The 144,179-nt window shown below is 43.8% G+C and overlaps 2 protein-coding genes and 2 long non-coding RNA genes across 7 annotated transcripts; 1 reads left to right on the top strand and 3 right to left on the bottom strand.

Moving 5' to 3' along the window:
- Positions 1–16,279: 16,279 nt before the first annotated feature.
- LOC128411389 (uncharacterized) lies at positions 16,280–45,840 on the bottom strand. 2 transcript variants are annotated; one of them, XM_053383721.1, is made up of 11 exons: positions 45,744–45,838; positions 44,034–44,162; positions 43,479–43,604; positions 42,975–43,100; positions 39,934–40,071; positions 39,611–39,739; positions 39,113–39,253; positions 38,413–38,547; positions 37,301–37,435; positions 17,779–17,916; positions 16,280–16,494 (listed from the first exon to the last, which is right to left on the bottom strand). In XM_053383721.1, exons 1-11 carry the CDS (start codon positions 45,799–45,801, stop codon positions 16,433–16,435), a joined length of 1,317 nt encoding a protein of 438 aa, XP_053239696.1. In that variant the 5' UTR covers positions 45,802–45,838; the 3' UTR covers positions 16,280–16,432. The 2 variants fall into 2 exon arrangements, with proteins under 2 accessions (XP_053239696.1, XP_053239695.1); XM_053383720.1 differs by lacking the exons at positions 16,280–16,494; positions 17,779–17,916 and adding an exon at positions 33,822–34,138 and having other exon boundaries at positions 45,744–45,840.
- A 24,687-nt stretch (positions 45,841–70,527) lies between these two features.
- On the bottom strand, positions 70,528–81,723 carry LOC128411391 (uncharacterized). Its single transcript, XM_053383722.1, has 5 exons — positions 81,605–81,723; positions 81,041–81,166; positions 79,846–79,971; positions 77,891–78,010; positions 70,528–70,923 (listed from the first exon to the last, which is right to left on the bottom strand). Exons 1-5 carry the CDS (start codon positions 81,654–81,656, stop codon positions 70,742–70,744), a joined length of 606 nt encoding a protein of 201 aa, XP_053239697.1. The 5' UTR covers positions 81,657–81,723; the 3' UTR covers positions 70,528–70,741.
- A 20,455-nt stretch (positions 81,724–102,178) lies between these two features.
- On the bottom strand, positions 102,179–119,056 carry LOC128411398 (uncharacterized). 3 transcript variants are annotated; one of them, XR_008329786.1, is made up of 3 exons: positions 118,979–119,056; positions 103,998–104,122; positions 102,179–102,326 (listed from the first exon to the last, which is right to left on the bottom strand). It is a non-coding gene; the product is annotated as an uncharacterized LOC128411398 (long non-coding RNA). The 3 variants fall into 3 exon arrangements; XR_008329785.1 differs by lacking the exon at positions 118,979–119,056 and adding an exon at positions 112,335–112,451; XR_008329784.1 differs by lacking the exon at positions 118,979–119,056 and adding an exon at positions 107,897–107,977.
- Positions 119,057–128,730: 9,674 nt separating this feature from the next.
- Positions 128,731–131,574, top strand: LOC128411396 (uncharacterized). Its single transcript, XR_008329782.1, has 3 exons — positions 128,731–128,827; positions 129,729–129,856; positions 131,437–131,574. It is a non-coding gene; the product is annotated as an uncharacterized LOC128411396 (long non-coding RNA).
- Positions 131,575–144,179: the final 12,605 nt, after the last annotated feature.

The following is a 144,179-nucleotide window of genomic DNA, read 5'->3' as shown; positions in this document are numbered from 1 at the left end:
GTTCCCTCTCTTTCTAGTGGGTGTTTTGTTCTCCAGATATCTATCAAATCCATATTGTCAGTCATTTCAAAAAAGGTCTTTGGTAGTCTTCCATCTTTTGTTACTACCTGTCTTTGTGCTTTGTCCATATTTGTTGAAACCACTCCATTCATGTCTCCCATCATAATTAGATTATAATCCATGTAGTCCATTAAAGTCTCATGCAACTTCTTGAAGAATTCAGCTTTCCCTTCATTTGGCGCATAAACTCCCACTATCAGATACTTTTCTCCTTGAAATTGAATTTCAATTGCCAAATATCTTCCTTGGTCGTCTTTAAAGATTTGTTTCGGTTGCAGCTTTTCCTTTGCATAAATCACTACTCCTCTCTTTTTTACTGTGTCTGAAGATATAAATTCTTGTCCCAGTCTCTTATTTATTAATAATGTCCTATGTGCTCTTGTCACATGGGTCTCTTGTAAGCAAATCAAGTCCAATTGGTCTTTATTTAAAGCATGAAATATATTTTTCCTTTTTCTGGGAATGTTCAAACCGTTACAATTCCAAGTTAGAAGTTGCAGAGCCATGATGGGGTTATTTGCTCTTTCCTCCTACAGCTCCCAATTTTTGTTCCTCGTTTGTCGGTGGTTCCGTGTCTGTGTCTAGTGAAGGATGCCCTTGCCCTGGAAACGTCTCCTTCTGTAGGTCTTCTTCGTGTTCTCCCAAGAACTTGTCTTTGTCACTCACTGTCTTTATTCTTCTTTTCTTCCCCTTGTATTTAAAAGACAAGCCTTGGGGAAACTCCCACCTGAATTGAATGTAGTTCCTTTTCAGCAGTATCACCAGGTCCTTGTAGTGTCCTCTTGCATCCAAAATGCTTTTGGGAATATCTTTAAAGATCTCAATGTGAAAATCTTCGATTCGAAGGGTTGTTTGGTAATGCAGGTTCAGTATTTTGTCCCGTTCCTCCTTTGATCTCAAAGTTATTAAACAGTCTCTGGGTCTGTTCTTCCTCTGCCTTGCTCCCAGTCTAAATGCACTTTCTATCTTAAATTCTTCTTTGTTCAGCTCCTGCTTCCAAAAGTCAGAAAATTCTTTTGTCAAATAGTCCACCAGGTTGTCTTCTTCCTTTTCCGGCACAAGTCTGATCCTTAAATTCCTCTCCTTGCGTTGCATATCCTGCATAGAAAGTGCCAGTTCATATTCATCTAGTTTCTTAAACACTGGTGGAAACTTTCCCTCAGCAGCAGTTGCAATTTCTTTAGCTTCCTCAGCTATCTTTCTTGTTGTAGATGATTCTTCCAATAATTTCCCAATTGCTTCTGCATTTGAGTTCACTTTGTTCCCAAGGTCAGTTATACTTTTTGTATTTGAATCAATTTTTCCAGAGATTTCTTCGATTTTCTTATTTGTTTCAGCAACTTGTGCTTTAGTTTCAGCAACTTGTACTTTAGTTTCTGCACCTTGCTTTTTTAGTTCCTCCAAAGAGTCATTTATCTTCTCCAGTACCTTGGCAAATGATTCTTCTGTAGACATTGTTTTGACTCTTGCCTTTGGGGCAGCTGTAGTTCCAGAGGCTCCTGATATGGAAGCCCTTCTCTGCATGAAAGAGTCAATTTTGTATTGTCTGCCAGATCTCAAAGTTGTTTCTTGAGAATCCCCTTTCTCTTTACCATCTGCCATAACAAAGTCTTTTAGTCAAGGTCATTCCCACACTCTTAAGCTGTCAAAACAGAAGTTCTCAGATTTTACACTTCACTTGTTGCTGTAACAATTTGTAAGTCCTCTAGAGGGCGCAAAGTCAATTTTTTTACTCCTCCAGATAGTCCCGCACTCTCCTAATAGTAAACAAAAGTTTTCCTAGTCCCTTCCAATTGTTCTTTTTTCTTTCTAAGGGATCCAAGTCAATAATGTCCTGTAAGTAACTTTACAATGCAACAAAATAAGTATTTCAAATTGAGAGTAACCAAAGTCAATTAAAGATACTTTTTAATCTTCTTATAGCAACAGTCCTTAGCCGGTTCCTTTTCTCCGGCAGTCCGATCCCAGGTATAAGAACAGCGATATTTAACTCAGTTCTTTACAATTGGCAGAGAAACACTTTAAAATCTTCTTTCCCCCCCCCCCCTTCTGCCTTCGGGGAGGGAGTTCTTTGCTTTGGTGGTGGGTTTCTTAATTCCCGCAAATTTCCTCTCAAACAGTTACAGCTAGAGTGTCTTTCGCTTTGATCTTGCTACAGAACGGAAAGCAGACTTCCTTTTTAGTGCTTATCCGTCTCGGTGCCCAATTTCTTTACTTTTAATGTCCAATTGTAATTTAGCGGTCGATCCTACTCACGGTTAGTTATTCTTTTAATCCAATTTCGCCGGAAGAAATCAGCGCTCTCCGCTAATGGCGACGCGGCTTCGCTTCGCAGGCTGGGTGAAGACGACTCTCAGCACCGCTCCTCACACCCTCCGCTGATCCGCAGCCTTTAAAAAGGCTATTTCACAGCGTCGGGGGGGCGCAAAGGTGCCCGCCGAGTCTCCGGTTCACAGGCAACACGCCTGTGATTTTTAAGGGTCCCCGCTCCGCCGTGGCTGACAGGACCCGAACCTACGAAGCAGACCTCTCCCGGAGCTCCGGGTGAGATCCGCCATTAAGCGCTGGCGCTAACCGGAAGTCTCAAAAGTTCAGAGATGAGTGCCCACATTTCACTATGGTATTTGGCTTTATCCCATAAGACAGCTGTGCTTCAGCAGTAGCAGCAATGTGGTAGCTTCCTGAAGAGGATGAATTTGCCAACATTTGCATGGAAGGAACGGAAGACGGATGAAATATCCTGAAAGATGTTCACGTGTTTGTTCCCTGCTCCCTTGTCTCCGATGTGATACGGCAAATGCATCAGTCCACCCAGGGGCATAGGAAGGGGGCGGGGGGGCACCCTGGGTGCCATCATGGAGGGGGGTGACAAATTATCAAGGAACAATTACTGCCCTAGTGGGGCTTAGTCATGCTGGCCACATGACCCGGAAGCTGTCTGCTAACAAATGCCCGCTCCATCAGCCTATGGAGCAAGATGAGCGCACAACTCCAGAGTCGTCCGGGACTGGACCTAATGGTCAGGGGTGCCTTTACCTTTTAGGGCAGTTCATAAAAAACTTTTTTTAAAAAATGCCTGTTCCAAAAGTATTATCTTACTACACCAGGGATTATATAGCTATATATGAAATTTCATGCATATCAGTTTCTGTCTTGACCCTCCTCCATGAAAATAGCTCCTTACTTGGCTGTTTTCCTATGTCGTTGTAATGGATTTAGGGATTGCTTGTGCGTAATTTGCCGCCACTCCTGGCTAGGTTACCTGGTTAACCCTTTCTGACTGAACAGCCTCCAGCATCGTGACTGTCTCAGTCGCTGGCAGAATCCGTCAGTGGGCATTTCTTAAACCTTTTCCAGCATAAAAGCTGTTTGACTCCATGTCTCCTCCTACTCTCTCTGTGCGGAAGTCTTCTGCGCAGAGGGGGTGTGGGTAGCAGAGGACCTGTGCTCTCCTCGCTGGTCTCCGGCGAGGAGTCCTGGAGCCCCCTTGTCGATTCTCCCATCTGCCCCCCTTTATCCCTGGTGTTACGCTCATTTCCTTCCCCAGCTGATGAGCTGCCTCTCTCCCTGCTTGGCCCTTCTCCAGCATCGCTTGGGAGCCTTGTCTCCGCCTCAGGCTCCGATGTCAGTTCCCTGACAGTCGTGAAGGCTGAAATTTCAATTCAGTGGAGCAGGGTCAAGATATTAACTGATATACATGAAATTCCAGATATAGCTATATAACCCCTAGTTTAGTAAGGTAAGACCTCTGGAGCAGGCATTAAAAAAAAAAAATTATGAACCTCCCTATTGCCCTACCCTCCGCTGGGCTTCCCGGGTCCTGGAAAGTCGGCCTATGTGAATAAAATGAGACTAGGACGAGTACAGTGGTGCCCCGCAAGACGAATGCCTCGCAAGACGGAAAACTCGCTAGACAAAAGTGTTTTCTGTTTTTTGAGCTGCTTCGCAAGACGAAAACGTCTTGCAAGTTTGTTTCCTTTTTCTTAACACCGTTAATACAGTTGCAACTTGACTTCGAGGAGCAACTCATAGAACGCAGTGTACATAGTAGCTTTTTTTGACGTTTTTAAAGACTTTGGTATTTTTGAAGCTTTTCCAAAACTTCTTTTGCAGTCATTTGGTAAGTTAAGCTTTTAAAACTTTTTTGGGGGGGTTGGATTTTGGGTTGGGGTGTTTGGAATTCAAGGACTTGGTGTTGGGGAGCGGTTTGCAAGAATCTGGAAGCTTGTGTGGTTTTTTTTCCTGCATTTTTATGATTTTCTGTGACCATTGGGCCACTCTGCTGTTTTTTTTAAAAAAAATCTGGATTTGAATTTCTGTGTGCTGGGTGGCTGGGGCAACAGTTGGGGAGGGGTTTGCAAGAATCTGGAAACTTGTGTTTTTTTCCCTGCATTTTTATGATTTTCTGTGACCATTGGGCCACTCTGCTGTTTTTTTAAAAAAAATTCTGGATTTGAATTTCTGTGTGCTGGGTGGCTGGGGCAACAGTTGGGGAGGGGTTTGCAAGAATCTGGAAGCTTGTGTGTTTTTTTCTGGCATGGAGAGGCTGCCAGTTCTGATGTTTCTGCGGCTGAAGACTTTGCAGCGGAGTTCCTGGAGGTTGTGAAGACGGAGGGCTACGTTCCACAGCAGGTCTTCAACTGCGACGAGACCGGGCTGTTTTGGAAGAGGATGCCCAAAAGGACTTTCATCACACAGGAGGAGGCCAAGTTGCCTGGCCACAAGCCCATGAAGAACCGTCTGACCCTGCTCTTCTGTGCCAACGCAAGCGGCGACCTGAAGATCAAGCCCCTGCTGGTGTACCACTCGGAGAACCCACGGGCCTTCAAGAAACACAAGGTCAACAAGGAGCGGCTGAGTGTCATGTGGCGATCCAACAGTAAGACTTGGGTCACACGTGTGCTGTTTGTGGACTGGGTCAATCATGCTTTTGGCCTTGCTGTCAAACAGTACCTGCTGGACAACGACCTGCCGCTGAAGGCTTTGCTTCTGATGGACAATGCTCCTGCTCATCCTAAAGGCCTTGAGGAGGACTTGCTGGAGGAGTTCAGCTTCATCAGCATCATGTTCCTGCCGCCTAACACCACGCCACTGCTCCAGCCGATGGATCAGCAGCTCATCGCCAATTTCAAAAAACTCTACACCAAGGAGCTTTTCAGGCGATGCTTCGAGGTGACTGATTGCACCACCATCACCCTGCGGGAATTCTGGAAGGACCACTTCGACATCGTCACCTGCTTGAAGATGATCACCACAGCCTGGAACGGGATCAGCCAGAGAAATTTGAATTGCGCTTGGCGCAGCCTGTGGCCGGACTGTGTGGCACCAAGTGACTCTGATGCACCAGAGTCAACAGTGGTGCAGGACATTGTTGCCTTGGGGAGGACCATGGGCCTGGAGGTCACAGAGGAGGACATCAGCGAACTGGTGGAGGAGCACGACCACGAGCTGACCACCCAGGAGCTGGTCGAACTGCAGGCAGAGGCTGCGCAGGAGCAGGCCTCGCTGGAAGAGGAGGAAGCAACTGAGGAACGGCTGTCCTCCAAAGAACTGAGGGACATTTGCCTGAAGTGGAAGGATGTGCAGGCTTTTGCACAGCGGCACCACCCTGACAAGCACGTGGCACATGACCTTGTGAACACTTTTGATACGAGGGTCATGTCGCCTTTCAAGGAGGTGCTGAAAAGGCAGATGAAGCAGCAGACCATGAACAGGTTCTTCAGCAAGAAGCAAAGAGTGGAAGAGGAACCTTCTTCGAGGTGTCCCCCAGAGTCTTAGAAAATGTACTGTACACTTTGTTGATTTTTAAATGTTTTTCTTTCATGTTTAGAAACTTAAATTATTGTTCCTTCTGTTTTTGAAATGCTCTTTACAGTATGTGTGACTTTAAAGAGCACTTAATAAACTCTTGTTGTACCAAATTTGGCTTTGTTTGGACTTTTTTTGACCATAGGAACGCATTAATTGATTTTCAATGCATTCCTATGGGAAACCGTGATTCGCAAGACGAAAAATTCGCTAGACGAAAAAACTCACGGAACGAATTAATTTCGTCTTGCGAGGCACCACTGTAGATTAGGACTTGCCTTGCCTTCGCCCTGCCCCCTGCCCATATCCAATTGGCCAGCGGGCTTGGGGGCGGGGGAAAAGCAAGGCAAGGGCAAATCTACTCGGCCTAGTCTCATTTTATTCACATAGGTTGACTTTCCGGGCTGCTGGCAAAGCCTGCCAAGGCCGCTGCCTGTCCTGCGCACCCCCTTCGGGCCCCAATCCCCCACCAAATAGCCTCTGCTGCCCCCCGAAAGCAGAGCACGTGGGAGAGTGCCAGCTAAGCCACCCCGTTTTGCCCGCACATGGCACCGGGAGGAGCAGCTCAATGCCACCCTGGGCGCTCAACAGGCCCCAGCCTCCCCTACATGAAGCTAGGACTCACCCCCCTCACCCACACCCCCCAGTCTCCCCTGCATGAAGCTAGGATGCCCCTCACTCACTCACAACTGATGTTACAGTGTAGCACCCTGCTTGTGGTTAACGCTTAGCTGGAATGAAATATTCAATGCAGCAATAGAGAAATTAAAATAATAATTTATTTGTCAGACAAATAAATGAGAGGCACAGTGGTATATGGTTACCAAGCTCTGGCCTGCCCTCCTGCCATTATGGCCAGCACTTATATTTCCTCAATCCAGCCCCCTTTCTCCTCCCTTGGCTGCCTCTGTCCAATCAGCCTGGTTGAAATTCCTATTGGCTGTTTACTAGAACCAATCATAAAAGATACACCCATTTCCTATTACCTTTCATGGGAGACAGAGAGCTATATTTTCTTCTATTTATAAATGGCAAACAAGTAGCCATACATCTTACATTAGCCTCGACAAGGCACCTTAATTACCAGATCACCTTTGCCCCCTTCATTCTAAAATAGAGCAGATGGCTAAAACAGATGGTGGGGTATTTTTATCTGAACAGATCTTTTGTTTTCATCTTCTCTCACTCCATCAATGAAATAAGAATCTAACATAAGAATCTAACATTTATCACTTTGCTTACTGCATTTAGACAACAAAATATCATACATAACATAAGATAAATAACTTTTTAAAAGGAAAAGACCTTTGCAGAGTAAAAAGTCTCAGTTTAAAAGGAACAAGGAACAGCTTTAAAAAACGGCTCTTTTACTCCCCCTCTTGCCAGCCAGATGCTTTGACCTTTTGGCTCTATATCTGATGAGAGGCCAAATGGTATTATTTTCTGTTAAACAATAAACCTTACTATTTACCAACTCTTAATTTAGCAGCTTTTATTACAGCTTAATTATATTCTGTAATATGTAGGGTCAGTGACCTCAGCCTTTTTATGACCGCAATAAACCAGAGGGGCCCTCTGCCCAAGAGCTTGCCAGCTGCCTGCTGGTTTCCTGCCTCGAAAGAAACATTTGTGAATTTAAGCTCATTTTTAAGATACAACCTTGATCAAAAAATATAAGCCTTGATCAAGAATACAGGCTTTGATCAGATGCCTCAACAGGTATTTATAATATGTACATTGGCGGTCCATACTGTACAACCGACAGAGGGGAAAATGCATTACGAAAACAAGTGCAGTATTTCTCTCTCTCCTGTTTTGTCTTCTCTCCACAAGTGGGTCCTGGATTGTGCCCCATATAGGACTCTTCAAAACAACACACCAGTCCCAGCCAGGTGATGAGGATTGGGGTGAAGGAGTTCAAGGACAAACCACTGGCACCACGCTGGAGAAGTCCATTTATCATCCTGTTGAAAGTTGCAGGGGTTCCTCCATGATTCACCATTTTCACAGAAGAAGGTCTGAAGGCACATGGACATGTGCTAAGGACCCAGACTCTGACTTAAGGTTAAAACTGCACCAAAGGAACCCCTGAGTCTGCAGCCCCAATCCAAATAGGGCAATAGCATTTACACTGCTTTGGGCGAAAATAGGGTGGCTAACGAGGCAATTGTTTCTGCTGCATCATCTAGTGGCCCAGGATTGTCAAGTTGAGAGTTGTGGGAGGAAGCCACACCCTCAACAACTATAGCTTGAAATGGGGGAATGTGGAGGGGCAAGCCCCCAAAATTGTGATAATGTGGACCCCTGCGTGTGACTGTGAAAAGGAACTTATAGTAGCCTATCGCTTTAAGAAATTGATGAGAAAGCATTTCACTTTCCATGGAGCCCCCACCATGGGAAGAGAGGAGCTAAAAGGCTTATCACGAAAACACAATAGCCATACACACAGCTACACACGCAGGTTCACAGCATACACATGACAAACCACAAGAGCTTTTGCTACAAAATGTATCCATGCGAAGGTTATGCATATGCACAGTAAATGTTGAGTGATGTCAGCTAATGAATACGACCTGAATACGAATATGCTTATGCTAGAAGCGCAGGCGCACTAAAATGAAATGTAACTAAATAAATTCTTGCTAACGACAGCTTGTATACTTCCTGGAATGAGGTAATGATGCACATGATTGGAGGAAATCTTAATGCTTTGTGGAATAAACCTGTAGGTAATACACACACACCTGCTCTGGGGTGGGGTTCCAGCCTTTGTGAATCAATCCCGCTGAAACACTTTACTGCAGTAAATAAACTTTCTGGATTCTTTCTTCAACCCGACTCACAAGTAGTTCATGGTACTAGTGAGAGAGCAGATCTGCATTGCAACAATACGGAGGCAACACAAAAGGTTTTTGTTTATTTTTAAGGTGGAGGAACTTTCCAAGAAGCCATAAGTACAACCAGTGGGAATATTTTGCTGCAATGGAGATTAGGGAATATAGTCAAGTTCAGTGATCTCCAGCAGGAAAGGCAAAAGCTCTTGTGCCTTGCCAAAACTGGCCAAGGTCCCAATGGTGCTATTGTTGGTCCTACAGGGGGTGCCTGACCATGTGAAGCCCTGGAAGCATGCTGTGATATATTTTCCAATTATTTCAAGGATTTAAAAGGTTAATGTCTTCCACAACATGGATGCAGTACGTGTAGATGTCCAGTCTGGACAGGACATCACCTGGCCTTCTCAACAAGAAGCCTCTGATGAAGGTTGCCCATAACCTGAAATTGCTCATTGCACCTGAGGAGAAACATTGAATGTGCTAAATTGGTGCCTTGAATTGTGAATGAACTGGAAAGGGGTCTAAATTGGAACTCAGTCTGATGAAGATGGAGATATTGAGCAGCGGGAGGGGAGAAGATAGGATGGATCTACTGGATCTGGGTGCTTTGCAGCAAATTGACCAGGAATTCACACTCCTAAGTGATACTGATGGAATAAATGCCATATATTTGGCTGGTTTGGTAAACAGGAGTGGTTTTGTGTGCATGGAAGGACCATGAGCTGCATGAAATTCTGGTGCTAATGAGTCTTTGATCCTTTTTTCCCCTGTCTCAGTACTCATCTAGCCAAGGTCATGGAGTTCATTTCTGGATATGGTTGAACCTCTCAGACCAGCTCAAGGGGCTTCTTGGATCCAGCTGTGTCACTGGGGACATAAGTGACATCAGGTGCATGGGGACAATCTTTGAGCCATGGTCTTTTCTGGATCAAAACACTGGCCATGATCAATCACACTCTCAGAGTCTCCAAACTGGACTACAGGAGTGCCTTTGAAAACTATTTTGCTAAGACAGCTAATCCAAAATGCAGTTGGAAGCTTCTTGACCACAACAATTGTCACTTGGATTTAGAAAAAGCTCAGAGCTGAGCAGAAAACATCAGGAACATTCTAAAATGTTGGATCTACTGGTTTTTAGATCTACTGGTTTTTGTTTATTTTTAAGGTGGAGGAACTTTCCAAGAAGCCATAAGTACAACCAGTGGGATAGCTAATCCAAAATGCAGTTGGAAGCTTTTTGACCACTACAATTGTCACTTGGATTTAGAGAAAGCTCAAAGCTGAGCAGGAAACATGAGGAACATTCTAAAATGTAATTGGGATGGAATCATATCTTGCAAAACCTATTTTAAAAATGAGTTTCACACCTGTATTTCTGACATGTTTTTAATGAGTGGAATACACTGCTTTATCTGTGTTCAGCAGAAATAAGCTTCTTTGGCTTCCCCAACTGAAGATCCATCTCTTTTTTCAGGTAGTCGAGGTTAAGAAACATGCCCTGCACATCATTGTTTCTCGCAGCACTGTTTACCATTGCTACAGTCGGCTTTGCTGATGGATTTTTTGCATTTTGCATCCTTAGCAATGCAAGTGCCTCCCAGTTGTTTACAAGCCTTTCCATTAGATCCTATAAGAGGGGGAAATGGCAATAAATTTAGACAGATAAATTTGTCGCCAGGCAGACCAATCAACAAAGAGAGTAGGGTGACTAAAAGAGAGAAAATGAACAGAGTGAGGTAGCATAGAGATTTAATGCTGTAAATTGTTTTCCTGATTTTCCACATTTATTTTAAATTGGGCTGTCACCAAATCGGACCCTACTGCCTGGTGCACTATTCTTAATTGACTATTCTCCCAGTATGCCCCACGGAGGACCTTAAGGTTCATAAATAGCAAAACCCTAGAGGTCTCGGGCCGTAAGTAAGTCAGATTAGCCTCAACCAGAGCCAGGGCCTTTTCAACACTGGCTCTGGCCTGATGGAACGCTCTGTCTCATGAGACCAGGGCCCTGCAGGTCCTGATTTCTTTCCCCAGGGCCTGTAAGACAGAGTAGTTCCGCCTGGCCTTTGGCTTGGAATCAGTTTGATTCCCTCCCCCTCTTTCTTTTTTCCTTTCTCCTTCTGTGATGGAATTCGTATTTGGGGTCTTCTCTGGCTTTTTTCAGGCCCATATAGGACCAGTCTGGAGAGTGAGCCTTGGTGAAGACTTGACGTTTTCATCCCCAAAGAAGTTTTTGATATGAGTTTCCACTGAAATGAGGCTGCATTTTAATGTTTTAATATTGTAATGTTGTATTTTAATCTTGTTTTTAAGTTGTATTTCAATCAATTGATTTTATATTGGGTGTTAGCCACCCTGAGCCAGGGGCTGGGGCTGGGCGGGGTATAAATAAAATTATTTATTATTATTATTATTATTATTATTATTATTATTATTATTATTAAAGTATTTTCCTCATTTTCCATATTTATTTGTCACCTAACTGAAGAAATACAATTCACCGTGTGACTTTTCAAAGAAGAATTGATTGAATTTCAATAAATTTGCATGCAAGCAAATTCAGAGTCAGCATGCATGCACTAACTGTATATGATATACTTATGAATATCGTCTTAGTCATGCTGGCCACATGACCCGGAAGCTGTACGCCGGCTTCCTTGGACAATAAAGCGAGATGTGCACCGCAACCCGAGAGTCGGCCATGACTGGACCTAAAGGTCAGGGGTCCCTTTACCTTTACCTTTTTACCTATATTTATAATATATGTCTATGTACAGGGGAAGCCCATCCTATTTCAACACAAAAAGGCAAAAAGGGAAGATGGCATCCCATACTGTGCGCCACCACCAAAGCCTAGCTTACCAGGGTTGCGCAGCTGTGGCTTCCATATGCCACTGAGATCTCAAGGGGCTCCCATGAGATCTCTCTGGAAACCAGAAACTTCCTCACCCATTTCTGCTCGCTTCTCCAGTGGCATAGGAGGCACCTCCCTCAGTCTGCCTCATGGATGGGCCCGGTGGTAATACATGACTTAAAACCCCATATTTTTCCTCTGTCATTTATGTCTGATTTTTTTTAATTTCGATGTATGTTTTACCTGCAGAAAACATGATCATCCCAGAAAACAGAAGGGCAACCATGAAGAGCCAGCGCAATTGCATTGTTGAAGCTTGACTCAGGTCTCAAGTTGAGCAGCAAGAGCAGAATCTTGAGGCAGAATGGTCTGGTGAGAGTTCTGTGTCTTCTGAATGCCCAACAATTTATAGGGATTCGTGATATACTGACACGTAAGCCCTCTGCATGGATGAACTGGCATGATACACGTGATGACAAAATCTATTCACCAAGAAGAACCCCCAAAGTTAATCACCGTATATATTGCACACTATTCTTCAGAAAGCCATAATATTCAAAGAACAGAAAGTAAAATTCATGTCATTAAGCATGATATGCACTCATGTGATTCTATAGCACTTCTTGTTTTGAAAGTTTCTGTCTATATATTATTTCCTGCTTTGGGTATTGTGGTCCATGACTGCAACAGCTCAAGAAGACACACTGTACCAAAGCAAAGAAATACTGAACAGTGCATTAACCTGATGGAATCTTCAGACTTCAGTGGGTTGTAAAATTGGCTGAGTGGAATAATATGACCAAAACTAGGAGGGCTGATGGCCTATACAGGCCCACATGAGAGGCACCAAGTTGCCCCCAAGATTGAGGGGGCTCGGCATGCAACTTATGCATGAGACATCACACTGTCTGGTAGGAGGTCAAGGGCTCTGGAGGAGCCGGTCACTGAAGTTGAGCCATGCTCGGTTCCGTGCTTGGCCTCCTCCACCCCTCAACACTGAGGGGCCCAGACTCCTTCCCACAAATATTGTAGGCTCTCCAAGTGTCCTTATTTCCCAGGGACAGCCCCAGATTTTCAGAAGCTGTCCCAATTTGATACCAGAATGTCATGCTTTTCCTTAAAATGTCTCTCTTGATGTGTCCTGGGCTATTGATGTGTCCTGGGCTCCTAAAATAGGAGAGTTGGGATTTTTGTGATCAGGAGCAAATTTCCTTCCCCCACCCTCCTGGCCATTACCTCCATTTCATGGCATACCTCCATTTCATACCTCCTCCATGAAAATAGCTGTTTACTTGGCTGTTTTCCTACATCGTGAAGGCTGACATTTCAATTCAGTGGAGCAGGGTCAAGATATTAACTGGTATGCATGAAATTTCAGATATAGCTATATAATCCTTGGTTTAGTAAGGTAAGACCTCTGGAGCAGGCATTTTCAAACAAAAGTATTTTTATGAACCTCCCTACTGCCCTGCCCTCCACTGGGCTTCCCAGGTCCTGGAAAGTCAGCCTATGTGAAGAAAATGAGACTAAGCTGAGTAGATTAGGACTTGCCTTGCCTTCGCCCTGCCCCCTGCCCACAGCTGATTGGCCAGCTGGGTTGGGGACAGGGCGAAAGCAAGGCAAGGGCGAATCTACTTGGTCTATTTTATTCACATAGGCCGACTTTCCGGACTGCTGGCAAAGCCTGCCAAGGCCACTGCCTGTCCTGCGCACCCCCTTCGGGCCCCAATCCCCCTCCAGAACCATATAACACAAGTCTTAAAGGATCTACATTGGCTCCCAGTACATTTCCAATTACAATTGAAAGTGTTGGTGCTGACCTTTAAAGCCCTAAATGACTTTGCCCTTTATACCTGAAGCCTCGCCACTCATATCATTCAGCCCAGACACTGAGATCCAGCTCCTAGGGCCTTCTGGTGGTTCCCTCACTGTGATAAGTGAGGTTACAGAGAACCAGGCAGAGGGCCTTCCTGGTAATTGCACCCACCCTGTGGAACATCCTCCCGTCAGATTTCAAGGAAATAAACAACTGACTTTTAGAAGACATCTGAAGGCAGGCCTGTTTAGGGAAGTTTTTAATGTTTGATCTTTTATTTTGCTTTTAATATTCTGTTGGGAGCCGCCCAGAGTGGCTGGGGAAAACCAAGTCAGTTGGGTGGCGTATAATTAATAAAATTATTATTGCTGCTTTTGCTGTTCTCTGTTCTGGTGATACTTCTTCACTCCTTTCTTGCAGCCCTGCTCTTAAAGGAGCCACATTCTTACACATAGTATCCCTTTATAAAACCAGCCATCTTAGCTGAAAAATTGTCCTGTCTCTAGTGCTGGTGTCTATCTCATGCCTAAGCATATTATATCAGTAACCAGAATGTTTTTGAATGAATTGGTGGCAGGAGAAAATTTAAGAATTACTATAAGAGCTCTCTATACTTTCAGGATTCAATCCTACATCTGTTTTCTACAGAGGACCAACTGAGCAGGGGACCAACTGAGAAATCAAGAAAAGGGAGGTTATAGCAGCTGAAAGTTGGATCCACCAATGTCTCCTTCCCACCCAAAGATATGGCTGAAGTAGAAGTAGATGAACTCTTCATATGTGCTTCATTGGGGACTAATGATGCCTAGACAGAAGAGAAGAAACCTGGGGGGGGACCCATTGGCAATCAAAGGACTGTGTGTTCTGAACAGCACCGTAATAATACAAATCACAGTAATGAGACTAAATGCAGTTGCAAGTGATCCTCAATGACCCTGATTATCTGGATCCACTTCAATGGTTTTACTACTTAATCAGCCTTTGTTGTGCTGCATCGGGAGAGAGACGTGGAGAATGCAAAACTGCTACTCTTACTCAGTGTCTCAGCAACTTTTGATACCATTGACCATGGTATCCTCCTGGATCAAATGTGTGGGAAGCGTATCAGAGGCACTGTGGTACAGTAGTTCTGTTCCTACCTAGTTGTGCAGAAAGTAACATTGGAGAAATGTTCTTCAACTCCTTGGCACCTGTGCTATTGGGTTCCATCGTGCACTATTCTGACCCCAATGTTGTTCAATATCTATATGAAGACATTCAGAGTGGTCAGTAGGAATTTTGGAGCATGGTACCATAAGTATACAGTCATACCTTGGTTCTCAAACTCCTTGCTACTCATACGTTTTGGCTCCCGAACGCCGAAAACCTGGAAGTAAGTTTTCCGGTTTTGGAACATCTGACACGGCTTCCGCTTGAGAGCATGAAGCTCCTCCAGCCAATCGCAAGCTGCATCTTGGTTTTCGAATGGACTTCCAGAACAGATTACATTTGAGAAGCAAGGTATGACTGTACTGATACGCAGCTCTACTTCTCCATAACATAAGAGCTGAATCAAAATATTTTGTGCAAGCTCTGGATCAGTGTCTTAGCACAGCAGTGGACTAGATGAAGGCCAATAAACTGATTTTGGGCACACTGTTCAGGCAGCCCATTCCTTCTCAAACAGGAATGAAGAATCACCTTAGGTGAAAGTTCTGGTGGAAGGAAAGAACCACCTTCATGGAAGTAAAAGCATGGGAAAGTCTGAAATGCTGTCAAGCCATGGCTGTATTCCTGACAGGCTGGGCTCCCATCTTTTGCAGCAGCTTGGAAGAAGGTGCTGATACTTTGTCTTCACTACAGAACAACAATAACCTCAAGGCTTGATTCTTGCAATGTGCTCTGTATGGAACTATATTTGGGCCCAGTCTGGAGACTCCAGCTAGTGAAATATTGTGTTGCTAGGCTGTTGATGGAGACAGACTATTGCCAGCACAGAACTCCAGTGCTCAAAGGTCTGCACTAGCTGCATTAGGTGCCAGCTTGAATAAAATATGGGAGGGGGGAGGTAAGCCCCTGCCCTGCATAATCAATCACATGATGCAGCACAACACACCATTTGAATGGCAATGCCCATTAACTTTGGGGGGAGCAGGGCCCTCAAATGTTTTATTGGGGAGGGCGAAGGGACCTTGGCCCTTAAGAGTTGGCTCCTATGTTGGCTGCCCATACCCTATCGGAGAGCAAGTGTGGTGTAGTTGTTAAGAGCAGTAGACTCATAATCTGGTGAACTGGGTTCGCGTCTCGGCTCCTCTACATGCAGCTGTTGGGTGACCTTGGGGTAGTCACAATTCTTTGAAGTCTCTCAGCCCCACTCACCTCACAGAGTGTTTGTTGTGGGAAGGAAGAGAAAGGAGAATGTTAGCCACTTTGAGACTCCTTCGGGTAGTGATAAAGCGGGATATCAAATCCAAACTCTTCTACTCTTCTTCTTCTTCTTCTTCTTCTTCTTCTTCTTCTTCTTTTTCTTTTTCTTCGTCTTCTTCTATCAAGGCAGTTTCAAGGTTATTGTATTAACTTACAGGGCCCTTAACAATTTCGGTCCAAGATACCTCAGGGACCACCTAATCATAGAAGTCTTGGGGGGAATCATCGTCAGTGGTCCCTTCCAGATTCAGAAGCCCAATTTTTTGGAGCTTCATTCCGAATGAGGTCAGACAGGCTCACTCCCAACTAAATATCAGGTGCTTACTGAAGAGCATTTTAACTGAAGTTTGATTTTATAGTTTCGACCGGGGCTGGATTTTATTTTTTAATGTATTATATCTTTGTAAAAGACTATTGTAGTTAAGTGGCATATGAAGTGTATAAATAAATGAAAAGTAAATTAAAAAGAAAGCCTTTGTGGACAGAATCATGATTCTGCAATTTATCTCCACATCAAATTTGGTTTTATTAGGTTCAGAATGTCAAAGTATCGCGAGTGGTTTGATTGCTGGAAGACGTTTCAGCAGCTCAAAGCATTCTTCCGAATCACCAGCCCACATGTTAAGTACATCTGGTTAGCGTGGAGACGAACTTTTAAAAGATGGGTGGATGCAGTTTAGCCAGTGCAGGCACAACACGATACAGTCTGTGGTAACCTGATAAATGGAGGACATGATCAGTACTAATCAAGACATATGAATGCATGCTGGAAGAAATCAGCTGAATTTCATAACAATCAGCAAGGCAATATCTTAAAACAGAAACTTCAAGAACCTATGCATATTTGAAGGTCATCGTTGTACTTCTCAGACAGAAAGGGAAAGGCTTTACCAACGGTCTAAGGGTGGGGGAGCAATGCTCCCACTGCAAAATCATAAAGGTAAAGGTACTCCTGACCGTTAGCTCCAGTTGCAGACGACTCTGGGGTTGCACACTCATCTCGCACTATAGGCCAAGGGAGCCGGCGTACAGCTTCCGGGTCACGTGACTTCCGGGTCATCTGACCAGCATGACTAAGCCACTTGTGGCAAACTAGAGCAGCAGACGGAAAAACGGTTTCCCTTCCCGCCGGAGCGGTACCTATTTATCTACTTGCACTTTGATGTGCTTTCGAACTGCTAGGTTGGCAGGAGCTGGGACCGAACAATGGGAGCTCACCCCGTTGCAGGGATTCGAACTGCCAACCTTCTGATCGGTAAGTCCTAGGCTCTGTGGTTTAACCCACAGCGCCACCCATGTCATTCATAGGCATGTTTAAATTTTATTACAAAATGTTGTTTTATACATACAATGTATTATACATCATAAAAAACACACCCTTTAAATCATCACTGCTATAGGAATGGCAAGTATGAGGGAATGTTACTTGACTTTGTAGAACAGTAGCCTAAGTCACGCTTTTGCCATTACATTCATAATGCCAAGCAGGGACCATGACAAAAACTGTGTATTCAAAGGCTCCGTCATTCTCTCTTTCTGTGTCACATGAACTTCAACTTCCCACCCTCAGTATCCCAAAGGGAGAATTTGAATGGACTCTCCACGCCCTCACTACAGCAAAAAGACTGGTATTGATTAACTGGAAAAATAAAAGTGCTGCTTCCTTTAATGGTTGGAGTGAAGATATACACAAACCCGCTACACATAAACAAGTTGTGTACACACGTAGATTTGCCATGGACAAATCTAACGATATCTGGAGTTCATTTTTATAAATACCATATTAGATTAAGGTCTAGTTAACCACAATAACAAGTCCCCCCCCCCCATTTCGCAAGATACACAAAATCTTTTTGTTGTTGTTTTGTTTTTCCCACCTACATGGGTACTATTTTCCGTTTCTTCTTCTTTTTTGTGTCTTGCCTTTGTGGCTATCTTTGGTAGCCTTTGTCCAGATATTACAATTTTTCTGCCATGTGATAAATAAATAGAAACATTACCTGTCGTAATTTTACAGCAGAAAACAAAGCCAGGAATCAGGCACAATGCTTCTGAATACGCATCTTCATCATAGGAACATCTTAACTTGCATACACACTCAGGTTGCTTAGCTACAGGTTCAGGCAATCTTTGGGGCACTTTATCAAAAGAGAAGACAAGGGATCATCAACATCTCAGAGCATTTCCCCATAGTATTAAAAATTCCACATGCACAAAAAGAATTTAATATCTCCGCGCCATAATCCCACTTCAAAAAAGTCATATAAGGTTTCCACTAACAAAAATAACCAGAGAGCACCTTTTCTTTTGTTTCTTTGATGAACTCAGACCATGAGTTTCTGTATTCCTGCAAATTCAAGGGCTTTTCAAAGACACTCCTCCCACCTCTCACTGTTTTTCACAAGAGCAGAATCTATCCACCCCTTGGGATCCTGATCCAGAAAGTCTCTTTTATTTGGCTTTTTACAACAGAAGATGTAGGCAGCATTATCACAGGCTCTTGTGGAAGACATATTTCCAGCACTGGAGCATCTTGATTTGCATTGACCTCAACATGTAATCTCTGCAAATCCAAGAGGCGTTAAAAGCCATTCTTACAAGAATTCATTTGGCTTCACAGCAATGCCTGTCTACTCTACAATTCCTTAGAAAGCAAGATTTGTTGGAATTTCCACACACTGTGTGGATTACAAAGAACTCCCTGAGTATATAACAAACTGAAGCTCAAGCCATATAAGACTGAAGCACTGTTAGTGGGTGGTTCCATAGACTAGATGGATGGGAGGTTGCCTGCTTTCAATGGGATTACACTCCATCTGAAGGAGCAGCTACATAGCTTAAGGGTACTTTGCTGTTGCTTGAGGCTCAGGCGGCCTCAGTGGCCCAAAGTGCTTTCCATCAGCTTCATATAGTGGCCCAGCTGCACCCCTATTTAGACAGTGACAGCCCAACTTCTGTCATTTATACTCTGGTAACCGAAGCTACGAACATGAGTTTGACCAAGCTACAGGAGGCAGTGCAAGACAGGAGTGCCTGGCATGCTCTGGTCCATGGGGTCACGAAGAGTTGGACACGACTAAATGACTAAACAACAAAAACAACCTCTATGTTTGGGACATGGGTGGCGCTGTGGTGTAAACCACTGAGCCTTGGGCTTGCCGATCGGAAGGTCAGCAGTTCGAATCCCCACGACAGGGTGAGCTCCCGTTGCTCTGTCCCAGCTCCTGCTAACCTAGCAGTTCGAAAGCACGTCAAGTGCAATTAGATAAACAGGTACCACTCTGGCGGGAAGGTAAACGGCATTTCCGTGCGCTGCTCTGGTTTTGCCAGAAACGACTTAGTCATGCTGGCCGCATGACCCAAAAAAACTGTCTGTGGACAAACACCAGCTCCCTCGGCCAGTAAACCAAGATGAGTGCCGCAACCCCAGAGCCGTTTGTGACTGGACTTAACTGTCAGGGGTCCTTTTTAACATCTATGTTAGATTATTGCAACACATTATATATAGGGCTGCCTCTGAAATTGGTTTGGAAACTTAAGCTGCTGCAGAATTCGGTGGTCAGGTTGCTCACCAGGGCAAAGCAGTTTGAGCATATCACACCAATCCTAGCTTGACTGCACTGGCTGCCAGTTAGTTTTGGGACCCAATTAAAATTGCTGATTTTACTTATAAAGCCTTACACAGCTCAAGATCACAATACCTCAAGGACTGCCTCTTCCCATGTGAACCAGCCTGGACCCTTTGATCATAATCTGAGACCTGTCTTTGTGTGCCTCTTGCGCAAGAGGTCTGGAAGCTGGCAACACAAGAACAGGTCTCTTCAGTGGTGACACCATGTTTCTGAGATGCTTCAGGAACAATATATGTATATCATAGTTCTTCTAGCACAAAGAAAGTGTTGTGATGTTATCTGGCTTTTGGCAGCAAAGGACAAAGCCGGGAGCAGAGCAAGATCTTCTGGATGACAAATATTGACCATGGGAACAACTTGACTTGCATGTACCCAAACATTTTTTGTTCAGTCGTCGGGAGACTTTACATAAACAGAGATCAAGAGATCATCAACGTCTCAAAGTCATAAGGTTTCTATTTCTGCGAATAACAATGGGGCCATATCCCCATTTATTTGATGAATCCAAACCATGATTTTATACATCCTTGCAAATACAAGATCTTTTCAACTTGTTCCATCTCCCACTGTTTTTTACAAGACCAGCATGTACCCACCCGCTGGAATCCTGACCAAGAAATCCCTCCATTCATCATTGTTCCTCCACCACATTAAAAGCATGGGAACATTACCTTGTTTTTTACCCTGTTGTGGGGATTTGATCCGCCGACCTTCTGATTGGCAAGTCCTAGGCTCTGTGGTTTAACCCACAGCGCCACCCATGTCCCATTTGATGTCTAAATACTATGAGTCTATTCCCTGTGGCACCATTTTCACAAAAACATCCACATGTGAAATGGAGGTTTTCTTTCCTCTGCTCTCTCTGCCAGCACCACTAAATCTGTTCCAAAGGATTCAGAGATGCCATGATTTTTTAGCAGTCAGGTAGTCCTTATCCTGTGAAACTTGGGCCCAACATCACTCACTTCAGTTTAGAGTAGAAAGGGTTTATTGTCTTATTGTCTTATTGTTTATTGTTGTTGTTTTTTACTACGATAATACCTGACAACACCCCCCCCCGAAGAACCGTTTTCATTACTTATAGCAAGCGAGATGGGAAAATATAAACTGTGTGAAAATAACAAAACTATATAGCTAAAGCTGATGTTTCTCGAAACGCTTGGAAGAAGATGAAAGACTCTCCAAATATTGATATTAGAAAGAAGCATGATCTTGTTAGCCGCTGGAGAGACATCAAAAAACTTTGGACGGATTCTGAGAAGGGTGATGTGACGCATTCTTTAATTGGGATCCACCATTATAGAATAAGACCGAGCTGCAGAGATAAATAGTCGTAGGGGGAGGTGAGTTCTTAATTTGTTATTATATATGCACTTCAAGTCCGATTTGGCAAATCTCCTCTGGAAAGACTAATGTTCGATGCAGCCGGTCTGGGAAAATTAATGAGCAAATGCCTAGATTTGATTTGATTTCATTTTTTCGGAACTGAGAGAAGATGGTGTCTGCCAGCTGCAAACGACTTTTGGATTAATTCAACATAAACACGAGCGTGTGAGGATATACAGCAAACAATAGGCGAAGAGTCAAGCAGATAAATTTCACACAGAAGCATATCATTGCTTACTTCAACTCACCTGTGGAAACAACTCAGAGGCCATGAATGAAGGAAAGGTAACAACAGGAAGAATTAAAGGAACTATTGGAAACTCAAGGCAGTAGAGATATAAGATGATCAGGGCCCCACCGAACTTGAGGCATGGGAAGCCCCAATAAAAATTTATAATTTGGCGGAATATTTGGACTATATGATATGTATTTTTATAATATGGAATATTTAATGTGATTTGATTGAATTGTTAAAATGGAAAATTTAATAAAAATTATTTTTTTAAAAATTCTGTTCCAAAGGATTCAGAGAGGCCATGATTTTATTAGCAGGTAGTCCTTATCCTATGAAATTTGGGCCCACATCACACACTTCAGTTTAGAGTAGAAAGTGTTTATTGTCCCATGGCACAAGACAAGCATAAACATGCTAGCCACATAAACTTTAAAAGATGCTGGTACATCATGAACTAACCTACTATAATATCGTTCTGGGCTTAGAACTAAACTTTGTGAGATACCAGTATACGAACAGATGCCCAACCATTTTGGCATGCTAGCTCGCCATGCTATATTGAACCATGCTTCTCTACTGATACGTTGCACAGAGCAAAAACTCTTTTCCTTGAATGCCTCACACACCTGCCATAAGCAAAAGTCCCTTTGCGATTGGAAGGACATTATTGCATAAAATGTCCAAGTCAATCTCTCAATATGGCTTTGGTCAATTGTTTAGGCACTTTAACTGAAGAAGAATTCATCAATATCTCAAAGCATTTCCCATAAATAGAGAAATGCAAAGCAAATTAAATCTCTCAAAACAAGTCTACTGCAAAAAAAAAAGTAATTTGAGGCTGTTATTTCCAAAACCAAAGTTTGAGTAGTTATTTGATGAACTAAAACCATGGGTTTCTGGATCCCAGCAAATTCAACAGCTTTTCAAAGACACGTGTTCCATCTCCGTCTATTTTTCTCAAGACCAGCATGTACCCACCGGCGGAGGAAGAAGACGGGCCAGTCCCCGTCCCCCCGCCTGCTCTCCACCCCCTGGTTCCGGAGCATGAAGCTCCACCACTGCATGTACCCACCCACTGGAATCCTGACCCAGAAATCCCCCCTCAAATCATTGTTCCTCCACCACATTAAAAGCATGGGAACATTACCTTGTTTTTTACAACAGAAGACAAAGTCGGGATTAGAGCAGACTCTTGTTGAAGATGCATATTCACTGTGGCCACATGCTAACTTGCATTGACCATGACATTTCTTGCCTTCAGGGTGGACCATTCCTTGAGACACTTTGGAAAAACAGAGAAGATACCATCCACATCTTTCCATATAATGAGGGAGGGAGAATGAAGAGTTTGATGTCTAAATACTATGAGTCCATTCCCAGTGGCACCATCCCATTTTCACACAAAAATCCACCTGTGAAATGGAGGTTTTCTTTCCTCTGCTCTCTCTGCCACCACCACTAAATCTGTTCCAAAGATTTAGATCTGTTCCAAAGATACATACGCTGAAGTGTATGTAACCTGAAGCGTATGTAACCCAAGGTAGCACTGTATCTCAAAGAATTTCCCATAAATAGAGAAAATACAAAGCACATATAGTCTCTCAAAACAAGTCTACTGCAAGAAAAAATAATATGAGATTTTTATTTACAAAACCAAATTTGAGCAGTTATTTGATGAACTAAAACCATGAGTTTCTGTATCTCAGCAAATTCACCAGCTTTTCAAAGACACAGGTTCCTTCTCCCACTGTTTTTCACAAGACCAGCATGTATCCACGTGCTGGAATACTGACCCAGAAATGCCCCCTCTCATCACTGTTCCTCCACCACATTAAAACCAAGGGAGTATTACCTTGTTTTTTACAACAGTAGACAAAGTCGGGATTAGAGCAGACTCTTGTTGAAGATGCATATTCACTGTGGCCACATGCTAACTTGCATTGACCATGACATTTCTTGCCTTCAGGGTGGACCATTCCTTGAGACACTTTGGAAAAACAGAGAAGATACCATCCACATCTTTCCATATAAGGAGGGAGGGAGAATGAAGAGTCTTATGTCTAAATACTATGAGTCTGTTCTCAGAGGCACCATCCCATTTTCACAAAAACATCCACCTGTGAAATGGAGGTTTTCTTTCCTCTGCTCTCTCTGCCAGCACCACTAAATCTATTCCAAAGGATTCAGAGACGCCATGATTTTCTGGCAGTCAGGTAGTCCTTAACATGTGAAACTTGGGCCCACCATCACTCACTTCAGTCTAGAGTAGAAAGTGTTTATTATCTTATGGCACAAGACAAGAATAAACATGCTAGCCACATAAACTTTAAAAGATGCTGGTACATCTTGAACGAACCTACTATAATACAGTTCTGGGCTTAGAAGTAAACCTTGTAAGATACAAGTATACGAACAGATGCCCAACCATTTGGCATGCTAGCTCGCCATGCTATACTGAACCATGCAACACCTAACCTTCAGCTTCTCTACTGATACGTTGCACAGAGCAAAAACTCTTTTCCTTGAATGCCTCACACACCTGCCATAAGCAAAAGTCCCTTTGCGATTGGAAGGACATTATTGCATAAAACGTCCAAGTCAATCTCTCAATATGGCTTTGGTCAATTGTTTAGGCACTTTATCTGAAGAAGAATTCATCAATATCTCAAAGCATTTCCCATAAATAGAGAAATGCAAAGCAAATTTAATCCCTCAAAACAAGTCTACTGCAAAAAAAAAAAAAGTAATTTGAGGCTGTTATTTCCAAAACCAAAGTTTGAGTAGTTATTTGATGAACTAAAACCATGGGTTTCTTTATCCCAGCAAATTCAACAGCTTTTCAAAGACACGTGTTCCATCTCCGTCTATTTTTCTCAAGACCAGCATGTACCCACCGGCGGAGGAAGAAGACGGGCCAGTCCCCCCCCCCGCCTGCTCTCCACCCCCTGGTTCCGGAGCATGAAACTCCCCCACTGCATGTACCCACCCACTGGAATCCTGACCCAGAAATTGTTAGGAGAGGCTCAGAACTTACAGGGTTAAGAGTTCTGAGTGATGACGCCTCACATTCTGAGGGCGGGTTTAGAACACTGAAGGGAGTGGTTTACTGTGTTCTTTCAGTGTGCGTGTTAGCTCCGTGGAGAAAGGAGCAACATGGGCGAACTGTCGCCAGGAGATTTATAGATGTTGTGTTTTGCTAAGGAATAAAGACTTTAAGATAAGGAGACTGCTGCGTTTCAGCCTGAGTTATTGCCTTCGCACGAAGAACGTTCAAGCTTCTGTTCCGCTGTGTTTTACAAGCTCTGCTGAGTCAAAGGTCCCAGGGGGGAAGACCAGAGCGCAGAGGAAGTGTGCCGGACCCCCGGACGAAATTGACCCCCAACAGGTTATGGAGATCAGCAATAAAGATAAGCAACGTTCGTGTGTGAGAGACTGCAGGCAAAGAGGCTGAGGAGCAGCCAAAGGCCAGCTAAGGAGTAGCTGGAGCCAGCCAGGAGTTTGCTGGGAGGAGCTGAGATCTGCCGGACCGGGAGGTACTCGTAAGTAGGCCGGGCCCCGGGGGAGAGATGGCAGACAGCCAGAAGTCGTCAATCCCTGTTGATAAGGTGGACGGGAGCAAGCCCTGGGCCGGGAGAAGGCAGGCACTGAAGAAGACAGTGGGAGCCAGGCCAGAGGGGGCTGAGAATTGCTCTGAGGAAGCACCAAGCCCAGGAGGGGCTGAGGGACGCCCAAGAAGCCCAGAGGGGGCTGGAAGTCCAAGAGGGGCTGAGGGACGTCCAGAAGGCCCAGAGGGGGCTGGGACTGTGTTGGAGGGCTGCCGGAATGCCCCTACATATGAGCTGCATGCTGGAAAGCAGCTGAGAGAAGAGAAGAGCTTTGCACCAGAGGTTGGGGGTGCAGGCCATTCCAAGGGTCTTGAGAGTGCCCAGGCTGTTTGGCTGGAGCTGGAGGGGGTTTGCAGAGAAACCACAGCAGAAGCCAAAGGCCATTTTCCCAACGGCAGAAAAGCTGCAAGCAGTGCTGCTGGAAAGGTTGGGGGGGCAGAGAAGACCAAAGGCAAGTTTGCAAAGTTTTCCACTAGGCGATGTTTTGTTTGTGCTTCGGCTGACCATCTGCGTCGCAACTGCCCACAGAGAGCAAGGGAGACAGGGCAGGATGTGTCCAAGGTCGCTTCCCATGGGAACCAGCCGGGTTTCCATGGCAACTGGGCCTGCAGAGGGAGCAGGCGTGGGAAAGCTTATCAGCTGACTGCGTCGATGGCAGTTTTGGACAACACCACCTGCAGCGAGAGCCCCAAGGTCGGGGGCAGCAGGAAGTCAGTTGCTAAGGCAACAAAGAAGGACAACTCCGGAGGGGGGAGAGTCCTACGTTGGGTTGTTGACTCGGCTGCGAATGCCCATCTGGTCACAGCGCCACCTGATGGACAAATGTGGAACTGCAAGGCTGTTTCAACTGAGAAAACAGTTAAATTTGCTACAGGTTCACAGGGACGTGTAACCCATGTTTCTAACATGTTTGTCTCTTTTTTACAGGCTGAATTGAAGGTTTATGTTCTCCCTGAGATAAAACATTGCCTGCTGTCTGTACCTTGTCTTTTACAGGAGGGATATTCAGTGAGTTTTGAAAAAAATGTTTGCACAATTTCCAGAGATGGGAAGAAGCTCATAAGTGTTGAGAAAAATCAGAACAACCTCTTTGTTCTGGAAACACCTCTGGAGGGTGAGGGGAATACTGGGAAAGCCACTGATCACACTCATGTGTCGTGTGCTTGCGTGTGGCACAAGAGAATGTCACATGGGTCCTGTGAGGACGTTCAGATGTTATCAGAGTGCACCAAAGGGTGCAGGGTAAAAGAATGTGGTCAACCTTTGAATTGCAAAGCTTGCAGGAAAGCCAGAAACAAGGGATTTAATGATCCCAGGGTGGAGAGAGTAACCACAAAGCCTTTTGAGCTTGTGCATGCAGACCTTTTAGGTATGCCACAGCCAAGTCTGGGCAAGGCCAAATGGCTGATGGTGCTGACAGATGATTATACGCGGAACGCATGGGCTTTCACGCTGAAAACGAAGGATGAGGCAACGCAACTGATCAAAGATTGGGTTGCTGAGGTGGAACTAAGGTTCTCCACCAAGGTGCAGGGGTTCAAATGTGACCGAGGTTCAGAGGTCACTGGGTCTGCTCTAAAGAGTTTCTTTCGCCAGAGGGGGATACGTCACAAGGTGACTTCTCCTCAGGAGAATGGCGTGGCAGAGCTGAGGAGTAAAGCTCTGGTTCGAGCATCCGAGATTCTACTGGATGACTCTGGTTTGCCTCAAAGTTTCTGGGGGGAGGCGGTAAAGACAGCCAATTTCACGATGAACAGGTGCTACAATGCAGTGGTAGGTGACACCCCGTATTTCCTGCTTCATCGGCAGAAGCCGCTTGTGCATTTCTTTCGCACTTTTGGTAGCAGAGCCATGGTGCCTGTACCAAAGTTTCTGCAGCAGGAGGGTGGCCCAAGGTACCAGAAAATGATCTTCTGTGGATATGAGCCTGCGACAAAAGGGTGGAGATTCGCATATCCAGAAGATGATCAGACCAAGCTTCTGGTCAGTAAACAGGCTGAGTTCTTTGAGCAGGATGGTTGGGCAAGGCGCAAAGAGAGCTCTGACGTTCACTCAGATTGTCTGTCTGACTCTGAGGAGGAAGGAGAGCCAGAGCCTGAACCTGCTGGTGGAGACCAGGTCCCTGAACAGAGTAGGGCGTCTCCACAGGTTGTTAAGGGAGTGTCCAAGAGTGAGCCCTCATCTCCTGTGCGCATAATGGAGAAAGCTCACAGACGTGTCAAGTCAGAGGGGGAGTCCTCAGATGAGGAAGACGCACACGCTGACCCCAGTGGGTCAAAAGGAGCACCCCAGTTTGTGCCCAGGCGGTCATCGCGGGCTACAAAGGGAATTCCACCTGAGAGGTTTCAGGTCACAAATGCGTGGGTTGGTTTCGCACAATGCGAACCTAAGGTTTGTGAGGTTCAACAGGTGCCTAACAACGATGCCAGGAAGGGGCGGAAGGCAATGGGGAAGGTGTTGAACACTCAGAAGTCCTCTCAGAACGTGATTCGAGAGGGGGTGTTAGGAGAGGCTCAGAACTTACAGGGTTAAGAGTTCTGAGTGATGACGCCTCACATTCTGAGGGCGGGTTTAGAACACTGAAGGGAGTGGTTTACTGTGTTCTTTCAGTGTGCGTGTTAGCTCCGTGGAGAAAGGAGCAACATGGGCGAACTGTCGCCAGGAGATTTATAGATGTTGTGTTTTGCTAAGGAATAAAGACTTTAAGATAAGGAGACTGCTGCGTTTCAGCCTGAGTTATTGCCTTCGCACGAAGAACGTTCAAGCTTCTGTTCCGCTGTGTTTTACAAGCTCTGCTGAGTCAAAGGTCCCAGGGGGGAAGACCAGAGCGCAGAGGAAGTGTGCCGGACCCCCGGACGAAATTGACCCCCAACAGAAATCCCCCCTCAAATCATTGTTCCGCCACCACATTAAAAGTATGGGAATATTACCTTGTTTTTTACAACAGTAGACAAAGTCGGGATTAGAGCAGACTCTTGTTGAACATGCATATTCACTGTGGCCACATGCTAACTTGCATTGACCATGACATTTCTGGCCTTCAGGGCGGACCAATCCTTGAGACACTTTAGAAAAACAGAGAAGATACCATCTACATCTTTCCATATAATGAGGGTGGGAAAATTAAGAGTCTTATGTCTAAATAGTATATGTTCTCAGTGACACCATACCATTTTCACAAAGACATCCACATGAGAAATGCAAGTTTTCTTTCCTCTGCTCTCTCTGCCAGCACCACTAAATCTGTTCCAAAGATTTAGATCTGTTCCAAAGATACATACGCTGAAGCGTATGTAACCTGAAGCGTATGTAACCCAATGTAGCACAGTATCTCAAAGAATTTCCCATAAATAGAGAAAATACAAAGCACATAAAGTCTCTCAAAACAAGTCTACTGCAAGAAAAAATAATATGAGATTTTTATTTACAAAACCAAATTTGAGCAGTTATTTGATGAACTAAAACCATGAGTTTCTGTATCTCACCAAATTCACCAGCTTTTCAAAGACACAGGTTCCTTCTCCCACTGTTTTTCACAAGACCAGCATGTATCCACACGCTGGAATACTGACCCAGAAATGCCCCCTCTCATCACTGTTCCTCCACCACATTAAAACCAAGGGAGTATTACCTTGTTTTTTACAACAGTAGACAAAGTCGGGATTAGAGCAGACTCTTGTTGAAGATGCATATTCACTGTGGCCGCATGCTAACTTGCATTGACCATGACATTTCTTGCCTTCAGGGTGGACCATTCCTTGAGACACTTTGGAAAAACAGAGAAGATACCATCCACATCTTTCCATATAAGGAGGGAGGGAGAATGAAGAGTTTGATGTCTAAATACTATGAGTCTGTTCTCAGTGGCACCATCCCATTTTCACAAAAACATCCACCTGTGAAATGGAGGTTTTCTTTCCTCTGCTCTCTCTGCCAGCACCACTAAATCTATTCCAAAGGATTCAGAGACACCATGATTTTCTGGCAGTCAGGTAGTCCTTAACATGTGAAACTTGGGCCCAACATCACTCACTTCAGTTTAGAGTAGAAAGGGTTTATTATCTTATGGCACAAGACAAGAATAAACATGCTAGCCAAATAACTTTAAAAGATGCTGGTACATCATGAACTAACCTACTATAATACAGTTCTGGGCTTAGAAGTAAACCTTGTAAGATACAAGTATACGAACAGATGCCCAACCATTTTGGCATGCTAGCTCGCCATGCTATACTGAACCATGCAACACCTAACCTTCAGCTTCTCTACTGATACGTTGCACAGAGCAAAAACTCTTTTCCTTGAATGCCTCACACACCTGCCATAAGCAAAAGTCCCTTTGCGATTGGAAGGACATTGTTGGATAAAACATCCAAGTCAATCTCTCAATATGGCTTTGGTCAATTGTTTAGGCACTTTATCTGAAGAAGAATTCATCAATATCTCAAAGCATTTCCCATAAATAGAGAAAATACTAAGCAAATGTAATCTCTCAAAACAAGTCTACTGCAAAAAAAAAGGAATTTGAGGCTGTTATTTCCAAAACCAAAGTTTGAGTAGTTATTTGATGAACTAAAACCATGGGTTTCTGGATCCCAGCAAATTCAACAGCTTTTCAAAGACACGTGTTCCATCTCCCTCTATTTTTCTCAAGACCAGCATGTACCCACCGGCAGAGGAAGAAGATGGGCCAGTCCCCGTCCCCCCGCCTGCTCTCCACCCCCTGGTTCCGGAGCATGAAGCTCCCCCACTGCATGTACCCACCCACTGGAATCCTGACCCAGAAATCCCCCTCTCATCACTGTTCCTCCACCACATTAAAAGCATGGGAATATTACCTTGTTTTTTACAACAGAAGACAAAGTCGGGATTAGAGCAGACTCTTGTTGAAGATGCATATTCACTGTGGCCACATGCTAACTTGCATTGACCATGACATTTCTTGCCTTCAGGGTGGACCATTCCTTGAGACAGTTTGGAAAAACAGAGAAGATACCATCCACATCTTTCCATATAATGAGGAAGGGAGAATGAAGAGTCTTATGTCTAAATACTATAGTCTGTTCTCAGTGGCGCCATACCATTTTCACAAAAACATCCACATGAGAAATGGAAGTTTTCTTTCCTCTGCTCTCTCTGCCAGCACCACTAAATCTGTTCCAAAGATTTAGATCTGTTCCAAAGATACATACGCTGAAGCGTATGTAACCTGAAGCATATGTAACCCAAGGTAGCACACTATCTCAAAGAATTTCCCATAAATAGAGAAAATACAAAGCACATATAGTCTCTCAAAAAAAGTCTACTGCAAGAAAAAATAATATGAGATTTTTATTTACAAAACCAAATTTGAGCAGTTATTTGATGAACTAAAACCATGAGTTTCTGTATCTCACCAAATTCACCAGCTTTTCAAAGACACGGGTTCCTTCTCCCACTGTTTTTCACAAGACCAGCATGTATCCACGTGCTGGAATACTGACCCAGAAATGCCCCCTCTCATCACTGTTCCTCCACCACATTAAAACCAAGGGAGTATTACCTTGTTTTTTACAACAGTAGACAAAGTTGGGATTAGCGCAGACTCTTGTTGAAGATGCATATTCACTGTGGCCACATGCTAACTTGCATTGACCATGACATTTCTTGCCTTCAGGGTGGACCATTCCTTGAGACACTTTGGAAAAACAGAGAAGATACCATCCACATCTTTCCATATAATGAGGGAGGGAGAATGAAGAGTTTGATGTCTAAATACAATGAGTCTGTTCTCAGTGGCACCATCCCATTTTCACAAAAACATCCACCTGTGAAATGGAGGTTTTCTTTCCTCTGCTCTCTCTGCCAGCACCACTAAATCTATTCCAAAGGATTCAGAGACGCCATGATTTTCTGGCAGTCAGGTAGTCCTTAACATGTGAAACTTGGGCCCACCATCACTCACTTCAGTCTAGAGTAGAAAGTGTTTATTATCTTATGGCACAAGACAAGAATAAACATGCTAGCCACATAAACTTTAAAAGATGCTGGTACATCATGAACAAACCTACTATAATACAGTCCTGGGCTTAGAAGTAAACCTTGTAAGATACAAGTATACGAACAGATGCCCAACCATTTTGGCATGCTAGCTCGCCATGCTATATTGAACCATGCAACACCTAACCTTCAGCTTCTCTACTGATACGTTGCACAGAGCAAAAACTCTTTTCCTTGAATGCCTCACACACCTGCCATAAACAAAAGTCCCTTTGCGATTGGAAGGACATTATTGCATAAATCGTCCAAGTCAATCTCTCAATATGGCTTTGGTCAATTGTTTAGGCACTTTATCTGAAGAAGAATTCATCAACATCTCAAAGCATTTCCCATAAATAGAGAAATGCAAAGCAAATTTAATCTCTCAAAACAAGTCTACTGCAAAAAAAAAGTAATTTGAGGCTGTTATTTCCAAAACCAAAGTATGAGTAGTTATTTGATGAACTAAAACCATGGGTTTCTTTATCCCAGCAAATTCAACAGCTTTTCCAAGAAATGTGTTCCATCTCCCTCTATTTTTCTCAAGACCAGCATGTACCCACCGGCAGAGGAAGAAGACGGGCCAGTCCCCCCCCCCCGCCTGCTCTCCACCCCCTGGTTCCGGAGCATGAAGCTCCGCCACTGCATGTACCCACCCACTGGAATCCTGACCCAGAAATCCCCCCTCAAATCATTGTTCCTCCACCACATTAAAAGCATGGGAATATTACCTTGTTTTTTACAACAGAAGACAAAGTCGGGAATATAGCAGACTCTTGTTGAAGATGCATATTCACTGTGGCCACATGCTAACTTGCATTGACCATGACATTTCTGGCCTTCAGGGTGGACCATTCCTTGAGACACTTTAGAAAAACAGAGAAGATACCATCTACATCTTTCCATATAATGAGGGAGGGAGAATGAAGAGTTTGATGTCTAAATACAATGAGTCTGTTCTCAGTGGCACCATCCCATTTTCACAAAGACATCCACATGTGAAATGGAAGTTTTCTTTCCTCTGCTCTCTCTGCCAGCACCACTAAATCTGTTCCAAAGATTTAGATCTGTTCCAAAGATACATACGCTGAAGCGTATGTAACCTGAAGCGTATGTAACCCAAGGTAGCTCTGTATCTCAAAAAATTTCCCATAAATAGAGAAAATACAAAGCACATATAGTCTCTCAAAACAAGTCTACTGCAAGAAAAAATAATATGAGATTTTTATTTACAAAACCAAATTTGAGCAGTTATTTGATGAACTAAAACCATGAGTTTCTGTATCTCAGCAAATTCACCAGCTTTTCAAAGACACAGGTTCCTTCTCCCACTGTTTTTCACAAGACCAGCATGTATCCACGTGCTGGAATACTGACCCAGAAATGCCCCCTCTCATCACTGTTCCTCCACCACATTAAAACCAAGGGAGTATTACCTTGTTTTTTACAACAGTAGACAAAGTTGGGATTAGAGCAGACTCTTGTTGAAGATGCATATTCACTGTGGCCACATGCTAACTTGCATTGACCATGACATTTCTTGCCTTCAGGGTGGACCATTCCTTGAGACACTTTGGAAAAACAGAGAAGATACCATCCACATCTTTCCATAGAATGAGGGAGGGAGAATGAAGAGTTTGATGTCTAAATACAATTAGTCTATTCCCAGTGGCACCATCCCATTTTCACAAAAACATCCACCTGTGAAATGGAGGTTTTCTTTCCTCTGCTCTCTCTGCCAGCACCCCTAAATCTATTCCAAAGGATTCAGAGACGCCATGATTTTCTGGCAGTCAGGTAGTCCTTAACATGTGAAACTTGGGCCCACCATCACTCACTTCAGTCTAGAGTAGGAAGTGTTTATTATCTTATGGCACAAGACAAGCATAAACATGCTAGCCACATAAACTTTAAAAGATGCTGGTACATCATGAACTAACCTACTATAATACAGTTCTGGGCTTAGAAGTAAACCTTGTAAGATACAAGTATACGAACAGATGCCCAACCATTTTGGCATGCTAGCTCGCCATGCTATACTGAACCATGCAACACCTAACCTTCAGCTTCTCTACTTATACGTTGCACAGAGCAAAAACTCTTTTCCTTGAATGACTCACACACCTGCCATAAGCAAAAGTCCCTTTGCGATTGGAAGGACATTGTTGGATAAAACATCCAAGTCAATCTCTCAGTATGGCTTTGGTCAATTGTTTAGGCACTTTATCTGAACAAGAAATCATCAGTATCTCAAAGCATTTCCCATAAATAGAGAAAATACTAAGCAAATGTAATCTCTCAAAACAAGTCTACTGCAAAAAAAAAAAAAGTAATTTGAGGCTGTTATTTCCAAAACCAAAGTTTGAGTAATTTGATGAACTAAAACCATGGGTTTCTGGATCCCAGCAAATTCAACAGCTTTTCAAAGACACGTGTTCCATCTCCCTCTATTTTTCTCAAGACCAGCATGTACCCACCGGCGGAGGAAGAAGACGGGCCAGTCCCCCCCCCCCGCCTGCACTCCACCCCCTGGTTCCGGAGCATGAAGTTCCGCCACTGCATGTACCCACCCACTGGAATCCTGACCCAGAAATCCCCCCTCAAATCATTGTTCCTCCACCACATTAAAAGCATGGGAATATTACCTTGTTTTTTACAACAGAAGACAAAGTCGGGATTAGAGCAGACTCTTGTTGAAGATGCATATTCACTGTGGCCACATGCTAACTTGCATTGACCATGACATTTCTGGCCTTCAGGGCGGACCAATCCTTGAGACACTTTAGAAAAACAGAGAAGATACCATCTACATCTTTCCATATAATGAGGGAGGGGAAATTAAGAGTCTTATGTCTAAATACTATAGTCTGTTCTCAGTGGCACCATCCCATTTTCACAAAGACATCCACATGAGAAATGGAAGTTTTCTTTCCTCTGCTCTCTCTGCCAGCACCACTAAATCTGTTCCAAAGATTTAGATCTGTTCCAAAGATACATACGCTGAAGCGTATGTAACCTGAAGCATATGTAACCCAAGGTAGCACACTATCTCAAAGAATTTCCCATAAATAGAGAAAATACAAAGCACATATAGTCTCTCAAAAAAAGTCTACTGCAAGAAAAAATAATATGAGATTTTTATTTACAAAACCAAATTTGAGCAGTTATTTGATGAACTAAAACCATGAGTTTCTGTATCTCAGCAAATTCACCAGCTTTTCAAAGACACAGGTTCCTTCTCCCACTGTTTTTCACAAGACCAGCATGTATCCACGTGCTGGAATACTGACCCAGAAATGCCCCCTCTCATCACTGTTCCTCCACCACATTAAAACCAAGGGAGTATTACCTTGTTTTTTACAACAGTAGACAAAGTCGGGATTAGCGCAGACTCTTGTTGAAGATGCATATTCACTGTGGCCACATGCTAACTTGCATTGACCATGACATTTCTTGCCTTCAGGGTGGACCATTCCTTGAGACACTTTGGAAAAACAGAGAAGATACCATCCACATCTTTCCATATAATGAGGGAGGGAGAATGAAGAGTTTGATGTCTAAATACAATGAGTCTGTTCTCAGTGGCACCATCCCATTTTCACAAAAACATCCACCTGTGAAATGGAGGTTTTCTTTCCTCTGCTCTCTCTGCCAGCACCACTAAATCTATTCCAAAGGATTCAGAGATGCCATGATTTTCTGGCAGTCAGGTAGTCCTTAACATGTGAAACTTGGGCCCACCATCACTCACTTCAGTCTAGAGTAGGAAGTGTTTATTATCTTATGGCACAAGACAAGAATACACATGCTAGCCACATAAACTTTAAAAGATGCTGGTACATCATGAACAAACCTACTATAATACAGTCCTGGGCTTAGAAGTAAACCTTGTAAGATACAAGTATACGAACAGATGCCCAACCATTTTGCCATGTTAGCTCGCCATGCTATACTGAACCATGCAACACCTAACCTTCAGCTTCTCTACTGATACGTTGCACAGAGCAAAAACTCTTTTCCTTGAATGACTCACACACCTGCCATAAGCAGGTGAATGACTCACACACCTGCCATAAGCAAAAGTCCCTTTGCGATTGGAAGGACATTGTTGGATAAAACATCCAAGTCAATCTCTCAGTATGGCTTTGAAGAAGAAATCATCAATATCTCAAAGCATTTCCCATAAATAGAGAAAATACAAAGCAAATGTAATCTCTCAAAACAAGTCTACTCCAAGAAAAAAATAATATGAGGTTGTGGTTCGAGGACCCGATCCCCGCTTACTGGAATGAAGACACACGGACACGTAATATAAGGTAATGGGAAAGAAAAGGCCACAACTTTATTGATTACAGCAAGTGAAAAGGTATTGGCTTAGGCATTGGATCTCATCAGTTGACTCCACCCACTCGAGGAGCGGTGAGTCTAAAAGGGGGGTTTATTCACCAGTAGGTGGAGCCTGTTGATGCTAATCCAACTATAGGCTGTCCCCTGATGTCACCGAGGGTCGTGTCATGGCCCCCCGCCACACAGGCATCGGACAGGATCCACGACCACCGGATTCCTTTAACGGAATACCCAAAAACTGAAGGCGTAGGCGATCGCCACACCTAGCCCTTCCACACACCACAAACACATTATTCCAATGCCTAACCTAACCACCAATACCACAAAAGTTGTGACGGTTGCTACCTGGTAGGCGAAAAAACCACAAAGCCTAATGCCAAATGGAAAAATTCCTACCAGGCCCCCTGGACAACCTGGGCTACCAACCTAAGGTCCATAGCAAGGTCAAGAGAAAAACTGAAACCCTGAGCTCTAAGGAAGTGCAGGGTGGGTGACTCGCGACGGGATGGCGAAAAGTGAGGCCGCATGGCTGGCGCAGCAGCAAGTTAAGCTGCCGTCCACGCCCCTTCCAAGCCACCTGGTTGGGCACTTGCCCGTGGGCGTGATGCGCCAGCCAGGTGAGTGGGTGGCAGGGGGCTAACGCCCCCTGCTTGAGGCGGAGTTTGGCTCCCACCCACAACCCCTCCCCTCTTTGCAGGAGGAGAGTCTCTGTTATTTCCAAAACCAAAGTTTGAGCAGTTATTTGATGAACTAAAACCATGAGTTTGTGTATATCAGCAAATTCACCAGCTTTTCAAAGACACGAGTTCCATCTCCCACTGTTTTTCCCAAGACCAGCATGTACCCACCCACTGGAATCCTCACCCAGAAATCCCCCCCTCTCATCATTGTTCCTCCACCACAATCTCTGCAAGCACCACTAAATCTCTGCAAGCAATCTCTGCAAGCACCACTAAATCTGTTCCAAAGGATTCAGAAATGCCATGATTTTCTTGCAGTTGGGTAGTCATTATCCTGTGAAACCTGGGCCCACCAGGTTTAGACTAGAAAGTGCTTATTGTCTCATGGTACAAGACAAGCAAGGGATGCGGGTGGAGCTGTGGGTTAAACCACAGAGCCTAGGACTTGCCGATCAGAAGGTCGGTGGTTCGAATCCCCGCTATGGGGTGAGCTCCCATTGCTCAGTCCCTGCTCCTGCCAACCTAGCAGTTCGAAAGCACATCAAAGTGCAAGTAGATAAATAGGTACTGCTCCGGCGGGAAGGTAAACGGTGTTTCCGTGCGCTGCTCTGGTTCGCCAGAAGCGGCTTAGTCATGCTGGCCACATGACCCGGAAGCTGTCTGCGGACAAATGCCAGCTCCCTCGGCCAATAATGCGAGTTGAGCACCACAACCCCAGAGTCATTCACGACTGGTCCTAATGGTCAGGGGTCCCTTTACATTTACCTTACAAGACAAGCATAAACATGCTAGCCACATAAACTTTAAAAGATGCTGGTACATCATGAACTAACCTACTATAATACAGTTCTGGGCTTAGAAGTAAACCTTGTAAGAAACAAGTATACGAACAGATGCCCAACCATTTTGCCATGCTAGCTCACCATGCTACACTGACCCATGCAACACAGAACATTCAGCTTCTCTGCTGATACGTTGCACTGAGCAAAAACTTTTTTACCGTGAATGTTTCACACTCCTGCCATTGCTGCTGAATGCAGCCTTGGCTTTCTAACTGCCTCCGCACATGTACATTTTCCTTATTGAAAGGGAGGGTGGATGACTCCTGTGCCCTCCCGCACCTATTCCAGAGGCTTCTGGCAGCACCTAGGAAATAGGAAGGAATACAATAGAGGCTAGGAATAGTAAGTTCAATTCCATAAGCAAAACTCCCTTTGCGATTGGAAGGAAATGGCTGGATAAAACACCCAAGTCAATCTCTCAGTATAGCATTGGTCAATTGTTTAGGCACTTTATCTGAACAAGAAATCATTAATATCTTAAAGAATTTCCCATAAATGGAGGAAATACAAAGCAAATTTAATCTCTCGAAACAAGTCTACTGCAAGAAAAAGTAATATGAGGCTGTTATTTCCAAAACCAAAGTTTGAGTAGTTATTTGATGAACTAAAACCATGAGTTTCTGTATCCCAGCAAATTCAACAGCTTTTCAAAGATACGGGTTCCATCTCCCACGGTTTTTCTCAAGACCAGCATGTACCCACCCGCTGGAATACTGACCCAGAAATCCCCCCTCTCATCACTGTTCCTCCAACACATTAAAACCAAGGGAGTATTACCTTGTTTTTTACAACAGTAGACAAAGTCAGGATTAGAGCAGGTTCTTGTTGAAGATGCATATTCACTGTGGCCGCATGCTAACTTGCATTGACCATGACATTTCTTGCCTTCAGGGTGGACCATTCCTTGAGACACTTTGGAAAAACAGAGAAGATACCATCCACATCTTTCCATATAATGAGGGAGGGAGACTGAAGAGTTTGATGTCTAAATACAATGAGTCTGTTCTCAGTGGCACCATCCCATTTTCACAAAAACATCCACCTGTGAAATGGAGGTTTTCTTTCCTCTGCTCTCTCTGCCAAAACCACTAAATCTGTTCCAAAGGATTCAGAGATGTCATGATCTTCTGGCAATCAGTTAGTCCTTAACATGTGAAACTTGGGCCCACCATCACTTGCTTCAGTCTAGAGTAGGAAGTGTTTATTATCTTATGGCACAAGACAAGAATAAAAATGCTAGCCAGATAAACTTTAAAAGATGCTGGTACATCTTGAACTAGTCTACTGTAATACAGTTCTGGGCTTAGAAGTAAACCTTGCAAGATACAAGTATATGGAGGGATGCACAAGCATTTTGCCCTGCTAGCCCACCATGCTATGCTGAACAATACAACATGTAACCTTCAGCTTCTTTGCTGATACATTGCACTGATAAAAAATTCTTTTCCATGAATGCCTCACATTCCTGACATAAACAAAAGTACCTTGGCAATTGGAAGGACATTGTTGGATAATATGCCCATGTCAATCTCTCAGTATAGCTTTGGTCAATTTTTAGGCACTTTATCTGAACAATAAATCATCAATTTCTCAAAGAATTTCCCATACATAGAGTAAATACAAAGCAAATTTAATCTCTCAAAACAAGTCTACTGCAAGAAAAAGTAATATGAGGCTGTTATTTCCAAAACCAAAGTTTGAGTAGTTATTTGATGACTAAAGCCATGAGTTTCTGTATCCCAGCAAATTCAACAGCTTTTCAAAGACACGGGTTCCTTCTCCCACAGTTTTTCTCAAGACCGGCATGTACCCACCCGCTGGAATACTGACCCAGAAATCCCCCCTCTCATCATTGTTCCTCCACCACATTAAAAGCATGGGAACATTACCTCGATTTTTACAACAGAAGACAAAGTCAGGATTAGAGCAGGTTCTTGTTGAAGATGCATATTCAGTGTTGCCACATGCTAATTTGCATTGACCATGACATTTCTTGCCTTCAGGGTGAACCAATCCATGAGACACTTTAGAAAAACAGAGAAGATACCATCAATATCTCCCATGCACATAGAAAATATATATTTTTTTAAAAACGGTTGAATTTCTAAATACCATGGTTTGTATCCAATGAATTCATTCACATTGTAACAATGACTTCAACCTGAGGAATGGAACACCGCTCGTCATCTTTTTCCTATATCACCTTGTGCCATCCACAATCTGCTTACAAACAGAAGTTCTTGCACAAGTGGGATGAGTTTGTTGGATACAACCCCGGAAGTCAATTTCTTAGAAGTTAGAATTGGCTGCCCATTTATGGAAATAAACGGACAGCTCTGCCTATTTCTTTGGTGAACAGGAATCTATGAATTTGTCTATCCCATCAAATCCGACCATTATAAGCCTCTCATTCAATCACTCAATCGGCTTCACTTCAATTCCTGTTGATTAATTAGAAAGCAAAATATACTGCAATTCTTGAGAAGACAATGTAAATAATTCCCATCTACCCACGTGTTGTGTGACTTACCCAGAAAACCCTGAATATATTATAGTTGTTCTAGCACAAAGAAATTTTTGGGATATTACCTGGATTGTGGCAGCAAAAGACGAAGCCAGGAATAGAGCAGGAACATGTTGAAGACACCTTTTCACCCTTGGAACATCTTGTCTTGCATCTACCCACACATTTCTGAGCTGCAGCATTTGTCAATTGTTTAGGCTCTTTATCTTGACAGAGAACAAGAGATCATCAACATATCAGAGCATAATAATAATAATAATAATAATAATAATAATAATAATAACAACGTAGGGAGAATTCAATCTATCAACAGTTCAAAGAAAGTTTTGTGAGGTTTCCATTTCCAAAAATAGCCAAAGAGCTCCTTTCCCTCTGGTTCTTTGATACACCAAAGCCATGAGTTTTTATATCCCTGCAAATTCAAGAGCTTTTTCAAAGACACTTGTTCCACTTCCCATTGCCCTACACAGGGCCAATATCTAACCACCCACTGAGATCGTGACCCAGAAATCCCACACATGTATCATTGTTGCTCCAGCACAATACAAGTATGGGAATATTACCTCGCTTTTTGCAGCAGAAGACAAAGTCTGGATTAGAACAGGCTCTTGCTGAAGATGCATATTCACTGTTGCCACATGCTAACTTGCATTGACATTTCTTGCCTACACTGTGAACCAATCCTTGGGACACTTCAGCAAAGGAGAAAAGGAATCATTAACATCTTCCCTTATACATAGAAAAAATGGTTCAATAGCTAAATGCCATAGTTTTTATCCAGTGACATTGTCCCATTTTTTAACTCTCATCTGAACTCACATTATGTCCCTTTCTCAATAATCCCCTTGTACATCACTGTTGCTCTATTGCATTAAAAGCGTTTTACCTGGCCTTTTAAAGCAGAATAGGTTGCCAGGAATAGGACACACTACTGCTGGAGACACAAATTCACCATACGAACATCTTGACTTGCATCTACCCCGAAGATTCAGAGATGCAGCAGAAATCAATCCTTGTGACATTACTGAAACAGATAATAGATCATCAGCATCTCTAAGCATTTGGAAATATCAGAAACATTTTAAATATTGAAAAGAAGTATGTCTCTGAACATCATTAATATAGTTCCAGAGAGAAGAACCAGAGGACTGTTTGTCTTGATGATCCATGTGTATCTCCATCCATTGGAACTCAAGGGCTTCTAAAAGCTACTCAATCAATCTCTCATTGGGCTTCTCAGTATCCCTGTCCATCTCACAATTCATTAGGAAGTGATTCCTCTCTTACAACCACCAGGAGTGACCTCACCCCCCACAGTTACATTCCTCCATTGTCTTCCAAGACAGACGGGTGCCAATAATCCTCCACTACGTACCTTACCAAGAATTTCCCAATACACTGCAGTTGTTCTACCATGTAAAAAGCTTTTGAATATTACCTATTACAGCTGCCAGGAATAGAGCAGGGTCTTACTGAAGACAGATTTTTACCATTCGAACATCCTGAATTGCATTTAACTACAATTTTAAAAAATGTTTTACTTATCTTTTCTTGGAAGCTGCCCAGAGTGGCTGGGGGAACCCAGCCAGATGGGCGGGGTATAAATAATAAATTATTATTATTATTATTATTAATAATAATAATAATAATTTATTAGCTACAGCAAGTGTCGATTCTTGGGGCAGCATTCTTGGATTGGCCCATTCAAATCGGACATCTTGCTGCAAGGCAGTGTGGCTGCTGAGGAAAATGTGCGTGTTCCCCAATGGCTGTGCTGCAAGACTGCCCTCGGCAGGCCATCTCTGTGCTGTGCCCACAAACCACCACTCGTCCAGAATTCCCAGGTTTTACATGGCTTTCTACAGCAAAGGACAAAGCCAGGAACAGAGCAGGGTCTGGCAGAAGACACATATTCACCATGGGAACATTTTGACATGCATCTACCCTAACATTTCATGGTCCATTCATGGGGCATTTTACCTGGTCCCCTTGTTGCTCTAGTGCATTAAAAGCATTTTACCTGGCCATTTGCAGCAGAATAGGGTGCCAGGAAAAGGGCACACTACTGCTGGAGACACAAATTCACCATACGAACATCTTGACTTGCATCTACCCCGAAGATTCAGAGATGCAGCAGAAATCAATCTTTGTGGCATTATTGAAACAGATAATCGATCATCAGCATCTCTAAGCATTTGGAAATATCAGAAGTATTTTAAATATTGAAAAGATGTCTCTGAACACCATTAATACGGTTCCAGAGAGAAGAACCAGAGGACTGTTTGCCTTGATGATCCATGTGTTTCTCCACCCATGGGAACTCAAGGGCTTCTAAAAGCAATTCATTCAATGTCTCATTGGGCTTCTCAGTAATTCCTGTCCATCTCACAGTTCATTAGGAAATGACGGCTTTGAAATTCACTTTCAAGCAAAGTAAATAACTCCTCTCTTACAACTGCCAGGAGTGACGACGCAACACCTTCCATATGTGCTGTGTCAGGAAGATTTGGGTTACCTCACAACAGGGCAGAGTCTCAAACAAAGATGCACTTTCCCAAGCCACATTCCCAGCATATTTGCACTCCTGTCTCAGCGACATCTATGCTGTCTTGGTCATGCCCAAAGAATGGAAGATAGCAGGATCCCCAAGGACGTGCTCTATGGGCAGCTGGCTTCTGGTACTAGGCCCATTAGCAGACCAAGTCTGCGTTACATAGAGGTCTGCAAAGGTGACATGAAGGCAGCCATTACCTGGCTTTCTACAGCAAAGGAAGAAGCCAGGAACAGAGCAGGAACCAGCGAACAACACATATTCCCCATGGGAACATTTTGGCTTGCATCTACCCAAACATTTCATGGTCAATTCATAGGGCATTTTACCTGAGCAGAGAAAAAGAGGTCAGCAATGTATCAAGGCATTTTCCATTAATAATGTGTGTGTGTGTGTGTGTGTGTGTATGTGTGTGTGTGTGTGTGTAACTCTCAACATGATACGTGCAATTCAGAAAAGTTCCAAAAAGTTCTAGAGAGCCCAATTTTGCCCATTTCTTTGGGGTTTTTTTATTATTAAAGATTTTCTTGATTTACAAAAGTTTGTGCAATGTCTCTCTCTTGTATATTTTTTCCCATGTAACATTTTTACAAGTCAGTTTCATTTGTTGAGACTGACACGGGGACAAATAGAAGAAGACACCTTCACCCTGGTATGGCTCCCCTTTATCACATACACAGCCCAACATGACAATGACAAAAATCTACCAACAGCATACAAATCAATATGGCTAACCTGATCCAAAACACCCACCCACCCCACTCACACATGAAAACAAAGCCCATTTCTTTGGTGAACAAAAACCACAAGTTTCTGTATCAAGAGCTTTTCAAGGACACTTGCTCCATCTCCCACTGTTCTTCATGGGACCAACGTCTACCCACCCTCTGGGATCCTGACCCAGAAATCCCCACTTGAATCATTGTTCCTCCAGCACATTAAAAGCATGGGAACATTACCTGCCCATTTGCAGCAAAAGACATAGCCTCTTACTCGCCTTTTCTTTAAACTAACATTTCCAAATCATAGGACTGTAGAGTTGGAAAGGACCCTGCGGATCATCCAGTCCAACTCCCTGCAGTGCAGGAATATTCAGGTTTCCCATATGGGAATCGAACCTGCGACCTTGGCGTTATCACCACCATGCCCTAACCAACTGAGCTACCTGAGAAGCATCCCTGAAAATCCAAGGGCTGTTAAAAAGCCACTCATTCAATCACATATTTGGCTTCAGAATAATTCCTGTCTACCATGCAATTCATTAGAAACCATGGAATTTCAAAATAACCCTCATTTGCACCCCCACACATCCCTTAGCCAAAAATCCCGCAATACATTATTGCTTCTCTAGCACATTAAAAGCATGAGAACATTACCTGCCCGTTTACAGCAGAAGACATAGCCAAGGACAGGGCAGACTCTTGTTGAAGATATATATTCACCACTGGAACATTTTGACTTGCACTGACCCCGACATTTCTTGCCTGCAGTGTGGACCAAGCCTTGGGACATGGTCAAAACAAAGGAGAAGAGGACATTGATATCTCTCAGCAATCTCAATAAACATAGAAAACACTGTAAAGAATTCTGTCTTTGAGTACAATAAATGTATTTCCAGGGAGAAGCTCCATAAAGCGGTTTGTCATGATGAACCAGGATCCACAAGTTTGTGCATCTATAGAAGCTCAAGGGCTTCTAAAAGCTACTCATTCAATTCCTCATTGGGCTTCACAATAATTCCTGTCTACCTCACAATGGACTTTGAAATGCACTCATAGACATAGTAAATAACTTATCTGTTCCCAGCCTCTGCACACCTGACTCAAAATTCCCCAATACATCATTGTTGTTCTAGCAGGCAAAAGGCATTTGAATATTACCTGGCTTCTTACAGCAACCAGGAGTAGAGCAGGGTCTTCTTAAAGGTACATTTTCACCATTGGAACACCTTGACCTGCATCTGCCCAAACATTTATCAGCTACGAAGGGGAGAAACTGTTGGTGCGCTGTATGAAAACAGAGAAGAGATTAACATCTCTAAGCACTTCCCATGAATGCAGGAATTATTATTATTATTATTATTAATGAAGAGTTCAATTTCTATCAATTCAGTCTCTAAATACCCTAAGTTCAGCTACAAAAATTACAAAAGATTACCATCTATAAACCAACAGTTCTGTTTGCCTGTTGCTTTATGAATCAGATCTATGAATTTGTCCATCCCACAAGGGCTGTTAAAGGCCCGTCATTCTGTCACTCATTGGGCTTCACATTAATTCCTGGCTACCCCACAATTCATTAGGAAGCAAGGAACTTCAGGAACCAGGCAAAGACAACATTTATAAACCACACCTACCCATTTACCTCGTGCTTTGCCCAGAAATACCCCAGTGCCTCATTCTTGTTCTGGCACATTAAAAGCAAGGTGATATTACCTGGCCGTTCACAGCAGAAGACAAAGCAAGGAATAGAGCACGCTCTTGTTGCAGAAACATCTTCATCACATTCTGGCTTGCATCGTGCCCAACGTTTCTTGATGACAGCATTTGCAAATCCTCCAGAAACTTTAGCAAAACAGAGGAAGAGAGTTTGCTAGCATCTCTATGAATTCACTTTCAGATAGTCACATTAAGCTGCCATTTCAAAAAAAACAACAGCAACTCAGGGAACATTCTTCGTTATATTCCTTTGGAGGAAAGTGCAGGGTATAATTTTTTTAAAAAAATGATAACACTAATCCTTCTTGTAGCACATAAAAAGCATGGGACTTAGTGCTATGGCAATAATTTCAAATTGTGTCCACTGCCCCAAACCATCCCATGCCCCCATCCCCAGTTGTGGGATGGACAAGAATAAATCCCTTGAGGAAAACCACCATGGGAACATTGGATACAGGTCACTAGATAAATTGAATCAATCAATCAATAAGATTCTGATGTCACAACTTCAAAGCACTGCAGCGAGGGAGTATATTTTGGCCTTAAAATGATTTAGATGTGGTTGTGTGGTGTGCAGCCTTCTTTGTGTGTACACCCCCATACCCACACACACCAGCTTCTCACACACCAGCTTCTTAACTTACCAGTGTGTGTTTATTTATAGAGGACACGTCAGGAAGCAATAGGAAATCAGAAGAAATGTGGCTATCCTGCAGGTTGCCTTCAGAGAGCTAAAGGACTTTGGGGGATTTTTTTTTTTTTACTTTAAGCAGAACACAGCAAGGGTTTTCATTTAAATAAATTAATGAAGTTTTTATCTATTTCTTTCTTTTTAAATTGAAAAAAGTCATCTGCTACTCTGTTTTTCTAAAGAACAAAATCCTCAAGTCAGCACTCTGCTAGCAGGTTCAAGGATAGCCACACTTCATGGAAGCGTGGAAGAAAGACAGAGACTTGGACATTTAGAGGAGTTCATTGCTCCTCTATGTTTCTATGCCTCCCTGTTACATCACCTGCAATCTAACTCTACCCCATTCCATTGTTTTGTGTGAGGATCGGAGACAGATAATACAGAGGGGGAATTGGAAGGTCCAGACCAAAGGCTGGGCTAACTAAAGGGAAAGGATCTTTGAACCTCACCCTCAAACTTCCCTCAATTGCATGATGTTTGTCCATTTCTTTGATGAAGAAAATCTGTGAGAGTGACATTACCGGCAACTTCAAAGGTTTTCTTATTTATTTCTTTAAGAAAGATGCAATGTCTTTCTGCAAGAAATGTCTTCCTCCTCCTTCCCCCAGTAAATCATGACTATTTTTGAGCATAAAATTAAAGAATGCTACCTGGCAATTTATTACAATAGTTGTTTTTCTAATAGCAAAGAATAGGTTTTTACCATAGCAACATATTTGACATATAAACAACTTGGTTTGCATCCTTCCCAATTTCACTCAGCTGCACTATTGCCTGAAGTTGGGAGTGCTTAAATAAGAAGGGATCCTCGATATTGCTGAGCCTTTCCCCTTCCATGAAGGCACCCCATTTCTGATATTTCCAAAGAAATGGGATTCTAATTCTAGAACAGCACGGTAGGACAAAACAAGATAATATTCCCACCATTTTGAGACAATGTTGGGTCAAATAAACAACTGGCCTCATTGAACAGGCTGGTTGGTTTTAGCACTGCCGATGTGCCCTGTGCATCTCACCTGAAAAAGTCAGCAGTGTGATAAAATGACATAGAAGTAGAGGATGGAAGGTCTTCATAGCTGAACGTTGGGTCTGCGCATTCTCTTTGGATGTGGAAGAAGCAGAAGAATTTATACTTCATTAGGCTGCACAGGCAACAAGAGGCCCACACAGGAAACCTCATTGGCCATTGAAAGATTGTGTGTTCCACCAGGTACTAACAGTGGCAGCTGTTAGCACACCCTCAGAATGTTGATACAAGGTGTTCTTTACATTTGGATGGCTTTAGAAGAGGTTTCTTTGATGGTTCTAATTATATCCCCCCCCCCCTTCTTCCCAAAGGAGCCCAGGGCAGCAAACAGATCAATAATTGAAATAATCTAAAAACAATTAAAAACCTTCTGAAAACAGCTAAGAAAATTCTGAGAACAGCCGGGCGTACAAAGAGCAGAATGGAACATATTGCCATATGTTGTGGACACGTAGTTATGCTGGGGAAATTATTTTTAGACTAATGGCAAAAATATTGAAATATGAAGTTTCCATATATCTAGCAATGATATTGCTGAACTATACATCACCTATCATAAGGAAAGTACATAAAGGAAGTTACATACACTTCTTCCTTCTTGGAGAAAATGGTTTAATAAAGTTTGGGATATGGCTATAATGGCAGAAATAACGTCTAAGAGTGAGAATTGCAGGTAAATATAGAAATCGTTTCTGGGGAAACTGCTTGCCCCTTATACAATATTGTCAAGAAAATAAATATCTCGTGTGAAAGCAAGTTCAAGTTAGCTCTGAGAGTGTTTTTTTAAAAAAAAATGTAATTAATAGTTTTTCCTTAATTTTCTTAAGCTGAAGTCATTTTTTTGCTGGAGTGCTTGTGTTGATTATAGTTAATAACTGTCAAATAAATAAATTAAAAAATAGATGATAGATAGATAGATAGATAGATAGATGATAGATAGATGATAGATAGATTAGATAGATATAGATAGATAGATAGATAGATAGATAGATAGATAGATGATAGATGATAGATAGATAGATAGATGATAGATAGATGATAGATAGATGATAGATTAGATAGATAGATAGATAGATAGATAGATAGATAGATAGATAGATGATAGATAGATAGATAGATAGATGATAGATATAGATAGATAGATGATAGATAGATAGATGATTGATTGATAGATGATAGATAGATAGATAGATAGATGATAGATAGATAGATAGATAGATAGATAGATAGATGATAGATATAGATAGATAGATGATAGATAGATAGATGATAGATAGATAGATAGATAGATAGATGATAGATAGATAGATGATAGATAGATAGATAGATGATAGATAGATATAGATAGATAGATAGATAGATGATAGATAGATAGATAGATAGATAGATAGATAGATAGATAGATAGATAGATAGATGATAGATAGATAGATGATAGATAGATAGATGATAGATAGATAGATAGATAGATAGATATAGATAGATAGATATAGATAGATAGATGATTGATAGATAGATAGATAGATAGATAGATGATAGATAGATAGATGATAGATAGATAGATAGATAGATAGATGATAGATATTATAGATAGATGCATCTACATGTGTATGGAGAGCGTCTCTACATAAGGGGGGCGTTTCATGATTGGTGGTGTTCTGTATAGTACATCTCAAAACCATTGCCCACACACCCCAGAATAAAGATGTGGGAGACAATATTGTGGCAAAAATACCTGATTTATTCATGGTACCTTGAGGATCCATCATCATAAACACAAGCTGTTCCAGTGTGGGCAGATGGAACATGTGGAGGCAGAAGGGCAAAGACTGTCTGTCTCCCACCCTGGGCAAAGCCTCCTTGGACCTGCTCCATCGCCATCAAAGCGAGTGATGTGAGTCTATCAAGCCTATCATTGCTAACTGGCCATACAGGAGAGCACTGGGTGTGTAGAGCCTGAATTGCACATCTCACCCCCACTGAATGCAGGGCCCAGACCCTAAGAGTACCAGGCTAAGCAGCTCCATCATCCAGTCAGCAATGGGAAGTTGCTGGAGAAATGCCCTTCGTCCAGGAGTCCCTTAGGGTATGTACCAGTAGGGTACAGGCTGATTTACATGCACACTGAAGTAGAAATTCTGCAAAACCAATTTTCAGGAAGGCCAGTGTCATTACACAAGATTGCAGGCTGACCACAAAGCTGGTAAGAAACAGTTTAGGAGGAATCTGACTGTCAGAGTGAACATCTCCAAGCAAAGTGCAAGGAGGGTTCTGCATTTGGGGGGGGGGGAGGACTTGGGTTGAATAAGTGTTTTTTAGGAGTATGTTTGGATGTAGGAATGGTGAGGTGGTGGTGTGGCAGGAGGCGTTTGGCTAGAGAACAGGGCAGGCTTGGGGGCAAATGTTTCAGTTTTTGCAGACACAGTCTCTGGAGTTTGAATTGCTTTGGAGGATACTGCTTCGGAGAGATCTTGCTTCATCTTGGAGAAAACCCCAAATCTGTCTGTAATAGCCCACGTCAGTTCTTGACCCAGGATTCGTTCGAATCCGACACGCACAATCAGGTAATGCTCAGCACTGAAAGCTTCAATACTTCCCAGTGTGTCATTAACATTAGGCACCTGTTCCACCCTGCCTACTCCTCAAACTAGCATTGGGGCATGCAATTTCAATAAGGAACACAACGTAGATGAAAGGGCTTAACAGTCCGCCTGTGTGAAACAAACTCCAGTAAAGAAACAAACTACTGGGAGATCAGTCTGTGCCGGGCCAGTCTCATGCCCACCAATTCAACAAAATTGTGCTGGTTGGAGCCAGGGGTTTTTGTTACATGAAAGATAAGGCTACCAATGGTTGCCTACTCAGATGATAAATGGGAAGAGTGCAGTTGCATTCAGATTGTGCTTTGTGCCAGAGAGCCAAAGGAGAAAGGCGGGCACCAGCGGGGTTATTAGAACCGTTACCCACGCCAGAACGACCGTGGGAGGCGGTATCGATAGATTTTATGACGGATCTGCCTAAATCCCAGGGGAAAACCGCCATACTAGTCGTAGTAGACCTGTTAACTAAGATGGGTCACTTTGTAGCTTGCTCACATGCAGTCACGGCGGAAGAGACAGCGAAATTGTTTGTAGAACATATTTTTAGGCTGCATGGCGCCCCCTTGAGGGTGGTCTCCGACAGAGGGAAACAGTTCACGTCCAGATTCTGGAGGAAACTTATGAGCTTGTTGCACGTAGAGGTCAACTTTTCGACTGCCAGGCACCCTGAGACCAATGGGCAGGCGGAGAGGGCAAACGGTATCCTCCAACAATACCTGAGGTGTTATGTCAATGACAGAGAGAACGATTGGGTCGAAAAGTTGGCGCTAGCGGAATTTGCTTACAATAATGCAGAGAATGTGTCCACCGGGATGAGCCCCTTTTTGGCTAATTATGGGTGCCACCCCAGGGCATTTCCAGGGGGAGGAGGGGAGAGATGGAGTGTCCCGGCCGCTGAACATTTTGTAGAAGAAATGGAAGCGATCCATCGTCAACTCCAACTCAACTTAGAAAGGGCCAAAGAAGAATATAAGAGGCAGGCAGACAAGAGCAGAAGGGAAGGTGAAACCATTAGGGTGGGGAGTCAGGTCTGGCTATCAACCCAAGGGTTGCCGTTCAAGGGGGGTTGCAAGAAATTGAGACCCAAAAGATTGGGACCATTTGAGGTCATCCAACAGGTCAACCCAGTGGCTTTCAGACTCCGGTTACCGAACCACATGAAACTGCACCCAGTATTCCACAGGTCATTACTGTCACCATATAGGGGGGAAGGTGAAGGGGTATCCACACGGGGGCCAGCCATAGAAGAAAGGGAAAGCAGCAACCATGTGGCGGAAATCATCGACTCCAGGTGGAAGGGTAATCAGGTGGAGTATTTGGTCGCGTGGGAAGGGGAACCGGAGTCGGAAAACACCTGGGTGACGGCAGAGGAGGTCCGTGACGAGATCTTGGTCAAAACGTTCCACCAAAGGTTCCCCAGGAAACCTCAGCCAATAGCGAGGTTCCGGAGGGAGTACTTTGGCACCACCAACGATGAGGAGGAACTGGAAGGATTCAGGGAATCGGAGTTGGAAGGAGGAACAGACTCCGATGAGGAGGAGTACTTGGAAACCGGTAACAGCAACAGGTGGAGGGAAGTGTTCGAAACTTCGGAAGATGAGGGAGGTTCATTCAGGGGTTTTGCTCCCTCGCCTCCCGCAGAGGAGGGGAGGGAAGGGGGTGAAGGGGGCCCTGGAGGGGAGGTGGATGTCAGGGAACTGCCATCTGAGGAGCAGGAGGTGAAAGGGCTCACAGAGGGTGAGAGAGACCATTCAGCTGAGGAGGGAACCAGCAGGGGGAGAAGTGGAGTTCCAAGGGAAAGTGAGTCGGAGGGAGGGCTCAGAGACACTTCCAGCGAAAATAGTGGGGAGGTTTCAGGACCTCCCATAGGGACACCTACTCCTCGCCGGAAACTGTCACGCCGAGAGTCCAGAAGACGCATTTCCGTTAAGGAGCTTTTATGCTGGAAGAAGTTCCGTAAACGCCCACTGTCCGATTCAACGAGCGACTGATGGAGCCATGCTTAAGGAGCTCCATCAGAGACAGAGGTTTGTGGACTTAGCCAAACTCTGAGGGACTAGGATTTTACGCACAAGCAGCTCACCATCCCATCACAGGAGCAGAAAGTCAAAACATTGTTATAGACAATGGGAAATTTTATTTTGGAGATGAGACTGTTACTACGTGGGAAGTTTGATTTCTCAAAGGTTTTCCAGCAAGTCAATATGTTCTTTCAGATCACCAGTCCAACATATTAGGTGCATCAAGTTGACAGTGTCGAAGAGGTCCATCTTTTAGGAAGGAACTGGTGCCATTTAGGATTTGCTTAGACTGGATAATATATTATTTTCCCTGGTAAACAGAGAAGAACAAGATCAATGTAACCTTATCAAACAGGCCACCATCTCCAGGGCCAGCTTACCCATAGGCGCTAGGGGTGTGGGGCACCCGGGCGCCAGGCTCTCAGGGGCGCCAGGCCGAGAGCCCAGGGCCAAGATTTGGAGTCCAGGCATTGAAGAGCCAGGCCAGCTGACAGCCGCTGCTGCGCAGAGCAGAGCCCATCAGAGCACCACAGGCTTTTTCTGCTGTGGGCGCTGAGGCAGCTGGCTGGCAGAAAGAGAGCAAAAAAAAACAAACCCTTTATTTATACTTAATAAGGAAATAAGGACAAGGAACAAATAGGTCTCTGCAAGGGGACCTGTTGGCAATAGAAAGTGTGACTATTCCTTTTTTTATTATTATTTTTTAAAATAATATTTTTATTAAATTTAACAATAGAAAAACAAGACAATAAAAACACAGAAAAACAATATAAAACACAACAATACAAATTTTCACAATACATAAAATACAAACATTTAACAAGAAAAAAAACAGTCAACACACAAAAAATAAAATAAGGGAAAAAAACACAAATCACTCTTTTCTAATTATTTATCTTCAATTAACTTATTTTCCTGACTTCCTCGCGCCTCCCTTTTTTATATCCCTTTTTAACAATTAATTCAGCAAATTCATATCCTACTACTTTGTCCTTATATATTTTACCTCCCAAATTTCAAATTTTTATCTCTTATTACTAGAACCCCTCCATTTTATTTCAATGTCATCAGCATTCATACATTTTACAATACTTCTGTAAATAAATTTTAAATTTCCTCCAATCTTCTTCCACCAACTCTTCTCCCTGGTCTCGGATTCTGCCAGTCATCTCAGCCATTTCCATATAGTCGATTACTTGCATCTGCCACTCTTCCAAGGTGAGTAGTTCTTGTGTCTTCCAATACTTTGCAATGAGAATTCTTGCTGCTGCTGTAGCATACATAAAAAAAGTTCTATCCTAGAAAGCGTGACTATTCCACCTTCACCAGCACAAACACTAACTGCTACTAACAGCCACTCTAAACAATGTGTTCTACACAGTGAGGGTGTTCCTCTTAAATTTAAAGCTCAGAGGGTAAAGAAGGCAGCCCAACTTCAACAGATAAGAACTAAAGCCCTAACAGCCCAGTTCTAGTCTTGAAATAGCACATTCCCCTTGCCCTTTCCAATGCAGTATCACTCTCAATAAATTCTAAACAGTCTGCAAGGCAATAGAAGCAACTGAACGAGCAGATTGGGAAAAGCACCAGACCTCCCACACCATTAGTGGGAATGCATTCTCTTTTTCACAAGGAAGCACAAAAACAGGTAGGAAAATGGTCACCAGAGAATTGCAATGAATTAAATGTGCTGTAATAGACACGGGCGATGGGACTGGTGACTTCAGGGGCAGCCTTTTGTAGAGCCAAGCATAGACTGTGCCTCAGGTTGCACACCTGGGAGAGAATTATGTCACTTCATTGGAGGCTGACTGGAAACTGGCGTGGGTGCAGCAGTAAACCCTGAAGGGATACATGAGATGGTTATTTTGAGCTCATGGGAATGTTTAATGCTTTGATTAACTAAGCTGTTCTGGCACAGCAGCCATTGTTGCAGAGCACACTTTGGGTGCTTATCCACACTGACCATTGGCTCCACTCTTTCTTGACTCAGGTCCATGACTAAGTGCTCCACATTTTGCTCCAGAGTTTTCCCTGCAAAAACCCGCTCTTTATAGCTGAAGCGCAACAAACTACCATTTGGGTTTTCCGTGGATTAACATTTGCTCTGATTCAGCTTTACAGAGTAGGTTTTCACTGGGAAAGCTCCGGAGCAAAGAAAGAAAGAAAGAAAGAAAGAAAGAAAGAAAGAAAGAAAGAAAGAAAGCGCTCAGAAACAGAGCTTTAAAGTGCAGACCATGCCTGGGAAGCACAAGGGAAAGGTAAGTGTGAATGAACCCTGGGAATGACTAGAATATCCTGACTGTAATGAAACAGTGAGTGAAGGTCTATTGGAGCAATGCAGAAATCTAAACATTACTCCTTGGTGCCTGGTTTTTAAGACATAAGCTGTATCCCGTACCCTCCAAGGCGTTGAGCCCAAAAATCGAGATGCCATCTTCTAAGGCTGTGCTCCCACATTGAGTCATGTGACCCCACAAGATCATGGCTCAGAATGATGTAGCCAGTGTGGTGTAGTGGTTAAGAGCTGTAGCCTCGTAATCTGGGGAACTGGGTTCGCTTCCCTGCTCCTCCACATGCAGCTGCTGGTTGACCTTGGGCTAGTCACACTTCTCTGAAGTCTCTCAGCCTCACTCACCTCACAGAGTGTTTGTTGTGGGGGAGGAAGGGAAAGGAGAATGTTAGCCGCTTTGAGACTCCTTTGGGTAGTGCTATAGCGGGATATCAAATCCAAACTCTTCTTGTTCTTCCTTTCAGCTCCAGTCATAGAGCAAAACGGTAAGTGAGATGTGTCATTCCCTCCCACTCAGTAGACATTAACATGAGACAGTAGGTTTCTGTACTATAGGTTTGTTTTATGCGGAGCAGAAAGACAAACCACAGCTATAGGCAAAAGAAAGGCTTTCCAGTAGATCAAAACCTTCTTCCAGGTGACAAAGTCACGTAGCAGGTGAATCAAGCTTAGCACTGAGGAATGAATCCATGTTTTAAGGAGGGGTTGGTGGCCCTTACAGATTTTACAGGAACATGCCAGAGGCCATTCCTAAACAGAGGAAAAACAAGATGAGTTCAATAGCATACCTTCTGACATTTCTCTGATGAAAACAGGGGTGTCCGATTCCCTAATAATAATAATTTTATTATTTATACCCCATCCATCTGGGCAGCTTCCAATTTATATAAAAAAGTAAGGTAAAGGTAAAGGGACCCCTGACCATTAGGTCCAGTCATGACCGACTCTGGGGTTGCGGTGTTTATCTCGCTTTATTGGCTGAGGGAGCCGGCGTTTGTCCGCAGACAGTTTTCCCGAGTCATGTGGCCAGCATGACTAAGCCGCTTCTGGCGAACCGGAGCAGCACATGGAAATGCCATTTACGTTCCCACCGCAGCGGTACCTACAGGATTTATCTACTTGACATGCTTTCGAACTGCCAGGTGGGCAGGAGCTGAGACCGAACAACGGGAGCTCACCCCGTCACGGGGATTCGAACTGCTGACCTTCTGATCAGCAAGCCCTAGGCTCTGTGGTTTAGACCGCAGCGCCACCCGCGTCCGGTATCTTTGATAGTTGTGTATAAATAGGAATTGCAAGAATTGCAGCTTTTCCCCATTTCACAGCAAGCTGCATCTAGCATGTGTATGTGTGAATTAATGAACTGTTGGAGGTGGTGGGGAAGTAGAAAGAGATAATTAGCAAACAAGGCTGTAAGCCTTGATGAGCCCTGCTGTTGCTCAAGGCTCAGGTGGCTTCCGTGGCCCGGAGAGTCTTCCATCACCTTCGGCTGGTAGCCCACCTATGCCCCTATCTGGACAGGGATAGCCTGTTGTCTATGCTCTGGCAAACTCAAGGTTAGATTACTGCAATGCATTATACACAGGGCAGCCTCTGAAGATAGTCCAGAAACTTCAGCTAGTGCAGAATTCAGTGGCCAGGTTGCTCATCAGACCAAGACGGTTTCAGCATATTACACCGATCCTGGTTCAACTGAGCTGACTACCAATTAGTGCTGGTTTTGTGCTTGTTTTTGACCTATAAAGCCTTAAACGACTCATGACTGCAATACCTCAAGACCACCTCTTCCCATATGAACCTACCCAGGTGCTGAGATTATCTTCTGAGGTCTTTCTTCATACGTCTCCTCCTCGAGAGGTATGGATGGCAGCAACATGAGAATGGGCCTTCTTTGCAGTGGCTCCCCATCTGTGGAATGCTCTCCCCAGGGAAGTTTGCCTGGCACCTCCATTATACATATTTAGGCGCCAGGCAAAAACGTTCCTTTTTAACCAGGCCTTTGGTTGATTTGGTTGACATCCTATGCCCTTTTAAAATGTGGGGGTTTTTTTTGGGGGGGGGGTTATTGGGTTGTTGTTTTTATTTTGATTATGTATTTTCTGCGTTTATATTTTGATTTTATTCTGTGAACTGCCCTGAGACCTGGGGGTATAGGGCAGTATAAAACTTCAGTCAACCAACCAACCAACCAATCAAGCAAGCAAGCAAGCAAGCATCTTGGAAAAATTTGGGGTGCATGTCTGGATTTACATAGTCTGTTTCCTGTGAAGTGCTTTAAGCACAAGTGTATCTGTGGGAGATTGTAGGATGTAAATAGGCTGAGAGCAAGTGCAGACTGCCAGTGTTTTGGGAAAAGGTTTCAGGGATAAAGTTAAGAACATTGCTCCTAGCAATATATCACAGCGTCTATAGCCTACATATAGTAGGGTTATTTAAAAGGAGAGTCATCATAGTGATTCACAGTTAAAAGAAGAAGACGGAAAATGTGTCCTCTTTTTTGCTCTTTAAAATATGACAACCCTACCTGGTACTTTGCAACATTGCACGAACATCTTCTGCTAGAAGCTATGTATTCATTACTGAGACAACGTTGCCTGCACTTCTTAGGGCATTTGGCTTCACTAGTAGTCTCGTCTGCATCAGGGGCTGCAGGCATAGGACCAGAAAAGAAATACGATCAGTAGAATCATGGAATTGTAGAGTTGGAAGTGACCCCAAGGGTCATCTAGTCCAACCACAATTAAACCACAACTAAAGTCTTACCAACAGATGGCCATCCAGCTTCTGCTTAAGAACTTACAACGAAGTCCACCATCTCCCAATGCAGTACATTCTAGTGTCAAATGGCTCTTACAGTCAGAAAGTTCTTCCTAATGTTTAGCCAGAATCTCCTTTCCTGTAACTTGAATTCATTGGTTTGGATCCTAACCAGTGCTTTTTTTCAGACAGAGCACAGTTTCAGCACCTCTCAGGTAGGCACCTTTGTAGACTGACACTCTCCCCACCCGCTTCTTGCCTTTACATACCTCTGAGAAGCCCAAAACAAACATAAGTCAAAATGGAAGTTGTCCAGCATGTGCGGGTCTACACTATTTTTTAGACTCCACCTAGCTCCTAGCCGCTCCTGGCTGTGATTCATCAAGCTACGGAACAGGGCCAATTCATCAAGCTACAGAAGAGGGCACTGAGAGCCAGTGTGGTGTAGTGGTTAAGAGCGGTAGTCTCATAATCTGGGGAACCGGGTTCGCCTCTCCGCTCCTCCACATGCAGCTGCTGGGTGACCTTGGGCCAGTCACGCTTCTCTGAAGTCTCTCAGCCCCACTCACCTCACAGAGTGTTTGTTGTGGGGGAGGAAGGGAAAGGAGAATGTTAGCCGCTTTGAGACTCCTTAAAGGGAGTGAAAGGCGGGATATCAAATCCAAACTACTACTACTACTACTACTACTACTACTACTACTACTACTACTCTTCTTCTTCTTCTTCTTCTTCTTCTTCTTCTTCTTCTTCTTCTTCTTCTTCTTCTTCTTCTTCTTCATATTTCCTTTTCTTCAATCTATCTCCCACGCAGAAAAAAAGGTGGGCTTTATGTTTTCTAGCCAGGCCTCTACCATTGCACATGTGCATGTTTGCATGAGGACCCTTCCGAACTGCCCTAGCCATTCACCTGCATCTAAGAGAACAAGAGAGGTGGGGTGCATTTATTTGACCTGCAGAACCAGGGACAAACCCCAAACCAGATAGGGAGACAGTTTGCTATAGTTTTAGCACCTCCACAGATGATGAATATGGCTGTTGTCAAGCCAGCATCCGTTCAGGGCTGCCCAGAGTCACCTGGTGACCTACTATAACAACTTAATGGTGAATTCTGGCACCTATTTTCCACGAAAAATAAAGCACTGATCCTAACCTCTTGAACAGGAGAAAACAAGCTTGCTCCAGCCCTTCAGATATTTGAAGATGGCTATAATATCTCCTCTCAGTCTCTTCTCTTCCAGGCTAAACATACCCAACTCCCTCATAAGGCTTAGTTTCCAGACCCTTTATTATCTTGGCCACCCTCCTCTGTTCACATTCCAGCATGTGGTGTCCAAAATGGGACACAGTACTCTCAGTGTGGTCTGATCAAGGCAAAATAGACTGGTACTTTACTTCCCTTAATGTGGAGTCTAGACATCTATTGATGCATCTTAGAATTACATTAGCTTTTTAATTCTGCATCACGCTGTTGACTCATGTTAAGCTGATGGTCTATTGAGACCTATACGTGCTTCTCACATGTATTGCTGTCAAGCCATATGTCCCCCATCTTATATTTGTGCGCCTGGTTATTCCTGCCTAAATGTAGAGCCTTACATTGACATTCCTTATGTTAGATTTGACCCACTCCTCCAATCTGTTAAGCTCATCTGGAATCCTGATTCTATCTTCTGTGGCTTTAGCCACAACTGCAGATTCGATGAGCATCCCCTCGATTCCTTCATCCAAGTCTTTTACAGAGATTAGGAATGGCTTTGGGCCCAAAAAGCCTATGAAACCTGACTTGTCGCTTTTTCTCCAAGATGATGAGTAAAATGAGAAGAGGCTAGTAATCATTCAAAGAAGACAACACAGTTACATTAATTCTGGGCATCTTGACATACCACAACTGGGACATATTTACTGCATACCCCAGGCAATGACCCAAACTGGTCAATGTGAGTTGCCAAAATTGTTTGAAAACACTGCCTTACATTGTTCCACCCCACCCTCCTTATGCACCTTGCCTAGAAACACCAGCAGTAAATCATAGAAGTCGTGGCCCATAAGAAAATTTAAAAGTGTTACCTTGCCCTTTAACAGCAGTAGACATGGCCTTACTGAAAGCACTTTTGGGTTACATCCTCATATTCATCAGTGGAACAAGATGCCTTGCATCCACCAGAACATTCACCATCAGGCTCATTCAAGACAAATCCTGCAGCTATGTTGTCAGAAAAGAAAAATTGCCAGTCCAAGAAGAAGAGAGATTTCCACATGTGTGGTCTCGTGGTTAGAGTGTTGGACTAGGTCCTGGAAGACCCAGGTTCAAGTTGCCGCTCAGCCATGAAGCTCACTGGGTGACCTTGCATCAATTTCTGTCACTCAGCCTAACCTACATCACAGGTTTGTGGTGGGGATAACAGAGGGGAGGGGGGGAACTGTGCATGCCACCATGAGCTCCTTGAAGGAACAGCCAGATATAAATGTCATAATAATCAATAAACACACATTCCTCATTCTGTAAAGGCAACCTTTTCCTCTTAATATTTTTTTTAAAGCACCTTTAAGTCTGGGCCAAACTGCGGGAGGCAGTGGAAGACAGGAGTGCCTGGCGTGCTCAGGTCCATGGGGTCATGAAGAGTCGGACACAACTAAACGACTAAAAAACAACAACAACAAGTCCGGGCATCTGACATAGCACAACTGGGGCATATTCCCAACATGCATGCACATATTTAGGTATGATACCCAAGCTGGCAGATGGGAGTGGCCAAAATTGTTTGACAATTCAATCCTGTGGTTACTGGGCCCTGTATATCTCACCTGGGAAACTCAGCAAGGGGAATAAGAAGAAACATGACGATCTTCATGGCTGAATGTTGGTTCCACCAGAGTTTTGTTCCCACTCAAGGATATGTCAGAAAGCAAGCTAAGAGAACTCTTTATTTATACTTCATAAGGAAATGATGCAAAAATGTTCTTGCATGGAGCCCATGGGCATTTGAAAGACTCTTCGTTCCATTTACACTAGTACTAATGCAAACAGCTGTTAACACCCCCAACTAAACAATGTGTTCTTTACAGCAAGGGCAGTACTCTTGAAATTAATTCTGCTTAGAACTAAATGACCTTATTATTGTAGTTGCTATAGATTTGGGAAAGAACCCCTCCTAAACCATAAAAATTAATGAACAGTAGAATTTTGATTATCTGGAGTATTGAAGGAAAGACGGGAGACCAGTGGAAAAGTACAGACTGAACTCCCTCCAAAGTCAGGGCCTCTCCTGGGATAGAAGCATTAACAAGACAAAAGGGGTTGGTGGCCCATCTAGGAGGAATCTTGGGCCTGAGCAGACAGAGGTTGTGGTGGTGATTGGGTTGGTGTTTGAGTTTACAGGAAAATAGTGCTTTTTAGCAAGGTGTGGTGGGGAAAAGGGTGGGAGCATAGACTGGGATCCATCTTGGCAGGCTGGCTGAAGGCAGTCTGGGAGAGATGCCTTTGACTCCAGGGCTGCAGTGCTGTGAAGGGCAAGCCCCTCTTGAAATGACTATGTTGTAAGATCTAGACTCCCTCCGTGCAGACTGAAGGTGTAAATAGGTGAATAAACCATATATCTTACAGCTACGGCAATCTCCGCTGTGTCTCAGTTCTCCAAAGGAACACAGACCCTAAATCTGATCACAGAGTGAGCATGAGCAACAGGATTGCAACACACACACAGCCCATCTCTATCCCCCAAAAATGGTCATTCATCAAGGTGGCCAAGGTCGATTCAGTCCCAAACCTGGGTCTCAATCACCATGCGGTAGGATCGTGTGCTTTGACACTTGTTCAGTCATCTTGACTGTTGGACTTTCACCATTTGTATTCTAACTATTGTGTGGCCCATTTCATAACACGGGGGTCTCTAACTAACATTCTAGAAAGCTGAACATGCTCTGCAGCACAGTTTCCCAAACTTGTTATTGGACTACAAATCCCATCATCCCTAGCTAGTAGGACTAGTGGTCAGGGATGATGGGAATTGTAGTCCAACAACAGCTGGAGATCCATGTTTGGGGAACCCTGCTCTACAGCATCAGGAGTGACTGTGTGGATAGCCCTCCACATCTCACTGTTTACAGCACGGAGAGGGCTTCAACAGGATCACCAACTCTGTCAAGTGGAGAATCCCCCAGAGCATGCATTCAGGAACTTCTTGGAATCTATAGATCTCTCCGGGTGGACTTCTTGGAATCTATAGATCTCTCCGGGTGGACTACCCTAAATGGACTCCATAGACATAGACATAGACACATGCACAGACACAAACACAAACACGGACAGACATCCCAGCTTGTGCTATTGCTGAAGGAAGGACCTAAGTGGGGAAAGCTAGATAAGATCCACTAGCAGCTGGAGGAGGAGAGAACAAAGGCTGAAGAAAGAGCTGAGAGTGTAGGGGACCCCTTTCCCAGCCTCTGGAACCTCTAGGAAACTTAACAAACCTGCTGCACCTGGAAATGACTGTGGAGAGGACAGCTGAATGGGACACTGCTGTGGGCAGCCTGCGTAAGTACCACCAACTTGGGCCTGCCCATAAAATGCAACTCCAGAATAAGACACTAGGGGAATGTCCACTGTTTCCGGAAACTCTTCTGATGGTGATAGTTTTTGTGGGAGAGCCAAGAGTTTGTTTTGACCCTGGGTGAGAACCCAGAAGCTGAGAGTGAAGGTATGTCATAAGGAAAATGAACTGATATTGGTCTTATATATACTAGTAACTTTGTATTGATGTAGCATTTTTATAAGTAACAGAGTGTTTTGGTAACATTTCATTTAATTTCTCTGTTGTTGCTTCAGTTTTTTGTACACTGCTTAGAGATAATTTATATATATTAAGCAGTATAGACATTGAATAACCAATCAATAATCAATCAATCAATCACTACTCCCAGCTCACCTACCCAGGTCATAGTGATAAATTGTTTTTAAGACTCGATTGGGAGCCACCCAGAGTGGGCGGGGTATAAATAATAAATTATTATTATTATTATTATTATTATTATTATTATTATTATTATTATTTTATTAATACTATTGCCAGAGTATAAGTCCAGAGGGTGTTTTGGTGGTAGAACAACTAGGAACGTAAGAATCCAAAGGCAGAACAGCTGGGCTGGATATATTCTCACTCCTTAAATGTTCATAAAACAATGTTTTTGTTAACATTCCAAAACGTAAAGGCATTTGGTTTCTCATACACACACATACACACACACTGTATGTATATGTGTGTGTGTGTGTGTGTGTGTGTGTGTGTGTGTGTGTATACACTGTATAGATATAATTGTTATTACATTTTCTGTTTTACAATTTAAAATACTCATTTTACATCCTTAAGATATCAGTGACTTCCCTTCTTCTCTTTCCATGGTTTATTTTACATATCATAAATCCCTGCATATTTTACAAAAACTATACCATTCAGTATTCCACTATTGCATCCATCAAAACTTATTTACACAGTTGAATTTATCGTAATGCTGTCAACGTTTTCAGCCGTACACAGTTATTTCCTATAGGTTCAATATACGTTGAACCTATGGGAAATAACAGTCTGGAAAGTAACAAAATGGCCTGAAGGAAGAGATTGAGAAAAGTGCCATCCTACCCAGCACATGGGAATCAATGCCTTCTCTTCATCCAAAGGATCAAAGGATCCAAGTGCCAAAATATATACAGGAAATTTATCAGAACTGTAACCATGAAATATTTTGCAATCATATTAATCTGGGCTGGAAAACCTCAGGCCTACGGGTGTAATAAGGCCTACCTAGCCTCCTCATTTGACCCACAAGACCACTTTGACCAAATCACACCTGTCATGTATGAGCTCAGTTGTGGGGCAGGTTAAGTATACCCAGTATACCTGAAGGAGCACCTCCACCCCCCCATCATTCAGCCCTGACACTGAGGTCTGGCTCTGAGGGTCTTCTGGCGGTTCCCTCCCTGCAAGAAGTGAGGTTACAAGGATCCATGCAGAGGGCCTTCTTGGTAGTGGCACCCACCCTGTGGAACGCCCTCCCACCAGATGTCAAAGAGAAAAACAACTACCAGACTTTTAGAAGGCATCTGAAGGCAGCCCTGTTTGATGTTTTACCGTGTTTTCAATGTTCTGTTGGGAACCTCCCAGAGTGGCTGGGGAAACCCAGCGAGATGGGCGGTGTATAAATTGTTGTTGTTGTTGTTGTTGCTGTTGCTGTTGTTGTTGTTGTTGTTGTTGTTGTTGTTGTTGTTGTTGGTTTTGGCTTCATCCTTGTCCATACAAGTGATGGATGTGGTCATATGCATTCCCTCTCTCTCCACAGCCCACTTCTGCAGATCAGCTGCCAATATTTTCTCACCCTCCTTGCTCATCATATTATCCATCTGATGACCAAGGAATGGTTTAAATCTGGCCTGGTGTGCAAGCCCAGTGGAAAAGGCCAAAGAAGAGTCAGAGGAGATTCTTAAAGCTCCCCCCACCTGAAGAAGAAGAAGAAGAAGAAGAAGAAGAAGAAGAAGAAGAAGAAGAAGAAGAAGAAGAAGAAGAAGAAGAAGAAGCAGCAGCAGCAGCAGCAGCAGCAGAAGCAGCAGCCATAAAACCAGGTCTTCTCTGAATTCCTTGCAGCAGGCCGGGTTCCCTTCTATTACAGTCAAGGAAACCAGGGAATGTTTTGATTCTGCCACACAGCAATGAAATAAACAAGTTGACTCCCAGTTTACACAGCACTCCATCTGCACAACATGTCTGATTTTATTAGGAGCAGAAAGTTTGTTACTTTCTGGAAGGCTTTTCAGTCACTAAAAAGGAACTTCTGAAAGATTACTTGTGTGTCAGATGCTTAAGAATGGCATTGAAGAAGGACTTCATCTTTGTATAGGTTCTGATGCAATTTAGGAGTTTCCAGCTGCACCATTTTATGACCTGCTACTTTGCCCCTATGGAAAAGAAGAGAACAAGCTGTGTTAAATCCTATGCAATAAAGTCCCATTTGTGCATTCCTTTGATGAACAATATCCATGGGAATGTGTCTGACATAATATCCAATCCCTTACTATAAGCATGTTGAAAATTTGGCCCTTCAGATCTTGGTAATCCTTAACCTTTGGGCATGCAAGCTGAGGCTGATGGAAACCAGGAAACTAACAACATCTGGAGGACCACCAGTTTTCCATCTCTTCCTAACTATAATAATCTGCACACAATATTTGTAGGCCTTTAGTTAAGAGTGGCAAACCCTCAAGTAAATAAAAAAAAGACCTTCACCAGTTTTTGAACCACTTTAATGTATCTGTGCAAGCATTTTACCAAAGGTCTCATTTGTATACTTATTTGGATACTGACTTCTTGGGAAAATAGTTCCTGCCTGCTCTATATATTGACTCTAAAAACAGGAAGTGTAAAAAGATCACTTGGAAGGACTCCTATTTATATTCTGTTGTCCTTGGAAAGCATGAAAAGATAATACAAAAGGTGTTATTTACAGAAGTATTGTAAAATGTATGAACGCTGATGACATTGAAATAAAATGAAGGGGTTCTAGTAACAAGAGATAAAAATTTGAAATTTGGGAGGTAAAACAAATAAGGATAAAGTAGTAGGATACGAATTTGCTGAAATAATTGTTAAAAGGGGATATAAAAAAGGGAGGCGTGAGGAAGTCAGGAAAATAAGTTAATTGAATATGAACAATTAGAAAAGAGTGATTTGTGTTTTTCTTATTTTATTGTTTGTGTGTTGATTGTTTTTTTTGTTTCTCTGGTTAAATGTTTGTATTTTATGTATTGTGAAAGTTTGTATTGTTGTGTTTTATATTTTTTGTGTTCTTATTGTCCTATTTTTCTATTGTTAAACTGAATAAAATATTATTTTTTAAAAAAAAGATAATACAAAAGGTGATACAACTTTTCAATGTTGTGTATTATACGTACTTTGAATTAATTTAATCTCTGGGACCTCTGAAAATAGAACATGCAAGTGAAAACTGGGGGTTATGTGTGACCAGAAATGTAGTGTTAAGTGTTGCAATTTTTCCAATTCAAAATGTTTCAAATTAAGTTGCTTTTCAAAAGTTACTTCTTTGTTCTTTCAGTCTGCCACCCAGTGATTGTATCTTCCCACCCACTAAGTGTTAGCATTTCACTCCTCCGTTGCTGGATATGTGATTGTTACATCACGTGTCTGTGTTTACTTTCCAGGCTTGGAAAATGAGAATGGAAGCCAGTCTTATGATATCTTCCACTCTCTTGTATTTTTGTACTTTTCTTTTTCTCTCTCTCGGAGAAGAACTGAGAGGTCGGCATGATTGCTTTGTCCTGTATACAGTGGTACCTCGGGTTACAGCAACTTCAGGTTACAAACACTTCAGGTTACAGACACCGCTAACCCAGAAATAGTACCTCAGGTTAAGAACTTTGCTTCAGGATGAGAACAGAAATCATGCGGCGGTGCGGCGGCAGCAGGAGGCCCCATTAGCTAAAGTGGTACCTCAGGTTAAGAACAGTTTCAGGTTAAGAACGGACCTCCAGAACGAATTAAGTTCTTAACCCGAGGTACAACTGTATATTGCTTAATAAATACTTAGAATGCCACACTCACGCTCCACGATTGTTTCTGCTATACTCTGCTGAGTGCACATAGTCTTCTGATACGTGCCGCTGGTGCTTGCCGGGACTGAAGATTTATGCATGTCCCAGGCTGCGCTTCATCAGGAAGATGCCCAGAGAGGTTTGTCTCATTCCAGGGGCTGCGTGTGCCCCCCAGGCATATTCCAGTACTGAGCGCCTAACCCAGATATCACTCCAGTCACACAGCTGTGGAATTGGGATCCCAACCCTCTGCAATGCAGGAATCCCAGCTAAAGAATCTCTGACAGGAGGCTATCAAACCTCTGTTTAAAAACCTCCAATGAAGCAAAGGTAGCCCATTCCACTGTGGAACAGCTCTTAGCACCAGAAAGTTTTTCCTTGCATTTAGTCAGAATCTCCTTTCTTGTAATAGGAATCCATTGGCTCATGTCCTGCCCTGTGGAGCAGCAGAAAAGCTTGTTCCATCTTCCACATGGAAGCCTTTCAGATATTGAAAATGATTATAAGATCACCTTTCAGTCTTCTCTTCTCTGGGCTAAACATATCCAACTCCCTCAACTGTTCCTCCCAAGGCGTGTTTTCCATACTCTTGAGCATCTTGGTCACTCTCCTCAGCTGATGTTGCGCTTTGTCAATATTATTCCTCAACTGTGGTACCCAGAGCTGCACATAGTACTAAAGGTGGGGTCTGACCAAGGGAGGTAAGAGTGGTACTGTTATTTCCCTTGCTGGGAGGAATGAACATCTAGAAATGCATTAACTCTTTTTGCTGCTGTATCACAGTGTTGACTCAAGTTAAATTTGTGGTCTACTTAAAAAAAAAAAAAAAGACCCCCTAATATCATTTGTCCTCCATTCTATATTTATGCATCTGGCAGTTCCTGCCTAAGTGCAGAACCTGACATTTATCCCTACTGAAATTCATTTTGTTAGTTTTGGCCCAGGTCTCCAATTCTATTTCTGAGATATTAGTTACCCCTCCTGATTTGGTGCAATCAACAGATTTGATGAGGAACCCCTCTGTTCCCTTCATCTAAGACATTTATAAAGATGTTGAACAACACTGGGCCCAGGACAGAACCCTGTGGTAACCCACTCGCAACTTTTTCACCCCAGGATGACAAGAGAACCATGAAGGAGTTTGTCAAAAGCCTTACAGCAATCAAGATACACTACAGTCATAGCATTCCCCTTATCCACCAATATCTTTCTAGGACCTTTCCTAGTATCGAAGTCAAGCTGACCAACCGGCAGATGCCTGTGTCTTCTTTTCCCCCTCTTTGAAGATGGTGACAATGTTTGCCCACCTGCAGGGATTTTCAAGGATTCCCAAATATTATAAAACAGCCTCTGAGATTATATTTGCAAATCCATATAGTCCTTTGGGTGCAGTTCATTAGACCCTGAAGGTTCGAATTCATTCAGAGTAGCTAGGTATTCCCTTTCTATCTCTTTGCCTCTCTTGAGCTGCATCTTTTATTCTAGTATCATCAAATTATACACTGTTTTCCTTTGGGAAGAAGACAGAGGCAAAGTTGGTGTTGAACAGTTCACTATTTTCTCTGTCACCCAATAGCATTTCTCCATCTTCTCTATGAAGAGGACCTCCTCCTTTCTTGTTTGTCTTCTTTCAAGCATAGCCAAACAACCTTGTTATTATCTTTACCTTCTTCTCCAAATCATAATAGTTGTGGCCCATAACAAAAATTTAGCATGTTACCTGTCTTTGAACAGCAGTAGACATGATCAGCACGGTGGCAGGAGCTTGTTGAAGCGACATACTCTCCACCTGAACAACTTGCTTTGCAGCGACCTATACATTTTTTATTTCGGGTGAGAGTGGGTCCTGGAAAAATATTGTGAAGGTAGAAATTCATCCCTCAGATGAGAAGAGAACACCAACTCCTCTAAGCATCTCCTATTCTGTGAAAGGAGCCCATTACACTTCTCACTAAGAAAAGAAATGGAACTAATCCTGCGCAAATGACATAGAACTCAGCTATACAGCTGCAAAGAAAATGTTTTAAGTGTGCTTTAAGTGCAATATACAATGGGACAACGGGACGTGGGTGGTGCTGTGGTCTAAACCACTGAGCCTCTTGGGCTTGCCAGTCAGAAGTTCAGCGGTTCGAATCCCTACGACAGGGATATTAATTGTAATATCATCACATTGCAGACTGTTTTCCTTTTGAAAAAGACAGAGACAAAGTAGGTGTTGATCAGCTCCATCCCTCCCCCCCAGGTCACCTAATAGCACCTCTCCATTATCTCCACGCAGGAGACCTACTCCTTGTTTGTTCTTTCTCTTGCTTCAAACATAGCAAAAAAAACCCAAACCTGTTTATTTTATTTTCCAAATCATATAATAGTTGCAGTCCTTAGGAAAAGATTGACATGTTACCTGTCTTTTCACAGCAGTAGACATGATCAGGATGGTGGCAAAAAGTTGACGAAGCCAAATATTCTCTACCTGAACAGCTTGGTTTGCAGAGACCTCTACAAAATTCATTCAGTGTGGGGGTGGGTCCTGGAGAAATATTAACAAGATAGAAATCAGTCCCCCAGAAGAAAAGAAATCACTAGCATCTTTAAGCATCTCCTATTCAGTGAAAGCAGTATTATAATAATAATAATAATAATAATAATAATAATAATAATAATAATAATAATAATATAATAAGAGAGCCAGTGTGGTGTAGTGGTTAAGAGCGGTAGTCACGTAATCTGGTGAACCGGGTTCGGGTCTCCGCTCCTCCACATGCAGCTGCTGGGTGACCTTGGGCCAGTCACACTTCTTTGAAGTCTCTCAGCCCCACTCACTTCACAGAGTGTTTGTTGTGGGGGAGGAAGGGAAAGGAGATTTTTAGCCGTTTTGAGACTCCTGAAGGGGAGTGAAAGGCGGGATATCAAATCCAAACTCTAATAATAATAATAATAATAATAATAATAATAATAATAATAATAATAATAATTCACTATTTATACCCCACCCATCTGGGTGGGTTTCTCCAGCCACTCTGGGCAGCTCCCAACAGAACATTAAAAACATGGTAAAAGACCAAACATTAAAAACCTCCCTAAATAGGGCTGCATTCCGATGTCTTCTAAAAGACAGGTGGTTGTTTATTTCCTTGACATCTGATGGCAGGGCGTTCCACAGGGCAGGCACCACTACCAAGAAGGCCCTCTGCCCAGTTCCCTGTAACCTCATTTCTCGCAGGGAGGGAACCACCAGAAGGCTCTCGAAGCTGGACCTCAGTGTCTGGGCTGAACGATGGGGGTGGAGATGCTCCTTCAGGTATACTTTCATCTTGTGCAAATGAGCTAATACTTCAAGCATGGCGCAGCAGCAAAGCTAGTTAGACAAGTCTTCTTTTACCACAGTCTGGTGGTTCAATTGTTCCTTATATTTTACCTGGGAAGCTAAGCAGCATAAAAAAGATAACCAGTGGGGCAAAGGTCTTCATGGCTGAATGCTGGTGCCACCAGAGTCATCTTCCGGCTCCAAGATATTGCAGAGAGAGAACGGAAAGCATCTTCTATTTGTACTTACTAAGGGAATGATGTCATGCACAGAGGCAGGGGGGAGAGAAACTTTCAGGGTGAAGGAAGGACTGTATGTTCTTCTGCTAAGGATATTCATGGCTATTAATTTTGGATAATTACTTCCTGCTCTTTCTTTTGAAAAATGTCATGAAGGTCAACGTAGACAAAACAATGTATACAAATCTGCAGATGACACCAAACTGGGAGGGGTGGCTAATACCTCAGAAGGTAGAATCAGGATTCCAGATGACCTTAGCAGATTGGGGACCAGAGCCAAAAAAACCCAAAATGAATTTCAGTAAGAACAAATGTCACGTTCTACATTTAAGCAGGAATAACCTCATGCTAGTAAATAATCAGATCAGGACAAATGAATGGAAATTGCTCTTTTTTTAATTCACTTTTATTGCAAGGGAGAATCTCATGTAATCATGGAGAACGTTGCAAGCACTTTTTTTGATCTGGATGCTTTGATGAAGATACAGAAGGAGACTCTGGCTGGGGTTGAAGCAGGATCCAGTGGCTCTCCAAGTGATGGGACAGCCCCCAATATTCAAATGATCCTCAATCTTCATCTTCGTAGTTTATACTTAAAAACAAAAGAAAATTATATAAAAGTTTTCCTTATGTTTCACCCAGAATAAATAGTCAAAACTATGTGTGTAAATGGAAGGTGGAGCATTCAGTAGTGCCTGTTATTCCTTAATAGACTAGCCTCCCCATTTTGTAACTTTCCTTTCTTGTGGGATTATTTAAAATGTCTGCATTGCTTTGATATATGAGTTGCCCTTGCTTTGTGCAAGTGGACCAGATATAGGGAGATACATAGTAGTTACGTATAGGATTGGATTGCATATACAGGGGCAAGATGCTCACAGCCCAGTGAAAGGCCAGCCAAATAAATGAGACATGGGACATTGCTATTGGGTTGAAATAGGCCATAGCTTTTATTGATTTCACATGTCAGTAGGTTTTGGCCAAGGCATTGGATATGTATACAGTATCAAGCAGCCTGACCGCTGGTTGTTGAGTAGGGTGGGTCAACCCTGACTGGGAGGTCACCTCTAACATGCACAGTGGTGCCAACTTGGGGCCCAGATTATGGCTGCCCAATGCCACGTGAGATGGAAAGTGATGTTGTGACATCATTACGTCACATTACACTGCGGGTGCCGCAGCAACGCCTACGAGGCCTCCGACATGACTTCCAGTTTCTACCAGAAGTTGCTTCTGAGACCGTGCAGGGCCTTAGATGTCACTTCCAAGACCTTATGGGGCCTCGGAGGTTACGTCTCAGGCCTCCAATGAGACTTCTGGTTTCTCCTGGAAGTTGCGTTGGGAGGCTCTGTGAGGCTTCAGACGCAACTTCCAGGGCTCACAAAGCTCTGGAAGTCTCAACTAAGGTCACATGGTCACACACAAAAATATTGTGGGTGCAGAGGGCCCTGGGGGGCCCTGGAGTTGGTGCCAGTGGACATGCATCAGGTTGTACAATCCCACCAGGGCCACCATTGGGAAAGGCACTATGTCCCATAGGCCCCCATGTGGACTCCCATTCGTGCACCTCTTTAACAGGACCTCTGGTCAGCTCAGGTTCCAAGGTTTCTTTTGCAGCAAACTGCAGTGCTGAGAATAGCTGGCCCTCCCATGGCAAATGTAGCAGTATGAAGAAGGAAACAAATAATGGAACAGGACCTGTGTGGTTGAACACTGGTTCTGCTCCACTCTCCAGGAGACTCAAAGATATAATCAAAAGTTTCCACTTATTTATGGATCATTGCTGAAGGTTGCCGTGGCACCCACAAGGAAAGGAACAAATGGGCTACTTGTTCTGTACTTGAACAACTTGGTTTGCAGCTACCTTTACAATCATCATTTGCGATGTGTGCTGGAGAAATATTGTGAAGATAGAAATCAATCCCTCAGGGGGCTACTTCTGGTCCTTTACTGTCATTTGAGGCTCAGGTGGCCTCAGTGGTGGAGAGAGCCTCCCATCAGCCTCAGCTGGTGGCCCAGCTGCAACCCATCTCTATATGGATAGCTTAATTTCTGTTGTCTATGCTCTGTCTGTTGACATTTCCATTCCACCTTAATGAACAGGCATGAGATTGTTGCGTGTCACATGTCTGTTTACATTCCAGCACAGTATGCTGGGAACTTCCGTTTGTGTATAGCTTTTGCTTTTCTCTCTGAGACGACATGAGAGAGAGACGACATGTTTCTTTGTTCTGATTTATGTTTAATAAATCTGTAGTGTAGCATGACTTTACACACCTCACGCCTACTTCTGTGTGCACAGTACACTCTGCTAATAGCATGCCCTGGCTTCTGAAGTCCGGGTCGCTGATGCTGGTGACACACAGCTCTACTTCTCCTTTACATCTGCAAGTGTGCCACTGGAAGTGATGGACCATTGTATTGCCTCGGTAATGGACTGAATGAGAGGCAAGAAACGAAAGCTCAATGCAGGTAAGACGGAGGTACTCTTAGTGGGTGGGAGATTACCTTCTCTTCATGGAGTTACCCTCCCTCTGAAGGAGTGGGTACGCAGCTCAGGGGCTACTTCTGGGTCCTTTACTGTCATTTGAGGCTCTGGTGGCCTCAGTGGTGGAGAGGTCCTTCCATCAGCCTCAGCTGGTGGCCCAGCTGCAACCCATTTCTATACAGATAGACTAACATCTGTTGTCTGTGCTCTGACCACTTCAAGATTAGATTACCACAATGCCTTATATTTATATGTGCTGAGCAGTAGCACTTTTTCTCTGTCACCCAATAGCATCTTTTTGTCTTGTCCCAGACACAGCACCTGCTCCTTATTTGTTCTTCCTCTTGTTTTGAATACTATTGTTTATTATCTTTAACCTCTTTTCCATAAGGTCACAATTATAAGCTGCACTTAATTATAATTATAAGCTGCACTTTTCCATATCGGAATCTGGGGGGAAAGTGTGGCTTATAATCGGGCCAATACGGTATCATCTCTCTTCCATAAAACGCTTCTTGTGTTGAAATCCATAAAGAATGAAAGAATGAATACTTAACTAAGGTGTTGCTTTTTTGCAACTGGAAATGTTTGAAATATAATTGCTTTGTCAAAGCTAATTTCTCGTTCTCCCACTCTGCTTCACAGTAATGAAAATGTCTCACCCTCTGAGTGCCTCAGCCCAAAATCCCATCAAAATAGTTGTGTTCCATAGCAAAAATTAGGGATGTTACCTGTCCCTTTGCAGCAGTATGCATGCTCAATATTATGGCAAGTCATTCCAAAACCCTCATATTCATCTCTTGAACAACGTGGCTTGCAGCGACCTTTACATTCTTTCTTCTGGGTGTGAGTAGATCCTGGAGAAATATTAGCTATAAAGAAATCAATCCCTCAGATAAGAGATCATCAACATCTCGAAGCAGTTCATATACAGAGAAAGCAGCCCATTGCATTTCAAAGAAATAGATTTTTTAATACTGGACAAATGACATAGTTTTTTCCTTTACAAAGGCACAGGTGCAATTTTGGAATTTACACCATTTTATGATCTGCTACTTTGCCCCTGTTGAAGAAAAGAGAACATGTTAAATCTCGTGCAATAGACCACATTCAGGAAGAAAGAATAATTAAATAAAATAACTGTATGGTCTTTTGGAAAACCCAGATTCTTGAACCCATATCAACTTTCTAACAGGAATGCTTTGTAAAGGAAATATCTTCTAAGGTAAAGAAGACTAGTCAGATGCCCACAGATTATTTTCCAGATTCTTTTTCTAGGGTTAGTACCCAAAGTTAGTCATACTGCAGATAAACCCACTAAAATTAATTCAAATGACTAATTTAAGTTCATTAATTTTAATGTTAATGACTCTGCTCTGAATACAACTTAGTTGTCTGTCAGGGAACTGCCATCTGAGGAGCAGGAGGTGAAAGGGCTCACAGAGGGTGAGAGAGACCATTCAGCTGAGGAGGGAACCAGCAGGGGGAGAAGTGGAGTTCCAAGGGAAAGTGAGTCGGAGGGAGGGCTCAGAGACACTTCCAGCGAAAATAGTGGGGAGGTTTCAGGACCTCCCATAGGGACACCTACTCCTCGCCGGAAACTGTCACGCCGAGAGTCCAGAAGACGCATTTCCGTTAAGGAGCTTTTATGCTGGAAGAAGTTCCGTAAACGCCCACTGTCCGATTCTACGAGCGACTGATGGAGCCATGCTTAAGGAGCTCCGTCACAGACAGAGGTTTGTGGACTTAGCCAAACTCTGAGGGACTAGGATTTTACGCACAAGCAGCTCACCATCCCATCACAGCAATCGGACAGCCCCTGAAAGCAGCTTGTGCAGAGAGGCATCATGAGCAACCCAGCCGGAGCCGGGGGAGCAGGAGGAGCTGGAGAGGGTCCAAGCCTGGAAGAAAGGTACAGGGTGTTGGAAGTCCAGCTAGCGCTGCAAACGGCGAGGCTAGAGGAAAGGAGGGCGCAGGATGCAGAAAAGGCAAAAGGCGCTACACTAGCAAGAAAGATGCCAGGATTGGTGCAGAAGTTTGGGGGGGACCCCAGGAACTATCAAGCCTTTAGGACAGAGATGCAGTATGCTCTCGAGCTGCAGTTTGACGACTTTCCCGACGAGGCATCGCGAGTGGCGTTTGTGATTGGCCATCTCGAAGGGGGGGCGAGAGACTGGGTTAGACCCCTGATGGCAGGGAATAGTGAAATGCTGAAGGATACGAGGAAGTTTTTTCGCGCCATGGATTTGATGTTTTCCAGCGAGATTGAACAGGGACTGGTGCGCAGACAATTGATGGCTTGTAAACAGGGTAGCCGATCGGTTCGTGAGTACTGGACTGAGTTTACAATGTTGATACATAAATTGGGGTGGGACCTATCGGCGGAACCCATTCAAATGCTTTTTGAAGAGGGGCTTTCTTCGGCGGTGAAAGACGAACTTTCCCGGGCGCCCAGGGCGGAGTCTATGGACCAGCTGACCAAATCAGCGCTGACCATTGGAGCGCGCCAGGAGGCAAGAGCCTTGGAGAAGCGGGAGGGGAAAGGAGAGCGTTGGAGGGATTTCCACATTCCAGAGATTCCGGAGCCAAATTTCCCGCCAGGAGAGCCGATGGAAGTTGGAACAGCGCGCGCGCAGTTTCAAATCCCAGTGAAGGGAGGAAGAAGGAGGGAAAGAGCACCAAGAAATGTTATCTCTGCCAGCAGCCAGGTCACTTTGCCAGAGTCTGCCCGCAAAGAAAGGAATGGCAAGGGATGGCGGGAGCTGTTGGGGGGAAGGAGGAGGGAGTCCAGGAGCCAGTAAAAGCCAACGCCTGGCTGCCACCGTCAGGGCACTGCAGCCAGGCCAAGGAGCAGTAAAAGTGCCCACTCCGGAACCTCCAAGACCAGCCCTGGTAATAGAGGTGTTGCTAGAGCTGGCAAACGGATACCCACTAAAGACAAAAGCGCTGTTGGACTCAGGCAGCTCCTGTAATTTTATGAGTAAGGAGTTTGCAGCTGAACACCAGATACAGATACTCCCTTTAAGCAACCCCCTGCAGGTGACCACGATCGATGGGAGGGAGCTGTTGGGAGGAGAAGTTAGCCTACAGACCGTCCCAATGGTTATGAGGGTGGCCAGGCACACCGAAAGGATAGCGTTCAATGTGGCCACCCTGGGAGGGGCTCCCGTTATTTTGGGAATGAGCTGGCTAGCGTTGCATGATCCGCTAGTGGGCTGGCATCAGAGAGTGGTTTCCTTTGGGTCAGCACATTGCCTGGAACACTGCAGAGAGGGAAAGGTGCCAGAAGGGCAAAAGCCTTTCTAGCAGGGACGGAAGTGGCGGACAAAGGGAAGGTGCCCAAACAATACGCTGACCTGAGCAAGGTCTTCAGCGAAAGGGAAGCAGATAAACTACCACCACATAGAGCCTTTGACTGCCAAATTAACCTGGTCCCTGGGGCCCAGCTCCCCGTGGGCAAGCTGTACGCCATGTCAGACAGGGAAATGCAGGAGTTAAGGGAGTTTATTGATAAAAACCTGAAGAGGGGCTTCATCAGAGAGTCCAGAGCGGTGGGGGGGAGCCCAGTGTTTTTTGTGGACAAAAAAAACACGGATAAACCCAGGCTTGTAGTGGACTTTAGAGCCTTAAATGCAGTGTCAGAACCAGTGGCTTTCCCCATGCCCAGAATTGATGACATTTTGACCAGGGTGAGGAAGGGAAAGATATTCACGACACTGGACCTGAGAGGGGCATACAACCTGATACGAATAAGGAAAGGGGATGAATGGAAAACCACCATGTTCACCCCTTTGGGGGCTTTTGAATATTTAGTTATGCCATTCGGATTACAATCAGGCTCCGCATGTTTTCAATCGTTCATGAACCATGTCCTGGGACCTCTGCTCTACAAGAATTGCGTGGCCTTCCTCGATGACGTGCTGATATATTCAGAGAATGAGGAGCAGCATGTAAAGGATGTCAGGGAAGTGCTGAGCCAACTGCAAGCAAACCAGCTGTGGGTGAAATTGGAGAAGTGTCAGTTTCACACCAAGGAGGTGGAATTCCTGGGGTACCGCTTATCAGACAAGGGATTAGCCATGGATCCAGGCAAGGTCCAGGCGGTGCTGGAATGGAAGACACCGAAAACGAAAAAGGATGTGCAAAGGTTCTTAGGGTTTGGGAACTTTTACCGTAAATTCATCAAGAACTTTGCCCACTTAACGGCTCCCATCACGGACTGTCTAAGCAGCAAGAAGAAATTCGTTTGGACGGCGGAGGCGGAGCAAGCATTTGAGGAATTGAAAAGGGCATTCGCTTCGGAAGAACAGCTCCTGCATGTGGATTTACAAAAACCCATGAGAGTGGAAACTGATGCCTCAGACCGGGCGGTGGGGGCGGTGCTGCTTCAGCCGGGGAGCAATAAGTCGGAATGGAGACCATGTGCCTTCTTTTCGCGTAAGCTGAACAAATCCGAGAGGAACTACACCGTATATGACCGAGAACTACTCGCCATTCACGAAGCGTTCCGGAGATGGAGACATTTACTAATTGGCGCACAGCATAAGGTGCAAGTGTGTACGGACCACAAGAATTTGGAGTATTGGAGAACGGCACGAGTGCTCAACCAATGACAAGTGAGGTGGGCCCAGGAGTTCTCCAAATTCCATTTTGAAATTTGCTATGTGCCAGGTCCAGAAAACATCAGAGCGGACGCTCTCTCACGCAAACCTGAATATTTGGAGGGGGAGGGAGCGCCTGAAGAGAGACATATTATCCCAGAGGACCGCTGGGTGTGTGGGGTGGCCTGGGTGGGGCAAAGGGAACTGGTAGAGGGAACGGTAAATGATGAATACGCCCAGAATAAGCTCAGAGGTTTAAGGAGAGAGGGCGAAGACCCCGGAGGTTTTGAAGAAAGAAACGGGGCATTGTATTACAAAGGGGCACTATATATACCCGAAGGGGAATTGAGGGGGAGAGTACTCAAACAGCTGCACGACAACCCCGCAGCGGGGCATTTTGGGCAACACAAGACCATGTGGTTGGTGACCAGGGAGTTTTGGTGGCCCAAGGTGAGGGAGGATGTACGGGAGTATGTGAGAGGGTGTGACCAATGCCAGAGAGCCAAAGGAGAAAGGCGGGCGCCAGCGGGGTTATTAGAACCGTTACCCACGCCAGAACGACCGTGGGAGGCGGTATCGATAGATTTTATGACGGATCTGCCTAAATCCCAGGGGAAAACCGCCATACTAGTCGTAGTAGACCTGTTAACTAAGATGGGTCACTTTGTAGCTTGCTCACATGCAGTCACGGCGGAAGAGACAGCGAAATTGTTTGTAGAACATATTTTTAGGCTGCATGGCGCCCCCTTGAGGGTGGTCTCCGACAGAGGGAAACAGTTCACGTCCAGATTCTGGAGGAAACTTATGAGCTTGTTGCACGTAGAGGTCAACTTTTCGACTGCCAGGCACCCTGAGACCAATGGGCAGGCGGAGAGGGCAAACGGTATCCTCCAACAATACCTGAGGTGTTATGTCAATGACAGAGAGAACGATTGGGTCGAAAAGTTGGCGCTAGCGGAATTTGCTTACAATAATGCGGAGAATGTGTCCACCGGGATGAGCCCCTTTTTGGCTAATTATGGGTGCCACCCCAGGGCGTTTCCAGGGGGAGGAGGGGAGAGATGGAGTGTCCCGGCCGCCGAACATTTTGTAGAAGAAATGGAAGCGATCCATCGTCAACTCCAACTCAACTTAGAAAGGGCCAAAGAAGAATATAAGAGGCAGGCAGACAAGAGCAGAAGGGAAGGTGAAACCATTAGGGTGGGGAGTCAGGTCTGGCTATCAACCCAAGGGTTGCCGTTCAAGGGGGGTTGCAAGAAATTGAGACCCAAAAGATTGGGACCATTTGAGGTCATCCAACAGGTCAACCCAGTGGCTTTCAGACTCCGGTTACCGAACCACATGAAACTGCACCCAGTATTCCACAGGTCATTACTGTCACCATATAGGGGGGAAGGTGAAGGGGTATCCACACGGGGGCCAGTCTTAGAAGAAAGGGAAAGCAGCAACCATGTGGCGGAGATCATCGACTCCAGGTGGAAGGGTAATCAGGTGGAGTATTTGGTCGCGTGGGAAGGGGAACCGGAGTCGGAAAACACCTGGGTGACGGCAGAGGAGGTCAGTGACGAGATCTTGATCGAAACGTTCCACCAAAGGTTCCCCAGGAAACCTCAGCCAGTAGCGAGGTTCCGGAGGGAGTACTTTGGCACCACCGACGATGAGGAGGAACTGGAAGGATTCAGGGAATCGGAGTTGGAAGAAGGAACAGACTCCGATGAGGAGGAGTACTTGGAAACCGGAAACAGCAACAGGTGGAGGGAAGTGTTCGAAACTTCGGAAGATGAGGGAGGTTCTTTCAGGGGTTTTGCTCCCTCGCCTCCCGCAGAGGAGGGGAGGGAAGGGGGTGAAGGGGGCCCTGGAGGGGAGGTGGATGTCAGGGAACTGCCATCTGAGGAGCAGGAGGTGAAAGGGCTCACAGAGGGTGAGAGAGACCATTCAGCTGAGGAGGGAACCAGCAGGGGGAGAAGTGGAGTTCCAAGGGAAAGTGAGTCGGAGGGAGGGCTCAGAGACACTTCCAGCGAAAATAGTGGGGAGGTTTCAGGACCTCCCATAGGGACACCTACTCCTCGCCGGAAACTGTCACGCCGAGAGTCCAGAAGACGCATTTCCGTTAAGGAGCTTTTATGCTGGAAGAAGTTCCGTAAACGCCCACTGTCCGATTCTACGAGCGACTGATGGAGCCATGCTTAAGGAGCTCCGTCACAGACAGAGGTTTGTGGACTTAGCCAAACTCTGAGGGACTAGGATTTTACGCACAAGCAGCTCACCATCCCATCACATTGTCCTTTTCTTAAAGTTGCAAATTCATTAAAAGACATTCTGAACCATTTGCAAAGAATTCCTTCCCAAAAAGTAAGGCCATGTTTTTCAGAGGGAGGGTGGAGGAATCACATTATCAAAGAGCCCGTTGAGACATTTCTTTTATGAACTAAATCCATGAGTATATCTGAATGAATATGTCATTCTTCACTGCAGGCTTGGCAAACCTCCTTCATTCCAGATGTTGTTCACTTACAGTTTCCATCATTCTTGACCTTTGATTCTGGGTGGGGCTTGTGGGTTAAGGGACTCCAACCCCTGCAATGCACCACTAAATAATCCATGAAAGATGGCCATCTAACCTCTGTTTATAAATCACCAATGAAATCAAAGTCCAGCACTTTCCCAAGCAGTATGTTCAGCTTTGAAACAGCTCTTATCATCAGTTCTTTCCTATGTTTAGTCAGAATCTTGTTTCTTGCAATGTGCCTGGGTCCACTTTTTGCACTTTTCGAAGATGGTGACAAAGTTTGTCCATTTCCCGTCTGCCCGGACACCACCTGTTCTCCAAGGATTCCCATATATTATATACAGAGACAGTGAGATTCTATCTGCAATTTCATTTAGTATGTTTGGGTGCAGATCATAAGGCCCTGAAGATTTGAATTCATTCAGAGAAGCTAGGAGTTCCCTTACCACCTCCTTTCCTCTCTTGGGTTGCAGCACCCTCGCTGCATCATTCATTCTATTATCACCACGTTGTACACTGTTTTCCTTATGGGTGAAGACAGAGGCAAATTAGGTGCTGAGCAGTAGCACTTTTTCTCTGTCACCCAATAGCATCTCTTTATCTTCTCCCCCACACAGCACCTGCTCCCTATTTGTTCTTCCTCTTGCTTTGAATACTACTGTTTATTATCTTTAACCTCTTTTCCAAATCATAATAATTGAGGCCCATAACAAAAAATTAGCATGTTACCTTTCTTTGCACAGCAGTAGACCATAGCAGGATGATGGCAGAAGGCTGTTGAAGCCACATATTCTGTACTTGAACAACTTGGTTTGCAGCTACCTTTACAATAATCATTTATGACGGGTCCTGGAGAAATATTGTGACGATAGAAATCAATCCCGCAGATGAGAAGACATCATCAACATTTCTAAGAATCTCCTATTCAGTGAAAGCAGTCCATTACATTTTCCACTAAATGAATACAACTTTAATCTTGCACAAATGACATACAGTGGTACCTTGGTTCTCAAACTTAATCCGTTCCAGAAGTCATTTCAAAAACCAAAGCGTTCCAAAACCAAGGCACGCTTTCCCATAGAAAGTAATGCAAAATGGATTAATCCATTCTAGACTGTTAAAAACTGTGGGATGTGAAACACAGAGCAGTCAAATACAACATTCCTAGAGTGTACATAAAAATTGGAAAAGTTCACAAACCGGAACACTTACTTCCGGGTTTGCAGTGCTTGGGTTCCAAGTTGTTTGAGTACCAAGGTATTCGAGAACCAAAGTACTACTGTACCATCAAATGAGCTAATATTTCGAACAAGGTAGAGCAGCAAAGAACACTCAAATGGGGTAGTTATATATTTATTATTTTACTACAGTCCTGCGGTTTGAGGGACCTTTACATTTTGCCCAGGGCAGTAATCAGCATCAAAAGCATCATAAGTCTATCATCATAAGTCTTAGGTCTTCATAGATGAATGCTAGAGCCACATGAGTCATCTTGACTGAAAGATATTGCAGAAAGAGAATGAAAGTATCCTCTGTTTATATTTCCTAAGGGAATAGTGATATGCCCAGAGACAGGCAGCAGAGAAGTTTTCAGGAGGAAGGAAAGTGTCTCCTAAGGATATTCTTCCAAGCTCTTAGTAATCACAGCATCCTTTTCTTTCTGTCTGGCTATCAACTGAACTGATTACTGAAGCCTTATCTCCTGCAGCAGTAAACTTATGCTGCCTCTGTGTGGTGACTGAAACTGGGGTCAACTTCCACAAAGTGGGTATCTCATCTCATATTCCCAACAATTACCGTATTTTTTGCACCATAACACTCACTTTTTTCCTCCTAGAAAGTAAGGGGAAATGTCTCTGCGTGTTATGGAGGGAATGCCTATGGGTGGCGGGGGGGGGATCTGCTGCAGTCGTGAGCAGAGGATCCATGGTTCCCCTTCCTTCCCTCCTCCGTGGCTCGCTTTGAAACAGCAAAGCGGGAGAAGAGCCGCTGAGTGAGGAGGAGAGAGGAACAGAGAGCCTGCTTGCTTTAAAGGAGCAAAACGGGAGAGGAGAGGAGCTGCTTACACTTGTGTAAGCGGCTCCTGTCCGGTTGGCTCCTTTAAAGCAAGCAGGCTCTCTGTCCCTCTCTCCTCCCCACTCAGCTGGCTAAATAGCAGCAAAGTTTTTCAGCGAGCCGGGGAGGAGGGAGAGAAGCAGAGCCTGCTTGCTTCTCCTCTTATACCCCTCTTCTGCATTATTAACAGCATCCTTCTCCACCCACCCCACGCGTGTTCCTTGTCCCTTGAGTGCTTTTCCTTCCCTCCCCACTTAAAACGTGGTTACAAAGCATGGATCCACATGGATCCTCAGGATTTTTGCACTGGGTCACCCCAAATTCACCATCAGATCACATAGCATGTCCATGGCCACAGCTTGCACCAAAAAAATCACGCACCCACTGTTGCCTGGGGCTGCAGTGGTGCAAAAACGTGGTTACAAAGCATGGATCCACATGGATCCTCAGGATTTTTGCATTGGGCTACCACAAACTCACCGTCAGATCACATGTCTGTGGCCACAGCATGAACCACAAAAATCATACATCCACTGTTTCGTTTAGAATATTTTTTTTCTTGCTTTCCTCCTCTAGAAACTATGTGCGTGTTATGGTCGGGTGCATGTTATAGAGCGAAAATACGGTACCTATCTTTCTACAACAGAAGACATAACCAGGTAGATCACAGCGGTCTAATGAAGCCACGTATTCTCTATTTGAACATGATCGTGAGCAGTGACCGCTACAATTATCGTTCAGGGTGGGAGTGGATCCTGGAGAAATGTTAGAAAGATAGAAAGATAGAAATCAATCCTTCAGATGAGAAGAAATCACCAACATCTCTAACCATTTCTTAAGCAACATAAGCAATCTATTACATTTCCTACTAGATGAAGAAATAGAACTTTAATTTTGCTCATATGACATACATGGTACCTATGGTTACGTACTTAATTCGTTCTGGAGGTCCGTTCATAACCTGAAACTGTTCTTAACCTGAAGCACCACTTTAGCTAATGGGGCCTCCCGCCACCGCGCGATTTCTGTCCTCATCCTGAAGCAAAGTTCTTAACCAGATGCAGCCTAGAATTGCATAAGCTTTTTTCCTGCTGCATCAGTGTTGATTCATGTTAAATTTGTTGTCTACTAAAAAAGAATTGTTGTCTACCCCTAAATCCTTTGCACATGTACTACTGTCAAGCCAGGTGTACCCAATTCTATATTTGTGCATTGGATTACTCCTGCCTTAGGGTAGAAGAAAAAGAGAGGAAGTTTGGATTTGATATCCTGCTTTATCACTACCCTAAGGAGTCTCAAAGTGGCTAACAATCTCCTTTCCCTTCTTCCCCCACAACAAACACTCGAGAAACTTCAGAGAAGTGTGATTAGCCCAAGGTCACCCAGCAGCTGCATGTGGAGGAGCAGGGAATTGAACACAGTTCACCAGATTACGAGTCCACCACTCTAATCACTACACCACACTGGCTCTCACAGCATTCTTCTGATCTACCAAGCTTGCCACTCTATCCAAAAAGAAAAAAGATTTATCTGCCATGACTTGTTTCTTTCGAGAAACTCCTGCCAGTTTTTAGTAACCACGCCATCCTTTTCAATGTGCTCACAGATCCACTGCTTAATTATCTTTTCTAATGCTTGTTGAGCAGTTCCACCTTCCCTCCGTCACACAATAGCACCTCTCTGCCTTCTCCACGCAGAGCCCCTGCTCCTTATTTGGTCTTCGGCTTGCTTTGAACAGAGCAGCACAAAACCCTGCTTCTTATCTTTTCACCACTTTCCCAAATCATAATGATTGCAACCCATAATAACAGTTTAGCACGTTACCTTCCTCTTTGCAGCAGAAGACGTGACCAGATTCCTGGCAGGGGTCTAAAGAAGACTCATATTCTCCAGCTGAACAGCGTTGCTTGCAGACACCATTACAAAGTATGTTGGTGGTGGTAGTTGGTCCTGGCGAAATATTATGAAGATAGAAATCAATCCCTCAAGTGAAAAGAGATTACCAACATCTCTATGCATTCCCTATTGTATATGTGAATGGAGCTAGGGCTCTTAGTAACACCCAAGGCCAGCATGAGCATAACATGAGTTAACAATGTGATGCAGCAACAAAAAGAAAAGCTTATGCTATTCTCGGCTGCATCAACAGAAGTATATGCATGGCAGGGGATTGGGCTAGATAATGCCCTTCCAATTCTACAATGCTACAATTCTATTCAGCAAAAGCAGTCCATTCCATTTCCCACTTAATCAGGAAATAGAACTTCAATCTTACACAGATGACATAGTATCAAATGGGCTAATATTCCAAGCACTACAAAGCAGCCAAGGGGCTAGTTTGGCAGGTCTTCTTGGAGTGCTGTGGATGGACAGCCCTTTAGATTTTACCTGGGACTGACAGCAGCACCAACAGGAGAAGTAGAGGGGCAGAGGTCTTCATGGCTGAATGCTGGAGCCACCAGAGTTGCCTTCTAGCTCAAGGATATTGCAGAGAGAGAGAGAAAGGATCCTCTATTTGTACTTCCCAAGGCAATGGTGACAGGAAGCTTTCAGGGGGAAGGAAAGGACTGGGTGTTCCAAACATTATGCTAATGATATTCATGGCTACCATGCACCCTTTCAGTTTTGGATAATTAATTCTTGCTCCCTCTCTCTAAAATAGATGGCTTTGGAATTCATGGAAGAGAAGACTGTTAATGCCTACTAGCTAGGATGACTATGTTCTGCTTCCACAGCTGGAGGCAGCGATGCTTCTGAATGGCCGTTGCTGAAGGGCCAACTGCTCTTGTGCTCCTCATTGGATTGGCCAAAGCGAGAACAGGATGCTGGACTTGATGGGCCATTGGCTTTTCTTACGTTCCTCATAGAATAATGGAGTTGGAAGGGACCCCATGGTCCTTCAAGTCCACACACACACACACACACACACACACACACACACACACACACACCGCGATGCAGGAATCTCAGCTAAAACACCCCGGACATCATTTGAGTTACATTCTGAAACTCAAATACCCCAAACTGACCAGTTGGGTCTTTTAGAGCAAACTGCAGTGCTGAGACTAGCTGGCACTCCCATGGCAAATGTAGCAGTATGAAGAAGGAAACAAATAATGGAATAGAATGAGACCTGTGTGGTTGAACAGTGGTTCTGCTCCAGTCTCCAGGAGACTCACAGATATAATCAAAAGTGTGGGAGCCAGGAAGTAATGGCAAAGGCTTGTAGTGCCACCTGGTGCCTTGCTGACCTCGGTGACCAGCATGTCCGTTCCTTACAATGTATTAGAATGTATTGACCTTAAATGGAGTTGTGTTTCTTCTGGGCAGTGATGACCCTATATGGTGTGGGTGGGTTTAAGCCATGACCGGATGAGGTAACGTGAGACATTGGAATGCAGCCATGCGGCTGGACAGAAGAAAGGATAATAAAAGTGACGGGAGAGGGAGAAGATGTCTGAATGAGCTGCCCTCCGTCCATGGAAATATTGCTGGCTCTCTGTGTCTTTATTTTACGCTAAATAAGCGCCATTTGTAACGGCTGGCTCCGACACAAAAGTTTCCCCTTATTTATGGATCATTGATGAAGGATGTTGTGGCACCCACAAGGAAAAGAATGAACAGGCTACTTGTTCTCAACAGCCCATCTCAATTGCTAGACAGTATGTACCTTTCTGATGACTTCGTTTTTCCCTGAAAAGCAACCATCGAGAAAATCAGTAACTGTGTCCTCTTTGGGTGGAAGCCCTGACCAAGATGGCCAGCTGGAGTCTCTCCTTTATTGATCCCTCGAGCTCCTGAAAACTGAAAGGAGAAGTAATAAATCATAATTGTTGTTGTTGTTGTTGTTGTTGTTGTTGTTGTTGTTGTTGTTGTTATACCCTGCCCTCCCCGGCCAAAGCCGGGCTCAGGGCAGCTAACACCAATAAAATTAGAATAAAAACGTAATAGGGGGGGAAAATAAAGCAATTTAAAATACAGGTTAAAATGCAATTTAAAATGCAGCCTCATTTTAAAAGGAGCCCATAGATCAAACCCATAAGGGGAGAGAAACATAAGGGTCAGACGGAGTCCGCCAGGCGGAACAGCTCTGTCTTGCAGGCCCTGCAGAAAGATGTCAAGTCCCGCAGGGCCCTAGTCTCTTGTGACAGAGTGTTCCATCAAGTTGGGGCTGTTACAATATGAGAGCAACGAAGCTGCAAACTGGTAGCTTGTTTACATCACATGATGTGACTAGCTGTGGGAAAGAATCTTCCCGGAAGTTCATAGGCTTCAAAAGTCTTTTCTCTGTGTGTAATATGAGACCTTCCTGTTGCGTATGTGAAGGAAGTCTTTGTCACTTGCTTGCTGAACACTGAACTGTTCAGACATGTTTTTTTGTAGAGTTGCACTGTCAGAAATAAACAACGTGTAAAGGACTTTCTGACTATCTTCTTTCCCTTGCTGGGATGCAAGGAGGGAAGGGGGTATGCATTTTCCACGCTGGGAAATGTTGCCTATCGAGATCTCCTGAACTGTGGGGATTGCAGCCAGGGCAGATCACCAGTAAACAAGCCCGGGAACCTGGGAAAGTTGCCAGCCTCTCCCGATGGGGCTTGTTTCCCAACATATGGTAGCAGATGGAGGTCGATGGATCGTAAACATCCTCTGCAAGGAAATGGTAGCACGCGGGTGGTGGCTACAGATGGCTGGTGGAGACGTGTTTGCTGTTTTGCTATGTTCCATGGACGCCTGACGATTGCCGATTTATGGCTGGATAGTGAACGCGGAAAGAATCGTTCTCCGGTGATTTTACCTGGGACCAACACCAGCACCAACAGGAGAAGTAGAGGGACAGAGGTCTTCATGGCTGAATGCTGGAGCCACTAGAGTTGCCTTCTGGCTCAAAGATATTGCAGAGAGAGAAAGGATCCTCTATTGGTACTTCCCAAGGGAATGGTGAGAGTAAGCTTTCAGGGCCAAGGAAAGGACCGTGTGTTCCAAATATTCTGCTAATGATATTCATGTCTATTATGTACTCCTTTAGTTTTGATTGGTTAATTCTTGTTCTCTCTCTTTCTCTAAAGTGTGTGTGTGCTTTCTAAAGGTGCACAAAACAAGGAAAGCACCAACAGATAGCGACCTAAGGAAACCTATGTCTTCAAATGGAAGCTTGATTCAGAAATGATGGAGATAATGGAATCGGAGAAGACTTTAGTGGTTGAGCACTAGTTCTGCTCCATGAGGCTCAAAGATATCATCAAAAGAGAACAAAAGTTTCCCTTTATTTATGGATCATTGCTGAAGGATATCATGGTATCCACAGGGAAAAGAACACACTGGAGATGATGGTGCTGCTTGTTATCATCATCCCATCTCAATGGCCAGACAATGTGTACAGTAAGTCTCTCAGATGGGGTCTGACCCCTGGAGATTCATCAGAGGCCCTGGCTGCGATGAGGCTGCATACTGGCCAACTGGCGTCTCCCCTTTATTGAACCTTGGAGCTCCCAAGGACTGAATGGGGAAGTGTTTTACTGTACAGTCATACCTCATGTTGCGTTTGCTTCATGTTACGTTTTTTCAGGTTGCGTCCCGCAGCGACCCAGAAGTACCAGAAAGGGTTACTTCCGGGTTCCGCTCTCGCGCATGTGCAGAAGTGCCAAATCACGCCGCGCACCTGCACAGATACGGTGCTTCAGGTTGTGGGTTTTTCATGTTGTGAATGGGCCTCTGGAACAGATCCCTTTCACAACCAGAGGTACCACTGTATCTTGTGCATGCTCTGTTAGTTTGCTTGAAGACTGTTTCATTTTTGCTGTGATTGCCCCTGACTTCAAAATAACTCTTGCATTTGACAAAATACCTACCAGCGTGCCTTTGTCTGTCAAAGCAACAATTGGGAGCTTAAAACATCATGCATGTCATCAAGTGTAGGACATGTGGGCATGGCTTGGCCAAAATGGTAGGTCTGGTGGGACAAATTAGACCCAGAGGCTAGAGGGCAGCTGTCCTGCAGCCAACACACTGCCTTCCTGGTTTGATGATGATGATGATGATGATGATGATGCCACATGGGGCTCATTAATCTGGGAAGGTAGCGCATCCAGGAGAAGGAAACCTTCGCTGCCTTTTGGGATATCTTCAGGAGAAGAAAAGGGCTAAGGAATAAACCCTACAGAAATCCAGAATGGTATCCCTGAATCTCTGCATTTGCTAATCTGCAGGCATCCATCTTGCGTATGTAAACTCTTTGCTCCAAGTTATTTAAGAGAATGGATGTGTTTATTTCTGTTCTCCAAAAAACAGCCTCAGGCTGTTGGAGGTTGTTTGGTGAAGAGACGGAGAGTTTATTTTCAGTTCAGGTTGCAAGATATTTGTAATCTAAGACAGTGATCTAGAGCCAGTGTGGTGCAGTGGTTAAGAGCGGTAGTCTCATAATCTGGTGAACTGGGTTCGATTCCCCGCTCCTCCACATGCAGCTGCTGGGTGACCTTGGGCTAGTCACACTTCTCTGAAGTCTCTCAGCCCCACTCACCTCACAGAGTGTTTGTTGTGGGGGAGGAAGGGAAAGGAGATTGTTAGCCGCTTTGAGACTCCTTCGGGTAGTGATAAAGCGGGATATCAAATCCAAATTCTTCTTCTTCTTCTTCTTCTAAGACAAATATGCTGAGATAAGTATAAGAAATTGTGCAATGATCTGAATGCAACTTTTATTGTTTTGGAGTTAAGTTCCATAAGCAAAGTTTTGAACCATATTTTTGGGCTGGAAATTTTTTATTTCAAAGAAGAGCGGGTTTTTATTTATCCAATGGCTTCCATATGCGCAATATTGATAACTCCAATACATGTAACTGAAGTGGGGGGACTTTTTTAGCCCAGCAGGCACATTTGCAAGCAAGAGACATTATCACAGTTCAATGACATATTCTTGCCAGGCAAAAGTACTTGAGGAGGGTGCAGAGCAGAGCCAGTCTTGTTGAGAAGACATTGCCTAGTGAACCAATCAGCATGAAAGATGATTGTGTTGGCCGCTGAGAAGAGTCTTCTCACTTGGCTGACATGCTTCCTTGTCCTCTTGTGCTGCTTAAAGCCAATCAGAGTGGAAGACGGGGAGTTAGCCAGTGAGGAGACCCTTCCTTTACCTGTTCATGCTGATTGGTACTGAGAGACGGCTGCTGTTGTGGGAGAAGGCAGGCGTGGAACAAACACCGAGGAGGAGTGCTGAATTGGAGATGATGATGATGATGGAGAGAAAGTAAGCAATTGACAGAGTTTGCAAAGAAAGAGGGTCAACAGTCAGCATAATAGCCAGCAGGAAGGAGGGGAAGAGGAGGAGGATGTGGTGAAAGAGGATACCAGTGAAGGAGGAACCACAGAGGGGTTTGGAGAAGGCAATGGAGACAAGTGAAAGTGGAAAAGAAGAGAGGAGATAGGAGAACTTGGGCTGAAGGTGCTTCATGGCTGTTGCCTCTCCTTGCTGCAGGACCCAGCTGAAGAAGACCAATGGGTTCAGCATCTGATGGGGTGGGGTGCAGGTGCCTCTTCATTCAGACACAACAGGCCTATAATGGAGATGTGTGTTATCTTTGCACTTTCCTTGGGTGCATGCTGGCCCAACTTTTGGAAGAGGCAGCATAACTAAGCATTCTCTCTCTCTCTCTCTCTCTCTCTCTCTCTCTCTCTCTCTCCTTGTACTTCCTTTGGTTGGTTTTTTAACAAGAATCCCAAAATCAAAAAAAGTGGGGAAGATGTGTGAGAAAAGATGTATGGTTTTGTTCCAGCCCAAACCCAGTAGCAACAGAGGAAAAAAGAGAATAAGTTTGGGGCAAGATGAAGTGTGTTTGTATAGTTCAATCCACTTAGAACAGAGTCTGGATGTTTCTGTTGAGGTGGCAATATAATGTAGGAGATTGCGGGTGGTCAATGCTGTGGGGAGCATATATATAACAAGATGCATTCCTGGGATGGTGAGTGATGGGATGAAACTTCAATAAGTTATCATTGCCTTCTTTCCCACTCAGCCTCAGAAAGACATACCCTCCTCTGGCATTCATAACTCAACAGAACTTCAAACAAAGTACGAGACTGAAAGCCCATTTTTATTGTATAATTTCAGATGGTTGGCTGTGGCTGTGGGGGGGGGCGATCATGGACTCAGAACCTCTCAATTGGCTGATACACAGCACACAATTGGTTGACGCTCTTCAGTCATCTACAATCATAAGAAACAGAACATCAGAATAAGAACCAAAGAGCACATTGGAAGAGTTTATAACAAAATACTAGACTCGTGTGAGATAAATTTGGCCCAGGGTCACCCAGTAAACATCATGGCCGAGCTGAGATTTGAACTTACTCTACTTGGCCTGAACCACCACCCTGACCCTATAAAGCATATTGAGATTCCCCACCTCATCTTTATCAGTAAAAAGGTAAAGGGACCCCTGACCATTAGGTCCAGTCGTGGCCGACTCTGGGGTTGCAGCGCTCATCTCACTTTATTGGCCGAGGGAGCCGGCATACAGCTTCCGGGTCATGTGGCCAGCATCACTAAGCCACTTCTGGCAAACCAGAGCAGCACACAAAAACACTTTGATGTGCTTTCGAACTGCTAGGAGCTCACCCCGTTGCGGGGATTTGAACTGCCAACCTTCTGATCGGCAAGTCCTAGGCTCTGTGGTTTAATCCACAGCGCCACCCACGTCCCAATCTTTATCAGTCCTGGGTACCAAAATGCCTTTCTTTGGTTCAGAAGGGGTCACTGCCATCACAATTTATAATCTGGGCTCATGCCGCAATAACTGTACATTATCCTGAAGTAAGTCCCACTGACAACAGATGGAGTCAGAGCCAACCCAAAAGGGCTAGAGAAGAAGCAATCCCCTACAATTCAAATGTCAGTTGCAGCTTTTTTTTTCTGCCCAGAGAAAGATGGGAGGGACCTTTTTTCCATAGCTATCACTCACATCAAATAGAGCCATACTTCTAAAACAGGTTGAGGATTCACCAAAGACATCTGTGAGTGCTGGAAGACTTGTTCCCTGGCTTGCAGGCCTTTTCTCACCTGGCCTAGGAAGGTGGGGCCTGGACTGACTCCAGCTACAAAAGCTGAGGCTACAGACCCTTGGGCTGGGATCTTGTTTAGTGGGGGTTGTAGAAGAGTGGGGGTTTTGCTGTTATTTATATAATCTTTTTGTATCTTTGTTTTTAGATGATTCATGATTTATGTGAAAATTGCTCAATTGGATTGTGCATTTATTGTTTATGTATTTATTGTTTATGACTGAATCTTTTCAGTTTTTAATTGTGTGATTTGTTTTCATGTTGTAAGCCACTTTGAGCATGGTTTCAACTATGGAAAGGTGGCAGCCAAATAAAATGATGTATGTATGCATGCATACATGCATTACTGTGAACTGCGGCCTTAAAGATAATATAATAATAATTTATTATTTATACCCCGCCCATCTGGCTGGGTTTCCCCAGCCACTCTGGACACGCTCCTTCAGGTATACTGAGCTGAGGCCATTTAGGGCTTTAAAGGTCAGCACCAACACTTTGAATTGTGCTCAGAAACATACTGGGAGACATTGTAGGTCTTTCAAGACCAGTGTTATGTGGTCCTGGCGGCAGCTCCCAGTCACCAGTCTAGCTGCCGCATTCTGGATTAGTTGTAGTTTCTGGGTCACCTTCACTTCTTTGCCGCCACTATCACCACTTGGTAGGCTCAACGTTGAGCTCTAACCCGTGTCCGGTCCAATTCAAAATGAGTTTTCCGCCACCAGCTCTCTAGCCATCTCAGCGATTGTTTCATTGCCCTCAGCTCTGGGGGAAACCATGGGGCTGTCCAGGCTTCATGCAATTGAAGAGGGTGCTTTGGAGCCAGACAGTTGATAGCCCTGGTTAACTCTGCATTCTAGCAGGCCACCAGGGAATCAGCTGAAAGGCCATCAACATGGAATAAAGCATCCCCTACCACTCTCTGGAAACCATTTGGATCCATTAAGTGGAGGGGGCGGACCATCCGAATTGGTCCCACACCTTCCCACTGGCGGAGGAAGGCGGTTGGGGGGGTGCACACCGGGTGTCAGCCGTGAGGGCAGGTGACATCACCGCGCCGCCACCCCCCACACTCGCTACATGGGCGGCACCCCCAGGCGCTCACTGCGCAGGCGGTAGGCTGCTAGGGATGCTGCTGCTGCTGCATGCGGCTAGTGGCGCCCCTCCAGAAACTCGCCGCATGGGTGGCAAGCAGCTAGGGACGCTTGCCGTGTGGGAAGCTAGCCCCACCCCGTGAGCTGGCTAGCCCCACCCCCACCCCACTCCGGGAGCTGGGGCAGATAGCTCTGCCGCTGCACCTCCCTGCAGAGGGGAAGGGTCATGGAGAAGTCCAGTTGCACCAGGAAGTGATCTGACCGTGGCACTTCTTTTGTTTTTTGTCAGATTACCTACATCAATAGAGGTAGACACCAGGTCTAAGGCATGTCAGCACTATGAGTTGGGCCAAACTTATTCAAGGACAGCCCCATGGAGGCCATGCTTTCCATGAAGTCTGGAGTGGCCCCTCGTAAGGTCGTGTCAGCATGGATGTTAAAATCCCCTAGGACAACCAAGCTAGGTGTCTCCAGGAGAACATCCGCCACAACCTGAAGCAGCTCGGGCAGGGAATCCTTGGCACAGAGAAAAATCTTACAATCTACTGCAGCAATAGAGCCCTGTACCACATGTCCCAATATTTTGGGTCTTAGTGTCACATGGGACCTTATTGCAAATGCCTGGATGCTTGGCACACTTCTTTAGACAGTTAACTGCCATGCTGATTTCAGCACCTACTCTGCAACTCTCGTTATTATTTTCTGTCCTCGCACCAGGGCCTCTGAAATTAGAAAGTTTCCACTCTCTTCAATCAGTGGTTTTCAGTAGACTTGTATCTTAGTACCAACAGCCAGATGGGCTGGATATAAATAATAAATTATTATTATTATATTATTATAATACCTTGAACTTGGGTCTGTGGCAGATCTGCACCAGTGCAAATCCTGAAAGCAGGGTGTTACATGCCTTTTACTGGAATCAAACAACTCAAATCATAGAGTGCCACCATTCCTTCTCATTCGCCTTTTTTGGATCCTAACTCCCACATGTTCTGAGCATTGCTAAAGATGCTACTATACTGTCCTTTCACACAAAAATTGGCATACCCGTTTGCTTCAGCAAACTCACTCCTACACAGGCATTCTCTCAGATTCTTCTTCACAGTTCCCATCATACTCCCAGCCTGGACCCTGCATTCCATTTAATGCAAGACTGATCTTGCAGATCACAAATGAGCACTTGAAGGAAACTTATCTTACTTTTTACAGCAGTAGATGTCGTCATGTTTTTGTTGAATGGTTTATTTAAATGTAAAGGTTCATCATTGTTGCACCCGATGTGTATGTCTTTAAGGGGCCAGAGCAAGGGCCAGAGCAAGATAACGAGACCCAGCTTTACAGCTGTGAAGCATAGCAGGTGCTGCTGAGTTGTATTTGATTAAGGTGTGTCAGCATTTGGGTGTAGTATATAAGGAGCAGCACCTAGCTCTCCCATTACCCTGGGGGATGGGTTGGTGGTTGGGTCTGGTTTGGTTGTTAATGTATTTAGTGTAAAAGGAGTTTTTGTTTTTCTTATTAAAACCTAGTTTAAGTTATTTTTGAGTCCTTTATTTTTTAATGCATGGTCTCCCCAGCAAGCTCTCTGCAGCGTTACCATACTGCAAACAGCCAACATCTTTGGTTATGGGCCCAGCTGCTGAGTGGATGACTGCATATTTTTGGACTCTGAGAAAGGTTTGAAAACTCCTTCTCCTGTTAGCGTAGTTCTGTGGGTCTGGAAGAGTTCCAGAATGGTTGACCGGGTTCCTGAAGCTGAGAAGGCTCTGGTCTTCCCACAGCTAACAGATGAGAACTATAGTTTATGGTCTTTTCGGGTGGAGGCGCTTTTGACCTCTAGAGAAGTATGGACCTATGTAACTGATGACCCTCCTGACCCTGTGACTAATGCTTGGTCGAAAGGAGATGCAAAAGCCAGGGCGATAATTAATTTGGCAGTCAGCGACCAGCAAGTAGTCTATATAAGAAATAAGAAAACTGCCAAAGAAATGTGGGACAGTCTTGCAGCAGTGCATGTTAGAAAAGAGTCAGCATCTGCATTGACGTTTTTCAAGCAGTTGTACCAGACGAAGTTGCAGCCTGGTGGTGATTTGGCAGCACACTTGAGACGTCTGGAGGCAATACGCGGCGAATTAATTCGAAGGGACATGGAGATACCTGATATTCAGTATGTTTTTATCATTCTATGTTCCCTTAACGAGGACTTTGATGGTATAGCTAGCCAGATATCTGCTGTTCCACCAGCACAATTAACTGTGGAAGGGGTAACGGCAAGATTAATGGGCGAGTTGGATAGAAGGGAGGCTTGTGCCATAAGCACTCCTATTTCCAGAAGTAATGAGGAACGCCATATGCAAACCTGTGGTGATACAACTGCATTTAAAGCTGCAAAGCGTTGTTGGTTCTGCAATAAACAAGGACATTTTGCAAAGGACTGCAGGTCCAAAAGAAAGCAAAGTACTCCCAAGCCTGTTTCTGTTCGTCAGTCACGGTTGTCAGCCCAGCAGCCGACATCGTATAGTAGAGACAGAAACGAGCCGCGAGTTTTCCATGCTAGGACAACAGATCGTAAAAGACTTAAACGTGCCAAGTGGAAGTCTTTTGTTGTGGACTCAGGAGCATCTCAGCATATTTGCAACGATCGAAGCTTGTTTATTTCTTTCGAAGAGGAAATTGGTAATGTACATTTAGCTAATTCACAAGTCTTGCAGTCGCTTGGCAGGGGTACTGTTAAACTTGACTCTTTAAACATTACAATAGCGAACTGCATTTACTGCCCGTCAGTGGACAATTTATTGTCAGTAAGGTGCTTTGCTCGTCAAGGCATAACTGTGCGTTTCTTAAAGTCAATGTGTGAGTTTTTTGATGGGAACAAACGTCTATTATATGCCCGGGAATCTGATGGTTTATATAGACTGTATTTTCGCACCTACTCACAATCGCCTATAAATTGCAGAGCAGCACAGTCAAGCCAGGGGTTGAGGAATGTAAGGCCACATTCCGGGTGTGTCCATGAGGCACACAGAATTCTGGGACACCTGAATTTTGCTGATGTAATTAAGACAAAGAATATTGTTAATGGCCTCAACTTAAAACCATGTAAATTCTTTATGCAATGTCTATCCTGTTGCAAGAATAAGATTAAGGTTGCACGCAAGGGTAGGTGCTCAGATAGGAAAGTAACTGAGCCATTTGAGCGTGTACATTGTGATTTAGTTGGGCCACTCCCACCATCATTAGGAGGTTCTAAGTACTGGCTCACTCTGATAGACCAGTATAGTAGATATTGTTGGACTTATGCAATAGCTGAGAAGTCCCAAGCATTTGAGAAGTACAAAGTTTTTTGCAACTGGGTAAAAACGCACTTTAACAAACCAATTAAGAACCTGTTTTCTGACCGGGGCGGGGAATTTGTTTCTGAGGATTTTGAGAATTTCCTGGAAGCGCAGGGGACTACTCATGAGTTATCTTGCCCCCGAAGTCCCTGGCAAAATGGGCTTGTTGAAGTTGTGCAGCGTGACCTACAGGCAGGGGTTAAAACGTATCTGCACGATGCTAATCTGCCCAAAGACTTTTGGGCTGAAGCGCTTAATGCTTTTTGTTATGTTAAAAATCGCAGTTATCATTCTGGTTTAGATGTCACCCCCTATGAGAAGCTGTTTAAAAAACGCCCTAATCTGAAATACCTACGCATTTGGGGTTCAGATGTAATTATGCATTATCCCGCTAAACAGAAATTGGGTGAGCGTAGTGTTCAGGGAAAATTAATGGGCTACCAGCAGGGGGCGTACAGAATTTACATACCAGCAACTGGCAAATTTCATATTACCAGAAGTATGATACAAACTGTAAATTGGAATGGTGTTGCTGTTTTCCAAGATACTAACGGTATAGATAATATTGAGGAAGAAGAGGAAGCAGCAGCAGCAGGAAATGGTGCTTCTGAATTAATGGGAAAAGACAAAAAGCCTGTTGAATCTGATAATTTGTTTGATGATTTAAAGTTAAAGGCACCCGAGGGGAGGTTAGATTCTCTTGAGTTTTCTGATCGTGAGCTTAGCCTACAGGCATCTCTTCAATCTGACAATGATTTACAACCTGAAACTAGTGGTTCACTTAGTCCCATTAAGTCTGAGGAGTCTGACTCTCCTTCTGGACTAAGACGTACAGATAGAAAGAGGCAGAAGCCACAACGTTTTGCAGATGAACATTTTAATACTGTGTATGCCAATAAGGCAGTTTTTGAGCCAAAAAGCTACAATGATGTTCAGAAATTACCTAAGCAACAAGCTGCAAATTGGTATAAAGCTATGAACTCTGAGATAGCTTCTTTAAAAGAGCATAACACTTGGTCTCTTGTACCACAAACCCCAGATATGAGACTTATTGATTCAAAGTGGGTTTATAGAGTTAAAATGAATGACAAAAATGAAGTTGTAAGGTACAAGGCTAGATAGTTGCTAGGGTTCTCAACAAATTACAGGTGAAGATTATGATTTGTGTTATTCACCAAGCGTAAAATTTGAAACAGTTAAGCTTTTGTTAAAAGATGCATCACAACGTGGACATTCTGTTTTGAAAGACATGTACAAAGTATGCTTTATGTTTTTGTTCCACAATGATGAACCGCAGGGGAAATGTTGAATGGTTTATTTAAATGTAAAGGTTCATCATTGTTGCACCCGATGTGTATGTCTTTAAGGGGCCAGAGCAAGGGCCAGAGCAAGATAACAAGACCCAGCTTTACAGCTGTGAAGCATAGCAGGTGCTGCTGAGTTGTATTTGATTAAGGTGTGTCAGCATTTGGGTGTAGTATATAAGGAGCAGCACCTAGCTCTCCCATTACCCTGGGGGATGGGTTGGTGGTTGGGTCTGGTTTGGTTGTTAATGTATTTAGTGTAAAAGGAGTTTTTGTTTTTCTTATTAAAACCTAGTTTAAGTTATTTTTGAGTCCTTTATTTTTTAATGCATGGTCTCCCCAGCAAGCTCTCTGCAGCGTTACCATACTGCAAACAGCCAACAGTTTTTGGCATATCACTCTTCCAGACCATTGCTTTTCATCTTCACCGCACTTATCCTTGCATTTGCCATTACAAAATGGTTCTGGATATATGTTTCAAAAAGAGAGAGTTGGGTTAGATGAGCAGCTAAGGATGGTGAGCTGGAAGCTGTTGAATCTCATATCCCATAGCCATGTCCTCTGACGAGAATCTCTTGGTTGCAGTTTTCTATATGGGCTGGTTCAGATGTCCTATTCATTCAGCATTCATTCAGAATTACTTACACAAAGCTTATGCTGAGGTTAGGTTATATCTTTTTTTAAAAAACCAAATTTTCATTCCAATTCATTTGTTGGAACACAATGAACATTCATCCTGACTTGCTTGAAAGGTTTTTTTATATGATTTCACCTTAATCTATTATCCAACCCACATTTCCATGCATTATCCCATCACTTTCCTAACCTCAGAAAGTCAGTTTCCACTTTTAACATGGATTTGTTCAACTAGGGCAACAAATAACTTATTATCCAGTTTAATTGAGCAAACCTAAATCTCTCACTATGCGTTGGAACCCCTCTTCCAAAATACCAGCAACCCACAGGCACCCAAAATTTCTTGTTTTTCCCACCTTAAATTTAGTTCACCACACCTCTCCATTGGTTTGCTTTCTTTAAGCTCTCGTGAGAATATATCACCATTTTGAAGATCTCATGAGAATATATCCCCATTTTAGCACACATTTCTCATACACATTCTTGTATAATATTTTAGCTTTGGTGCCCCCTATATTTTGGGAGTAGGGACCAGCCCAGCCAACCACTCCCATGACCCAAAAGTGTGGAGCCAAAGCGTGGAGCTGAATGTGGCATGTCTCCTTCTTTTCCTGCTGCTGCTGCAGAGGGGAAGCAAGGGCAAAGCAGACTCCTGCTGGTGGCAGTGCTAAGCAGAGGGGGAAGCCCCGGGCCATTGAGCCACATGGCCGCCACATTCAGCTCTGCCCTCGGCTCCTCATGATGCCTCTGGCTCTAACAATTAAACTTAAGTCACTCATACGATGCTCCATATTGTGGGTGGGGAGGGGGTGTATAAGGCTGAAAGATCTGAACTAGGAATGTAGTTCCGTTTCTTCAGCTATTTTATACCAGCTCTATTAAAAGGAAATAGCAGTAAAAAAATAGGGCTGTACATGCCCTACCCACCCACATTAGAAATGAATCCAGTGTCTAATTCAGCACTTTAAAGGTAAAGGTAAAGGGACCCCTGACCATTAGGTCCAGTCGTGACCAACTCTGGGGTTGCGGTGCTCATCTCGCTTTATTGGTCGAGGGAGCCGGCGTACAGTTTCCGGGTCATGTAGCCAGCATGACTAAGCCGCTTCTGGCAAACCAGAGCAGCGCACGGAAACGCTGTTTACCTTCCCGCCAGAGCGGTACCTATTTATCTACTTGCACTTTGACGTGCTTTCGAACTGCTAGGTTGGCAGGAGCTGGGACCAAGCAACTGGAGCTCACCCCATTGCGGGGATTCAAACCGCCGACCTTCTGATCGGGAAGTCCTGGGCTCTGTGGTTTAACACACAGCACCACCCACGTCCCATAATTCAGCACTTTAGATCAGCCCTAATCCAATATGGAATGATATGATGCCAACTCTACCAGGATCCTCACCCCAGAAAAATTCAGGGGCAACACTAAAGCTTAATTAGCGTTTTAAAACCTAATTAAACATATAGTCAGGATGTGGAAGAAGGAGGACACATTGCTGGGTGCTGCTATATGAGGGGGGTCAACTAGACCCCTGTGAAAGCAGGCTTGAGCTGTCCACATAGCTCTTTCAGTGCATGTCACAATCTAAGCAATATACCCCTGTACCATACCTGTGGCCCTTACTAGGAAGGGAGAGAAGAAGGAGAAGATGAAGAGGAAACCATAGATCAGGCAAGAGAACTTCATGGCTGAATCAACTTGCTGGAGATTCTGAGGAGGGAACAGAAGGTGCTCCTTATTTATAGGCCATTGAATGACAGCAGTCCATCGAGGGATAGAGGAGGAGTTTGAAGTGCAGGTCTGTAATGTTGGGGTGGGGAGGGGCCTTTTTCTGTCACATTCCCATCTGGACAGCTTTCAGAGGGTGCACAATGCATTAAACAAAACCAGGAGACACCAACAGTTGCACACAGTGATGCAGTTGGGCATTTTTAGAATCTAGATTTAAGACCACATGAACATAAGAAGACCACGACTGCATCAGACTGAAGCATCCTGTTCTCACAGTGGCCAGACAGATGTCTGAGGGAAGCCCACAAGCCAGGAATGAGTATAGCAGCCGCACTCTCCCAGCTTCTGATTCCAAGCGGTCGGTATTCAGTAGTGTTGTGCTAAAACTGGCCTTCCAGGTCCTCCAAAGCTTTCTTCCAATGTGAAAGAGGTTTTTCAAGGTGCCATGGGTATTTAATAATAATAATAATAATAATAATAATAATAATAATATTTCCCCAGCCACTCTGGGCAGCTTCCAACAAAAGATTAAAATACAATAATTCATCAAATCTTAAAAACTTCCCTAAACAAGGCTGCCTTCAGATGTCTTCTAAAAGTCAGATAGTTGTTTATTTCTTTGACATCTGATGGGAGGGCGTTCCACAGGGCGGGCGCCACTGCCGAGAAGGCCCTCTGCCTGGTTCCCTGTAACTTTGCTTCTCGCAATGAGGGAACCGCCAGAAGGCCCTCAGCGCTGGACCTCAGTGTCCAGGCAGAATGATGGGGGTGGAGATGCTCCTTCAGGGATACTGGGCCGAGGCCATTAATATTAATTAACAAATATTTTGCCAAGCACCTCCCTTTCCAGCTGCTCCAAGCAGATAGAAATTTCATCTTCTCCATGTTGATATTTGGATAGGAAGCTTCTCAGGTTAGGGACCTGAGCTGTGTAAGGCCCCGTTCATGTTGGCGTTGTAGCAGCAGTATTAGTACTAGCAGCAGTAACAAGAACAGCAGTTCTCATCCACATGAGATAACAAGTGGTTAACATCTTGTTAGCCTTTAATTTTTAAAAGCAGACATAGATGAATGGTGAGCAATGACAAACCTAGTCAGCATCTTAAAAAGCAGAGACATCACCTTGCCAACAAAGGTCCATATAGGTAAAGCTATGGTTTTCCCAGTAGTGACGTATGGAAGTGAGAGCTGGACCATAAAGGAGGCTGATCGCCGAAAAATTGATGCTTTTGAATTATGGTGCTGGAGGAGACTTTTGAGAGTCCCATGGACTACAAGAAGATCAAACCTCTCCATTCTGAAGGAAATCAGCCCTGAGTGCTCACTGGAAGGACAGATCCTGAAGCTGAGGCTCCAATACTTTGGCCACCTCATGAGAAGAGAAGACTCCCTGGAAAAGACCCTGATGTTGGGAAAGATTGAGTGCACAAGGAGAAGGGGATGACAGAGGATGAGATGGTTGGACAGTGTTCTCGAAGCTACCAGCATGAGTTTGACCAAACTGTGGGAGGCAGTGGAAGACAGGAGTGCCTGGCATGCTCTGGTCCATGGGGTCACGAAGAGTTGGACACGACTAAACGACTAAACAACAACAAAGATGAATGGTGACCATCGTTTCAGACTCTGAGCAAACCTTTCAATGCAAGCTTGCCAATAGCCCCTTACCTCGCCATCACCTGTGCTAAGCACAGCTTTCCACCAGCAGCAGCCAGTAACCACAAGGAACACTTGCCAAAGAACCTGCTTTTCTTCTCTTTTGTAGCCCAAAAGGATGTAAGGATTCACCTTAAGCAGAACAACTGGTAACATTTTGGTTGGTTGCTTAACCAAATCAGAAATTTGGGGGTTTAAAGGTCAGCACCAACACTTTGAATTGAAGAAGAAGAGTTTGGATTTGATATCCCGCTTTATCACTACCCGAAGGAGTCTCAAAGCGGCTAACATTCTCCTTTCCCTTCCTCCCCCACAACAAACACTCTGTGAGGTGAGTGGAGCTGAGAGACTTCAAAGAAGTGTGACTAGCCCACGGTCACCCAGCAGCTGCATGTGGAGGAGCGGAGACGCGAACCCGGTTCCCCAGATTACGAATCTACCGCTCTTAACCACTACACCAGACTGGCTCTCCAATTGTGCTTGGAACCAATTGTGCTTGGAAACATACGAGGAGCCAATGTAGGTCTTTCAGGACCTACAGAATAACCCCATAGTTTGATCAAGTCAAAGACCCATCTTGCCAGAGGTGGATTGAGGGTAGTGTAACCAGTTTGGCCACACTGGGTGCCGGTGCCACGGGGAGTGCCATAACAATGATGTTGAATGGAGGACAAGAGGTGGGGGTGCCAAATTTTACTATCATACTGGGTGCTGCTGAAATTTGAGAGCCCCAAGTGCACCACTGATCTTACCCAACATCTCATAGCAGCCAAGCAGGTGCCCACAAGCCTGACCTGACTGCAGCAACATTTTCCCCACTTGTGAGTCCCAGGAAATGGCAATCAGAGGCATCCTGCCCTCAACTTAATGCTCCTACAGGGCCCCACTTATTTAACTTGTAATGTCTACTACTTCACTTAATTCCCAGTGCAGAAAACCAACTGCTTCTGAGGCCCTCCTAGTCACTGTGCTGCTGAGTAGAGTCTTGGACTTCTGCCCCAAAGCCCATTCTTGGTGGCACCACTAGTTGAACCCAGGAACTTCAGCTGGCAAATGATGCTCTCTGACCCTGAAATAAGGCCCCTCTTCATAGATTGCAATCTGTAAATAGCCCATGAGGAAGCCGTTGCTAATAGTCCATGAACGATCAGGATGCAGCCTGAAGGATACAGTGTTCTCTTAAATAGCCACTATTAAAAATGTATGCATTATAGTGTATTCAATCATGTAGTTCCTGATCACCTGCAGGCATTTTGAGAGGAGGCCTGTTTGCTAGATATCTTGTAGTCTACATTCAGACCAGGCCTGAGGATGGCAATCAGGGTTCCATTTCTTAACAGTTTTAGCAGGAGGCTACAAGGTATGGCTACAAGGTGGGACGCGGGTGGCGCTGTGGGTTAAACCACAGAGCCTAGGACTTGCCGATCAGAAGGTTGGCGGTTCGAATCCTCGCGACGGGGTGAGCTCCCCTTCCTCGGTCCCTGCTCCTGCCAAGCTAGCAGTTCAAAAGCACATAAAAGTGCTTCCCGGCGGGAAGGTAAACGGCGTTTCCGTGCGCTGCTCTGGTTTGCCAGAAGCGGCTTAGTCATGCTGGCCACGTGACCCGGAAGCTGTACGCCGGCTCCCTCGGCCAATAAAGTGAGATGAGCGCCGCAACCCCGGAGTCAGTCACGACTGGACCTAATGGTCAGGGGTCCCTTTACCTTTACAAGGGGTCAGCAAAGTTTTTGTGGTGCGGGCCGTTTCACGGTCCTGCAGATGCCACAGAGGGCTGCAGTGTGTGTGTGTGTGTGTAGGCATGCACACGCACACACACATGTGCAAACACTATTTCCTGCGCTCCTTCCGGCGTGGAAGAGGCTTGCGCAGCTTCCCATTGGCTGCAGGAACTTCCTGCATCCAATGGGAAGCCAGCCAGCATCGGGGAAGGCGGTCCCCGCTCTGCTCCACGCTGGTTTAGTGCGGCGAACAGGAGCCAACCGAGCGGGTGGTGGGGGTCCATGTACCGGTTAAGCGACCCCCATGGGCCTTAGGTTGCTGACCCCTGGCATAGCTACCATCTGCTGGAACCTCCTCTTGCAGCACTACCCAGTTGCTGCTGTGGTCTCTCTGCTATCACCTGCTGGTTAAGAGTTTCTTACTGTGCTACTCTCGAATTCTGTGACTAGAACAACCACACTCAGTTCAAGACTTCATGGCCTCCACGACGACGATGGGTCTCTCTCTCAGGTGGTCATTGGTCTAACACACCAGGAAGGTCATGGTCTTGTTGTGATACTTGCCCCAAGAACGCATTGGCATGGTCAGACCATAATCTGGTTAAGTTTAGACTGACAAGAGCAGTTCCCCCCTGTAAGGGTGATGGGTCTCTTAGGGAACCAGATATGTTCCTGGGTGGTCTGGGGAATTTTCCAGTAGAGAAAGGTGGTGATTCTATTGAAGCCTTGGTCTCGCTATGGAATGGTGAGATGAAATGGGTGGTTGACATGATCACTCCTGAATGTCCTCTGCAGTGTTTTGGAGCCCAAGCAGCTCCTTTGTCCTCGGAGCTATGAAACTCTGGACTATGAAACAAACCAGATAAAGTCTGGAGTGCAAGTAGTGCAAATCTTGCTCTGAAGCCAACCCAACACTGGTAAAAACACAAAAGCTCATTTTGCAGCTCACATTGCATCCTCTAGTCGTGATCAGTGGAGTTATTTTGGATGGCCTGGAGGTTATCGACTTCCAGTATGGGGAAGGGACCTGTGCAGCCCTTGAAGACCCACTGTGACCAACTGGCTACACACTTTGAGGATAAAGTCACTTGACTTTGGCATGATCTTGACTCTGCACTTGTTACAGCTCAAGTACCCCGTGTTGTCTTATGTGATCAGTTTCATCTGACGCAATCAGCTGATGTCAACAAGATGTTGGTGGCAAATGCCCCCTTGACCCCTGTCCCTCCTGGCATATCAAATCTAGCAGAGAGAGAGCTGGCTGGTTGGGTCCAGAGTGTGGTTAATGCTTTGCTGCGTGAGAGGGTGGTCTACGTTGAAAGAGGCAGTGGGTGATTCCTAAAGAAACTCGCTCTGAACTCTTTGATGAAGAAGGGCTAACTTCTTCTGCAACATTCCCATCCTGGGAACTGGGGTTGCCATACGTCCAGATTTTCCCAGATGTATCCGGAATACTGCAGTTGGCAGCAGTGTCCAGACATAAATCTGTAAAAAATGTCCAGGAAAATCTGGCAGTGCCTTTTCTTGCCACTTTCCCCATAAAAATAGCTCAAAAGCAGCATTTTTTTTCACAGCGATTTTGCCCAAAAAGCAAAAAACATTTTCTGTCCAGATTTTCACTGTTTGAAGTATGGCAACCCTACTGAGAACACTAGTTTGTTAAGTGTGTTGAGAGTTGTGATGAGATAAGTAACCATCCAACCTTCATGAGACATCTGAAGACAGACCTGAATAGGGAAGTTTTTTATGTTCAATGTCTTATTATGTTTTTATGTATGTTGGAAGCCACCCAGAGTGGCTGGAGCATATCATATTCATGCATATCAGTTAATATCTTGACCCTGCTCCACTGAATTGAAATTTCAGCCTTTACGACACAGGAAAACGGCCAAGTAAACAGCTATTTTCGTAGAGGAGGGTCAATATATTAACTGATATGCATGAAATTTCAGGTATAGCTATATAATCCCTAGTGTAGTAAGATAAGACCTTTGGAGCAGGCATTTTTTAAAAAAAGTTTTTTATGAACCGTCCTAATGGGCAGGGTATTATTATTATTATTATTATTATTATTAGATAGGACGTCGCTATTTTCATCGGAGAAAAGTGGTGCTTACATGCACATGATCAGAGATGATGGGGGTGGTAGGAAGGTATCATGTTGTCCATCCCTATCTTAGCAGGACAAACTTTGGAAAAGTAGCTGGTCCCTCAGGTAAACTCATAGAATCATAGAATTGTAGAGTTGGAAGGGACCACAAGGGTCATCTAGTCCAACCTCCTGAAATGAAGAAATGTTTTGCCTGATGTGGGGTTCAAACCCGCAACCCTGAGGTTAAGAATCTCATACTCTACTGACTGGGTAATCCTAGGATACACCATGAAGAAACCTCCTCCACAAACTACTTCTCCAAAACACAGAGGCAACAAAAAAGCTGCTAGAATACATGTTTTTTTAATTAACATGGACAATTCAATACAGAATCAGCTCCATTAAAAGCACAGCAAATCAGGAGAAGGGATTGTAGAGCGAAATACGCTGGGTCTATGAGGGTTCAAGCCATGGAAGTAACGCTGAAATCCGCTGTGAGTAGCCGTGGCACTATCTGCAGCAAAGAGAAAAACACTTTCAGATTCCGGAGTCTTTAATGTGGAATTATGTAGATAATAAAGATTTAAAAACTTAACACAAACAAATCAAAACAAGGAGCATATACATAAATATAAAGAAAGGGTGTATAGTTATTTTATTTAAATCAGAGGTCGAGAACCTGTGGTCCTCCAGATATTGTTGAACTCAACTCCACCATTGGCCCCAACATAAGAAATTGTCAAAGGTGATGGAGATCTGTAAGCTGAGAACATCTGGAGAAACACAGGTCAGCATCTCCTGATCTGAATAACTTCTGAGCAAGGTGATTTGTCGCTTCCTCATTAAAAATACAGAATAGCTAGAAATATACCAGTCTTGCGGCTCTGTGCTGCAGTTTAGCACCAATATTTCAGAAAGCATCATCAACTCACAGTGAGTCAATTTCTCCTCCAAGCATCCTTCATTGATGAAGTGTTGAGGCAGTCAGTGAAGAAGGACAGCTTGTGATTCATACAAATGAGGCATCTGCTGTTAAGTATAATGGTTTAATTCACACAGAAATGAAAGATGTATATGTATTGATGGAGGTTTAAAATGGAAAATACCCAAAAGTGTATTGCTAACACTGGGGGTTTTCCAAAAGAGTTTTCTAAATAACTCCGAGCTCCTTGCAGAGTTGATGATTAACAAACTGACTGTTGTTCTCTGGTAGCTAACATGTGAGGGTTGTAAACCTGGGAACATGCAAGAGGTATTGGGTTGCATTCTTGATTTTGAAAGGAGTTGCCTCTGATTCTTTGTCTCCCAAACTCAGATGCAAATGGAGGTCTCTGGATGCTACTGGGAGAACAATGCAAGTAAATAGCCATCCTGAACAAAGGGCGAGCCTGGAGGCTCCAAAGCAGCTGAGAGAGAGGGCAGGGTGAGGTTTGCTTATTATTATTTTCACATTTTGCAAGATGCTGAACCTGTGCTGGCCAGCACAAGATATTTTATGGATATTTTTGATGTTTTAATTCTGTTTTAAAGAAAGTTCTGCCAGTAAAACTTTGAATAATGTTTTCATGGGTCTGGACAATGCTTCCCTTCCAAAGGAGTGAGTTCTTCTGCTTCCAGTCGCTTCAAACTGCACAATATTTGATATCTTCAACATCTGTTACAGGCACAAGAACACACCAATCTATTTTTCCTTCTAGTTAGCAGCCTCCCTGCTTATTGTGTTGTTATGTACTGAGTTGAATAGGATCCAAAATGCAGCAGTCTGATTGGTCCTAGAACAATGCAGCAGTATGATTGGTCCACAGGAGCCACCCAATCCAGCTCCAGGTGGAAGTGAATCCACAACCTGATTGGCCTACAGGAGAATCCCAGAATTAGCCAATCACATGCAGCCCATTGTGTAAATAATGTATATAAAGCAGATATTTTTGGGGAACATTCATTCCTCCTCACTACTATGAGCTGAATAAACAGCATGAAATCCACTCTCGACTCTGAGTATATTTCATGTGCTGAACAGGAAAAAATATGCTGCTCTTATTTCCTGTGGGATACATTGATATTTATTAAAAGCCAGCTGGGGTTCTGGCTTGTACTGAGGCTGCTCCAAACAGGCTTATATAGAGAGAACCAACAGACAAAACAATGTTGACAATAGGACAAACACTTTTTCTGGAATCCTTACCCCTTATTTGCAGCAACGTACATAGCGTGCACACTCTCCAATTTGTCGTGTATGGTGTGGGCAAGAATGGTGGCAGCTGCCATGGGCACGATAACATTCACCATATGTCTTTGGCCGCGCGAGTGCTATACCAAAAGGAATAAAAGAACCATAGCTGTCAAGCGTCCCTTATTTGGAGGGACAGTCCCTTATCCCAGCGCCATGTCCCGCTGCTTTCCCTTACTGATGGATGTCCCTTAAATTTCCTGGGTTTCAAAGGAAGCACCTCTTCTCCCTCCCTCCCTCCCTGCCAGCCAGGGAGGAGGGAGGCTCAAACTGTGTTGCTTGGCTACCCGGCCCGCCCCCCTCCGGCCTCCTCTCACCAGCCTCAGCCCCTGAGAGTCCCTCCCCTCTAGGACTGGCAGGAGCCTCGGGCCCTTCCGCCGCCATCCTCCTTGCGGCCGCCGAACTGAATGTCTCTGCCTGGGGGCCTCTCCTCTTTTTTTTAATAATATTTTTATTGAACAATTTTTTTATATAACAGAAACAAAACATACATGAACAAACATTCAACAATAATAAAACATAAAACAAGTACCATTTCATAACCCAATTTCTAAACCTTACTTCCTCGACCTCCTCTTACTTCCCGTTTCTGTATTCCAAATTCTTACAGTTATTCAGCGAAATCTTGCCTTGTTTTATTATAAATTTATGCTAATCACCCTTATTCTCTTTGTCATAACCATTACTAATAGTAACCATTTATTTTAATCCAACATCATTCTAACTGTCTCCAATTTTATGATATTTCTTTAAATAGTCCTTAAACTTTTTCCATTCTTCTTCCGCCGCTTCTCTTCCCTGGTCTCGGATTCTGCTCGTCATCTCTGCCAAACTCATATAGTCCATCACCTTCATCTGCCATTCACTGGGGGCCTCTCCTCTGCTCGTCGCTGCCACTCCCGCTAGGCCATACTGCGGCTGTGCCGCCGAAGGACCCAGATGAAATGGGCAGCCTCGCATGGCCTATGAATTGCTGAGGAGCCTTGAGAGGAGAGCGAGGGCAACCATAGAGAAAGCAGTTCAGAGAGAGGAGGAAGAGGAGGAGGCGGAGGCGTGGGCAGGTGTTCCAAGGGCTACAAGGGAAGGACCGCAAGCGCTTCTCCCATAGATTTGTAGTGGTAGACTAGCATAGATGGTCTGATCTGTGGGTTTACTTCGGGCGCTATTCCCCCCCCCTTCCTCCCGCCCCACCTGATGGAATTGAGAGCTGCAGGTGGAGCACGAGAGAAAAGATACAGAACTGCAGCAGCATCTTCGTAGCTTGGATTTCATTTTGCGTGAAAAGTGGTTGCTGCTTGTAGTTATTTAATTGCAGTGTTTCATCAGCTGGTGTCTTGAGCAACAACCTCTGGAAACGAAGAGCTAAAAACCAGCACTTCTCTCCAAAATTATCTGGTCCCTTTTAAATTCGTATTTCAGCTGATTGACTAAAATCCCTTATTTTGGCTGCTGGTCCCTTATTTTCAAATCTGTTGACAGCTATGAAAAGAACTGCATTTTCATCACCACTCCAGCTAATAGCAGACTCAGCAAGTGAGTGCCAACAGGACAGTAGCCAAAATAATAGAAGGGGCCATAGAGAGAGCCAGTGTGGTGTAGTGGTTAAGAGCGGTAGTCTCGTAATCTGGGGAACCGGGTTCGCGTCTCCGCTCCTCCACATGCCGCTGCTGGGTGACCTTGGGCCAGTCACACTTCTCTGAAGTCTCTCAGCCCCACTCACCTCACAGGGTGTTTGTTGTGGGGGAGGAAGGGAAAGGAGAATGTTAGCCGCTTTGAGACTCCTGAAGGGGAGTGAAAGGCGGGATATCAAATCCAAACTCTTCTCTTCTTCTTCTTCATAGCTGGCTGGCCAGAAAACTGAACAGGTGTACACCAGCCTGTAACACGTGGATGCAAGCCCCACATCTTCCCTCTTATACTCAACTTGAGTGACCCCTTCCCTATTGGAAACCACCACCACCCCAAACACAGGAATGGTTTAAGCCATCGGTAGGCAAACTAAGGCCCGGGGGCTGGATCCAGCCCAATCGCCTTCTAAATCTGGCCCGCAGATGATCCGGGAATCAGTGTGTTTTTACATGAGTAGGATGTGTGCTTTTATTGAAAATGCATCTCTGGTTTATTTGTGGGGCCTGCCTGGTCTTTTTACATGAGTAGGATGTGTGCTTTTATTGAAAATGCATCTCTGGGTTATTTGTGGGGCATAGGAATTCATTCATATATTTTTTTCAAAATATAGTCCAGCCCCCCACAAGTTTGAGGGACAGTGGACCAGCCCCCTGCTAAAAAATTTTGCTGACCCCTGGTAAGCTTACTCAGGGGACTTCTCAGCAACACACGCATATGCAGATTAGAAGGGGTTTTTTTCCTAATAAGAAAATAATAACCTGAAGATCACTTGAGCAAGTTGGAAGAAAAGCCACTCTGGGCAGCTTCCAACATACATAAAACATAATAAAACATTAAATATTTTTTTAATAAAAAAAAAACCTCCCCTGTACAAGATTGCCTTCAAATGGCTCGGGGGTTGGATAACTCCATAACCTCCAACATTTCTCCAGGGAAAATAGGGACATCCTAAGGAAAAGTGGGACATTCTGGGAACAAAGGAGAAATCCGGATGATCGAGATCAGGGATGTCCATGGAAAATAGGGACACTTGGAGGGTCTCTAATCCTAGCCTGACTGCACTGGCTACTAATTAGCTTCTGGGCCCAACTCAAAATGCTGGTTTTGACTCTCATTATGTAGTTTTGTAGGACATTATGTAGGACAGATCGTGAAGCTGAGGCTCCAATACTTTGGCCACCTCATGAGAAGAGAAGACTCCCTGGAAAAGACCCTGATGTTGATGTTGAGAAAGATGGAGGGCACAAGGAGAAGGGGAGGACAGAGGACGAGATGGCTGGACAGTGTTCTCGAAGCTACCAGCATGATTTTGACCAAACTGCTGGAGGCAGTGGAAGACAGGAGTGCCTGGCGTGCTCTGGTCCAGGGGGTCACGAAGAGTTGGACATGACTAAACAACTAAACAACAACATGTAGTTTTAGGCACCAGGCAAAAACGTTCATCTTCAACCAGGCCTTTGGCTGATTAATATCCTACAACCTTTTAAATGGACATGTGGGAAGGGGAAGGCTTATTGTTTTGCTGGTTTGATTTTAATTATTTACTTGTTTTTATCCTGTATTTTATTCTGTGAACCACCCTGGGATCTTATGATGAAGGGCAGTATATAAATCAAATCAATCAATCAATCAAAGCACTGCACTCTAGGTGGTTTACAGAACTAGGAAAATGCAAGATTTGTCTTATGCACAATGGTGAAAGAGTGGAAATTTATTAACTGTAAGGCATGCTTGAGCTTGAGAATGCTGATCTCCTGGGACTGTCCTCATAGGAGTAAGGGCTCCCTATCTAAGATATGGATATATTACTTACTAGCCTGGTTCCTATAGAGCAGGTACAGGCAATCTATGGGTCTCCAGTTGTTGCTGGATAATAATAATAATAATAATAATAATAATAATAATAATAATAATATAATATAATATAATATAATAATAATAATAATAATAATAATAATAATAATAATAATTTATTTATACCCCGCCCATCTGGCTCGGCTTCCCCAGTCACTCTGGGCAGCTTCCAAAAGAATATTAAAATACTGTGATACATCAGACATTAAAAGCCCGGACTGGGCTGTGGCTATGCTGACTGAGGCTGATGGGACTTGGAGTCCCAAGACATCTAGGAGCCCATCGGTGGTCCACCATGCAGCAGAGCACGGAAGCAACAGCTACATACCCTCCCGAAGTCCACATTCAGGGATCATCAATTGAAAACTCACCTGGAGCAGCCATCAGCACGAAGAAGAGAACAGCTGTAAGGAAGGCAAAGATCTTCATGACTGAACAATTGGATGGGGTGTCAGGAGACAGCAGGATGGAGAGGTGCTTGAAAGGTCCTTGTATTTATAGGGCAAAGGGGAGTGTTCATATCATGGTATGAAGATCTTGTGGGTGCTGCTTGTTGTGGGTTGCTGCAATCTAATGATGGTATTATTATGCAAGTATATCCCTAGTTACTTTGGAAAGTATTTCTAGGAAATGCATAGCCCCAATACAACAGCCAGTTGTTGACCTTAAATGTAATTAACTATCCTCACGTACGAAAACAATATTTAAAAAATTTGATTACGTGTAATTATCTAGATAGGGCATGGAGATAAGGCAGCATATTGTTACAAAAGTTAGGTGCCACCCCTACTCTCTGCTGAGCTGCAGCAAGTTTCCAGGCACTCAACCAGGGTCTATGGCAGGCGTCAGCAAATTTTTCCAGCAGGGGGCCGGTCCACTGTCACTCAGACCTTGTTGGGGGCCGGACTATATTTTGGAAAAAAAATATGAACGAATTCCTGTGCCCCACAAATAATCCAGAGATGCATTTTAAATAAAAGGACACATTCTACTCATGTAAAAACATGCAGATTCCCTGACCATCCGCGGGCCTGATTTAGAAGGCTATTGGGCCGGATCCGGCCCCCAGGCTTTAGTTTGCTTACCCATGGTCAATGGTCCTTTGGAGAACTGAGACACAGCAGAGACTGTATTCCACCACTGACCTGCAGTTCCACCATCTAACAAAGGTATGTGTGGGAGGCAATTTTAGTTTCTTTCCTGGTCCCTCCAGCTGACCCATTCATTCAACAACCATGCAGATTTGCTTGCACAAAGCCGAGTTTAGAGTATTGGCCCCTCTACATTGGCTTTGGTTTTGGTTTCTTTGCAGAGATATCCTGCAACATGTCAATAGTTCATTGGTGGTGGGTTTATACCGGACCATCCATGCATCATTCCACCTTATACTTCCAGAATTTAAGCCTCTCTACACTGCATTCACCCTTCTACTTGTGACCCCCACTCTCCTCTTCTAGCTGTATAAAGGTAAAGGGACCCCTGACCATTACGTCCAGTGGCCAACTCTGGGGTTGCAGAGCTCATCTTGCTTTATTGGCCGAGGGAGCCGGCGTACAGCTTCCGGGTCATGTGGCCAGCATGACTAAGCCGCTTCTGGCGAACCAGAGCAGCACACGGAAACGCCATTTACCTTCCCGCCGGAGCTGTACCTATTTATCTACTTGCACTTTGACGTGCTTTCGAACTGCTAGGAGCAGGGACTGAGCAACGGGAGCTCACCCCGTTGCAGGGATTCGAACTGCCGACCTTCTGATCAGCAAGTCCTAGGCTCTGTGGTTTAACCCACAGCACCACCAGCTGTATGGGTTTTGCTAATTGTTGGGGGGGATTTTGGGGAGGGACACCAATCAGCCTATGTCTCCTCTTTTTTTGCCAACTTTACACTGTTGTCTGTATGACTGGAGTGGTGCTTAAGAATTTGGCTTCTTGACATTTGGTCTGGGTGGCTGGGTAGACTTAAGAAACTATCAGATTAATATCTGAGCCGGTTTGGGCTTTGGCCTATCAGGTGCATCAGGGTGAATGTGGGTCAGCTGGGCCATGTTACATGTTATGATTGGCTTATTTGTCAAACCTTGCTGCATGCGTCATGAAATGGGATTGATTAGATCAGCCTATTATCCCAGCTCACTTGTCCAGACTTGTTTGATTGGGCAATAGGTTTCTTTATGTTGATCAACAGATCCTCTTTTAATGTTTTAATAAGTATAACCTGTTACGGTCAAACCTCGGTTCACGAACGGCTTCATTTTGAAACGTTTTGGCTCCTGAGCGCCAAAAAGCCAGATGTAAATGCTCCGGTTTTCAAACATTTTTTGGAACCCAAACATCTGTCACAGCTTCCACTTGAGTGCAAGAAGCTCTTGCAACCAATTGGAAGCCGCACCTTGATTGTCGAACGTTTTGCAAGTTGAATGGTCTTCCAGAACAGAAGACCCATATTTCGGTTTGCCTCAAGTCGTCTTTCAGTGCGATGGCAATGCTACCATCTGGAGGCGAGATTCCAGCACAACAAAAATGGGGGGGGGGGCTGTCAAGCAGGAGATCGCTTTCCTGAGCCGCCCCTTCAAGCTTCTAATAACACACATAGGCACCGAACAGGTTATCAGGCTTTACTGAGTTCTTCTCTGGCACCAGCTACAGACATCAAATGGCAGTCTAATCTATGACGTACTCTCTCCCTCCTCTCGGCAAGTTAACTTGAAGATTTATGGGGCCAAGGAAAACTGGCAGCCTGATTTTAATGTATTCTTAATCTTTGTTGGTGCTGGAGGAGACTCTTGAGAGTCCCATGGACTGCAAGAAGATCAAACGCATCCATTCTTAAGGAAATCAGCCCTGAGTGCTCACAGGAAGGACAGATCCTGAAGCTGAGGCTCCAATCCTTTGGCCACCTCATGAGAAGAGAAGACTCCCTGGAAAAGACCCTGATGTTTGTAGTGATCAGGTGGGATTGCTATGAGGAATTATAACAAATATAGAGTAAGCCATCTGTGTCAGCAATGAAAGCATTGAGTTGACTGGGTTTAAACTATTTTGATATGATTCTTGATCAATCCACACCTCTGTATATTTCTCACCTGTGGGGTATGCATGCTAATTAGTGCTGTAGTGTAACTTTGTTCCCATGTGGGGTTTGATGAAATGCTCAGAGGAAATATGATTGGTTCTCACGAGCACTGTGTGAAGGATTCTTTTGTTAATAAAATGGCCTGGTTAGGGGTGTGGTTTTACGCACTTCCTCCGAGAGCCTTGCCGGTCAAAGCCTCGTGTCTTATTTTAATCAGGGTCCGGTCCTTTCCTTTGGCCTCAGAACACAACAGATGTTGGGAAAGATGGAGGGCACAAGGAGAAGGGGATGACAGAGGATGACATGGTTGGACAGTGTTCTCGCAGCCAGCAGCATGAGTTTGACCAAATTGCGGGAGGCAGTGGAAGACAGAAGTGCCTGGCGTGCTCTGGTCCATGGGGTCACGAAGAGCCGGACACAACTAAATGACTAAACAACAAATCTTTGTTGGAAGCTGCCCAGAGTGGCTGGGGAAACCCAGCCAGATGGGTGGGGGTACAAGTAAATTATCATCATCATCATCATCTGCTCCCATTTTGGGGACTAATTGTTACCACCTGCCTGAGGGCCCCACCCAGAATCACTACTTCATGATGACAACAACTCCCTGGAACATTTTCATAACCTCCAACCTTCCTTAGGTCAAAATAGGGAGGGTATGCTATCCTTTCGATGTCTGTTTTTCTGCCTCTGCTCCACCCCTGGCATTCTCACTCCCCCCCCCATCTGACTCTCATTGACCCCTCCCCTTTTTTCTGTCCCCCCAGCCCCCCCTACAGAGCATTTCCTACCAAAGGGAGGGCAAGTGCCACCACCAGTACACCAACAGGGCACAGAGCACGTGCCCCCCACCCCTCAGAGAAACCCCCTTAATCCTGGTTTTGTTTTATTTCATTCTTCTGCAGATTTACAAGAAGAAAAGCACACGTGGAAAAACAATGAATGAATAGAAATTCGTTCCCTCTCCCCATCTCTCTTCTGCCCCAATCTTATACTGTATCCAACATTAATGTCTCACGCCGAATGTAACTGATCTTGTTGAAAAGACATGAAAATAGAGGTGATGCATGCAGTTTTGTAACCCAAGAACATCTTTAATAAAAATTATTAAGAAAGAAAGAAAGAAAGAAAGAAAGAAAGAAAGAAAGACATCAATGCATAAATTATTATTATTAATATTCTTTGTTGATTAAAATATTTGCATGTCTATACAAATATTATGTACTATCTCTGAACAGGTAGAAAAAAGAAAATAATATAAAATAGAAAATTTATAAAGAAAGAGAAAAAGAAAAAATAAAGAAGTAGCAAAGATAAGAAACAAATAAAAAAAGACAAAGTTATTTACATAATAAAAGTACTCATCGACATAATTCTTCCCACCCTTCTCATTATACTGGTTGAAATAAAATTTTACATAGGTTTACATTATATAATATCATTTCTTTCTGCTTTGATCTTTTTCTTTACAAATATCACTCAGTTTCTGCTAATATGGAGTTATTTGTACAATAAAGTTTTACATAATTCTTAAATATTATCCATTCTCTAGTTGTTTCTTGTTTCGATATTCCTCAATGCATAAATTTTCAAGTGGGGCAAGACTGGACACAGACACACAAAGCGATTTTTGTTTTTTGTTTTTAATGATGACTCCACTCCCTCTTTCTTGTCCTCTGCCTGCCCTTCAGAGCCAGCAGGACTGGTCCTCGGCAGTCACAACCTCTCCTCCTCCTCACCTGCAGTCCAGCAGCCACTATGACTAAGGGAAGAGGCCAGCAGAAGAGGCCAAGGAGAGGCAATGGGAGGCTCCTTCAAAGCTGCGGCCACTGCAGCCGCCACCCACAACAAGTGCTGATCCATCCTCCTCCTTGAGCTCTGAGGCAGTGGCGCTAGCAGGGGAAATAGGGACATTCCAGGATCAAATCAAAAGCCGGGAGAATAGCTTTCATAATCCCGGCACTCCCTGGAAAATCAGGACACTTGGAGGGTATGCATTTGTGGTATGGAAAGTAACAGGATTTCAGCAAGAAGCCACAGGGTTGGAAACAACTGATTGGAACTGATTGGCAACAACACAGCATTTCCCCCTTAAATTTTTACTGACATGAACAGTCCTGAAAGCAGGGTCACATATAATTGCCCTGGTACCACCCTGGGCACAGAACATCATGAATTCATAATTAAAAGAACACCCAAATAATCTGTTAACCTGGTCTTGGTTGAGCATTCATTCTGATTTATTAGCAGGATGGTTGTATGACAATGAGCTTTCATATCCTGCGTTCATCCTGATTTGCTGGATGAAGTCTTTACTCCTCTTCCTGTAAGTCACTTGTTCATCCCAGGCTCTTAAATGCCTTTCCAGTTGAACATGTTTTGTTCTTCATTTACTGCAACTCCAGAACGTACCAGGAAACTACGGCTGTTAAGGGCCATGTCCTTAATGTGTGCATTATTTAGGCAATATGGGTATGGTGATGTCCTATCCGGTGGTTAGTTCCAGCTGTCAGTGGCTCAGTGGGTAAGAGCTCAGTCCCAATATTTGCATGTTCACTGGAATAGTCTCCAGGAGTCTATGCAACTGAAGACACCCTGTTGTGTACACATTGTACCCCCTGCAGCACAACACACCTCATTCCTTGCTAGAGATTGGATGCTGGCCAGCATCTTCAGGCCACCTAAACTGGGAAATCATGGCATCGGTATTTTTATGAAGTCAAAGGCCTTTATTCCCCTCAAAGCGTCTCAAGAGCTCATCACAGCAGGTCTCCAAAGGGTCTGCTGTGAAAGTAGACTACAAAAACGTGCATTATTCGCACATTAGTGAATTATTCGCACATTAGTGGGGAAATTGCTTGTGAGAATGTGCATACCAGACCAAAAAATGTGTACAAAAATTCATCTGTTAGGAGAAACACGAAAATGTACAAATCTCCATGAAGATTTTTTTTAAGGCAAATATATGCAGAAATGCTGCAAACCAAACTTAAAATGCAACTAAGTGAAAATGAAATTGGCAAATACATACATCCCTAGGCTTAGCTATAGTCTGAGTTATGTTAGGGCATGGGACCTAATTCTTATAAGTGGAAATCAATGTCGAGGATGAAATGTTAGGTGAGTCATACAGATGTGTTCAGCTGCTTGGGCTGAAGATTATGGCATTTGATTTTGCTTCTGTCAGGCAGCGAAACAAGATATACATGCAGGAGAGAACAGCATGAATCTCTCTCCTCCCTCCATTGAAATGCTCAGCCTGCCCTTGAATGCGTTTGATGGGATTGTTTCAAAATCATAATCATTTCACCACGGGAGCATATGCCAGGAAAGTGAGCATTGCTTTGCATATTTGGAAATCAAGCTGAAGAAAAACAACACCCTGAATCCTTTCAGGCTATGACTGAGCCATTGTGCCAGGATATTTCTCTGGAGGAGGGCAGTGTCTATTTACTATTACATTCTAATGGATTGTTGAATATTCTTTTATTTGATATAACGTAAGTTGTTTATTTCAAAGTTATGCTTTTATTATGACTTCTTTGAATTCGATCAGACCGTTATCAGGTGTGTGATCTTTGCTGTCTGTTTTGTTGTTTCTTCAACTTGAGAATCGCCTTGTGTATCGCAATACGGAAAGACGGTGTGCAAATTTAAAGTGAAATGAAAAATAAGGGGGTGAAGAAGAAAAATCTTCAAAATGTCCAGCATTTAAAAAAGAGTTTCCTTTTTTAAAAACTCAAAATGGTTTGAGCTTGGGGCATACAGTGGTACCTAGGGTTACAAACACCTTGAGTTACAAACACTTCGGGTTACAGACTCCGCTAACCCAGAGGTACCTCGGGTTGAAAACTTTACCTCAGGATGAGAACAGAAATTGTGCGGCGGCAGCAGGATGCCCCATTAGCTAAAGTGGTACCTCAGGTTAAGAACTGTTTCAGGTTAAGAACGGATCTCCGGAACGAATTAAGTTCGTAACCAGAGGTACTACTGTATATGGAGCCAGCTGTCAGTTTAGTTGCAAAGTCCTTCTTGTGAGGCAACAAGGTGTCAACAAACCCACCTTGCCCTCTTCCAATCCCGAATTGTGAAGCCAGCTGCATTGGCTATTTTGTAAAATAGAGGTTACGGCCATGAATTATATGTAGGTTGTCCTGAATCCAAATATCAGTTAAGCTATGAACTGACCTGGCTAAAGCTATTATTTGTTAGTCTCAAGCATCCCCAACACCCATCTATGTTCCAGGGTTTAACTGCCTGATGTGGTTGCTCTAATTTTTTGCCTCCCCTGCAAGGTTTTTTTTCAGTATTATGAGATTCTGTGTATATCCTCTGAGCAATTAGCAAAGGCTTCTATAAAGCTAAAGTATTGTTCCTAACAACAAAGATGTTTGGGGTTGTTTTTTTTGGAAGGTGGCAACCTGCTGGTGCCTTCAATTGGAGTAGGCAATGTGACACCCTCAAAATGGTTGAGACCACAATTGTCATTAGCCTGCATCTATTAATTTCAGTTTTCCTCAGTTGCTCATTTTCCTTATCTTAAGATCAGTTCTCCAAACTGCTTTGCATTTCTTAAACGTCCTCATGAAAATTCATCAGCATTTAAATGCGCATTTTCCCCACTATGCAGATTTCTGTATGTAATCTTGTCTAATATAGACATCCTTGCAGTGCAATTTTCCCTAATAACTGCATTTTTTGTAGACATAACTCAGCAAGAAAACCACATTGCAATATTCAGAGAAGTGTGAATTTCTCTGCATCTGCACCCCGAAAAGATCTCTTTGACAATCTACTTCTTCAATACACAGACACACAAAAAACATAGATGCTCAAATATATTGTCTTTAATTATTTTTATTTAACTATCACCATAGAATCAGCTCCATTAAAAGCTGGAGGCAAATCAGAAGAGCATTACCATCAAATGTTCAAACTACCCTAAATCCATGGTGAGTAGACAACATCTTGAGGTTATCTGCACCAAAGAGAAAAAACATTGTCAGATTCTTCAGTTTTTAATGTTGTATTACATAGATAATCAGGACTAAAAAGCTGAACGCATACATCTCAAAAACACAAACACATATTTAAATACAAAGAGAAAGAGGGGAAATATATTGATACGTTAAGGTAAAGGTAAAGGGACCCCTGACCATTAGATCCAGTCGTGACCGACTCTGGGGTTGCAGCACTCATCTCGCTTTATTGGCCAAGGGAGCCGGCGTACAGCTTCCAGGTGATGTAACCAGGATGACTAAGCTGCTTCTGGCGAACCAAAGCAGCACACGGAAACGCCGTTTACCTTCCCGCCGGAGTGGTACCTATTTATCTACTTGCACTTTGACATGCTTTCGAACTGCTAGGTTGGCAGAAGCAAGGACTGAGCAACGGGAGCTCACCCCGTCGCGGGGATTCAAACCGCCGATCTTCTAATCAGCAAGCCCTAGGATCTGTGGTTTAACCCACAGCACCACCCGCATCCCTATATTGATACGTTATTTATCCTTAAAATGAGATGGGGATCTTCTAGCCTGCCAGATGTTGTTAGACTCTTCCTCCCGATGGCCCCAACAGCCAGCATGGCAGGGGGACAAGGGTGATGGAAGAGTTGGAAACTGGCAACATCTGGAAAAACACAGATCAGCCTCTTCTGCTTTGAATACGTTTTCACCAGCAGAATTTGTTGTTTCCTCATTAAAGATACAGAATAACTTGAAATTTGTATCGACCCCTCCTCTAAACTTAATACACTATGTCAAGGCCAATAAATTTTTTTAATGGGGGGATAGTGATTGAAAAGCTTTAGCTACCCACTGGTTCTGCACATGTTAAGCTTAGCATGACCAAAAGCAATTCATTCTGATTTCTGGTTCTGCCAGTCTTCAGGTAGCCCCAATTTCTTTCAAAAAAGCTGGATGTTAGCATGTATTTCCTAAGGAAGGCATCAGCAACTGCAAATGCTAAGCCATAGCAGGGCCTGGAAAAAATACTGGGGCAGAATTGGGGTTTGGAGGGGAAACTATCCCTTGGAAAAGTCTTGAAAACACCTCCATTTCTATATTAACTATTTCACAATGATTTGGACCATTTTGCTTTCCTGCATATCATAAACAGAAGAACAGGAGAGGGAGAGAGTGGCCCAGGTGACAGACTCAGCCTCTATGGTACAGCTCAGCATTTTAGAAATCATCACCAACACACAGTGGGCCAAGTTCATAGGCTCTTCCAGCATGGATGGAATTGAGGTGGGAACCTAACAGCCTATGAAGAAGCATGTAGAGGTTCTGGATGAGTCATTTCTTGGCCCCAGCATCTTCTACAGATCAGGCACATGTAACAGGCACAAGAACATGCCAAGCTATTTTTTCACTCTGGCCAGCAGTATTGCTACTTATTGCGTTGTGTATACAAATATGCTATTCTTCTTCTCCTGCCGGATACATTAAGGTAAAGGACCCTGACTGTTAGGTCCAGTCGTGACCGACTCTGGGGTTGCGGCGCTCATCTCGCTTTATTGGCTGAAGGAGCCGGCGTACAGCTTCCGGGTCATGTGGCCAGAATGTCTAAGCCGCTTCTGGCGAACCAGAGCAGCGCACGGAAACGCCATTTACCTTCCTGCCGGAGCGGTACCTATTTCTCTACTTGCACTTTGACGTGCTTTCGAACTGCTAGGTTGGCAGGAGCAGGGACTGAGCAACGGGAGCTCACCCCGTCGTGGGGATTCAAACAGCTGACCTTCTGATTGGCAAGCCCTAGGCTCTGTGGTTTAACCCACAGCGCCACCCGCGTCCCAGCTGGATACATTAGTATGTCTTAAAAGCCAGCCCGGGTTTTGGCTTGGACTGGGACTTCTCCAAATTGGCTTAGATAAAAAGAACCAATGGACAAAACAATCCTGACAACAGGACAGGAGATGCATCTAGAATTCTTACCTATTTTCTGCAGCACCATCTTTTTGGGTTACCACAATGTCCCTTATGATGTTTGCCTATTGGGCAAAAGCCATTATGGCAGCTGCCACCCATCCTGCGACATTCTGCCTCTGACGTCTGTGCAAGTGCTGTAGCAAAAGAAAGAACAAGTTGTGTTCTCATTGTCATTCCTGCTAATAGCAGACTCAGCTGGTGTGTGCCAATAGGACTGTAGCCAAATTAATAGAAGGGGCTGTGGCTGGAGCACTGGACAGGGGCAGCCCAGCCTGTAAAATGTGGGTGCAATTCCCACTTCCTCCCTCTCATACTGAACTTGGGTGACCCCTTCCCCTATTGGAAACCACCCCAATAATAAGGGAATGATTTCTGCGCATTCAATGGACTTCCCAGGCACAGACATCTTTTTTATCACTTATTAATTCATTTATAAAGGAATCTATCCCAATATTTCTATATAAATATATATATCAGGGCCATTTACATATAAATTTATATTTATACAGTGGAGCCTTGGGTTGCGAACGTAATCCGTGAGGGAGGCATGTTCGCAACCTGCAGCGTTTGCAACCCGCAACACTGCATCTGCGCACGTACAGGTCACGATTCGGCGCTTCTGTGCATGCGCAAAGCATGATTTAGCGCTCCTGAGCATGCGCAAGAGCCGAAACCCAAAAGTAACTCGTTCCAGTACTTCCAGGTTTGGCGCGGTGCACAACCCGAAATCGCATAACCTGAAGCATCTGTAACCCAAAGTACCACTATATATAAATATATATATATCAGGGCCATTTACAAATATTGTATGTAAAATCATACAAGAAAAAAATGATATAAAAATGTTAAAATCAGGAAGCAGCTCACTGTTTGGGAGCAACGTATCCTTAACAGACTGCATACGCATGATGTAAGTGAAAAGTTTTCAGGAAGGGTCTAAAAGTTGAAAGAGAAGGCACCAGAGCACACCACATGTGACACTAAAGGCTTGGTTTCCTGTTGTTGTCAAATGGGCATCGCCAACTTGGGGCACAACCACTGACATCCCTGCAGATGATTTCAGGGACTGAGCTGGAATATAAGGATTCTTGGGGTCCTGGATGTACCCTGGACCCAAGTTGTTCAGGGCTTCATAAATTAAAACAAGAACTTTGAACCTGGTTTGGTAATGGCTGGTCAGCCAGTGTAGCAGTTTTATTGAAGGTGCCACATGTTCTCAACCAGATGCCTTCATCAGCACAGAAGTAAATGCTTTGGTTTTTGAACATTTTTCAGAACCCGAACATCTGACGTGGCTTCTGCTTGAGTGCAAGAGGCTCTTGCAATCAGAAGCCATGCCTCGGTTGTCGAACGTTTCGGAAATCGAATTGTCTTCCAGAATGGATTGTGTTCGACAACCGAGATTTGACTGTATTTTTAAATAAATGAATGAATAAATAAATAAATATCGTTACCTGGAACAGCCATCAGCACAAAGAAGAGAACAGCTATGAAAAGAGCAAAGATCTTCATGGCTGAAAAATTAGATAGCGTTTCAAAAGTTGACAGGATGTAGAGATGTTAGAGTAGTCTTTGTACTTATAGGGCGAAGAGCAACGTGTCACAGCATGGCGTGGGTGCTTTGCTTTTGTTTTTGCTGCAGTTGGATATTAGCATAATTGTGCAAATATTTTCCTAGATAATTGGGAAAGGATTCATAAGGAAGTTAAAGCCCAAAGTCAACAGCCTGTTATCTAGATATTGCATGTAATTATCTAGACAGAACCTGGAAGAGGTAGCAGGTGGTGTTGCCTTATGTGCTAGTTGATCTTCCAATTAGTTCAGTATTGCCTAGTTGGACTGAAATCAGCTGCCCAGATTTCCACACAGGAGTCTTCCCAGACCCTACCTGCATAAACCAGGGACTGAATTTAAGACCTTTCACCTGTGCAATGAATGTACCCCACCACTGACCCACCATCAAATCAAATTTTATTAAACGGTCACAGACCAGATTAACTCATACAGCTAGTCAGCAAAGCATAACACCGGAAAAAACAAAGGACAATTTCAATACAGATTAGGCCATAACAGCAATTTAAAATTAGACAGCATAAATAAAATTAAGTATTTGCCTTCACCTGCATATTGGCATTGGAAAGCTCTTGTTTCCTGCGCCTAATAGCGGCTACACAGAATTTGGCAACATTGATCGTAATTTCAGGAACCTTATCTTCTACCAAGGCTCTCATACGTTGGAGTTCTGGTTCATTTTTAAGCTTTTGTAGAACTGGGGACCCACCATCAAATAAAGGTGTGGTAGGGGCAGCAAGCATGAGCTACTTCAGCCTAATCTACCCTGTGATGCATTTTCTCTCCACAACTGGTGGCGTGGCATAAACTGCTACCATTTCCAGAATTATTATTATTTTGCTAAAAACATTTTCTTGACCCCAGCATGCAGCTGCTCCATGCAGCTAGAAATCTCTTCTTCCCCATGTTGACATTTGGATTGGACCTGCCATGCTTATGAGCAGACATAGGCAAACTCGACCCTCCAGATCTTTTGAGACTACAGTTCCCATCATCCCTGACCACTGGTCCTGTTCGCTAGGGGTGATGGGAGTTGTAGTCTCAAAACATCTGGAGGGCTGAGTTTGCCTATCCCTGTTTATGAGCTTCGCAAGACACCACTCATGTTCATGTATGCAATAGCAGTGGTAGCAGCAGCAGCAGAGGAAGCTGCTTGGGTGCCTGGGGCAGAGCGCCCAGGGGTGGGGCGGGGGCAGGGCAAGCCACCCATAGGGGCGGGGAGCACTGCGGGGTCTCCAGCGTCTGCCACTCAGCCACCCTACAGCTGGTGAGGAGGCAGCGGGTGGGCCATTTGGGCAGCATGGAGCCTGCGTGTGCCCAACCCACCCAGGAGAGACGCGTGGCTCAGACGCGCTGCAGGCCCCATGGTGAGTGCCGCCCAGTCTTTTGTCACCCACCTCAGTGGTGATACCCGGGGCGACCCTCCCCCACCGCACCCCCCTTCCTCTGCCCCTGGGTAGCAGTAGTCATAACAATAACAAAAAAAAAACCATTTTTATCCATATGATAAGGATAGCACCTTGTTTGCCTTTTATTTCTTTAAAAGTGACAGATGAATGATTAGGGGTGCGGGTTGCGCTGTGGGTTAAACCACAGAGCCTAGGACTTGCCGATCAGAAGGTCGGCGGTTCAAATCCCCGTGACGGGGTGAGCTCCCATTGCTCGCTCCCTGCTATTGCCAACCTAGCAGTTCGAAAGCACGTCAAAGTGCAAGTAGATAAATAGGTACCGCTCCGGCGGGAAGGTAAACGGCGTTTCCGTGCGCTGCTCTGGTTTGCCAGAAGCGGCTTAGTCATGCTAGCCACATGACCTGGAAGCTGTACGCCGGCTCCCTCGGCCAATAAAGCGAGATGAGCGCCACAACCCCAGAGTCGATCACGACTGGACCTAATGGTCAGGGGTCCCTTTACCTTTTTAGATGAATGATTATGATCATGTCAAACTCTGAACAATACATTGAATGCAAGCTTCCAAATAGCCACTTATCTGGTCAACAGCACCCAGTGGCCACGAGGAACACTTGTGAACTGCTGCTTTTCTTCTCTTTGAGAGTCCAAAAGTCTTGGAAGATTCACCTTATGCAGAAAAACTAGTACAGTCATACCTCTGCTTCATGTTGCGTCTTTTTTAGGTTTGCGTCCCGTGGCAACCCAGAAGTACCAGAATGTGTTGCTTCTGGGTTTCACCACTCACGCATGCACAGAAGTGCTAAATCGTGCCACACACCTGCACAGACGAGGCACTTCGAGTAGTGGGCTTTTCATGTTATGAATAGACCTTCATAACAGATCCCATCCGTAAAACAAGGTACCACTGTAACATGTTTTGCAGGCCTTGGTTGATACTTTAACCTGTTCCTATTGGTGAGAAATTCCAACAGCATCATTACTTGGTTTTGGTTTCCTTTGGATGACAGGACATTTGAAACCTATGACATTTTTATAAAATTGCTTATTCTTTTTTAGCAAATCTGCAGGCAGCACATACTGTAAGTGGAGGCAAATGGCAGGTATTCCCACAAGGCAAAAGGTCCACTACCTCACACTGGATGCAAACATTCTTTCACTTGGGGGTACAAGATTTTAATGCACATCTGATTCAGAAACAATATCCCACCAAAGTACAGCAGTTTTCTGCCTTGCCCTGAATTTTGTGATTTGTTGTTGTTGTTGTTTAGTCGTTTAGTCGTGTCCGACTCTTCGTGACCCCATGGACCAGAGCACGCCAGGCACCTCTGTCCTCCACTACCTCCCGCAGTTTGGTCAGACTCATGTTTGTAGCTTCGAGAACACTGTCCAACCATCTCGTCCTCTGTTGTCCCCTTCTCCTTGTGCCCTCCATCTTTCCCAGCATCAGTGTCTTCTCCAGGGAGTCTTCTCTTCTCATGAGGTGGCCAAAGTACTGGAGCCTCAGCTTCACGATCTGTCCTTCCAGTGAGCACTCAGGGCTGATTTCATTAAGAATGGATGCGTTTGATCTTCTTGCAGTCCATGGGACTCTCAAGAGTCTTCTCCAGCACCATAATTCAAAAGCATCAATTCTTCGGCGATCAGCCTTCTTTATGGTCCATCAACCAAGCAATGTCTACAAAAAAATAATTATACAATCAAACCTTGGCTCCCGAACAGCTAGGTTTTGGAACGTTTTGGCTCCTGAACACCGAAAATCCAGGAGTAAATGCTCTGGTTTTCAAACTTTTTTGGAAGCTGAATGTCCAAAGCAGCTTCCTCTTGAGTAAAGGAAGCTCTTGCAACGAATCGGAAGCCATGCCTCGGTTGGTGAACATTTCAGAAGCCGAACAGGCTTCCAGAACAGGTTACATTTGACAACTGAGGTTTGACTTTATTACAGAAAAATGCAAATACAAATGCATATATTGGGGACAACAACACTTAACAATGCATAAATGATTGGGTCAAATTTGCAAAGCCTTTCCTTCGACTGGCAATTCATTCCAGCTACTCGCTGTGTCATGATCAAGTCCTGTTGACAGAGCAGCGTTGACCAATCTTAGGTGTGCCTGATGCTTGTAACTGATTTACATCCTCACAGATACCTCACTCTTCCTTCCCAAATGGAATGGAAGGGAAATTTTGAAACCAGAAAAAATGGTTCCTGTACAAAAATAATTGTAAGCAACAGCTATGGAGACAGAAGTGTGTCACATGGGTTTACAGACAGGGCCCAGCTGAAACTAACCTGCTGACTTTGCAGCTTTGGTTGCAGACATGCACATACCCACACAGACATCTTTCAATGAAACTTTGAGTTGACCCTTCTCCCATTACTAGGATGCTTGTCTTGTAGAGGTCAGCACTGGGAGACCGGCCACTTCCCGCAGCTCTTTGGACAACTGAACCAGTGTCCCAACCTTCCATTAGTGTGCTATACTTTTTCCCCAGTGTTGTGGTTTTGTTGTTGTTGTTTAGTCGTTTAGTTGTATCTGACTCTTTGTGACCCCCTGGACCAGAGCACGCCAGGCACTCCTGTCTTCCACTGCCTCCCGCAGTTTGGTCAAACTCATGCTGGTAGCTTCGAGAACACTGTCCAACCATCTCGTCCCCTTCGTCCCCTTCTCCTCGTGCCCTCCATCTTTCCAGGTTCCTATGCAATATTTTTCTTTACAGCATTGGACTTTCATTTTGCTTCCAGGCATATCCGCAACTGAGCTACCTTTCGGCTTTGGCCCAGCCGCTTCATCAGCTCTGAATCTATTTGTACTTGTCCTCCGCTCTTCCTCAGTAGCATGTTGGACGCCTTCCAACCTGAGGGGCTCATCTTCCAGCGTCATAACTTTTATATGCCTGTTGTCTTTGTCCATGGAGTTTTCTTGGCAGGGATACTGGAGTGGCTTGCCAGTTCCTGCTCCAGGTGAATCACGTTTGGTCAAAACTCTCCACTATGACCTGTCCATCTTGGGTGCCCTGCTCGGCATAGTTCATAGCTTCTCTGAGTTATTCAAGCCCCTTCGCCACGGCAAGGCAGTGATCCATGAAGGGGAGTGTTCTGGTACCAGGCTCTATAGCACAGACCAAAGTGTCGTATAGGGAAGAGTTGGTCAGTGTCTGAGGCAATGTGACGATGCTTCCCCGTCTTCCAATGCTCTCCTCTTCCAGCATAATGTGTAGCCAGCTTCAAGCTGGGGAAATGATGCAAGGGGCTCTATCCAACCAAAGGTCACTTCCCCCTGCACCACCCTCTGAATCCAAGGCTCCATTACCTAAATTGTGGAGTTACAGATAGGTAGCCGTGTTGGTCTGCCATAGTCAAAACAAAAAAAATTTTTCCTTCCAGTAGCACCTTAAAGACCAACTAAGTTAGTTCTTGGTATGAGCTTTCGTGTGCATGCACACTTCTTCAGATACACTGAAACAGAAGTTGCCAGATCCTTCTATATAGTGAGAAGGTGGGGAGGGGTATTACTCAGAAGGGTGGAGAATTGTGGAGAAATGGCCGTCCCTAATCATTTGTTTCAGTATGTCCCCTGAAGTCACTAGCGTTCCTGCGTTGCTGTCTCCAGAGTAGAGATGTGCAAAGAATTTATATATTACAATGGCTTATGTCCCTCCTGTCAGGTATAGGGCCTCGGCCCAGTATACCTGAAGGAGCATCTCCACCCCCATCGTTCAGCCTCCAGGGGCCTTCTGGCAGTTCCCTCACTGCAAGAAGTGAGGTTACAGGGAACTAGGCAGAGGGCCTTCTCGGTAGTAGCACCCACCCTGTGGAACGCGCCCCCCCCCATCAGATGTCAAGGAAGTAAACAACTATCTGACTTTTAGAAGACATTTGAAGGCAGCCTTGTTTAGGGAAGTTTTTAATGTTTGATGTTTTATCATGTTTTTAATATTCTATTGGGAGATGCCCAGAGGGGCTGGGGAAACCCAGCCAGATAGGATAAATGTTGGTGATGATGATGTCAGGATACAAATCCTTCCAGGGTGGCTTGCAAGGAATAAAGATACTTTAATAGAATCACAATCATAACATTAAAGTATTCGTTAGCATCCTTCCTAGTGGTGGTCAGTAGCTGCATGGCAGAGTCTCCAGCTCCAACAAGCTTTACACTGATCTTTGCCTGTCTCCTTCTCTTTCCTTTTATTCTTCTTGCAACACAAATGGTGGCAGGTGGCCCTGACTAGGGGAAGTCCACTGAGAGCAAACTCTGAGGTCTTACTCTCTTTCCTCACTCTCTGAGGATCCCTCTCACACGGCAGGAATTGAAAGATGGCTGAAGTAAGGGGCATTCCTGGACATATATTTAGGAATAGCCATTTCTGACACCAGAAGGCTAGAAAGAAGTATAGTGCAATAATGGAAGATTGGGACACTGGTCCAGTTAGCCAAAGATCAACAGGAAGTGTCTGGTCTCTAGTGATGACCTCTACAACAGAAGCACACTGTATTGGTAATGGGAGAAGGCAGTGGGTGAACTTGGAATCCTCTGCCTCAAAACTTCATTGAAAGGCGTCTGTGTGTAGGTCTGCAAACAAAGTTGCAAAGTTACCAGGTTAGTTTAATAATAATAATAATAATAATTATTATTATTATTATTATTAATACCCAACACATCTGGCTGGGTTTCCCCAGCCACTCTTGGTGGCTCCCAACATCATCATCATCATCATCATCATCATTATTATTATTCCATAAACAAGGCTGCATTCAGATGTCTTCTAAAAGTCAGATTTTTGTTTATTTCCTTGACATCTGATGGGAGGGCATTCAACAGGGTGGGCACCACTACTGAGGAGGCCCTCTGCCTGGTTCCCTGTAGCTTCACTTCTCACAGTGAGGGAACCGCCAGAAGGCCCTCAGAGCTGGATCTCAGTCTCCGGGCCGGACGATGGGGGGTGGATATGCTCCTTCAGGTATACAGGACCAAGGCCGTTTAGGGCTTCAAACATCAGCACTTTGAATTGTGCTCGGAAATGTACTGGGAGCCAATGTAGGTCTTTCAGGACCGGTGTTTCCCCTGAGCTCTGTCTGTAAACCCGTGTGACATACTTCTGTCTCCAACGCTGTTGTTGACAATTATTTAAGCAAAACGGCCAATTTGGCTGGTTTCAAAACACTACTTCACATTGCTTCTGGGAAGGAAGAGTGAGATATCTGTAGGGATGCAAATCTGTAATGAGAATCGGGCACACCTAAGATTGATCAACGGCTTCCTGTCATGCTTGATCAGTACACAGCAAGTGGGTGGAATCTATTGCCCGTCGAAGGAAAGGCTTTGCAATTATGAGCCCATCGCTTATGAGAGTCTCCCCCAAACTGGTGTCTTCCAGATATCTTGGATTGCAACTGCCCTCATTCTTGACCATTGTCAATACTGACCAGGGCTGACCTGGCAGTTATCATACTGGTGCCTTAGGGAAGCTGAAGGATGGATGAATCTCTCAGTTTCATTTCTCTCAGTTTCTTCTTTTTTTTCCAGTTTTAAGTTCCTGCTAACCACATTTCTGAATCCGTTTGTGGCTTCTTTTTTAAATGGAAAATGTCCTCATGAAGATTCACCAGTATTTTAGTGCAAATTTCTCCCCATATGTCTACACCGTTCTGTGTGCAATTTTGCTGACACAAACATTTCTGCAAGCAATATATCCTATATATGCCATTTTCACCAATACTATATATACACATGTTTCTGAAAGTGGGGGTCAGGTAGGTTTGCATCAAAATCCTGACCAAACAAGATTTGTACCCTAGCTGAAGAAATGGTTGTTTTTGTCCAACGTAGGGTAGTGAATCTGTTTGCCTCAACTTGCATGCTGTCTGCAAATTTGTAAAAAAGAATTAAAAGCAATTTATGTGCTACTTGAATGTTTGTAAATAAAGCAATTTTACAAAAATGCCAGTGTCGACTCACCCAAAGGAGATTCAAACCAAGTAATGCTACCACTGAAACATTGCATCAATAGTTTCCTATTGGATCAGAACTGTCCTGGAAAGGTCCACAGACCTCCTTTCTATTCAGAAGATGCATTCTCTGTTGAAACTATACTAGGTACAGGCCCCTGTTGTGTGCCATGTTTAGACCAAGCAATACACAAATTGGGATGTTTATTATTCCAGATTGTATGCAAATCTGTAAAAAAAAAAATGTTAATGAAAAGGTTGAGGAATTTTCATGAGAATTTTTTTTTAAAGTAATTTGCAAGCCAGTGTTGAAATGTGATGAACTGTAAAATTAGAAAATGAGGTCCTTAGGACACCTCCAGAGATTGTCACTGGTTGGGAAATGCATTTTAAAATGTGGTATCAATGAATGCCTAAAATGGAAGATATGTGAACAGTGCCAGATTTACGTATAAGCCAAACAACCTATAGTTTAGGGCCCCAAAAAGCTCTTGAGGGCCCCCCCAAAAAATAAAGGGGGAAAAACTGGATGTACATTTCCAAAATATAAGATAAAAAACAATTTCTTCTTAATTGTATTTCAATTCAACAAGTATTTTGATAAAATACATATTTTGTTATGCACAAATGGCTTTAGACACCTATTAGATCCATAAATTACAACACAGCACATATTCAACACATGAAGCAGTGACAATTTGTTGTTGACAAAGGACAGCTGGACATATCAAGGGCCTCATTACTTTCAGTAGCTTGGGACCTCATCAAACCTAAATCCGGCCCTGTATGTGAAGACCTCTCAAGAAAATCAGGATGAATGCAGGATGTCAATGTGCATTGTTCCATGAACCCTGTGATAACAAATCAGAATGAATGCTCAGTGAAGGAAAGGTATTGAACCCTCCAGGTATCCTTTTTACTGGGCATTCACAATGATTTGTGCTCATGATAGTATCAGGGTTATTGCATGTGAGCCCCTACTTCCCTTGTTCAGCATAATTTGTTTTGCTTTCGTTAGTGGTCTCTGGTTGCCCATGCTTTCATAACTAAATCTTCTAACAGGCATATATATTGTATTTTCTTGGAACCAACTGAGGGATCTTCTTCTTCTTCTTCTTCTTTGACGATCACTTGTAGCCAAGTAAGATTGTCTTCCATAAACACGGTTTTAGCAATGAGTCTGTAAGTGACTGTGGAGGCCAATTCTGGATCCACATGTCCTTCCACAGTGGGGACATTGGTTCCCGGGTGGGAGCTGATCACGGTGTGGATTTGCCAAGCGTGCCTTCCTCTTAGCATGTTTCTCCCTTGCGTCCTGAGTTCGAGTGTCTTCAAAGCCCATGAAACCTTTGGTAAAGGCTGTTCTCCAATTGGAGCGCTCACAGGCCAGTGTTTCCCAGTTGTCGGTGTTTATACTACTTGTTTTTTAATTTGCCTTGAGTCTTTAAACCTCTTTTGTTGACCGCCAGCATTATGCTTTCCATTTTTAAGTTGCTTTGGAAGACGATCTGTAGTTGCTTTGGAAGACGATCATCAGGCAACCGCACAACATGACCAGTCCAACAAAGTTGATGTTGAAGAATCATTGCTTCAACACTGGTGATCTTTGCTTCATCCAGTACACTGGTATTAGTTCGCCTGTTTTCCCAAGTGATGTGTAAGATCACAACTTAGGGATATATTCCCCACATCTATCAACAATTGCGCTAGCGGCACAGGTTTATTATTTTTTTCAAAATTCCATGAAGTGGTAATAGACCACCTTTCCCCATGATCCCATTTTAGCTTTTACAGCAGTATCTTGTATTTTCTCATGAAACTGTATTGAGCTGAGTGATAAGCAGCCCAGAGCCAGTTGTTACTGCCATAACTCCCCCCCCCCCCCGGTTTGCATATTTGTCTTTAGCTAAGGATTTAACTCTACTGAGATTCTTTGGGACTTCCCTTGAAATTGATTGATTTTAGCTTGCCAATTTTTAAGCATTCTAGGGTGGAGGATGGTGGGGAAGACTTGGAAAAGAAACATAAAACTAGGAATTAGCATCATTTGATTAACATCAATTCCGTAATTACAAGTAATGTCTAGACAACAGGCTGTTGTCTTCAGGCTGTAACTTCCTTATGAATCCTTTCCCAACTTATCTAGGGAGATATTTGCTTAATTGTGCTAATATGCAACTGCAGCAAAATATTGCACAGCACCCACAAGACGTCCAACCCATGGTGTGACATACTCCTTTTTGTCATATAAATACAAGGACCTTTCAAGCATCTCTCCATCCCGCCATCTCTTGCAACACCATCCAATCTTTCAGTCATGAAGATCTTTGCCTTCCTCGCAGCTGTTCTCTTCTTTGTGCTGATGGCTGCTCCAGGTAAGGTTATTTATTTATTTCGTAAAAATTTATATGCCACTTGGTTGTAGTAAAGCTCAAAGCAGTTCTACAGTGGATCCCTACACGGGGACTTCGAGAAAATATGCAACTGCTTGCTATCACGCTCTGTAGCATGGTGGACAACCAATGGATCCTTGGATGTTTTGAGGCTCCAATTCCCTTGAAGCCCAGTCACCTTGACCACTGACCATGTGTGATTGGAGATGTAGTCCTTGCTCTATAGGAACCAGGCTGCTAAGCAAGATTTGATGTCTTACTGTGTTTTAATTTGTTGAAAGCTGCCCAGTGTGGCTGGGGCAACCACAAACAAACAAATATTATTATTCTTCCTCTTCCTTTTGCTTACCTAATTTTCAGTGGTGGATTAGATGGGGGGGCAATAAACTTTGTTTTGAAGGCTGAGAAGATGGGACCTCATTTGTGTGGGTGATTCCCATGTCCAGGAGAAAGAAATGTTAACTGTGCAGGATGGTGCAGTCCCTGTGGAGGAGAAATGTGGAGTTTGGGATGTTCTTGGATGCATCTTTGTCAACAGAGCCCCAAATAACCCCTGTGCCCAGGGGTGTATTTTACCAATTTCATCTGGTTTGTTAGCTATGGTCATTGCTGGACACAGAAAGCCAAACCATTATATTCCATGCATTGGTAACCTCAAAGTAGGGTTAATGGAATGTACTCTATGTGAGGCTGCCCAAAAAGTCCCGGAAATCATTCTCTTGTTATTTGGGTGGTTTCCAATAGGGGAAGGTGCCTCTGTCCAGTGCTCCAGCCACAGCCGCTTCTATTAATTTGGCTACAGTCCTATTGCCACCCACCAGCTGAGTCTGCTATTAGCAGGAATGACAATGAGAACACAACTTGTTCTTTCTTTTTCCTACAGCACTTGCGCAGAAGTCAGAGGCAGAATGTCACAGGATGGGTGGCAGGTGCTATAATGGCTTTTGCCCAGGAAACTTAATTCACAAGGGACATTGTGGTAACCCGAAAAGATGGTGCTGCAGAAGATAGGTAAGAATTCTAGATGCATCTCCTGCCCTGCTGTCAGGATTTTTTTGTCCATTGGTTCTTTTTATCTAAGCCAGTTTGGAGAGGTCCGGGTGCAAATCAAAACCCAGGCTGACTTTTAAGACCTATTAATGTATCCGGCAGGAGAATAAGAATAGCATATTTGTATACAGAACACAATAAGTAGGAATACTGCTGGCCAGAGTGAAAAAATAGCTTGGCATGTTCTTGTGCCTGTTACACGTGCCTGATCTGTAGAAGTTGTTGGGGCCAAGATATGACTCATCCAGAACTTCTACATGCTTCTTCATAGGCTGTTAGGTTCCCACCTCAATTCCATCCATGCTGGAAGAGCCTATGAACTTGGCCCACTGTGTGTTGGTGATGCTTTCTGAAATGTTGGTGTTGAGCTGCAGCACAGAGCCTGGGCAACTCTCTGTCTCCTGCTCTTCTAGTTATGATCTGTAACAGAAGAGGAAGACAAAAGGGTCTAGATCATTGTGACACAGTTAATATAGAAACTGAGATGCTTTGGGGACTTTTCCAGGAGACAGTTCACATCTCCAAACCCCAGTTTTGTTCTAGTTTTTCTACCAAGTCCTGCTGTGGCTCAGAATTTGCAGTTGCTGATACTTTCCTTAGGAAACACATGCTAACATCGAGGGTTTTTCTGCAAAAAAATAACACAAAACCTAGGTTACGTGAAGAATAGTGGAAATAAAACAATCAGAATGAATTGCTTTGGTCTTACTAAGCTTTAAAAAATATTAAATTCTAATATTTGACATCATGTATTATGTTAGGAGGAGAGGTGGATTCAAACCACTGGTGTACTTCAAGTTATTCTGTATTTTTCTCTAATAAATATTATTAAGATTCACAGAGAAAAATACAAAACTTAATATCCTTTTCCCCTTTTTTTAACCACACCAAGACTATCTAAATACAGTAAAAACACAAATAATAAATATTAATAAATATTATTAAGATTCACAGAGAAAAATACAAAACTTCATATCCATTTCCCTTTTTTTAACCACACCAAGACTATCTAAATACAGTAAAAACACAAAAAGGGGGAAGAAGAGACAAAGAAAGAAATAGAGGAGAAAAGAGGTTAAAAGAGAAAGGTAGAAAAAATAAGATTCAGAAAAGAAGGAACTTCTGATTTTTCATCTGTCCACTATTAAAATATATGTATTCACTACATCCAATCCAATATACCACCCAACAAAGTTAGTCAGTATTTTTAAGGGGCAAACAACAAATTATCATGCTCAGAACCTATTCAAGTCAGGAAAGGCCGATCTGTGTTTCTCCAGATGTTGCCAGCCTACAGATCTCCCTCACCCTTGATCCCTTGCCATACTGGCTGTTGGGGCCAATGGGAGGTGGGCTCCCATAACATCTGGCGAGCCACAGCATGATTTAAAGGATAAGCCCCCAACCAATGTATTTCTCCTCTTTATATTAAAATCTGTGTTTGTGTTTTGCATCTGAATGTGTTCAGCTTTTTGTTCATGATTATCTATGTAATACAGCATTAAAAACTGCAGAATCTGACCATGTTCTCTTTCGCACAGATAACGTCAGGATGTTGGCTGCATTACATCCATAGCCTGAACATTTTCATGGCCTCTGCAACCCGCTTCGCTTCGCATTTGCGCTTTTAATGGAGCTGATTCTCTGGTGATTGTTTCCCTTCTTCTGCTAATTAAAAATCATGCATTTGAGCACCTATGTTCTTTGTGTCTCTGTGTCTCTGTGCGTTCCCACAGCTGAATAAGCAACTTTATTTCAAAGTGCCTTCAAAGCTCCTGCCAACCTAGCAGTTTGAAAGCACACCAGAGCAAGTAGATAAATAGGTACTGCTGTGGCGGGAAGGTAAACAGTGTTTCTGTGCACTCTGGTTTCCATCACGATGTCCCATTGTGTCAGAAACAGTTTAGTCATGTGGGCCACATGACCTGAAAAGCTGTCTGAGAACAAACGCCAGCTCCCTCAGCCTGAAAATGAGATGAGCGCTGCAACCCCATAGTCTCCTTTGGATGGACTTAGCTGACAGGAGTCCTTTATCTGTATCTTTATGTGAATGAAAGCAACATTATGCCTGAGGTTTTCAGCAGTTACAGCCTTGAGTGAAAAGGTGACTTTATCATTTCTTACAAGTATTGTCTTACTTGGACTAGTATAAACTCTCCAGATTTTCAAATGGGAGTCTCATCTGACCCCTACCTGCAGACACAGAGGGCGAACTTAGGACCTTTCCCTCATACAAACATTGAACTCTACCACTAAAGTGCAGCCTCGCTTAAAACCCATTTCAGCTTTACAGCCATTCCCCACTATTCTACCCCAAGATGGAACACAGAGGCAGGCATGTTTTCTTCCCTGCAATTCCTGAAGGAATGGTGGCAGGTCATAATATATGCTCCCATTTGTTCACCTCATCAAGTGTTTCCCTTTCGAGCTGCTCTTACTGAGTGAGTAACCAGGCAGGTGAACTCTGCTTTTGTCCCCTGCTTGCCCACCTGTTTGGTTGTGGTCCTGTGAGGGAGGGTGACTAGTGGCCCCTCAGACCGTGTGGACAGGTGTGCCTCACCTTTGGGCCCCAGAGCACCAGCCTTTGCAGCCTCCTTCCGAAACTCTTTAGGCCAAAGGGGTTTTAGTCCAAATGGATAAAAATCTAGTAAATGGGCTTCCTCTCAAAATGTCTTCAACTGATCAGGAACAACATGCTTGAATACACAAACAAACACAAACTCGTATTTATGCAGACATTGAAAAGAACACCTTATCTCTGAGACCTTATCCTGAATGTCATGGTCTATTAGTAGTGGCTTCCTCATGGGATGTTTACAGATTGCCATCTATGGGCAGGGCCTTAAATCAAGTCCTGAAGAACATAATTCAACTTCGCTACAGGGTGTTGGGCTGTTGTTGTTGTTGTTTAGTCGTTTAGTCATGTCTGACTCTTCGTGACCCCATGGACCAGAGCATGCCAGGCACTCCTGTCTTCCAATGCCTCCCGCAGTTTGGTCAAACTCATGCTGGTAGCTTCAAGAACATTGTCCAACCACTGTCCAACCATCTCGTCCCCTTCTCCTTGTACCCTCAGTCTTTCCCAACATCAGGGGTTATTCCGGAGAGTCTTCTCTTCTCACAAGGTGGCCAAAGTATTGGGGCATCAGCTTCAGGATCTGTCCTTCCAATGAGCACTCAGGGCTGATTTCCTTAAGAATGGAGAGGTTTGATCTTCTTGCAGTCCATGGGACTCTCAGGAGTCTCCTCCAGCACCATAATTCAAAAGCATCAATTCTTCGGCGATCAGCCTTCTTTATGGTCCAGCTCTCACTTCCATACATCACTACTGGGAAAACCATGGCTTTAACTATACGGACCTTTGTCGGCAAGGTGATGTCTCTGCTTTTTAAGATGCTGTCTAGGTTTGTCATTGCTTTTCTCCCAAGAAGCAGGCATCTTTTAATTTCGTGACTGCTGTCTGTCACCATCTGCAGTGATCTTTGCCAGGAGGTAGCCATGATTTTAGTTTTTTTGATGCTGAGCTTCAGACCATATTTTGTGCTCTCCTCTTTCACCCTGATTAAAAGGTTCTTTAATTCCTCCTCACTTTCTGCCATCTTCTTGGACTGTGATGTTGGGAAAGATTGACGGCACAAGGAGAACTGGACGACAGAGGACGAGATGGTTGGACAGTGTTCTCAAAGCTACCAACATGAGTTGGTAGGCAGTGGAAGACAGGGGTGCCTGGCGTGCTCTAGTCCATGGGGTCACGAAGAGTCGGACATGACTAAATGACTAAACAACAACAAAAAGGAAACATTTAAAAACTTCCCTATACAGAGCTGACTTCAGATGGCTTGGGGGTCTCATAACTGTTTCTGCCCCTACCCAGCCCTGGTTTGTGGCCCCCAGAAAGTCATTCAGAAGGGAATGTGGCCCCATCTCTGCTTTACATGACTGTACCTCAAACTCCTCCTCCTCTCTCCCTCTAGGGGCTGCTGTTGTTCGACGACCTATAAATAAGGAGACCTTCTGTTCCTCCTCTGTGCGATCTCAGAATTTCCAGCAAATCAAAGCAGACATGAAGTTCTCCTACTTGATCTCTGTTTTTTTCTTCTTTTCTTCCCTCTTCCTGCTAAGGGATTCAGGTATTGTACAGAGTATGCTTAGATTGTGGCAGGCACTGAAATATCCAGCAATGCTGCTATAACGGGGAAGGAGTTTTCTTACCAATGGCAAAGTTCCCAGAAACAGTGCTGTTTGCTATGTCTTACACGCACAAAAAATATTATAAATATTAATGTGAGGGTGGTTTGCGGGGGGGGGGGGAGTGGAGGGTTAAAAGAGAAAGTTTTATTATTTTGTTTTAAAAAATGATTTGGTTTTATTTCTTAACATTTCCGTCATGTTGTGGCTTGTGGAAAAGAGCATGGTTTCAAATGAAATCTTAAATTCAAACAAAGGAAATTTAAATTAGTTCAGATGCGAAAAGCTCATAATCTTGGACAGATGCCATAAACCTTTTTCAGAGAAATTGAACCATCCATTTCTTCCTTTCTTTCTTTCTTTTTAATGTAAAATAACCAGGTATCTTGTTTTTGATAGTGAGTATTATTAAGATCGACCCTAGGACATTTATACAGTCGTACTTTGGAAGTTGAACGGAATCTGTTTGGGAAGTCCGTGGGCAGGGTATAAATAATAAATTATGATTATGATAAAAAAATAATAACAAATGATTACACCCCACAACAGCCAAGACGCCCTGACATGTCCCATTCCCCCTTTACCGTGGGGAGGGGGCAGTCAGTGGCTAGGCTGGAGCTGGAGAGGGAGGGGAGTTCAGCAACCCTGCAGAACTAGGAGGGCGAGTGGCTTACTTTTGAGTAAACGTAGCTAGGCGTGGAAAACTGAATAAAAGACAGGGGAAAATGAAAAATTGGATTTAACAAGAATTGACAGATCTGCCCAACGGTAGTTGCAAACTTGAGTAAAAGCACCCTGACGAGATGCCTCTGGAAAAGCTGTTTTGCCTGCTCGTCCACTGTACAGTGGTACCTCTGGTTACATACAAACTTCGTTCCAGAGGTCCGTTCTTAACCTGAAACTGTTCTTAACCTGAAGCACCACTTTAGCTAATGGGGTCTCCCGCTGCTGCCGCACCACCGCCACGCGATTTCTGTTCTCATCCTGAGGCAAAGTTCTTAACCCAAGGTACTATTTCTGTGTTAGCGGAGTCTGTAACCTGAAGCGTATGTAACCTGAGGTACCACTGTAGTTGTATGAGACAAGAACAGCAATAGTCTGTGTCATTCAGTGCGGCTTTTAATAAACAATGAAGTAATCTATTTCCAGAGAGCGCCAACTTTGGCTATTTACATCCAGAATTCTTATCTGCTTTCACATTTTAAAAAAAGAAAACTTCTCCCAAACTATATATTCTTGAGCAATTTCTCTCAGAATATTTATTTTAGGTGGAATCTACACACATATTTTTAAAAAACTGTGAAAATGCTTTCTTTTTTAAAAAAATGTTTTGAAAAATACATTGAATTTTGCACAGCTCACTTTCACCATCTAGTGTCACATTTGAATACTGCATTTTACAACACATTTAAAACGTTTTATTCTCAGCTGTGTAGCTGAGTCCTTAGTGTTTCCCCTTAAAACATACTTGGATCTCTACCATGTCTTTCTTTCTTTCTTTTTAATGTAAAATAACCAGGTATCTTGTTTTTGAGATTGAGGATTATAAAGATCGACCCTAGGACATTTATACAGTCGTACCTTGGAAGTCGAACGTAATCTGTCTGGGAAGTCCGTTCGACTTCCAAAAGGTTCAGAAACCAAAGCTCAGCTTCTGATTAGCTGCAGAAAGCAGAGAACGGACTTAGAACGCTGTAGCTGGCAAGGAGCCCTAACTCGAAGCGAACCAATGTTTTTCTTTCTTGCCTTAAGCTGATGCTTCTACACCATCTCACGAACCACAATCGGATGAAGAATGTGACAAAGCCAAAGGGAAGTGTATGCTGGAGTTTTGCTTAACTGGCTGGAAAAAGATCGGGACATGCCCACCGCACCGCAAATGCTGCACACCTCTGTAAGAGCTCCCTGAGGTAGATGTTGCCAGTCTTCCACTACAATTCCCATCAAACCCAGCCAGCATGGTCAGTGGTCAGGGAGGTGTGGAATTGTGGTCCTGCAACTGCAGGGTCCCAGGTTGCTGAAAGATGGCCTAAAGCAGGCACATCCAACGTCCAACAGGTTGCCACCCACCATGCAATATAAAAAACTGGCAGTGATCTACCACACTCTCCCATTGTCATTCTGCAATTTCAACATATTATATTTAGCTGGGGAAACCCAGCCAGATGAGTTGGGTATAACTAATAAAGTATGATTATAATAAAAAAATAACAATTTTTAAACAAATTGTTGAGAATATTTATTTTAGGTGAAATCTGCACACGTATAAAAAACGCTGTGAAAATGCTTTTTTTAAAAAAAAGTTTTGAAAAATGCAATGAATTTTGCATAGCTGACTTTCACCATCTAGGGTCGCGTTTGTGTATTGCACTTTACAACAGGTTTAAAACGTTTTATTCGTAGCTGTGTAGCTGAGTCCTTAGTGTCTCCCCTCAAAACATACTTGGATCTCTACCCCCAATGCATTGGCTAAGCTGGCAAGGCTTGCATTACAATATTCTGTTACATGCAGCATCTGTTGAATAGCTAAGGCTGTGACCAAATCTCCATTGCTCCAGGTTGGATACAGCAGATGTCTTTCTCCATCTAGCTCTGTCAACCTCTGCTGGCCTCTGTTTGGGATCAGAGCACCATAGAAAAATCACAGGATGTGCTATTAGCCAGCATTTTAAAAGGATTTCTACTCCTTATGACTGCATGCAACGCCCCATGAAGTTTTAGGAGCCGCAAATGGTTGGGCCAAATGGTTGGGCAGGTGCATTTATTTTAGATGGAACACAGAGAGTCTTGCTCATATGTATTCAAGAACTCACAAAACTATGAGAACGATGTCGTTTGAAATGGCAGGCAGTACGGCATGCGGATGTAGCTTGTGAAAGAAGCCCTCTACTTGCTCCAGATGCCCCTTTGGCAATTGGGGTGGGTTCTTGACATCCAAGATCACTGCAAAATAATGACGAGGTTCATCAGAGGCAGAGGCCAAGCAAGCTCTTTAGCACAGAGAGTCTGAAAAATGCAGGCTTAAACAAATATTGCCCAGTTAACCACATGGCTGAGTTAGGATTTTGAACCTGGTTCTCATGCCTAGCCTGCGACAGGGAAGTCGGGCATCTTGTAGCCTGTTCATGTCACACGACATTCAGAACAGTAAATACATTTATGTCATTGTTCTTGCTCCCTCTGTTTCAGTAACAAGGAGCTGAGAATATGTTTTGCTTCTCTGCCTTCAGGTATAGGAGTCGCACGAGAGTTGACTGCTTTGAGGTTTTCTACAATCAAGCAGTATATGAATTTTATGCAATAAATAAATTCAAAGACCCCCTCCTAGATCTGTCCGAATTTCTTCAGTTTGCATATAAACTGCTCTTACTTGTTTATTTCTACCATTGTTGTTTAGTCGTTTAGTCGTGTCCGACTCTTCATGACCCCAGAGCATTTCGACTATACCTCGTCATTTTATTATTGTTGTTATTTGAGATTTTGAAGGGTACCTTCAAAACGTTTGAGACTACAGCTGCCATCTGCTGAGGGTCAGGCAAATCTGACCAAATTTCTTCAGTTCCCATATAAACTGCTCTTAGTTTTTTACTTCTAAGCTACCTCACATTCTCTGTAGCAGCTATAGAGTTGCCCTGCATTCAGAATTCCCTGGACATGGCCAGAATACAGCAGCTGGAAGCATTGTCTGGCTGAAAATCACTGGGATATCCAGGAAAATCAAGGCACATGGCACCCCATGTCAGAAGTCTTAAAAATAGCTCAAAAAGTTCATTTATTATTATTATTATTATTATTATTATTATTATTATTATTAGAGATTTTTCATGATACCTTCAAAATGTTTGAGACTGCAGCTGCCATCTGCTGAGGGTCAGGCAAATCTGTCTATATCGGTTCCTCGTTTTTCCAGGCTTCAGTCTGGTCCTCTGCATTTTTGCATCAATTTGACTTCTTTACACACACACCCCATGCATAGATGTGCTCAGAAAGATCTCCCCCACAAACTACCTTCTTCAAAACAGGCAGACAAGACTTCAAGAGTCTGGATGATGAAATGCATGGTTTTTAATGGACATTAGAGAAAGACAATTCAACATAAAATCAGCTCCGCTAATGGCTCAAATGCGTAATGTGTCAGGAGTAAGGGGCCGGCAGAGCAAAACCACCTGCGTCAACAGACACTTAGTCCTTGGATGTAAGCCTTTAATCTCGGGGTCGTGGGTTTGAGCCCTACGTTGGGTGAGAGATTCCTACATTGCAAAGGGCTGGACTAGATGACCCTTGTGGTCCCTTTTGGCTCTATAAATCTGTGACTCTATTATTCTTTAACCTTGAAACTATATGTTCTCCTATAGTTCCTTATTTTCCTAGACAGGCCCTGGAAATGAGGCAACATATCAACATATGGCTCTTCCTTATACATATCTCAAAACAGAGCTTTCTTCTGTGTATTTCGGTATTGTCTACTTTGACTGGTAATAACTGTCCAGCTTTTCCTACCTGGAGAGACACTGGGGACTGAACCTGAACCCTCCTTTTTATATATAGTTTTCTCACCATTTCCTTCTGAGAACTTAGGATCTGGTGTGTAATTCTGTGTGGTAACACAGCCATGTCGCCACAGATGCCTAACTCGTTCTGCTTCCTGAAGTGATCACATACACAAACTCATTGTTCCCAAGGTGAAGCAACATTGAGGCTTATCACATTCCTTGAATACGTCTTGCTCGTTATGGAGAGAATGTCTTGTGGGAATATGAAGTAACAATCCTCCTCCTTCTTCTTCTTCTTCTTCTTCTTCTTATTATTATTATTATTATTATTAATTTCTACCCCACTTATCTGGCTGGGTTTTCCAGGCCACTCTGGGCAGCTTCCAACAGAAGGTCAAATATACATTAAATACATTTTGATCTGTCTCTAGCCTCCAGGTTTTCATAGGATAATAGTGTTGGAATGCTTACTTGGTACATTTGATGCTTCCGTTAAACCAATTAATGTGTTCAAAAAATACATAGATTACAGGGAAATGTAGACAAAAATAGGAGGAGGAAGAGGAGGAGAATTTATTATTTATACCCCACTCATCTGGCTGGCGACTTAAATTAAAACGTAATAAAACATCAAAAACTTCCCAATACAGGACTGCCTTCAGATGTATTCTAAAAGTCAGAAAGTTGTTCATTTCCTTGACAACTGATTGGAGGGTGTTCCACAGGTCAGGCGCCACTACCAAGAAGGCCCTCTGCCTGGTTCTTATGACCAGGAAAAAAGAATCTAAGAGACAATAAATTGAGATGTTCATCCATCCCAGTTTGGGGGCTTCAGCTTCCATCAACTCCAACCAGTATTGCCAAGAGTCAAGAATGATGGGAGTTGCCATCCAAAATACCTGCGTTGCACCAGGCTGAGGAGGACTGTCTTGAGTAAGGTGTCATGATTGCAAAGCCTTAGCAATAGATGAAGCCAACATCTAATTCCTCAGTAATAGCTCTTGGCTATGTGAAAGATAATGGAAGCCATTAAAAAAATTCAGAATGAGTTGATTTTTATCGACAGTGCCAAGAGCAAAAGCATGAAGAATCTAGAAACATCATGTTTTCTTGTTGTTAACAATCCCATTTTAAAGTTCAAATACTGTCTTAAATGTGAAGAACAGAGGTTATAAATACCAGTACAGGTCAGGATTTTATCAATTTTTAATAAGGAAACAACCAATTACTCTGATTAAAAAGTTAATTAAATTGGGAGCGCCTAGCCTGTGGTGGGCTGTTACCAGTAACCAGTTGGCTGCATAATACTACACTTAAACAATAGTTAAAACACAAAAAAGTAAAAGATTTCTATACAATCACTGAAAGTACAAGGAAGTATACGACTTTTATTTGCAGGAGATGTGCTCTCTGTCGAAACTTTGCTAGCATAAGAAATATGCCACGCAAAAACATGAAAACCAACATTCTCTTCAGTATTTAGACCAGGCCGTGGAGATATTCCTGCAGGGTGGGTGGTGTATATTAAGCAAGATCACAAACAGAAAAATGCTGATATATTTTCACAAGACTTTTTTCCCCCCACGATGAAATGAAGAGGAAAATGAGAGCTTCCCCTCTCCTCGAATTTCCCACTCTCCGGAACCACAACAACCACCCTCTTAGAAGCCAGTCCCAAACCTGATCGCTCTATTGCAACAGAATATGAACTCAATGGGATGGGGAGGGAAGAGTCCATTGTACCTGACCTCTTTCTTTCTTTCTCCACACACACACACACACACAGAGAGAGAGAGAGAGAGAGAGAGAGAGAGAGAGAGAGAGAGAGAGACAAACATACAGACATGGACACACAGAACCCGCACCCGTTACTAAAACACAAAGCAAAATTTATGTCTGAGGCTGCCTAGTAACTGTAGCCTTGTATCTTTATCACATGGACGTAGGTGGCACTGTGGGCTTGCCGATCAGAAGGCTGCCGGTTCAAATCCCCACAACAGGGTGAACTCCCGTTGCTCTGTCCCAGCTCCTGCCAACCTAGTCTTTTGAAAGCATGTCAGTGCAAGTAGATAAATAGGAACCACTGCGGTGGGAAGGTAAATGGCGTTTCCGTACAATCTGGCTTCCATCACAGTGTCCTGTCTTGCCAGAAGTGGTCTTCTCATGCTGACCACATGACCCGGAAACCTGTCTGTGGACCAACGCCGGCTCCCTCGGCCTGAAAGCGAGATGAGCGCCGCAACCCCATAGTCGCCTTTGACCTGACTTAACCCTCCAGGGGTCCCTTACCTTTTACCTTTACCTGTATCTTTATGTGAATGAAAGCAACATTATGCCTGAGGTTTTCAGCTGGAGCCTTGCGTGAAAAGGCGACTTTATCATTTCTTACAAGTATTGTCTTACCTGGACTAGTATCAACTCTCCAGATTTTCAAACGGGAGTCTCATCTGACCCCTACCTGCAGACACAGAGGGCGAACTTAGGACCTTTCCCTCATACAAACATTGTACTCTACCACTGAAGTGCAGCCTCGCTTAAAACCCATTTCAGCTTTACAGCCATTCCCCACTATTCTACCGCAAGATGGTACACAGAGGCAGGTATGTTTTCTTCCCTGCAATTCCTTTTTAATTAATTTTCAATACAAATATACAATTATATCCAATTTTAACAAATTAATCCTTTTTTTACTTCCTTCGGCTGCTCTGACAATCATCTGTATTAATCTCTCTATTTTGCATTCCTTATTTGCATTCTTCCCTCCCACTTCTATTTCTTTTAAGCAATACATCTTATGACTCACAGTGCTTCTTGAAACCCCACTAGTGTTGTTTGCACATCACATATACTTTTCAGATAATCCACAAATTTCCCCCAATCGTCGATAAATTTTTGGTCACGGATATCTAATTTTCCCAGTTAGTTTGTCCAACTCTGCATAGTCTGTCAATTTCATTCTCCATTCTTCTATCGTCGGTATTTCCTCCTGCTTCCATTTCTGGGCCAATAAAATTCTTGCTGCAGTAACTGCATATTGGAAAAGTTTACTGTCCTTTCTTCTTATTTCCTTTCCTGTAATCCCTAAAAGAAAGGCTTCTGGTTTCTTTACAAAGGTATACTTCAACATCTTTTTCAATTCATTATATATCATCTCCCAGAAGGCCCTCACTTTCTTACATTCCCACCACAGATGGTAAAATGTTCCTTCTTTATCCTTACATTTCCAACACTTATTGCTTGTCTTATACATTTTTGCTAATTTTACCGGCGTAATATACCATCTGTAAAACATTTTCATAACATTCTCTTTCAGTACCGTACATGCAGTGAATTTTAAATTCTCTTTCCATAATCTCTCCCAATCCTCAAATTGTATATTATGGCCCAGATCTCTAGCCCAATGTATCATTACCGATTTTACTTCTTCATCTTTCGTGTGCCATTCTAACAACATCCTATACATCTTTGACAGAATTTTACAATCATTGTTTATAATATCTACTTGAAATTTCGAATCGTTTTCTTCATAACCACATTCCTTAATGTCTTTTTTAAACATTTCATTTACCTGGAAGTAGTGCAACTAATCATAAACATATTCTTTAACTTGTTCATATGGTTTTAATTTCCATTTTCCTCCTTCTCTGATTATCAATTCCTTATATGTAATCCATTTATCTCTCATATTAATTTTCTTTACACTCATTACCTCTAACAGCGATAACCAGTGTGGAACTTTTGGTTCTAATAGATTTTTATACCTGTCCCATATTTCTATTATCGAACCCCGTAGAATGTGGTTCCCAAATCCTTTGTGAAGTCTCTTTTTCTCACACCATAAATACGCATGCCATCCAAATCTGTTATCAAATCCTTCTAAATCCAGTAACTCCTTATTTTCTAATTTTATCCATTCTTTCAACCAGCAAAGACATGCTGCTTCATAGTATAGTTTCAGATCTGGCAGGGCAAAGCCGCCTCTTTCCTTCGCATCCGTTAGTAGTTTAAATTTGATTCTCGGCTTCTTGCCCTGCCAGATATATCTTGAAATCAATCTTTGCCATTCCTTAAAAATCGTTACCCCCTTTATTATAGGAATAGTCTGAAATAGAAATAACATTTTTGGAAGGACGCTCATTTTTATCGTAGAAATCCTACCCCAAAAGGATAGTTTCATTCTGCCCCACACCTCTAAGTCTTTCCTTATTCCATTCTAGACCGGTATATAATTGTTCTGAAACAAATCAATATTTTTAGGAGTTAACCATATTCCTAAATATTTCACCCTTTTCACCACTTCTATCTCAGTTTGTTGTTGCACTTTTTCTATCATGCTTTGCTCCATATTTTTTGCGATTATTTTAGTTTTCTTCTTGTTTAGTTTGAACCCTGCCACATTTCCAAATTGCTCCATCTCTTCCAGTACTTCTTTTACACTTTCTGTTGGGTCCTCAATCGTTATTACCAGATCATCGGCAAAGGCTTTAACTTTATACTCATTCTGTTATCCCTTTTATTGATTTATTTTGTCTAATCGCACAAAGGAAGACCTCCAGGACCATTATGAATAACAGTGGTGAAAGTGGACATCCCTGTCTAGTTCCCTTAGATATTTTAATATCTTCTGTCATCACATTGTTTACAATCAACTTGGCTTTCTGCTCTGTGTATATTGCCTTTATTCCATTAAGGAATTCTCTTCCCACATCCATATATTCCAAGTTTTTTAACATAAAGTCCCACGCTATATTATCAAAAGCCTTTTCTGCGTCCACGAACATGAGTACAGCTTGTTTCTCATTCCTAGCAGTCAGATATTCCAAGATATTGATTATGTTCCTAACATTGTCCTTCGTCTGTCTGCCTGGAAGGAAACCAGCTTGATCTTTGTGGATAAGCTCTGATAATATCTTTTTCATTCTTCTCGCTAAAATCCCTGCAAAGATTTTATAATCTGTATTTAACAGTGAGATTGGCCTATAATTTTTAACTTGGGTTAAATCCGCATCTTGTTTTGGAATCAATGTGATGAATGCTTCTTTCCATGTTTCAGGGATGTCTCTTTCTTTTAAAATGTTGTTCATAACTTCTTTCAATGGTACCATCAAAACATCTCTTAGTTCTTTGTAGTAACCTGCTGTATATCAATCCAGCCCCGGGGCCTTACCCCTCTTCAATTCTTTTATAGCCTCTTTTATCTCCTCAGTTTCTATTAAGGCGTTCAGCTGGTCCTTTTTGTCTGCTGGGATCTTTTGCACCTTTTTCCTTTTTAAAAATCTTACTACTTTCCTCATATTGTTCCTTTCTGTGTTTCTGTATAATTGTCTGTAAAAGTCCAAGAATCCTTTCCTAATTTTTTTCGGGTTATCTATCTTCGCCATTCACGTTTATTTTGTTAATTGTACTCTGCTCCTTTCTTTTTTTGATTTGCCACGCAAGCCATTTACCTGATTTATTAACTGACTCAAAGTTTCTCTGCCTCAACCTTTTGATATTCCATTCTATTTCTTTGTTTATTATCATTGCAAATTGTGATTGCAGAATCTTAATTTCCTGTTTTATTTTTACATTATTTGGTTTTTTGATTAGTTTTTGTTCGTAGT

Source organism: Podarcis raffonei, chromosome 3 (genome assembly GCF_027172205.1).
Source record: "Podarcis raffonei isolate rPodRaf1 chromosome 3, rPodRaf1.pri, whole genome shotgun sequence".
In the NCBI taxonomy this organism is placed as follows: Eukaryota; Metazoa; Chordata; class Lepidosauria; order Squamata; family Lacertidae; genus Podarcis; species Podarcis raffonei.
The sequence above is the reverse complement of the archived record's forward strand: the minus strand, read 5'-3'. Positions and strand labels throughout refer to the sequence as shown.

Bases quoted from the DNA above. Each gene is read 5' to 3' on its own strand.
- LOC128411389 (XM_053383720.1), bottom strand. From the start codon at position 45,801: ATGAAGACCTTCCATCCTCTACTTCTATGTCATTTTATCACACTGCTG. The intron at 39,740-39,933 runs GTAAAACGCTTT...CCTTTGCTGAAG, and splicing joins ATTCTGCTTTAAAAGGCCAG to TGTCCCAAGGATTGGTTCAC. The intron at 34,139-37,300 runs GTAATACTCCCT...GTTTTTCCAAAG, and splicing joins CTACTGTTGTAAAAAACAAG to TGTCTCAAGGAATGGTCCAC.
- LOC128411391 (XM_053383722.1), bottom strand. From the start codon at position 81,656: ATGAAGACCTCTGCCCCTCTACTTCTCCTGTTGGTGCTGCTGTCAGTC. The intron at 81,167-81,604 runs GTAAAATCTAAA...ATATTTCGCCAG, and splicing joins GGTGCTGCTGTCAGTCCCAG to GACCAACTACCACCACCAAC. The intron at 70,924-77,890 runs GTAACATGCTAA...ATTTCTTTATAG, and splicing joins CTACTGCTGTGCAAAGAAAG to CTAATATTTCTCCAGGATCT.